The sequence below is a fragment of the Sus scrofa genome, chromosome 13, assembly GCF_000003025.6.
Source record: "Sus scrofa isolate TJ Tabasco breed Duroc chromosome 13, Sscrofa11.1, whole genome shotgun sequence".
NCBI classification, from domain to species: Eukaryota; Metazoa; Chordata; class Mammalia; order Artiodactyla; family Suidae; genus Sus; species Sus scrofa.
This window is the reverse complement of record NC_010455.5, coordinates 89,211,400-89,348,227: the sequence shown is the minus strand read 5'-3', so window position 1 is coordinate 89,348,227 and position 136,828 is coordinate 89,211,400. Positions and strand designations below refer to the sequence as shown.

Sequence of the window (136,828 nt, the reverse complement as noted above, 5' to 3'; positions counted from 1 at the left end):
TCAGTTTCCAAAAGGCAACTGCTTAGGGAATGACTTTGTAGTGAGGATGTGACACTTTAAGCATGAATCTTAAATACTGCAGATGAAGGCACATGGAGATAAGGGAAGCTTCCTTAGAAGAGAGGAACCCAGGAGTTCCTTTGTGGCTCAGTGGAGTTAAGGATCTGGCATTGTCACTGCTGGGGGTCAGGTTGCTGCCAAGGCACGGATTAGATCCTTGGCCTAGGAACTTGGGCATGGCCAAAAAGAAAAAGAGGAGAGAGAGAGAGAGAGAGGAACCCAGTTTAAGGAGAAGTAGAAAGAAGGATTGAAATAACACATCTTCCGGACTTTGGAAATGCAAATATGGAAGTGGGTTTAGGGGGCAGGGAGGTCAGGATTCACTCCTATTGATTTAACCAGATGGAGATTATGGTGAAGAAATTAAACACAGCTTCCATCTAACCACAGGCCTGTCAGGATTCATATTTGAGGGGAGAGATTGGGAGAGACAAAACTGGGAAATGACAGGGAAACCAAAAAGTCATTTTCTTCTCTGGATCTCCCAGAAGTAGAATGGGGCCACAGCCAATGCCAGACTGAACCAAGGCAGGAAAGGGCCCTGTTAGGCAGATTCTTGTTGGCCAGGCTGAAGAGAGGCTCCACAGGGCTTGTGGCACATGTCCTTGATAGGAGAAAGGTAGAAAGGACCTAGTTTACCCACAGGGACAGAGAAGTGAAAAATAGGCTAATGGTTTTATTCCAGTTGAAAGCAGAAAAGAGTACAGAGGAGTAGAGTTGAGCAGAGAGAGGAGACTTCCATTTCAGAAAAAGCCCTGAGTCTCCAGCTCCCTCTGGGCTGGCTCCCAGATGTGCGGTATCTGAAGGGGGCTTAGAGTAGGGCAAAGCTTGGCCTCTTGGCTTGGAGGAGAGGGTGGTAGAGGGATGGGTTTTCTCTAGGATTATATGAAGTTTTTAAGTTCCTGGGGGATTTCCATACCTGGAGCAATCTTCCCAGATAGAGAAGGCCTTCTGTTACTTAGTTTCTCAGCTCTAACCAGGGGAAACAAGCTGCTTCCTTACCAGTATTAGGGATACCGGGGAAAGGACAGATAGAGGCTTTTTGGGGCAGTGGAAGGAGAGAGGGATGTCATTCAGCAGAACCTCCCATATAGCCAATACCTGAGAGGCATTATTGCCTCAGAGCAATTATTATTCTAAAGTGTCCTTCTCCCCAGTGACTGTCAATAGGGCAGCCCAGTCTCTTTTTTTGTGACAAGCAGAAGGGAATTGAATCTGTCTGAGTATTATAACCTCCACACATAAGCTAGATTGACATCTGAAGGGTCTTTAGTAGAAGGCTCTGTTACTTCGGAGGGGACCAATAAATATTTTTCAAATGACCACAGTACTGTCTTAGCTAATGCAGTAAAATAAAGAGGCTAGAGGGAGAAATCAAGGTATGTTCCTGCCCAGAGAAAAGAGACCTCCCTGATTTTGACAAATCCTAGACTAAGAGACATACTTAAACCATCCATTATGCTTCTGGCAATATTTTTTTAATAGGATAAGTGTGGACACTTTTTTTAACTTTTTATTTTAAAATAATTATAGAGTCACCAGAAGTTACCATAGTACAGAGAAGTCTCTAGAACCATTCACCCAGTTTCCCTCATGGTAACTTTTTGCCTAACTATAGTGCAATGTCAAGACCAAGTTGACATTGGTGCACTGCGTGTGTATTCTTCTGAGTCATTTTATCACGGATGTAAATTAGCATTGCACCATTGCAGTCAAAATACAGAAATGATCCATCACCACAAACATCTCCCTTATGTTATCCCTTTACAACATTAAGTTTGAATAAGTGTGAATTTGTCTATTTCTTCTTTCAGCACTTTCAATTTTTGCCTCACATAATTTTTAATCCCAGCCTTTGGAGAATACACATTCAGGATTTGTATCTCTTTTTGGTGGATAAACCCTTTTATCACTATATAATGTCCCTCTATGTCTCTAATAATCTTCTTTGTTCTGAAGTCTACTTATTAGTACGGTCACTCCTGCTCTCTTTTGATTAATGTTTCTTATTACTTCTTTCTTTAGTGTGTCTTCTCAGGTTTTCCTGCCTCCAGTTTCAAAAGATAAAAAGACAGTAGCATTCAATGCCTAGTTTAAGAGTTGTTTAGGGAGTTCTTTGGTGCAGCAAGTTAAGGATCTGGTGTTGTCACTGCTGTGGCTTAGGTTGCTGCTGTGGTGGGGGTTCAGTAGTGGCTGAGGAACTTCCACGTGCTGTAGGTGTGGCCAAAAAAAAAAAAAAGAGTTGTATAAATTTTCAATTGGAAGACACGTGGAATGAATTTTAGATGTAAATTTCAAAAACCACCTTACAACTTCCTTTACCTAAAAGACGCAAAACTCTTATGTCTGAAAACTTACTGCTAATTACACAAGGATTTCTATTCAAAAATTCCATGTTCCATGAAAAGTTTAGTTCCAGGAACACTTTAAAGAATACTAAAAATGTCCCCAAGAAACTTAAAAGCATCAGGAAAAAAGCATCACCTGCCCACAGAATAAGCAGAAAGCTGATTGTGATGGCTCCATATAAGGAATGTACAAATTCTAGGTGCCAAAGCCTAGGGAATGGCAGAAGGAGGAGAAGGAAAGAAGAATGTGAACTGGGAGACTAATTGGTTAAGGCATGAGAAAGAGATGTGATTTATCTCAAAGGTTCTCTGGTGAAGGAGACTTCCCTTGCTCTCCTCTAGGCATATAATTTTTGTCAAAGTTGTCAGATTTACATGACTTTATTTTCTTTAAAAGTAAAAATATGTATGTATTTTGTATAAAATTATAACAAATTTCTGATTGGAAGCAGAAGTGATTTGGATAGATTATCTGAGATACCTAAAAAAAGTTTCTGAGAAATTTTTAGGGAAGTTACCAATTACCTTATTTCAGTTCTGTTAATGTAAGCATCTACAAGAGAAAGCACTTCCTTCCTTCCTTCCTCCTTTCTTTCTTTTGATCTAGCCCAAGGCATGCAGAAGTTCCCAAGCGAAGGACTGAACCTGAGCTACAGCAGTGACAGTGCTGGATCCTTAACCACTAGGCCATCAGGGAATTTCCAAGAAAGCATCTTTTATGTAGAATAGAATTTGGTTTTTAAATTATTTCATAAATTACATCAAATGCAAGGAAAGCTTATTTACTTCATTTATTCAATCAACAAAGTGACTGTTTTCTAGGTATTGCAAAATACCTAAATTGTGAAAAATATAAGATCCTTTTTTGTGTGTGTATGGAGCTTATCTAGGGGAGGGAGACAGGAAATAATCAAGAAAACAAATAAGGTGGATTTCTCACTGTGGTAAAGTAGTTTAAAGAGTCCAGCATTGCCACAGCGGTAGGGCAGGTCTCAGCTGAGACTCAGATTCATTCAATTCCTGGCCTGGGAATTTCCATATGCTGTGGTACAGCCATTAAAAAAAAAAGAAAGAGGAGTTCCCCTCGTGGCTCAGCAGTTAATGGACCCGACTAGCATCCATGACAATGGGTGTTCGATCCCTGGACTCGCTCAGTGGGTTAAGGATCCAGCATTGCTCTGGCTGTGGTGTAGGCTGGTGGCTACAGCTCCAATCGGACTCCTAGCCTGGGAACATCCATATGCCACAAGTGCGGCCTTAAAAAGACACACACACACACAAAAAAAAAAAAAAAAAAAAAAAAAAAAAAAAGAAGGAAAGAAAAGAAAAAGCTAAATAAACAAGGTAATTCCAGTTAGTTGTAAGCTCCATGAAGATGATACAGCAGGATAATGTGATAGAGTTGGAGCAGGCAAACCATGGCCTGGCATGGCCTGCCACCTCTTTTGTCAATAAAGTTTTGTGGGGTGTTTTTTGTTGTTGTTTTGCTTTTTATGGCCGCACTTGCTGCATATGGAAGTCCCCAGGCTAGGGGTCAAATCAGAGCTATAGCTGCCAGCCAGAGCCACAGCCACAGCATTACAGGATCTGAGCCAAGTCTGTGACCTATACCAGAACTCATGGCAATGCTGGATCCTTAACCCACTAAGTATACTAGGTGGGCTATTTACCACCGAGCCACAAAGGGAACTTCCTGTAAATAAAGTTTTATTGGAACACAGTTTTGTGGTGTGAGAGAAGAATCAAGGGTGACTACAAATTTTTTTGGTGTGCTGTTTACTGAAATGGAGGAAACCAGAGGAATAGGCATGTTGAGCAAGGGGAGAGGTGGAATGAAGAGTCCTGTTTTAGGTTTGAAGATTTAGGATGTTTAGTATATGAGTCTGGAGCTCATAGAAGCCAAGGTTAGAGTTACACATTTGGGAGTGATCAGCATGTACATAGCATTTTAAGTCACATATAGGTAGAATCATGTATGGCAACAGTTCTTAACTGAAAATGACTTTGCATGCCAGGGAAAGCTTTGAAGCCAGCATGAGGAAAAAGGCAAAGTTTCTGAAATGGCTTGAAAATTATGATTTTCAGTTTTAGAAGACATTAATTTTTAAGGACATGTCATTTTGTAAGAAGTCTTTTCCAAAGTATGACATGGTTTTAATTTTCTGCTCCCACTTGAAATTTTTACTCTATTTTTATAAACTTAATTTCTCAAGTACTTTCTACAATACCTATAGTTTTAGTAAATGTGTTTTTAGCTAAGTTTAATCTGTTAGTGTGATGCCACTTATAGATTCCTTTATTTTTCCATTTTTAGAACTTTGATTTTTATGTAACTTTTAATATCTCTGTGTATATATTTTTCCTTTCCTTTCCTCTCCTCTCCTCTCCTGTCCTCTCCTTTTTCTTTCATTTTCTTTTCTTTTTTTTACTTTATAGGGCTGCATGTGTAGCATATGGAAGTTACCAGACTAGGGCTGGAATTGGAGCTGCAGCCCCCAGCCTAAACTACAGCCACATCAAGGCTAGATCGAAGCAGAGTCAGTGATCTACACCATAACTCATGGCAACGCCAGATACTTAACCCACTGAGTGAGTCCAGGGATCGAACTCACATCCTCATGGTTACTAGTTGGGTTTGTTACTGCTCTGCCACAACGGAAACTACTCTGTGTATATTTTCAATCATGAGATTAAATTGTATATTCTGAGGGAAAACATTACATTAGTCTAGGAGTCAGGAATGAGGTTTTAGATTGGAAGCCTTTCGGGATAATTAATCCTCAGGGATGATGAAGAAAAATATATAATTTTGTTGTGTTTGTTTTGGGACGCTCAACCAGCTCAAGGATAGAAATCTAAAGCAGCAGTAAGTGTGATGCTTTACTTCCTCTTTGAATCAGGATTTTTGCAAATAGTTACCTAATTATATATTATAAAATTCTATTAGGAAAACAACATCCTAGTCATACAGTAGTATTAGAGAAGAATTTTTAGTCTGATGTGAAGTTTTATTTTATTGTTCATATGGTGTTTAATGTGGGGATGTGTAGGAAAGGAAATATGTTCTCGCACAGGTCAAGTACAAGGGGTTATAGCTTGCTGTGATGGTCTCTTTTAGTTTTGTTTTGGATTTTTGTTTATTTTTAGTTTTAGTTTGCTTGGGGGCAGAGAAAACATCCATTAAGTAAGATTCTTGCTAAGTGTAGCATTGATTACAAGGGACTAATGGGGTTGGTGGTGAATAGCAGAACAAGCCTTGGCTAATTAACATCAACAAAAAGCATGTCAGCCTTAGTGTTTAGGAAAACACCCTCTTGTTATTTTTGTAGGCCACCTCACAGTCTATATTGAATTGGTATCGAGAGGTACAGAACTATATTCCTTCTGGCTTTAACTGGGTGAGATATTTATTCCTCTGTTTTATATAATCTCTCTTGGACATCCTTTTACTCAAAGTGAACACTCCATAGGTCCTTTGAATAGAATGCTTCTCTGTGACTTGATGCCTTTTTCTCCAGATTTGAAAACTCCTTTGCAACACACCCATTGAAATTCACTTATTATTTCCCTCTGATTTAGTTGCTACCTAGTCCTTGAAGCCCCTGAGCACCTTTCCCTAGTTCCCAGAGCATAAGATTTTATCTCTATTACCCCGCTTTGTTAATCTCCCTTGTAGTTTAGTGATTTGTACCTTTTTTTTGTGTGTACCTTGTTGCTTTATAAGGCCATGCAAGTTATGCGTTCCTTTCTTTTGTTTGTTTATTTGCTTTTTAGGGCTGCACCCGAGGCATATAGAAGTGTATAGGGGTCTAATCCGAGCTACAGCTGCCGACATAAGCCATAGCCACAGCAATGCCAGATCTGAGCTGCGTCTGCGACCTACACCACAGCTCACGGCAACACAGATCCTTAACCCACTGAGTGAGGCCAGGAATCAAACCTGCAACCTCATCGTTCCTAGTCGGATTTGTTTCCACTGCACCATGACAGGAACTCTTCTTTTGTATATTTAGAGACTATATTTCACTTACCTTTTATAGTTACAGTGGACATGTGTACTCTTCATTTTTGATTTTATGTGTACATAGTGTCTGGCATGTAGACCTTTGTAATTCCCAGCCTGTAGCCAGGAGCCCCTGGCAAAGATTATAGTATCTTTTCACCTATTTTGGGTATAAAAAAATAAACATTCCCTCAATTAAAATATACAATAAAATTAATTTTGCTCAAAATATATCATTTCAAGATTGTTAAAGCTAATAAGAAACACTTCACTGAAAGCCTGGTAAGCATATTAAATTTTAGACAATGTTTTCATGATAAAGGGGTTTTGGGGAAAAGACTGAGGACATTCACTTTGGTACTTAGTAAAAAAATTTTTTTTAATGTATGTATTAGTTACTGACATTTCTTTCCTATATTCAAAATTTCTTTCCAATAAATAGTAATTTTTAAACAAATGTACAGTGATTTATCTCTTACCAGAAATATCTGAAACAGCCCCTCTCAGAATACCAGGCTAGCTGTTTCTCAACCTTTTAAAAAAACTTCGGGAGTTCCTGCTGTGGTGCAGTGGGTTGAGAATCTGCCTGCAGGAGTTTCTGTCGTGGCTCAGTGGTAATGAACCCAACCGACTAGTGTCCATGAGGATGAAGGTTTGATAGCTGGCATCACTCAGTAGCTTAAGAATCCGGCATTGCCATGAGCCCTGGTGTGGGTCTCAGACTCAGCTTGAATCTGACGTTGTTGTGGCTGTGGCTGTGGCTGTGGCTGGCAGCTACAGCTCTGATTCAATCCCCTGGCCTGGGAACTTCCATGTGCCTCGGGTGCGGCCCTAAAAAGACCAAAAAAAAAAAAAAAAAAAAAAAAGAATCTGACTGTAGTGGCTTGGGTTGCTGTGGAGATGCAAGTTTAATCTGAAGCCCAGTACACTGGGTTAAAGGATCCAGTGTTGCCACAGCTGTGGCGTAATTCGCAGCTTCAGCTTGAACCCTATCCCTGGCCTGAGAATTCCCATATGCTGTGGGTGCAGCCATTAAAAAAATTAATTTTATGGGTAAAAAAAGTATGCCTTTCTTGTACTTTTAATTATATTTTCCACAAATTTATATTATATTCAACTTTATTATATATGTCAACATAAATAGTTGACATGAATAGTCAATTATTTGTTTCCTGAGAAGCTCCAATTTTCTTAATATTTACAGTCAGCTCTGTCACCTGTGGTATGCTAACCTAGGTCATCAATGCTTTACTATTCATCTGGGGGTACATCTTACCTTATTTCTCTTTAACCTAACACCTTACCTAAAAATATCTGAGAAATGGAAAATTTTTATTTCTTTTTGGCTGTGATTGCAGCAAGTAGAAGTTCCCAGGCCAGGGACAGAACTTGTGCTACAGCAACAAGCCAAGCTGCTACAGTGACAACACCGGATCCTTAACTATGGTACCATAAGAGAACTCTGAGAAATGGAAATTTTATTTGCGAATATTACAAAATTAGCAGTATAAGTAGGATACTAATATATTCTGACCCTAAAACTTCATCTCTTTCTGAATTGAATCTCTTGGAGTTTCTACTTCTATTAGGTCAGAAGATTAAGTTGCTCTAAAAATCTATTTGAATGCTTTCTTATTTTTTTCAAAGTTAAGAAATACTTTTGATTTTTTTGAAGAGTTTTTAAAAATTTTTGAAATGACAAATTAAACCTTAATTTTAGGGTGAGCATAGGTATAGCTATAAGTTGCAGTAATTTGGTGAGTTGTGATGATGACTAAAAACTGATTTTCGAATACAATATAGTTTCTCACATAAAAAAGTGTTTTTGATATTATCAAAAGTGCATTTTGAGTTAAGTTTTAGTCTTTTAATTTTTTAGACATAAAGGATACAGAAAAATGGCAGAAAATGTTTACTAATCCTTTTAGTATTCATTAAAATAAAAAGAGCTTTGGCTAATGGCCTTGACAAGAACCCTAAATAATTCTAAGTATTTTTTTAAATTAAAATAAAAAAATCTTTTGGCCTTGCCTGCAGCATGCAGAAGTTCCTGAGCCTGGGATCGAACCTGATCCACAGCAGTGACAACACAAAATCCTTAACTGCTAGGCCACCAATGAACTCCTTTTTAACCATTTTTAAAATTGAAGTATAGTTAATTTATAATGTTGTATTAGTTTCAGGTGTATAGCAAAATGATTCAGTTATACATTTACATATTCTCTTTCAGACTCTTCCATTATAGGTTATTAGAACCCTAAATAATTTAATGAATCTATTAAAAAAATTCAACCCAGTAAATGTGAAGATCTAATTGGCTTTATTCAGGAATTCGTGAATATGCCAACCTCTCATCTAGCAATGGGAAGAGTACTCTGAGGGGCTGTACAAAATGGAAAGTTTTTGTAGGAAAAAAGGTGGGTGGCAAGGGAGCTATTAGCAAAAGAAAAGAAAGGATTATTTGGGGGCCAGGATATCTTCTTTAGGGAGGAGGTGGACAGGGAACTGTAAGAGTTTCATCATGCAGATTGCCTCTTTTTCCTCTGGGGGATTGAGAGGCCCAAGTGACAGGTTTACTGGTGCTTTACCAGAAAATTCCAGACTAGTCCATTAAGATTACATTTCTGGGAGAAGTTGAAACTGCAATGAGATCAAGTATTAAATCTGGGTTTGGTATCATGGGCTTTTAGCATGAGGGATGCCATTTTGGGATTGCAGTTTTCTTCTTAACAGACCACAGTGGCACTTTCCTGAACCTGAGACAAGGATCCTGGGCAGGAGGTAAAGGAGGGGACAGATCCCAGGCAGGCTTAATGTTTCAATAACTCTGGTCTTCTGCCATGTAGGCAGAACTGAGCCAAGGACTAAAGGAGGAAGCAGCAATTATCTCCTGGGAAAGGCCTCTGTAATCTGGAACACCACAGATTTCTCAGAGTGGGAGTTGGGATCCCAGTGTCAACTGGTTCTCTATGAAACATTTCAGTCTGTTTCAAGGACTTGCACCTGGGAAAACAGACTGGCTTCTGGAAACAGTGTTATTCTGTATTTAGGAACAACTTGCTGATGAGCACTGGGAAATTAGTCTCAATCAACTCTATTCCTTGTTAAGTGCTAGAAGACTCATTAGATAATAACTCTATTGCAATAATAATAATAATAATAAGCATTTATTGAGTGTTTACTTCAAGGCAGGCACTTGATTTTCATTGCATTATTTAATTAAGAAGAATTTTACTTGGCATTCATTTTACATTACTTCCTCTACCCAATCAGCTGTTATACCCATTGATCTGCCCCAAAATCTGTAGGGGTCCCAATTAAGTGTAAGAAAATTCAGTTATAAATAAGTCACAAAAGATTTTATTTTCTATTATTTCCTCTGCCTTGTCTTACTTTTAAAAATGGTTCAGAAATATTATTGTACCTAAGTTAATTTCCTGATTTTGATAATTGTACTGTGATTATATATATTGTTAAAATAAATGGGGTAAAGAGATATTAGGAAACTTTTTTTAATGGCCTCACCCAGGGCATATGGAAGTTCCTGGGTCAGGGATTTAATCCCACCGCAGCTGAGACCTATGCCACAGCTGTGGCAACACCAGATCCTTTAACTCCTCTGCACAGGGCCAGGGACTGAACCTGTGTCTCTGCAGTGGCCCACCACTACAGACCGATTCCTACCCCACTGTGCCACAGCAGGAACTCCACGAGGAAACCTTTTGTACTAATTTTGCAATTTTTCTGTAAGTCTAAGATGCATTTAAATAGAAAGTTGGGCGATGGAGAAGCGCTTCAGGACGCAGGCGCGGGGAGGGGGTGGGAGAGAAGGGAAAAGCGGGAAAGTAAAATGAGGAAGTTGCTAAGAGCTGGGAGGAGGCTGCAGATAGCAGGCAGGAAATCCAAATTTCCTCCCAAAGTGCCCATTGTGATTCAGGACGATAGCCTTCCCACGGGGCCCTTTCCACAGATCCGCATCCTCAAGCGGTCCACCAGCAGTGCTGTGTTTAGGAGCCCCAATTCCACCAGCAGGCCAGCCCTTCCGTCAAGTCCCCAGCATAGCGGGAGACGGAGTACTTTTAGGTTGTAAGCAGATCTTGGGCAGTGCCAGCACCGACAAGCAGCAAGAGAAACCCATCCTCAACAGGCCAACCAGGATCTCCCAACCTGAAAATAGCAGGCAGCCCAACAATGTGATCAGACAGCCTTCCGGTCCTGATGGGTCACAAGGCTTCAAACAGCGCAGGTGAATGCGGGCCGGAAAGGATGCCGCCGCCTTCACCACCTCCTGGGTCGTCCGCTGCGGGTCCCACAGCCATGGTAGACAGCTGGACTTGAGCAGAGGGAAAGACCTGACTTCCCTGCACTGTGATCCCCTTCGCTCCGCCCACTGTGCCCTTGAACCGCGTGCACTGTGACCTCCCTTCTCCCCATTTCCACTGTGATTGGCACGTCTACAAGGGCTGTCCCAAGTCAATGGGAAGGGAAAGAGTAGAGGTTAGAGGAGGGTTGATGGGACCCGCCAAGGACTAAGAGTAGAGAGTTAGTGCCATTTGGCCACTTCGGGTAAAGCCAGTGCCAGCAATAAGTTTATCATGCTCATTAATTTTGAATTTGAAAACACAAATGAGAACTTCTGTCCACCCACCCTCAAATGCATGTCTTCATCACTTAAAAGTTTAAAATGTTTTCCCTTTCAAAATAAAGTGGAAAGTAGAACAACTATTTCTTTTTTTTCTTTTTTTTTTTTTTTGGTCTTTTTTGTCTTTATAGGGCTGCACCCATGGCATATGGAGGTTCCCAGGCTAGGGGTCTAGTTGGAGCTGTTGCTGCCGGCTAACATCAGAGCCACAGCAACGCAGGATCGTAGCCATGTCTGTTACCTACACCACAGCTTACGGCAATGCCAGATCCTTAACCCACTGAGAGAGGCCAGGGATCGAACCTGCAACCTCATAGTTCCTAGTCAGATTCGTTTCTGCTGTGCCACGATGGGAATTCCGAAAAACTATTTCTTTGACAATTTAGTTTGTATCTTTTATTATTTTCTTATAGCAAAAAAGCAATATGTGTTTAATATAGAGAACATTTTACATGCATATAAACAAAAAGAAAATTTAAATCCCTTAATACAACCAATTAGAGGTATCTGGTATAAATATCTATATGTAAATTCATTGAGATGTATTCATAGCATGTATTAATTTAAATTACTGTTTGTGAAGACAAAAATATAATTTTTTATTGAATTTAATTTGTCTTAAATCTTCAGTTTGCCTAATGGGAGGTAAATTAACTTAGTCACTTCTAGGTAGTTCAGTAAAATTAAGACTTAAAGTCAATTAAATTGAGGTTTCAAATTTAGTTTCTTTTCTCTAACCCTTTAGGCAGCTTATGTTTGGACTTTATTCATATTCTACAACCACCCACTACTGGTATAACTGATCCCAACTCATCTCTAGGCACCAGTTTGCCACTTCTGCTTGCCAGAACCGTGATCCTAGAGACTCACCAGAGACTCCTGTAGGATTTCCAAGGCTACCCTTGGGCCCCTTAACAGAGCTACTACATTAGCTTTTATTTCTTTACTGGCCTGGCACATCTGATCTCTCTAAGATCTGTAGATGCTTGAGGCTACTCTCTGGTAAATGACGCACAGTTTCCTTTTCTCAGAGGACCTCCAGAAACTTTGCTAGGCAGTCTATCACCCCTCCTTCTGTGATGCTTGGTCCAGGGTGATGGCATTCAAGGCCCTTTGCCTAAGACCCACTTAGAGATTTGCTTTGTGAACTCTCCTATGCCATTCCCCCAAATTCTCCTCTTCCACTGAACTTTTTCTCTATCTCCTTTTGGGAGAATGAAGAGGAAAACACAAGTTCTTACATCATATATTCTTCTGGAATCTATTAGCTATGACATAAACTTGGAAGTTTTTGTATTGAAGCCAGATGTTTGGAAACTCAGGTTGTTTTCTTTTCTTTCTGTCTTTTTAGGGCTGCACCCTTGGCACACGGAAGTTCCCAGGCTAGGGGTCAAATTGGAGCTGAAGCCACCAGCCACAGCCATAGCTACAGTAACTCGGGATCTGAGGTCCGTCTTTGAGCTACACCACAGCTCACAACAATGCTGATCCTTAACTCATGGAGTGAGGCCAGGGATCAAGCCCACATCCTCATGGATCCTATTCAGGTTGGTTACTGCTGAGCCATAACAGGAACTCTTGATTTGTTATTACTTTCTTTGGGTGTGAGAATGTCCTTATGGTTATGCATATGAAGGCCATTATAGGCAGGGTGTGTTGGGAAGTGACAGGGGTGAGAAGTAGGGGACAGATTATAAAAAGCCACACATGAGAGTTCCTGTTGTGTCTCAGGCGGCTACAAACCCGACAAGTATCCATGAGGATTCAGGTTCGATCCCTGGCCTCACTCAGTGGGTTAAGGATCTGGTGTTGCTATGGATGTGGTGTAGGCTGGAAGCTGCAGCTCTGATTCGACCCCTAGGCTGGGAATGTCCATATGCTGCAGTTGTGGCCCTAAAAAGACAAAAAAAAAGGGGGGGGGCACACATGCCATTCTTTGACTTCATGCTCATAGCATCAAACAGGGAAGGGACATGTTTAATTTGCATAAAGTGGAAGAGAGGATGAGAAAGCATGTTTGTGACTAGGAGGTGGGTAGCTGGAGGAATTTTTTACTCTTTCCCCTTCCTCAGCACCCATATCCAAATCCATTAGCAAACCCTTTGGTTTGTCTTAGTTTCATCACCTCCCCATTCCACGCTATCATCATTTCTCTCCTGGACACAATCATTTCCTGATTATCAACTAACCAGTCTCTCTGTTTCTGTTTTTGTTCCCATTTTCCACAGAGCTGCCAGAGTGAATTTTTTAAAGCCTATTTTTAGATTTGTCATTCTCCTGCTAAAAACATTTAGTGACTTTCTATTGCATTTAAAATAAAACTCTATCATAGACTATAAATTTGTATGTTATCTGGCCCTTATCTTCTTTGCTGTCCTCTTTGTGACAATCTCCTCCTTATCCATCAGTCCAACACACAAGACATTGTCCAATTCTCTTTTTTCAGTTATAAATGTTCATTTTTCAGAAAACATTATCTGGTGTGATAGTTCTGAATTTGTAAGTGTTGTGACATTTTAATCAAACTAGTACAAATTACCCTTTTTTAAAACTAAAAATAATAAAGAATGATTAAGTGAAAGTGTTCAAGTAAGTTCAGCTGCTAGGTCTGAGATGTAAAATAGTGACAATATAAACACAAACGTTGACTTTAAATAGGTGTTTTTACTGCATTCAATCCATATTCTTTACCTGTGGGATGGCCTTTCCTAACAGGTGTCAAGTCTTGAATGAGTAAGGTTTACCTATATTGGTACATTTGCAATTTTATCTTTCAGTCTGACGAACATAATTTATTAACTTTACACATAAATCATTTTCAATTTAGGCATTTACTGCCGTATTTTCCAATAGATCGGTTATTTAGATCTGGCACATCAAAAACTGAACAATATTGCCTTTTGCCTCATACTACTTCCAGAAGAAAGTAAAATAACTAAAATAATTTGAAATGCCATTCTCTTCATCTTCCTTCTATTTAGTGAAATGAATAAGTTGCTGCAAGTTTCTTTTCTCATTCTACTGTAGGTTCATATTTACAGATTGTGATAGTTTAAGTTAATCAACAAATGCCTCTTGAAAAACTGTTTCATTGACTGCCTGTCATACCCTGCTGATGGACGTGTAAAATGGACCACTCTTCGAAGGGCACGGGTCAACACTAACCCCTTTCTCAAATACATTTCCTCTTTGGTCCACAAGCAGTTGTGTTACAGTTATATCAAGTCCAAAGCACAGGTCAGGGCCACCACCAGCTTGTTACCCTAGGGCTGCTGCTGCACAAGTTAAAAGGCTCCCAGGGGACAGAGAACCAGCCCTGACAGCGCCTGCGCTGCAGCCGGCCCACTCGCCCACCCACTCAAAGCCGAATTCTCCTGAGTCTCCTCAGACTCTCAAAAGAGGGCGACAGAGCCCTTGGGAGTGCCCCCTACAGTTCCCCACGGAAAACCAACTTCTTCCTGCCCCGCAGGGACAGCAGCTTACCCCCAGGGGAAACTTGGCCACTTCCAGCAGTCACCAATAAAGCTCTTGTGCTGTCATCTCATTTTATGGCTTTCCTCTAGTAGAATGAAAAATTTCTCTTAAAAAAGAGGTGGGGGGTAGGGACTCCATAAATCGAAACTGCAATTATGCTCTCTGAGGCCGGTCTGTCTCATTGGTTAGCTAGCGGGGTTTAAAATGCACATTTTAAGGGCAACTACACGGGTTCACCACAGAAGATGAAGGACAGGATCTCGTTGGTAGCTCCAGGGCTCTTAAAGCCGGGAGCTTATTCAGTGGAATACCCTACTATATGTCACATCAGATGAAGAGAAAATTCGAGGTAGGCTGAGGTAGAGCCTGAAGAATGGGGCTGAGGCTTAGGGCTTGAGGGAAACAGTGCAAAAGACAGTGGTCGCCCTCTGCTTGAGGCGGGGAATCAATCAGAAACGCGAACACCGTAAGCACCGTAGTCCGCCTGCTGGGGCCGCGTGGCTTTCCCGCGCGACTAGCTTGGGGTTGAGGGAGAACCCGGATGGAACCGCCCCTGCAGCGGGGACAGCCCCCCAAGTCTTTGAATCGCTGCGCGGGGCGGAGCTGCCCACCCCTCCGTGCCCTGATTGGTTCGTCTGCGTAAACTCCTCCTCGGGATTGGAGGTAGGCGGTGCCAGTCACAAAGCGTCACTTGTCTCTCAGATTGTTGCTGGAAGGGGTCGGCGTCGACGTCTGACTAGGCTCCCGGCGTCTCACCTTTCTGGAGTGCGCTCTTGCTCGCGGCTCTAGAAACCTGTCCCCGGCTTCTCGGCCGCGGGCCCTGGAAGGAGACTTATCGAGGCCGCTCGAGAACGATCCCGGGCGCCCAAGCGTTCCCCTCGTCACCCACCCAGCGCCATGTCCTGGATGTTTAAGAGGTGAAGGGGGCGGAGGGGGTTGGGCACCGGGGGTAACGGCCTGGCGGCGTCCCTAGATGAACCTGACCTTCCCCGCGTTTCCTTCGCGTTACCCGTGCGAGCTGTGCAGCCAGTGTTCGTCCTGCTGGCGGCTTTTAATAGCTGCGGGAGAAAGAAATGCACAGTTTTGACTGGCGAGGGGAGGCTCCTCAGGCGAATCTCATGCCAGGGCTTGGGGAAATTTCTGTCAAGGGCTGTAAGGGGGCCTGGCTCAAAGCCACACTCTTAGGCCGGGATTGTGACCTGCAAGACACTCATCAGATACCCACTGTGCCCTCGGCATTGTGCTCGGCAGAAAGGGCCGGATAAGACAGCCCGTATCCTCAAGGAGCTCACCGTTGATGTGCGTGCACAGACGTGCAAATATCTATCTGCAGGGGAGCCAGAAGCAGTATGCGCGACGTGCAAGCCAAGCGCTGGGGAAATAGCGTCAGTCCGTTCTTAGGATAATAGAAGCTTCCTGAAAGCCCCCTCTCCGGCTTCCTCTCTTCATTGTCCAAATTGGGTTACATACCCGTTCCAGAAACAGCTCTCCAATTATCTATGGGGGAATTGAGGTTACCCTTAAACCAAGGGAGGGGAGGCTTGATGTCAGCTTCCCATTGTGACATGGTTTGGATACCTGAATAAAATGCGGGGTCTCTTCGAGGAGAATTCACGTAATGGATGTTGGATGTATTACTTGTAAAGTTATAAATGGCTTCATGTATAGATAGTCCTTTATTTGCAAGTCTCTTCCAGCTCATTCTCTATTGAAATTTTGGCATATAATTATTTGCAGACATCACACACATTTTACTTTAAATAGGTGATCATCACTAGGAAAGAGGTTTGTGAACCCTTATTGGGGTTTTCACTTTGAGTACCTGTGGGCAGAAGAGACATTATTGAACAGGTAGGTAGGGTTTCTAGAAACCTGTACTCACTTTAATCCCTGCTTTAACCAGAGGAACTATATATATTAATCTTCATATAGCCCTTCCCACATGAGATTTAATTTTTTGAAATGAAGTGTGAGAAAACAATTGGCCTTTAAGTGTGGTATAGTCTTTGAGAAATATTTGGTTAAATATTGTATTGTTTTCCTGTTTTTTGTTTTTGTTTTGTTTTGTTTTAAGAGATCCTGTTTGGAAGTACTTGCAAACTGTCCAGTATGGAGTCCATGGAAATTTTCCACGCCTCTCATATCCAACTTTCTTTCCACGTTTTGAATTCCAAGATATTATTCCTCCAGATGACTTCCTAACGAGTGATGAAGAGCTAGATTCAGTTTTATTTGGTACTTTGAGAGGTCATGTAGTTGGACTACGCTATTACACAGGAGTAGTGAGTATAATATTAGATACTAAGTTTATATGATGTCATCTATTAATGTAGAAAATAAGAGTGAGAAGGTGATATGTGCAGTAAATATCTTAATTTAAGTAATTGAAATATATCTAGGGAAGAGATAACAAATACCTAATTACTTACATTCTTTTACATTTATATCATGGTCACAATATACAAAGCACTGTTTCCTGTATGGTCTCATTTGATCACTAGAGTGTCTCTGAGGTAGTAGGACATCTATTATCCCTTTCTAGAACTGAGTAAAGGTAGCTCAGGATGGTTAAATGATTTGCATAGAAAGTACAGATACTATGTGGTAAATTTGCAAAATAACTTCCAAGTCTCTTGCTTTCTCCTTTCCTATCCTTCAGCACATTTTTACATTTTAGTATTTTTAATGTAGGAAGTACTAGACAAGAGAATTGTCTACTTTTAGGTCTTTTTTTCCTTTCTATAGTAAAACTATTTCCAATTTTTCTTCCTGCGTTTATGTTTCTGTATCTCTGTTTTCTGCTCTGTGTATGTGAGAGAGAGAAAACAGAGACAAAGAGAAAGCAGTTGTCTTTGTTATGGTTGTCTAGTATGCTCTGTGTTATTTGGATGATATATCTACTTTTATTTTTATTTATTTATTTATTTATTTATTCGTCTTTTAGGGCACCTGCAGCATATGGTGGTTCCAGGCTAGGGGTCGAATGAGAGTTGTAGCTGCTGGCCTACTACACAGCCACAGCAAAGCCCAGATCGGAGCCACGTCTGCGACCTATGCCACAGTTCACAGCAGCGCCAGATCCTTAACCCACTGAATGAGGCTAGGGACTGAACCCGCAACCTCATGGTTCCTAGTCAGATTCATTTCCAGTGCACCACAACGAGAACTCCTACTTTTTTTTTTTAATTATGAAAAATTTCAAACATGCATAGAATTAGAATGATACAATGAATTTTCATATACTTATGATCCATATTCAGCAGTTAGACAAGTTTTTTGCACATTTGCTCATCACTTTCTTTTTCTTTGGTACTAAAAATTCCAGCTGCATCACTTTACAACATTTAAGTGTGTACCTAAAAAATTTAGAAATTTTCTTTCTCATTGTTATATTTAACAAAATAATACTAGTTTCTATTACACCTAATAACTAATCCATAATAACTTATCTTGATTGTTTACAAATGCCTTTTTATAATTAATTTTTTAAAAATCAGAACCAAAACAAGTTAATATCCCTTTGGTTGTTATGTTTCATAAGTCACCCTTTGTTTCACGTCATTGATTTATTGCAGAAACTGCATGTGTTGTTCTATGGGAAGTTGGACTTGTTAGTTCTTCTATTCCTCAATATTTTTCTTATGTTTAAGCTTCTCAAATCATTTTTTGATTGTCTGAAGCATGTTTTGAAGGAGACACCTTGCGAAAGAATTCTATGATCTAGATTTGTTTAGTGTTTTATTTTCCCATATTTTCTTTATAGTACTGCATTTCTCAGATTATTTTGTAATTGTCTGAAATGTGCTGAAATGTGGTGTCTAGGACATCCTTAGGAAGGAACACCATTTCCTGATTTTTTTAAATGTTCATAATTGGGATATTTATGCTTCAAGGGCAGTTAGGTTGAATATAAAATCCTTGACCCATGTTTTTTTCTCCATGATATCTTTTTTTTTTTGGTCTTTTTTGGGCTGCACCCATGGCATATGGAGGTTCCCAGGCTAAGGGTCATATCAGAGCTGTAGCCACTGGCCTATACCACAGCCACAGCAATGCTAGATCCAAGCCACATCTGCGACCTATACCACAGCTCACAGCAATGCCAGATCCTTTGCAGGGCCAGGGATCAAACCTGCATCCTCATGGATGCTAATCAGATTTGTTTCCCCTGAGCTACAATGGGAACTCCATCTCCATGATATGTTGATATTGTATAAAATATTGCTGGTGAAAATTCTGATGCCAATGTGATTCTCTCCTACATAAGTGAATCGGACTTACCTTGCTTGGATAACTGAAGATTATTTCGCTTATGTTGAAAGTCCAGTAGTTTCATTTGGTGATGTCTTAGTGTTGACTGTTCTGTAACTTAATTTTCTTCTATTTCAGAATTTAAAAATATAGTTGATTTACAGTATTGTGCCACTTTCTTCTGTGCAGCAAAGCAACTCAGTCATATGTGTATATACATTCTTTTTTAATATTCTTTTCCTTCATGGTCTATTCCAGGAGAATGGATATAGTTCTGTGTGCTATACAGTAGGACCTTTTTGTTTATTTCTTTCATATATATAGATAGATAGATAGAAGGGATTGAACTGGCATCCTCATGGATACTAGTCAAGTTTGTTGCCACTGAGCCGCAATGGGAACTCCCTGGGGTATTTTTTTTTTTTTTTTTTTTTTTTGTTGTTGTTGTTGTTGTTGCTGTTTCTTGGGCCGCTCCCGCGGCATATGGAGGTTCCCAGGCTAGGGGTCGAATTGGAGCTGTAGCCACCGGCCTACGCCAGAGCCACAGCAACGCGGGATCCGAGTCGCATCTGCAACCTACACCACAGCTCACGGCAACGCCGGATCGTTAACCCACTGAGCAAGGGCAGGGATCGAATCCGCAACCTCATGGTTGCTAGTCAGATTCGTTAACCACTGCGCCACGACGGGAACTCCAAATGGATATCCTTTCCTTTTTTTTTTTTTTTTTTTTTTTTGCATTTTAGGGCCACATCCGCAGCATATGAAGTTTCCCAGACTAGGGGTCAAATCGGAGCCACAGCCACAGCCACAACAGATCTGAGCGAGGTCAAGGATCGAACCCACAACCTCATGGTTCCAAGTCAGATTCGTTTCTACTGTGCCACAATGGGAACTCCTATTTCTTTCATATATATAGATAGATAGATAGAAGGGATTGAACTGGCATCCTCATGGATACTAGTCAGGTTTGTTGCCACTGAGCCACAATGGGAACTCCCTGGGGTATTTTTTTTATCATCATCTATGTTCATTGATTTTTATGTTCCGTTATTCCATTTTCCTTAGGTCCATTTTATTTCGTTTTTGGATTCTTGATTTGAACACTTAATTTTAATTTTAATAAAAGCTTTTTATCTTGTAAACATTCTTCCAATGTAAACATTGGGTATATCTCCTAAATTTTGTTACATGGTATTGGCATTGTTCATTTTTTAACATTTTAGAAGTGTTTTCAATTTGCTCATGTTTAAATTTTTTATTTCTTTACCCATCAAAGTCTTTTTTTATGATAAAGTAGATTATTTTCTATTCTAAGAATACAGTTATAATTAGTTCTAATTCTACTTGTCATCTTAATCTTTTTTTTTTTAACATGTCCTTTTTTGTCTTGTACTTGGATCATGTTTTTATAGTCTCCATATTTTGCCCTCCGTTTTTGGTTATATATTTTCTGGAATTTGCATAATCTGGTTTAAAGAGATCATGTTATAAGCAGTGGCACAGGGGCAGGGGGCCAGTGGAGAACAGAGCTATGTCTGGGGTTATCTTATGATGCAGCAAGTTAATGATCCAGCATTGTCACTGCAGCAGCTCAGGTCATTGCTGTGGCATGAGTTCTATCCCTGGCCTGGGAACTTCCACATGTTGCAGGCACAGCCAAAAGACAAAAAAAAAAAAAAAAAAAAAAAAAAAGATGAGGACAGAGCTATGTGTCACAGAATATCCTCAAAGAGTTAGAGAGGAATATTTAATGTTCTGGTTGGTAAGGCCTTTAGTCTCTTGGGTCAGTAGACATGCTGGGAGAGGTTTAAAGCAGCTTTTTGGTTTATTTTTCAGGCAGTTAAAAAATTGAGGCAATTCATACACCATAAAATTTACCATTTTTAATTGTACAATTCAGTGTTTTCTTAAAGATATTCACAAGATTGCAAAACCCATTGTCTAGTTCCAGAACATTTTCATCATTTGCAAAAACCCTGTCTACAGTAGTAATCAGTGCATGTTGCTCCTTGCCCTTAACCTATGGCATCCATTAATTTATAACCGTTCTACAGTAGGTTTCTATGGATTTACCTACTTTAGCCATTTCATATAAATGGAATCTTACAATGTGTCCCTTGGGTTTGGCCTTCATTACTTCTTTCTTTTCTGTTAAATGTTTTCTAGTGTACCGCAATAGTTCCCTCGTAATTTCTTTTACTATGTATTTTGTTATATATGTACTGTATATATTATATATTATACATTTTGTTTTCTTAGTAATTGCCCTGGGAATTACAATTAACATCTTAATTCATAAGAATCTAGTTTGGATTAGCGCCAAACTATTTCTTAATCTCAATTATTTATAAAAAATTTGCTTTTAGATAGTTCCATTGTTTTCCTCCCCACTCCTTTGTGCTGTTGTCATATAGATTAATTCTATTTTCTATATGTTGTATGTTCATCAACATAGATATATAATGATTGTTTTATATCCTTTTAGGTTAGATAGGAAGAAAAAGTTACAACCAAAAGTTTCATACTGTGCTCTTTATTTCTTTTTTTAAAAATTTCTTTATGTAGATTCAAGTTAACTGTTTAGTGCCTTTGATTTCAGCCTGAAGGTCTGCTTTTAATATTTCTTGTAGGGCAGGTTGGCTAGTGATAGATTCACTCTGTTTCTGTTAATCTGGGAGTATCTTAATTTCTTTTTTATCTTTGAATGATAGTTATGCAAGATGTAGAATTCTTAGTTGAAATTTCTTTCATTTAGCACTTTGAAAATTATCCTACTGTATTCTTGCTTTCATGGTTTATGATGAGAAATCAGATATTAGTTTTTGTGTGTGTGTCTTTTTTTTTGGTCTTTCTAGGGCCACACTTGAGGCATATGGAGGTTCCCAGGCTAGGGGTCTAATCGGAGCTATAGCTTCTGGCCTGTGCCACAGCAACACCAGGTCCAAGCCACATCTGCGACCTACACCACAGCTCACGGCAATGCTGCATCCTTAACCCACTGAGTAAGGCCAGGGATTGAACCTGAAACCTTTTGGTTCCTAGTCGGATTCCTTTCAGCTGTGCCATGACGGGAACTCCCAGATGTTAATCTTAGTGAGAATCCCTGTATGAATTCTGTTTCTTCAGTGTTCTTTCCACAGTTCGATTCTGATGTGTTTGGGTTTGAATCTCTGAGTTTTTTTTAACTTGGAGTTTGATAAGCTCCTTAAATATGTAGATTGATTTTTTTTCATTAAATTTTTGAAGTTTTCAGCTATTATTTCTTCTAATGTTCTCTCTACCTCCTTTTATCCTTTCCTTCTGAGATTCTCATTATGTGTATGTTGGTATCCTTGCTGTCATTCCACAGGACTGGTTGATGTTACTTCATTTTTTTTTTTCTTTTTCTGTTTTGGCTCCCCCTAGGCATATGGAGTTTCCAGGCTGGGGATCAGATCCGAGCCACAGTTGCAGTCTGTGCTGCAGCTGCAGCAACACCAGATCCTTTAACCCATTGTGCCAGGCTGGGAATCAAACTTGCATCCCAGCACTCCAGAGATGCTGCCAATTCCATTGCAACACAGTGGGAAATCCCTTTCATTCTTTTTTCTTTCTGATCCTCACTCTTTAAATGTTCTTCAGAGGTGGTAGTGTCAGTTTATCTATCTTAAACTTCATTGATTGATTCTTCTGCCTGCTCATATCTGCTGTTTGAGCCTCTCTAGTGAATTTTAGACTTTGGTTAACTTTGTACTTTATTGACTCCAGAATTTCTATTTGATGAGACAGTTTTCATTCTTTCCTTTATTTTTAAATTTTTAAAATTTTATTTATTTATTTGGCTTAATAGGAGCACAGCTGCAGCATATGGAAGTTCCCAGGCTAGGGACTGAATCGGAGCCACAGCTGCCAGCCTACACCACAGTCACAGCAACAAGGGATCTGAGCTGCATCTGCAACCTATACCACAACTCATAGCTACACTGGATCCCTGATCCTTTAGTTTTTTAGATATGGTTTGCTTTAGATTTTTGAACATACTTAAATTTAGAACTTGAAATTTTTCTTGTAAGTCAAACATCTGTGCTTCCTTAGGGATAGATGATTGATAGCTTACTTCTTCCATGCATGAACTGTACTTTCTTGTTTCTTTGCATTTCTTTTTGTTGTTGTTGTTAAAAAGTTGACTAACTTAAAATTTTTTTTTTTATTGAAGTGTAACTGATTTACAATGTTCCTTCAATTTCCGCTGTACAGCAAAGTGACCCAGTCATACGTATATATACATTCTTTTCTTACACTGTCTTCCATTATGTTCTAACCCAAGAGACTGGACATAGTTCCTTGTGCTGTATAGGAGGACCCCATTGCTTATCCATTCTAAATGTAATAGTTTGCATCTACCAACCCCAGAACTCCCCAGCCATCCTACTCCCTCCTCCCTTCCCCTGGCAACCACAAGTCTGCTCTCCAGTGCTGTGATCTGTTTCTGTTTTGTAAACAGGATCATTTGTGCCATATTATATTCCACATGTAGGTGATATCATATGGTATTTGTCTTTGTCTTTCTGACTTACTTAGTATGAGAATCTAGTTGCATCCTTGTTGCAGCAGATGGCATTATTTTGTTCTTTTTTATGGCTGAGTAGTATTCCAATGTATATCTCTGTACCATATCTTCTTTATCCATTCATCTGTTGATAGACATTTAGGTTGTTTCCATGTCTGGGCTATTGTGCATAGTTCTGCAGTGAGCATAGGAGTGCATGTATCTTTTTGAATGAATGTCTTGTCTGGATATATGTCCAGGAATAGGATTGCTGTATCATATGGTAGTTCTACATTTAGTTTTCTGAGGAACTGCCATACTGTTTTCCATAGTGGTTGTACCAATTTACATTTCCACCAACAGTTCAGGAGGGTTCCCTTTTCTCCACACCCTCTCCAGCTTTTGTTTTTGTAGATTTAATGATAGCCATTCTGATGGCTGTGAGGTGGTACCTCATTATAGTTATGGTTTCCGTTTCTCTAGTATTTTTTCATGTGCTTATTGGCCATACATATGTCTTCTTTGGAGAATTGTCTATTTGGTCTTCTGCCCATTTTTTGAATGGGTTGTTTGTTTTTTTTGCTGTTGAGTTGTTATATATTTTGGAGATTAGGCCCTTGTCTGTTGCATCATTTGCAAAGATTTTCTCCCATTCTATGGGTTGTCTTTTCATTTTTTTAATGGTTTCTTTTGCTGTGCAGAAGCTTTTGAATTTAATTTGGTCGCATTTGTTTATTTTTATTTTTATTGTGCTTATTCTGGGAGGTGGATCAGATAGAGTGTTGCTGTGATTTATGTCAAAGAGCATTCTGCCTATGTTTTCCTCTAGGATTTTTATAGTATCTGGCCTTGCATTTAGGTCTTTAATCCATTTTGAGTTTATTTTTATATATGGTATTAGAGAATGTTCTAATTTCATTCTTTTACATGTGGCTGTGCAGTTTTCCCAGTACCACTTATTGAAGAGACTGTCTTTCCTCCACTGTTTGTTCTTACCTCCTGTGTCAGAGATTAGTTGACCATAGTTGACTTAATAATGTGGCAGCTCTAGAAATCAGATTCTTTTTTTTTTTAATTTTAACAAAATTTTTTTTCTACCCAAAAGCATAATCGAGATTGTCAGTTTATTTTTGTTTTTTAAAAAATTATAGTTGATTTATAGTGTGTGTTAATTTCTGCTGCACAGCATAGTGATCTGGTTTTACACACACACACACGCACACGCACATGCACATGTTCTTTTTCTCATACTATCTTCCATCGTGTTCTACCCTCTTCCATCATTGTTCCTTTCTTTCCAAGGTTTGTTGTTGTTGATTTTGCTAATTGTTGTTTGTTTAGTAACTTTTCTAAATTAACCTTGTAAAGTCCATTCTTTTTTGTTTGTTTTTTGGTCATGCCAGCGGCATACAGAAATTCTGGGGCTGGGATTGAACCCATACCATAGTTGAGCCACAGTAGTGACAATGCCAGATCTTTAACCTGCTGTACCACCAAAGGAACTCCTAAAATCTATTCTTTTTTTTTTTTGGTCTGGCTACTGATGTCTATATTTGGTTAGCTTAGTGGCCAGCTAATGACTGTACTAGAGCCAGTAAGTTTTCCATTCTTTACTTGAGAGGATCTGTGTGCATTTGGGGCACTCTTTCAAGACAGGTAGTTGACAACTCTCCCTTAACCTTTATTTCCTGTCTGTTCAGAGCCTCAAGTTCAGCCAGAGGTGAAAACTTAAGGCCTTCTCACGTCCTTTCCTGAGTGTACACACAGCCCTGGGCATGCATATAACCCTGTGCTTACATTTGCCCTTCTAGATTCCCAAGAATATGTTGGAGCTTTTCAAAGCCCCTTTGGCCATCTTTTCTCCAGCTTTTCCTTTTAAGCCCTTATTGTTTTGTTTGCCTTAGCTATTACTCACTGCCTATAAAATTGTTTTTGACAAACACCCACCTAAGGGAGAAGGTTTTTTGTATTGGGTAAGCTCACAGGTCAAATAGAAATACTTTATAGGTGGGGTTCCTCTAGGAAACCACTATAGTGACAAATAGTGGCAAAATGACAATTCAGTAGGAATGAATTTTGAAAGATTTTGCTCCAGTGTGCTTCCTCTGATAACTGCCAGGCTGTACCAAGAATTCCAGGTTGTTTTATTCATTAATTCATTCATTTGTTTATTTACTTATTTAATTTTGGCTGTGCCTGCAGCGTGTGGAAGTTCCCGGACCAGGAATTGAACCCGTGTCACAGCAGTGACAACACCAAATCCTTAACCTGTTGAGCTACTAGGGGACTCCAGCAGGTTGTTATTTTTAAAAGCTATTGTGTAGCCAAGAGCTAGATAGGACTGAGGCAATGATACTTAGCTATTTTCTTGAATTAAGACTACCCAGGGGAGTCCCATTGTAGTTCAAGGACCGGATGTTGTCTCTATGAGGATTCAGGTTCAATCCTTGGCCTTGCTCAGTGGGTTAAGGATCTGGCAATGCCACAAGCTGAAGCCTAGGTTGCAGAGGCGGCTTGGATCCGCTGTTGCTGTGGCCCTGGCATAGGCCTCAGCTGCTGCTCCAGTTTGACCTCTAGCCTGGGAACTTCCATATGCTGCAGGTATGGTCATAAAAAGAAGGAAAAAGAAAGTCTGGGTTTCTGCAATTCTTTGGTTAGTTTCCAGACTTCTGAAAAAGTTGATTCTGACAATTTTTGCCAGTTTTTTCATTGCTTTTATGGAAGAGAAAATTTTTGGAAGCCTTTACTCTTCACTTTCAGTTATGTCACCCTTAGGCAGTTTTTAATCAAATGGAATTAGATAATGATATGAGTTGAAGGCTGGATGGGTTTTCTTATTCCTGTTCCATTCCAACTTATAATTAATGCCTTTTTACCCTTTACAGATTCTGGAGAATTTAGGCTTAGGAACCAGCCTGCCTGGGTTCAGATCCTAGCTCTGCTACTTCATTAGCTTTATGACTTTGGTCAAGTTACTTAACTTTTCTGTCCTTTAGTGTCCTCATTTGTAAAATGGAGATAATAGTACCTACCAATAGAGTTATGACAATCTTTAATAGTCTATCTATGTAATATGCTTAGAATAATGTTTGGCACATGGCAAGCTCAAGAGATTACCTGTTTTCAGAAGTTATAATGTTGAAAATTTTAAATAGTATGAATCTCTTAGTTTTGATTGTATCTTCTATATTACCAAGGATTTTTAACTTACCAATGAACGTAACCTGGAAAATACTATAAAAAAATCATAGTAGGAGTTCCCTTCGTGGCTCAGCAGTTAACGAACACAACTAGGATCCATGAGGATGTGCTTTCAATCCCTGGCCTCCCTCAATGGGTTAAGGATCTGGCATGGCCGTGAGCTGTGCTGTAGGTTGCAGATATAGCTCATATCCTGTGTTGCTGTGGCGGAGGCATAGGCTGGCATTTGTAGCTCTGATTTGACCCCTAGCCTGGGAACCTTCATATGCTGTGGATGCGGCCCTAAAAAAAAAAAGGCCAAAAAAAAAGAATCATAAGATATATTCTTTAATATTTCTATAGAAATTGGAGTCCAAGAAAATGTACATTTCCTATATGTGGTGTTATTCATTAAGCATTAAAAATGAATGAAAATCCCAGATAAAGTATGAAGAAAACTGTCATTATATGTTTATTATTTATAATAATATCTGCTTATTATTTTTATTAGGTTAATAATAATGAAATGGTTGCATTACAACGAGAGCCTAATAACCCCTATGATAAGAATGCAATTAAAGTAAACAATGTGAATGGAAATCAGGTTGGCCATTTAAAGAAAGATCTTGCAGCTGCTTTGGCCTATATCATGGACAACAAATTGGCACAAGTTGAAGGGTAATGAGCTTTTGGAGTTTAGTTTTATAGTTGTAGTGATCTTTGAATTTAGGGGTATGCATAGTTTCCCTGAAAATTTTTGTCACTATGCCTTTAGCATGTTTCAGTGAATGTTTTAATTCTTCTTTCATCTGCCTCCACTACCCTAATCCATCAAATAAGCTATTCTCTCACTTTCCTGGTAGATTATCATCATGGAGAAAAATAGACTTTGGTTCAAATATTAGTCCATACCATCTTTTAAGAAAAAATCCTTTTAAAAAAACCTTTTGGTGCATTGATTTGGGAAATCTGGAAGTGCTTATTTAGATCAGAGGTTGTAAGCTGATAGCTTGTGATGAGGTGTAGATGAGTGTGATTTTTGTCTACACAATGTTTAAATGTTTTTTCATTTATTTCCAATATTTGAGTATCTGGATATTTTACATTTTATACATACTTTGTCTACACAGTGTTTAAATGTTTTTTCATTTATTTCCAATATTTAAATATCTGGATATTTTACATGTTATACATCTATTTGCAAAGATTTCTCTTGACAAATGGATGATCTGGTAATGCAGGATACTTATTTCCATATAACATCAGTTGACTGGAGCTGAGTAGCAGCAGTTGCATTAACTAGGTATATACCTTTTAGTTGTACCACCTGTTCCTTTTTTAAAACTTTGTCTCTTTGGTTATGTTTTCTCTTTCATGCATTTGTGTTTGTGATCTCAATTTAAATATAGGGTGTTTAGGATATTAAAATGTGAGTTTTGAGGAGAAATACTCAGCAGTACTTGTCACTTGGAGCCCCTTGGCTTTTGTTACTTAGAACTGAGCACTCAGCAGTGCTCAGTTCAAGTTTTTCAGCTACTGAGAGTAAACTTTTAGTGAATCCTGGATCAGAAATAGTTCTTGAAAATTATTCCTCATTCTCCCAGAGTGGATTTCTGCACTCGGTGGTTCTGTTAGTGAAAGCTCTACCTTCTCAGTTAAACTTACCATCTTACTTATCTTATGATCTTTGTAATATGCTCTCTATATTTTTAAACACTTTTATGTCATCTCCATTTTTTCTGGCATTCTGGTCCTAAAATCCATCTGTTTCTTCTCATTGTTGCTGGTCCTAGTCCATGTCCTTTTTCTGTCTTTCTAGTCTGCCCAGTTCTTTCTATTTTGTTTGCATGCAAAATTTGAATGTGACAATTATTTAGCAGATTCTAAATGGACTTAAATGTAAAAAATAACTTCTAATTTTCTTTTCCTTTGAATTACAATAGGGTAGTTCCTTTTGGTGCAAATAATGCTTTTACCATGCCTCTACATATGACTTTTTGGGGAAAAGAAGAAAATAAAAAAGCGGTTTTAGATCAGTTGAAGAAACATGGATTTAAATTGGGTCCTGCACCAAAAAGTAAGTTTAGGATTTAACCTATTATTTTGGTATCATAAGGTATGGGAATTGTAAAATCTTTATTCTCTTAAATAATACTTTGAATTTGGTTGGCTGAACCAATTGGTGCTAAAGGCTCCAAGTTCTTTTTTTCAGGAATCTTTTAAAACAAATCCTTCAAAATTTTTCCTCTTTATTTTGAAATAACTATAGATTATAGTTGCATAGATACACAGAAAAATGTACAAGGAGATCCCTCTCCTAATTTCTCCCAATGATAATATCTAGAAACCGCTGATTTTAACTATTCTCTTTAATAAATTACAGACAAAAAGAATCTCCCACTAGAGAAAGAAAAATATTAATTTGTTTTGCAAGAGTTGTTGAAACCCTGCGGAATTATTTTAATGTATTTTTTGAATGATTTAGAAGATGTATATGCTTTTAAATTTTTTAGGGAGTTCCTGTTGTGGCTCAGTGGGTTATGAACCTTGCTAGTATCCACGAAGACACAGGTTTGATACCTGGCCTTGCTCAGTGGGTTAAGGATCCATCATTGCCGTGAGCTGTGGTGTAGATTGCAGACATAGCTTGGATCCTGCATTGCTGTGGCTGTGGCTTAGGCTGATGACTGCATCTCTGATTCCACCCCTAGCCTGGGAACTTCATACGCCGTAGGTGTGGCCCCAGAAAGCAAAAAGAAAACAAATTTTTCAAAAATTATATTAAGGGAATTTTAAATTCAGCTTTACGTAAGCTTTAAAAGCTATTTACTTAAAGATAATTTATTTTGTTTGGTGATTTTATTCTTTTCATTTTGTAAATTATAGCTTTAGGATTCAGTTTGGAAAGTGGTTGGGGCTCTGGAAGAGCTGGACCAAGCTATAGTATGCCAGTTCACGCTGCAGTACAAATGACAACTGAACAGGTATACTTCTCTTTTGTTTTGTAATCTAAAAGTGAATTTTAAATGTTGAAGATTGATATTTAAAAGTATAGGATAAATATGTATGTGCTAGTATTAGTGATCTTTAGAGGTATAAGTTACCAAATGTTTAGGTAAAGTATATATTGCAAGCACTTATATGGAAAGAAAGCAATGCTAAGGAATATGTGCACACATATTCGTTCACACATATATTGAAACACACATATTGCTATATATGCTGGGATATTTTACTATGTCTTGATGTTTTTGTATTATTTGAAATTTAATGTTCATAATTAAAAAAAAATTTAAGCTTGAATCCTACTCCTTTTGCAGATGAGGTACTAAAAAATTAGTTCCAAATCTTTGACCTTAGTTATTTCTTACTTTGTCTACTTTGTGATCAAGGATGCAGTTATACTAGGTTAGTTTGGGGATAAATGATAAAAAATAAATTAATGCATATCAGTCTGCCAATTACATTGAAATTTTTTGTTTCTATTTTTAACTTTTTCTTTTTTTTTTTTTTTTTTCCTTTTTACTGTCCCACCTGAGGCATATGGAAGTTCTCAGGCTGGGGTGGAATTGGAGCTGCAGCTGCCACCTTACGACACAGCCACCTCAGCACTTCATCCAAGCTGCATCTGCGACCTATGCCACAGCTTGCGGCAATGCTGGATCTTTAACCCACTGAGCAAGGCTAGGGATCAAACCCGTATCCTTACAGATGTTATGTTGACTTCTTATCCTGCTGAGCCACAATGAGAATGCCATACTTTTAGCCTTTTTATATTCTAATTATAGTTACTGTATTTTCCCTGCTCATGATTAGAAGGACTTAAGCTTGTGCCCAGTGGGTAAACCCCAGATTACCTCTCCTCAATTATTAGACTTAGCCCGATTTGTTCTGGGCTGCTGCTGTGTATTTATTTGCCAATTTACAAAAGTAATTTTAGCATATATATGTTATTATAAAATTGGAGTAAATCAAATTAAAGAACCAACTAGATCAAATTAGCATAAGATTGAAATTATCCTAATGTTTTTCAGCACATAGCAGGATGATTGCAGTAATACTAAGTGAGATGTCATTTACTTGAAAAAGTCAAATATACATGGTAGGATCTGCCAAAATGGTTTGAATACAGTTAATAGAATCACATAATTTAAATGACAAAAGAAACTTTAGAAATACTCTAAACTTTAGAGATACTCATTTTGTAGGCATAAGATAACAGGGCCGTAAAGGTAAAGTATTTTGCCCAAAGTTATATATAGGTTATTTGTGACAGAGCTGTGACTGAAACTCAGGACTTAAAACTCCATTCTGTATTCCTTTGACTGTAACAGTTACAGGACCTATTTATTCTGCCTTTATCGAGCAGTGTATTATCACAAATAATTTATTTTACATACCTTTTGGTATTCATCTCTTTTGGTTAATTAAATGATTTGAAATCTCTGAATTACATGCAATTATTATTTTAATTGGTTTGCTTCATAATGTTTCTTGTTGTTCTTTGTTGTAGCTTAAGACAGAATTTGACAAATTGTTTGAAGATTTAAAAGAAGATGATAAAACTCATGAAATGGAACCAGCTGAGGTATTGAGCCAATGCTTTCTATTTAAAAATATTTGGATTTTAAGATACAGTGTTAATCTATACATTAAATTTTTTTGGCCGTGCCCATGGCCATGTGGAAGTTCCAGAGCCAGGGATCAAACCCACAGCAGGGATCTGAGTCACAGCAGTAACAACGCCAGATCCGTAATCTGCTACATCATAGGGGAACTCCGTTAATCTATACATTTTTATGACAAGATCAATTGTTTTCTAGATTCTGCATGGGGAAAAAGAAAAGGTTTATTGTATTTCTGTTTATGATATTTCCTTTATTTATAGGCTGTTGAAACACCATTACTTCCACATCAAAAACAAGCTTTAGCTTGGATGGTTTCACGGGAAAATAGTAAAGAACTTCCACCGTTCTGGGAACAGCGAAGTGACTTATACTATAACACAATAACTAATTTTTCTGAGAAGGACCGACCAGAAAATGTTCATGGAGGAATTTTAGCTGATGATATGGGTTTGGTAATTTTATTTTTTCTTGAGTTAATAACATTTTCCTTGTAACTATGATTTTATAGAAAGTAATTTTTGAAGTAGATATAGATGGGAAGATGTTGGTGCCAGTTGGGATTAGAATATAGTTTCTCTCATGGTTTTTACTTAAACTAATGCTAAGCTTTTTTTTTTTTTCTTTTGGTTCATTTGCCTAAAGTACAGTTAAAGTAATTAGTAATGATAAGAACATACATTTCTGAATTTTCTTTTGAATTTCAAGGTAGCTTATCTTTCATTTTTTTTTTTTTTCTTTTTACAGCTGCACCTGCAGCATACGGAAGTTCTTAGGCCAGGGGTTGAATCAGAGCTGCAGCTGGGTCCCATGCCACAGCCCCAGCTACACCAGATCCAAACCGCATATGCAACTAACTCTGCAGCTTATGGCTATACCAGATCCTTAACCCACTGACTGAGGCCAGCAATCGAACCCGCATTCTCACAGAGACAATGTTGGGTCCTTAACGTGCTGAGCCACAACAGGAATTCCTCACGGGCTTTCTAATAGGAAGATATGATTCCTTACACCAGCAGTTTTTATTCTTTTTGGTCTCAGCAACGCTTTACATTCTTGAAAATTATTGAGGATCTCAAAGAGCTTTTGTTTTTGTGAGTTTTCTATATTAATATGTCTTAATATTTATGATTTAGATATTAAATTTTTCTGATTGTTTTTAAAATAATAGTTAACAAAACTCATTACTTGTAAACAGAAATAGCGTATTTAAAATGAAAAGTACTCTAAAAGAAAAGCAGTTTTGATAAGGCTGGCATTTACATTTGACATTTTTGCAGATTTTTTGGTTTTTTTTTTTTAGGGCTACACCCATGCCTATAGAAATTCCCAGGCTAGGGGTCGAATCAGAGCTATAGCTGCTGGCCTACACCACAGCTACATAGGATCCAAGGTGCATCTGTGACCCACTTTACAGCTCATGGCAACACCGGATCCTTAACCTGCTGAGCAAGGCCAGAGATGAAACCCACATCCTCATGGATACTAGTCTGGTTTGTTACTGCTGAGCCATGACAGGAACTCCTCATTTTTGCAGATTTCTTTAATGTCTGGCCTGATAGTTGACAGCTAAATTATAATCTGTTTTTTCATTCATACTGTTATAATATGTTATTTTGGTTGAAGTATATAAAGAAAATTAGTCCTCACACAGCTATCCAGTTGTAAAAGGGAGTATTTTAATAGCTTTTTTAGATAACTAGATACAACGATAAGATTAAACAAGTATTAATTTATTAAAGGTTAATAGTTATAACTTAGAACCTAAAAATCTTATCAGTGAACTTTTTATACTTTGTTCCATTAATATCCACTAGTGTAGCTGGCACATTGAGTGGATATTTTACCCATGCATGATTTTGTAACAAAGTATTGCTCATTTGGAAAAGATTGGTTCTCCGAGTTACACAGAAATGCCAAATGTTGATGCATTTCATTATGCAGTATTAAAGAATTTACATTCATTGATACTACCGCTGATCTTATTAGAAAGATATTTACGGAGTTCCTGTCGTGGCACAGTGGTTAACGAATCCAACTAGGAACCATGAGGTTGCGGGTTCGATCCCTGGCCAACTAGGAACCATGAGGTTGCGGGTCCGATCCCTGGCCTTGCTCAGTGGGTTAAGGGTCCAGCGTTGCTGTGGCTGTGGCTTAGGCCGGCAGCTACAGCTCTGATTAGACCTCTAGCCTGGGAACCTCCATATGCCGTGGGAGCGGTCCTAGAAAAGGCAAAAAAAAAAAAAAAAAAAAAAGAAAGATATTTACATTTGGGAAGCTTCTGTGCTTTCAGCATTGGATACAAGTTTTCTAATATTCAATTTTTACTTGAAAGCTCAAATTTTATCATTAGCAACAAATACTGTCAGTTTTCCTTGGAGTTGATAGGCTCACTTTATTCATTTTTCAAGAAAATGTCTGGCACTCAGTCATAAATAACTAGTTGTCAGTTCTTTCAGTTACAAGGTTAATACTTGGAAGTGATAATGCATGATGATGCATGGTAGCTAGTTGAACTTCAGTTTAGTCTCAAGGGACTTTGCTCTAGATAACCTTCATATTTTGTTGTGCAAAAGAAGTATTTTCTATACCTCTTATCTTGTGATACAAAATATTCAAAAGATGTACTTAAGAGGTAAGATTTGATAAATGAATGTGTACTGCTTCATCAAGAACATTCTTAAAGTGAAACTTTGTTTTTTACTTATGTGATGGTTCCAAATATAATGACCACTGGTACAATGTAGTGCCAACAGCTCTGTTTCATTCTAAGGCAGCAGCAGTTTTACCCACCGTTGCTTTTGTGGAATTACTTCATATATCAACACAAATGAAGTCCCAGTAGTATTACTAAAATAGTTTTGACAGCACATACTCCTGAAAGGGTCCTGGAGAACTTCTAGGACCTGTGGACAGCACTCTGTAAACTGCTGCTTTACACTGCTTTAAAATTGACAGAGATTTATTTCTGTGTTGCTAATTATAAATTAAGCTATGGAAAATAATGTTTATATTTAAGAAAAATGCACAAGAAATATATCCTTTATGTGTTATTGGTATGGTAGCTTTTAAGCTTTTATTTTTAAATAAAATATCTTATTTTTATATTGGAATTACTAATCATTTTATGTTAGATCTGAATTACATGGCAAGCAAATAGTTGTAGTTTAATTATAAAGTTTTTATAGTTCAGGTTTAGACATAAAATTTTAAAACAGTCATTCAATAAAATGACACTTCTCAGAGATGCTTATAATATTTTATTTAATAATTCTTGGTAATACAATGTGGTAAAGCATTTACTAACTTAATGAAATATTTTTTTCATTAAATGTGGTTTTGGAATGTTCTCTGGTGGGCTGGGTTTCAGAGTCTGACCATTTGTTTTTATAAAACATTTATTTAAAGGGTAAAACTCTGACAGCCATTGCAGTGATTCTTACCAACTTCCATGATGGCAAACCTCTTCCTTTTGAAAGAATTAAAAAAAATCAACTGAAGAAGGTAAAGTATGTGAGTTTTTTTCTGATGTCTCTGATTTATTATAAAATCTATTGTCTTTTAAAAATTATTGCCATTTGGTATTGATAATACCAGATTTTTAGAGATTTGATGAATGGCCTTTCTTGTATGTTGCTGGTAAGAATGAAGGCACATTCTGGAAGGCAGTTTAGTAATGTGTATCAAAAGCCTTTGAAGGGTTTATAATCTTTGACTCAGTAATGCTATTTCAAGAAATTAAAGAAGTGATCAGAAATGCATTTTTTTCCAAAGAGAAAAATATAAGTATTTTTCCCCCAGAATATTTTAAAGGCAGAAAAGAAACACTTCTCAATGAGGTAACAGTTAAATTACAATATAACAATAAAATTTAATGTTATATAACTACAAAATCCTATTTTTGAAGAGTGTTTACTTTCATGATATTTTTTAGTTAAGAAAAAAAACAGGTGCACATTTGTGTATAGAGTTTGAGTTTTCATTTTGTAAATACTTATTTATATATAAGTGTAGTCACACACACTGTATGTACCAAAATGTTAATAATGATAACTATATCTGAGTTATAAGATATGAGTGACTGTTTTTGATAATGTATGTTTTTGTATATAGCATACATACACAATGTATTATATTCAGTTTCTAAGAATTAATAATTATTTAGTTTTGTGGGGAAAATAAATGTTATTGGTGTGAAACAGTTACTCTTCATTCTCAGCTGAAAATCCAAACAACTTAAAGTAGGAAATAACTAAATGCAAAGTATATGTAAATATATCTCTTTATTGGAATTTTCTCTACTGCTGTTCTTCTGATTTTTTTAGGTTTCAAAGATGCTGCACATCACTTCCCTGCCACTGTTTATTAAGATTCTGTTTTATTAATTTTTGCACTTAGTTACATTTCCTTCTTTGTACTTTGATGGGGAGTTTAGTGTTGTTAACATTTGGATTCAGTTCCCTACCCTGATAGTTCAATGCCTATGTCCTTTTCTTTCTACATTTAGTTTTTAAAACTGAAGAATAGCACTTAAGACTACTTATAGCTTCATTGTCAATTATCAATTTAAAAATTATCTGTTTTCAGTAAAGCTTTCCCTTTATTCCCCAAGATCAGCCATGCATATAAGGTATCATGTAGTAGGAAGTTTTTTTTTTGCTATATTTGTTGAAATTGAGGCTGAAAATGTGATTTCTAGCTAAGCATTTATTGCAACAAAATTTTCATTATTTCAAATAGATTTGGCTAGTCCAAGCTTACAGAGTAAAATGTTAATTTAAATTCTATGATATTGGAGTATTTATAATTTAATAGGTTGGTCTTTATGTCTTTGAACTTTATGAAGAAAAGGCTTACTAAGCAAAACTATTTAATATAACAAGAATAATGTAGAGGATATCCTTTATTTGTAGATAAACTTCTGAATTCTTTTTTTTCCTTTTTTTTTTCTTTTGTCTTTTGTCCTTTTAGGGCCACACCCACAGCATATGGAGGTTCCCAGGCTAGGGATCTAATCAGAGCTGCAGCTGCCAGCCTACACCAGAGTCACAGCAATGCCAGATCTGAGCCGCATCTGTGACCTACACCACAGCTCACGGCAACGCCGGATCCTTAACCCACTGAGCGAGGCCAGGGATTGAACCCGCAACCTCATGGTTCCTAGTCGGATTTGTTTCCGCTGAGCCATGACAGAAACTCCTTGAATTATTTTTTGCATACTACTTAATATAATATAAATGATTATACTGATTACTGAAGGCTGGGTAGAATGTTTGATGAATGGCATTTTTAACGTCAGTTTCTTAGAGTTAATGTTTTAAAAAGTTAGTTATCTAAATAATACATACTACTGATTATCTCTAAAAATGGAACATCTTGGATTTTTAATTTATTTAGACTATACCATTGAAAGGGGATAGATTATCTTTTCAACAACGTTTTTAGTAAAACTTACACTCTAATAGGATTTTATAAAACGTTTAAAATTCTGTTTTTTGGCAATGAGATCCTACTGTATAGCACAGGGAAATGTGTGTGATTGGGTCACTTTGTTGTACAGCAGAACTTGATGAAACATTGTAAATCAACTATAATAATAATAAAAAAATAAAATTCTTTTTTAAAAATTAAAATCAATTATCCTTTATTAGCACTAATTCTAGGCAGAGATTACTTTGTACTCCTGCCAATCAATCTTGAACACCACTCTCAGGTTTTGATTAAAAAATGATCTGACTTTTACAGTATGAGCTCCCTTTTAAACTGAAAGAATTAATTAAATCCTTTGTCATGCCTACTGTAGAACCAAGTCAAGAATTAAAAATAAGATTGGAGGAACCTTGCCCTACTAGACTCAGTTGAAAAGATTTTCACAAAAAACTATAAAATTTTACTTCTATAGAAATTTTATGCTCATGAATACCTAGGTTTTGATTGGATTTTGTATTTTGAAACAATGGAGAACATGTGAAAGGAAAAGGAAAAAGTCAGTAAGAGAGGAGGCACTCTGAAACCTGACTGTTCCCCTATCCACTCTGGGAATTCCAGAAAAACAGGATGTCAGTGGCAGCCTCACTTAAGATCTATTATTTACTGAGCAGGGACTTTTGAGTTATTGAGTTTTTAGTCTTAGAATTCCTTTTAATTCTAAAATCCCATTTATGAATGTTTCTCACAGTAACTAATGTGCAGTTTATAATTGTGGTTTGCTTTTTGTATTCCCTTTGAAAAGGTTAAGATGGACTAGTTTTCTTTTTTGAGGTACCTGTGAAAATTTTTTTCATCAGTTTGTACATTTTTCCTCTTAATGCATCTTCTCCCATTGCTATAGAATGGGGTAGCAATTTAGGTGGTCCTTATTATGTAAGGTAAATCAATATAAAATGAGATGCATTTTTAAACTGACAGTAGTTATGTAAGAAATATGCGTTTTCATCCAGGAATGTAATGTTTACGATGAATCTGTGCAACTTGGAGGGAACAATACCAGTGAAAAGGCAGATGGACTAACCAAAGGTAAACTTTAATTTTGAACATGACCCCATGTTTCATTTAGATTTTTTCCAACTTAATGATATAATTCCCACTCTGGCTTAGTACTATACAAAAATTTCAGATCTCTTTTCCTAAAGATTCTCATGAGGACTAGTAATCAGGAAGTTTTTCATCAAGGAGGCGATAATGGAATTGGGTGGTAGTATGTAAATCAGAGAAACTGAGAAAGAGCATTTTTGGTTGAGAAAAAAATTCCGTGAAAGGGAAGCTCAAAACAAAAGAGAGAGCATATTGTTCTGGGGTCTCAGAGTAGTTTACGGTATTCATAATGCTATGTGCAGGAACAACAGCAGGTCAGGATAGAAACAGGTTAGAGCCGAATTCTGAAGTCAGAGGAGAAATGAAGAGGGGTCTATGGATTTAACAGTTATATGGCTGGATTTTGCAACCAGTGACCACAAAATTAATTTTTGAAGATTGGTTAGACCAGAGCAACGTTGAAAAAAAATTATATATTTTAGGGCCACACCTGTGGCATATGGAGGTTCCCAGGCCAGGGTTTGAATCAGAGCTGTAGCCACTGGCTTATGCCACAGCCACAGCAATGTGAAAATATTTTAAATTAAGACTAGTGGATGAAGAATTGGAAATAACTGTATGCTGTTATATATTTTGCTATTTGATATAGGAGAAAAATACTTGGAGAGGGAGGCAGAATTGAGGGCTTTTGGTGGGGGGTTAAGAAAGAAATTCATGGATAGGAAAAGATAGGATATAATGGAGAGAATAAGTTGTTGGCCTGTGGGAGGAAATGAGATCAAGAAAACAGATGAGTTAGCATTAGAGGGAAAGGAAGTAGGGTTGAGGGAAAATACAGATAATTGAGGGAATAAAAACATAGGAAAGGAAAATTGATAGCTTATAGATGGATATCTGATTTTCTTTTGTAAAATGAAGTAGGTCATCCTCTTGGAGTAAAAGGAGTTAAAAATCTTGGCAGAGGATCTAGTGTAATATAGATCATTCTCGTGAATGGGTAGGGAGGCTGTGTGAGCTAAAAGAGTTGCTAAGTGACACAAGGTGACTGCTGAGGTTGTAGAATAGACATTTGGCCAGGGACAGTGCACCCGCTGTATATGGAGATTCCCAGGCCAGGAATCAGACCTGTGCCACAGCAGCTGCTAAAGTCACATCAGTGACAATGCCAAATCTTGAACCTACCGAGCCCCCAGAGAACTTTGGAAAATGGACATTTTTAATATCTCCTATTTATTCATTTTTTCCCCCAGCAGCTCTCAGCAGCCTTGGTACAGCAGGAAATTAAGCCCATGTGGGGGTTGGCTGGATAACTACAGGGGAAAGACTGTACAAAAAAAACTTCAGGTACTTTTTGGTGAGAAAATACTAGATTAGGAAACTGTAGAGAGGATAGCTGGCTGGTTTACTGGAAAGAAAAGTGGAATGATGGTATTAAGAAAGTTGAACTATTGAGTTGGAAAACTAAGGTTTTAAGGATAATATAGTCTAAAACAATTTACTAATACTCTGTATATTTGTCCTTTTCTTTGAAATGGAAGGATCTAGATGTAGTGGAGAACCCAGTATTTCAGATGTCAAGGGAAAGAATAAATATCCCAAGTCAGAATTGTCTAGCTCCCGCCCCAAAAGGTAAACTCCATTATGGTTTGATTTTATATAACATGTTTAAACTCTTTCTCCATTCTCTTACATGTAGGAGAGAGATAGGACCATTATTCAGTCACATAGTTCTTTCAAATATATTTTTTAATTTGAAACTGCTAAAATCACTGTTCTCATTTTATTTCATATATTGGGAAGGCTGTACTCATTTTACTTCATGTGTTATTATTATCTTATTAATGGCTGTACTTGCAGCATATGGAAGTTCCCAGGCCAGGAATGTGAATCTGAGCTACATCTGCAGCACTGCCAGATCCTTTAACCTTCTGTGCAGGGCCAGGGATCAAACCACACCTCCACAGCTACCTGAACTACTGCAGTTGGGTTCTTAACCCACTGTACCACGGCAGGAACTCCTGTTTTCATTTTATAGGTGAAAAAAAGTAATATTAATATATGAAAGCGGTGAATTGGTAATTTTTAGTAATCACTTGCATTTCTGCTGTTTTCCTGTTTCTTTCAACTAAGATCTAGCCATTGGGTTTCTGTTCTTGTTGAGACTTTAGAAGAGTTTTCTTTATAAATTGGAGGAGCTGAGAACTGATGATGGCTTGGATGGCTTGACAAAAGCATTCTTTGCTCATCTTGGTTCTTTCTCACTTCATCTTTAGTGGAAATAAGACATTATAAAATTATTATGAAGATATTTAGGTAGGCTAGGGAGAGAATTTGAATACAGGGCATAAGGCCCTCCTGACCTCCTCTTGAATCTATTAACTTTATAAATTTTATTTATATTCTGGGGTAGATCTAAATACTTGGCTTTTGTGGGGTGTTTTTTTTTGTTTGTTTTTTGTTTTTTGTCTTTTTGCTTTTTCTAGGGCCACTCCTGCAGCATTGGCTTTTGTGTTTTATTGTCCACCATCGATATCTACAGGTGGGACTTCAAGTGTGTCCTGATAGCTGTTCCACCTGATAGCTGTTCCACCTGTAGAGATCTCAAAACTGAAGCTTTGTTAATTTTTCTCATTCTTTAATACCTCTCTGAACTGAGCACAAAACCAGAACTCATGTTTCCCTTTCATCTATATCTCAAATCTTATAACTCTGAACTGACCGTGGGTGTGGGTTACAGAGCACTGTAGGTAGGCAAGATCAGATAGAGGGTGTGGAGATAATAATGACATGGGGCAAACTAACAATAACGACTGATACACATAGTATAACTGATACATAGATACTTACAGTACAACAGGCATTATTGTAGGGGCTTTGCATATAGTAATACCTTTTTTTGTTTTTTTTTGCTTTTTAGGGCTGCACCTGCGGCATATGGAAGTTCCCTGGCTAGAGGTTGAAATGGAGCTACAGCTGCCAGCCTGTGTCACAGCCACAGCAACAGAGGATCCAAGGAGCCACGTCTGTGACCTTCACCACAGCTCACAGCAGTGCCGGATCCTGAACCCACTGAGCAAGGCCAGGGGTCAAACCTGCATCCTCACTGGTACTAGACGGGCTCATTACCACTGAGCCACAGTGGGAACTTCCTATGGTAATACATTTTTATCCTGTGAAGTGGATTGTATCTTTCTTCCTATTTTCCAAGTGAGGAAACTGAAGCTTAGAAGAATATTAGGTGACTTGCCCAAAGTCACATAGCAAATAAATGGTGGCATAGAGTCTCAGTTCAGAGTCCATTGTTCTTAGGCACTTAACCACCATATTGTACCAGTTTTACATGAAATTTATAAAAATTTTTTTGTGAATTATATTTTTGTCCCTTAATCTGTTTGCTTCATTATATTGGAGAGGTTTTTTTTTTTTTTGATAGTCTAGTTTTTTTCTAGTTTTATGTGTTTTAATTGAATTATCAGATATTAAAGTAGTCAAGTAATTGCTAATTTAGAATGATTTACTTCCTCAAATTTAATTTAATAGTAGTGATACTTGTATTTTGTATAGTGAATGCATCTGTGAAAGGAAAATGCTTTTAGCAAATTTGACTTTCATTTGTCAAATGAAAATACTTTCTCTTGAAATTTTTTCAAAAAATAAAAGGGCAAGATCAAAGCATTTGTACTGCATTTGTGAAACATGATTTTTTATATCCCATTTTTGTTTCGGGTTGCTTAAAAATTTGTGTATACTTAATTTTAGAAGGAAAACTGTTGTACAGTACACTGAAAGCAGCGATTCAGAGGACATTGACACAAGTGACTTGCCACAGAAAATGAAAGGTAATATGAAATGAGTTTGACTTGATAATGTATCCTATATTTTAACTTCTTAGTGTGACCATTTTATATTTGGTTTTGTTTTTAGGCAAACTGAAAAATACACAATCAGAGACTAAAATCAGAGTCAGAGGTATGTATATATCTCTCAATATCTCTAATCTACACTTGGAGATTTTTAAAATAAAACCTTATTGATTTGTATCTGTCTAGCTTGGAATTCTTTAGTAATAGGTCTTGAATTGGACTGCTTTTTACATTTGAACTATTATGGAGTTTACCAAGGGTTCAATGAATGAGGCAAATTGAAGGAATAGGTGCAAATTAAAACCTAAGAGAAAATATTTAAACCAACTTTAAATAAAATTACTATTTATAAAATGACTTTAATAAAGCCTTTTTCATATAAGTATGAATTATAGTTACAAAAGTAGGGTGAGAGTGCCTTGTTAGCATTGTAATACTATTATTATTGTGAGCATTAGACAAATTTACAAGTATTCAGTGAGTATCTTTACTTTTTCCTTTATCTTTAAAACATTCACTTTATTTTCTTTTCCTCTTAATCAGATCATATTATATTCTTTTTTTCCCATTTTTTTTATTACTCAAATGAATTTATCACATCTGTGGTTGTATAATGATCATAACAATCTGATTTCACAGGATTTCCATCCCACAGCCCAGGCACATCCCCCCACCCCCCAAACTGTCTCCTCCAGAGACCATAAGTTTTTCAGTGTCTGTGAGTCAGCATCTGTTCTGCAAAGAAGTTCAGTCTGTCCTTTTTTCAGATTCCGCATGTCAGTGAAAGCATTTGATGTTGGTGTCTCATTGTATGGCTGACTTCACTTAGTATGATAGTTTCTAGGTCCATCCATGTTGCAAAAAATGCTTGTATTTCGTTCTTTTTAATGGCTGAGTAATATTCCATTGTGTATATGTACCACATCTTTTGGATCCACTCCTCTGTCGATGGACATTTAGGTTGTTTCCATGTCTTGGCTATTGTAAATAGTGCCACAGTAAACATTGGAGTACATGTGTCTTTGTGAGTCGTGGTTTTCTCTGGATAGATGCCCAGGAGTGGGATTGCTGGATCAGATGGTAGTTCTGTTTAGTTTTCTGAGGAATCTCCATACTGCTTTCCACAGTGGTTGCACCAATTTACAATCCCACCAGCAGTGTACTAGTGTTCCTTTTTCTCCACATCCTCTCCAGCACTTATTGTTTGTAGACTTTTTGTCTTTTTGCCTTTGCTAGGGCTGTTTCTGTGGCATATGGAGGTTCCCAGGCTAGGGGTCTGATTGGAGCCGCAGCCGCCGGCCTACACCAGAGCCACAGCAGCACAGGATCCGAGCTGCGTCTGCAATCTACACCACAGCTCACGGCAATGCTGGGTCCTCAACCCCCTGAGCAAGGCCAGGGACCGAACCTGCAACCTCATGGTTCCTAGTCGAATTCGTTAACCACTGTGCCACAACGGGAACTCCAGATCATATTATATTCTTAGTAAGAAACTGTATTACTTTTGGAAAGTAACTCATCACCATTGACTGATCTGAAAATTTGGCAGCCTTTTCATTAAATGTTAATCACCTGTTTCACTGAAAATTCTCCTTCCACCTGGGAGCTGAGTCACTCTGCATATGGTTACTTCTGTTTTTACTTCTCTTCCTCAAGAGAAGCAAAAATTTATCATAAATGACTACATTTTTTGCCTTTCTTCTCTGAGCTAGAAGAATATGCTTAGAAGACGCAATTTGGTTACTATTTTATTTTTATTTAATGATATACGCTCCTAAGAGAGTTTGGAAGTGGTATTATATTTCCTGTCCTTTGAAAGTACCTGTACCTAAGTACAGGAGAGAATTAGTTTTTAACTATCTTAATGATTCTCTGGTTTTTACCTCAGCAGGATCATCTAAGGTTAAAGAAGATGCAGAGTTTGCATGTGCACTTACTTCATCTACCCCTACAATGAAAAAGAAAATGTTGAAAAAGGGTTAGTAAATCTTCTGGATTTTTAGCTTTTGTTTGGTTTGTTTTTTGTATTTTTCAAAGAAAAAGATTTTAATGACAAAAGTTATAAAACCATATTAAAAGAAATTTAAGTAGTGAAAAGAAAAAAAAAATCTCATTTTTAAAAGTGCACTTTGATGTATTTTCCTATTCTGTATGTTTTAGTTTGGTCAAAAATATGATGGGAAGGGGGACTATTACTTGTTTGAGTAGCAGAGATGTTTTTCCTAGTAAAGGCATAGAACAATTTATGGCTACTTTAAAACTTAATTTCATTTGGATTAATTAGAATTATAATACAATTTTAATTCTTGGTATAAGAATTTGATTTTCAATTTAAAAATGTCAGTGATCTTCATTATAAATTTTTTTTTTTGTCTTTTCTAAGGGCCACACTCATGGCATCTGGAGGTTCCCAGGCTAGGGGTCTAGTTGGAGATGTATCTGCCGGCCTATACCAGAGCCACATCAACGTGGGATCTGAGCCGCATTTGTGACCTACACCACAGATCACGGCAACGCCGGATCCTTAACCCACTGAGAGAGGCCAGGGATCGAACCTGCAATCTCATGGTTCCTAGTCAGATTCATTAACCACTGAGCCATGTCGGGAACTCCCCCATTATAACTTTATATTTTGTAATTCATAGGAAAATGACAGTGCTTAAGATTCTGAATATTTCAAATGGAAAGAGACTGTGGTTAAGGTGATCTGTAACAAGTTACTGTATTTCTTTATCTTAGTTCCTGTTTTACATGTTGAGGGTATAGCAAACCAAAGACTGTTTTCATGGAGCTTATCTAGTGCTGTCGGGGGGTGGGAGGGAAACATAAACACATAATTTAAAACATTTTTTAATTGAAGTATAGTTGCTGAACAGTATTATATAAGTTATAGGTGTACAGTATAGTGATTCACAATTTTTAAAGGTTATACTCCATTTATGGTTTTATAAAATATTTGTGATATTCCTTGGGTTGTACAGTATATCCTTGTTGCTTATTTTATACTTACTAGTTTGTACCTCTACTTTCTTATTCCTATATTGCCCCTCGCTTCTTCCTTTCTCCGTTGGTAACCACTAGTTTGTTTTCTATTTCTGTGAGCCTTTTTCTTTTTTGTTATATTCCCTAGTTTGTTGTATTTTTTAGATTCCACATATATGTGATATCATACAGTATTTGTTTTCTTTGACTTATTTCACTTAGCATAATACCCTCCAAGTCCATCCATGTTGCTGTAAATGGCAAAATTTCATCTCTTTTTAAAGGCTGTGTAATATTCCATTATATATGTGTGTGTGAGTGTGTGTGTGTGTGTGTGTGTATACTGTTATGTATGTAATATATATAATATTCCATTATATGTGTGTGTGTATGCATATTCTTTATGCATTCATCTGTTGATGGACACTTAGATTGCTTCCATATCTTGGCTGTTGTAAATAATGCCCTGAACATTGGGGTGCATACATCTTTTCAAATGAGTGTTTTTTGGTCTTCAGATATATATTCAAGAATGGAATTGCTGGGTCACGTGGTAGTTGTATTTTTAGTTTTTTGAGAAATGTTCATACTGTTTTCCACAGTGGCTACACCAGTTTACATTCCCACTAACAGTGTAGGAGGGTTTCCCTTTCCTTCACATCCTCACCAGTACTTATCAGAATGTTAACCATTCTGAGAGGTGTAAGGTGATATCTCATGGTGATTTTGATTTGCATTTCCCTTATGATTAATGATATTGAGCATCTCTTCATGTGCTTCTTGTTCATCTGTATTTCTTTGGAAATATCTATTCAGGTCTTCTGCCTATTTTATAATTGGGTTATCTGTGATTTTGATGTTGAATTGTTTTGATGTATGAGCTGTTTATATGTGTTGGATCTAATGTCTTATCTGTCTTATCATTTGCAAATATTTTCTCCCATTCAGTAGCTTCTTTTTTCATTTTATCAATGTTTTCTTTTGCTGTCCAAAAGCTTTTAAGTTTAATTAGGTTCTATTTGTTTATTATTGCTTTTATTCCCTTTACTTTCTTTAGGAGACAGATCCAAAAAAAATTTGCTGAAATTTATGTCAAAACATGTTCTGTGTATATTTTCCTCTAGGAGTTTTATAGCATCCAGCCTTACATTTAGATCTTTAATCCATTTTGAGTTTTCGTATGTGGTATTAGTGAATGTTCTAATTTCATTCTTAATATATATGTAGTTGTCCAGTTGTCCCAGAACCACTTATTGAAGAGATTGTCTTTTCTCTATTGTATAGTCTAGCCTTCTTTATCATAGATTAATTGACCATAAGTCTGTGGGTTTATTTCTAGACTCTGTCTTGTTCCCCTGATCTATCTGACTGTTTTGTGATGGTACTATGCTATTTTGTGAATTTCTTTTTTTTTTTTTTTTTTTTTTTTTTGCTTTTTAGGGTGGCACCCTCAGCATGTGGAAGTCCTAGGCTAGGGGTTGAACTGGAATTGCAGCTGCCGGCCTGTGCCTCAGCAGCAACGCCAGATCCAAGCTGTGTCTGTGACCTATACCACAGTTCACAGCAACACTGGATTTTTAACCCACTGAGCAGAGTCAGGGATCAGACCCGAATCCTCATGGATACTATTTGGGTTCATTACTGCTGAGCCACAATGGGAACTCCTAGTACTATACTGTTTTGATTACTGTGGCTTTGTACTATAGTCTGAAGTCAGGGAACCTGATTCCTCTAGCTCTGTGAAAATCACTGCTGCTGAACAGAAAAAAGAATGAAAAGAAATGAGGACATTTTAAGAGACTTCTGGGAGAATATCAAGCCCACGACTATTTGCATTATGGTGTCCCAGGAGGAGAAGAGAGAAAAAGGGCCTGAGACATAATAGCTGGAAACTTCTCTAATCTTGGAAAAGAAACAGTCACCCAAATCCAGAAAGCAGAGGGTCCCTTACAGTATGATCCCAAAAGGAAAACACCAAGACATATTGTAATTAAAATGACAGAAGTTAAAGGTAAAGAGAATATTTAATATAGCAAGGAAAAAGCAACAAGTAATATACAAGGGAACTTTTGTAAGGCTACCAGCTGTTTCTTCAGCAGAAACTGTTTGGGGCAGAAGGGAGTGGTATGACATATTTAAAATGATGAAAGGGAACAAGTGTTCTCAGCCAAGAATACTCCAGCATGTGTCTTCTTTAAATTTGATGGAGGAACCTAAAGTCTTATAAACAAGCAAAAGCTAAAAGAATTCTATACCACCAAACCAGCTTTACAACAAATGTTAAAGGAATTTCTCTAGGCAAAAAAGAAAAAGTCACAACTAGAAACAAGAAAATTACAAAATGAAAAAGCTCACCAGTAAAGGCAAATATACAGTAAAGGTAGGAAGTCATGCATGTAAGAAATCAGCAACTTAAAACAGTCACGTATGTATCTATCTAGACTGCTCTACAGAACCTCATGGTAACTGCAAACCAAAAATCTATAATAGGAATACACACTAAAAAGAAAAGGAGTCCAGACGTAACACTAAAGATAGCTATCAAATCACAAGAGAACAAAAGACAAAGAAATGGGGAAAAATGACCTGCAAAACCAAATCCAAAACAGTTAACAAAATGGCAGTAAGAGCATACATATCAATAATACCTTAAATATAAATGGACTAAATGCTTAAACCAAAAGATATAGAGTAGCTGAATGGATACAAAAACAAGACCCATATATGTGCTACCTAAAAAAGACTTACTTCAGATCTAGGGAAGTACACAGACAGACTAAAAGTGAGGGGATGGAAAAATATATTTCCTGCAAATGGAAATGAAAAGAAAGCTGGAGTATCAGTACTTTTATGAGATAAACTTTAAAGTACAGACTGTTACAAGAGATAGAGAAGGTCACTACATAATGATTGAGGAATCAATCCAAGAAGAAGATATAAATCAATGGTAAATATATGCACCCAACCTAGGAGCACCTAAATATATGTCATAACTTTAATTAAATAAGTGCTCTAAAGAAAATAAAGGAGGATTATGAAATAAAGATTGATCGAAGGTGCCTATTTAAGAAAGTGATATTTGAGCTGATAATGAGAGCTAACTTTGGTCTAAAAATCAAACAATTATGTGGGAGTTCCCATTGAGGCTCAGTGGTTAACAAATCTGACTAGGAACCATGAGGTTGTGGGTTCGATCCGTGGCCTTGCTCAGTGGGTTAAGGATCCGGCGTTACCGTGAGCTGTGGTGTAGATCGCAGATGCGGCTCGGATCCCGCGTTGCTGTGGCTCTGGTGTAGGCCAGTGGCTACAGCTCCGATTTGACCCCTAGCCTGGGAACCCCCATATGTCATGGGAGCAGCCCAAGAAATGGCAAAAAAAAAAAAGACAAGAAATAAATAAATAAAAAATAATAAAAATTCGACAATTATGAATAGGAAAATCCAGGTTTTAGATCACTCTTGACCTTAACTTTAGAAATTTCAAGAAAAGTGTAATTTTTTTCTTTCTTTTCTTTTTTTGGGGGGGGTCACCCTGCAGCAGCATTTGGAGTTCCCTGAGCAGGAATCAGATCCGAGCCACAGTCTCCACCTAAGCTGCAGCTGTGGCAACGCCTAATCCCCAATCCATTGTGCTGGGCTGCTGATTGAACCTGTGTATTCCAGTGCTCCTAAGACACTGTCAGTCCCGTTGCACCACAGTGGGAATTCTGGAAAGTGAAATTTTTAATTGAGATAGAATTAAATTCACAGGAAAAAAGTTCCTTTCTGTTACAGACACATAGCTATAACACAAGAAACTTGAAAAATCATAGATGAAATAGAACCAAAATACCATATTTATGGAAGAGAAGCAGAATAGAAACAAAAATCAGTTAGTGAAGATGGAAGCTATATCTTGTTGGGTAGATAGTGATTTCTTAAATTTAAGACAAAAGGAAGAAAAAGGTTGATTAAATTGTCTGCATATAAAATTTCCATGCATTGAAAGGACCGTAGGAGCTCCTGCTGTGGTTCAATGGGATTGGCAGCATCTCTGAATTGCCAGGACGCAGGTTTGTTCCCCACCCAGGCATAGGTGTGGCATAAGTTACAACTGCGGCTCAGATCTGATCCCTGGCCCAGGAGGTCCATGTGCCATGGAGCAGCCAAAATAAAATAAATAAATAAATAAAGTCACTATAAACATAGTGAAGAATGATAAGTCTTAAGAAAAATTTGGGATAAGTGTAACTTAGAAAGGATTAGTATCTAGAATATATAAAGAATCCTTTACAAGTTAATTAGAAAAAGACATCCAAATAGAATAAACATTGACAATATAAATGTATAGTCCATGGAAAGGAAACCCAAATAACCAGTAAACATAGAGAAAGATAGGCAGACTCAGTCATCAGTCATTGGGGAAATACAAATTAAAGGAATAGTGAGATACCATCTAACCCATCATGTTTATAAATATTTAAAATATCAGTGTCGAGTGTAGGCAAGGTTGTGCAATAGCAGGAACACATGCTAGATGGGAGTGTAAATTACCATAGAGAGCAAGTAGGCCAAAAATAATGAAGCCAAAGATAAATCACCAAGAACTCTAGGTATGTACAAGGAGATGTGAAAAAATACTTTTTGTTGCCACATTATTTTAGTGATACATAGGAAATAATGTAAATACTGTCTGGTAGGGGAGTAGAAAATAAAATTGTAGTGTGTCTTTCTATAAGCTGCCTGAGTGTCCTCACAACATGGCAGCTGGCTTCCCCTTGAGAGAGTAATCAGAGAGAGCCCGACTAGAGAGAGGGAGAGAACCCCTGAGACTGGCTGCATCTTCTAGAATTTAACCTCAGAAGTGGTACATCATCCTTTCTGCTATATCCTATTGGTTACATAGAGCAACATTGGTTGAATGTGGGAGGGGACTACACAAGGTTGTAAGCAGATATTGTTGGGGGTCATCTTGCAGTTCATCATACTAACTCTAATATAAATTCAGAATATTGCATAAAACCATTCACCCTAAAAACTATGAATAACCTAATGAGTATCAGGAGATTTTTGAAACTTCCTCCTTGTGCCCCCTCCTGTCACAGTCCTCTACCTCCCCCCCCCCCGATAAATAATCACCTACCTAGGTTTTAAGTTGTATAAAGTGGCAAGGTAAAATCTAGTTCCTCTTACTTCATTATGGCTAGAAACACAAGTCCTTCATTTTAATTTCTTTGTAATTTCATAGAGGCACATTTTTATCGTCACTTTATTGAGTTCATTTCTATTCGAGAAAAAAAAAGAAAGATAGCTCTGTCACTGATTGATTCTTTCAGGAGCATCTGCAGTAGAGGGTTCTAAGAAGACTGATGTTGAAGAGAGACCAAGAACAACATTGATCATCTGTCCACTTTCTGTGTTAAGCAACTGGATTGTAAGTTTTCACAGCCCTTTAAAAATGCGATGTAATTTATGTTTGTCTTACATTATAAAAAGTATTATGTTAAAGAATCATTCATGGGAAGAAATATGCTTGGTCAGCGTTTTATACTGGAATTCACATAATTAAGTGAATTAGGGTTATATTTGCTGAATTGAAGTAATTTTTCTTTGAAAGTTTATAGTAGAGAGAGAAACACTGTCAGTTGCTGTAATAAGATTTGGTGTAAACTTCTGCCTCTTCCAGTTCTTCCCCCCCAAGGTAAGCAAGATGTATATTTAAGACTACACCATATTTATGAACTGTTGGAATCTCTTTTCTGAGAATACCATTAATGATGATGATTTTTGTTTTTATAGCAGTTTATAACATTTAGTGAGCTCCTGTGTGCTCAGTTTTTCCTTAAGTTATTTTCATAGATTTCTCATTTAATCCTCAAAAGTATTATTCTCATTTTCCAGGTGACCAAATTGAAACACAGAAATTAACTTGGCTAAGGTCATCTAGCTAGTAAATGATGGAGCTAGGATATAGTCTCCAACATTCTGACTCTAGAGCCTATGCTTTTAAGGCTACCTACCAGAAAATTTTGTTGTCTTCTTTTTTTTTTTCTTCCAGATTGCTTTTCTGTTCTAAAACATAGCACTGGAATGGAACCTCTTTATATGTTATGTATAAAGAGCAGCTTGGTTCTGTTGCCTTGCCAGTTTGAGCTTCATGCTACATGTTGTTATGAAATAATGACTCTTTTGGTAGCATTGTGAACATAAAGACCACTGGATGTGAATTTCCATTCTTGCCACCTCCAGGATTATCTGCTTCTCTTGGCCTTTCCTCTTTTAATCTCAGAGGTGGAAGAGGTCTGTTCTTTGTAAGAGCAATACCTTAGTCTGTATATTAGACTCTATCTCTTTCTGCCTTTGCATTTTTTTTTTTTTCTTTCCGGGACCTCACTCATGGCATATGGAGGTTTCCCAGGGTAGGGGTCTAATTGGAGCTACACCTGCTGGCCTATGCCATAGCCACAGCAATGCTAGATCTGAGCCGCATCTGTGACCTACACCACAGCTCATGGCCATGCTGGATCTTCAACCCACTGAACAAGGCCAGGGATCGAACCCGCAACCTCATGGCTTCTAGGCGGATTTGTTTCCACTGTGCCTCTATGGGAACTCCTTCCTTTGCATTTTGTCTGTTATTTTTTTCCTTTTGCCTGGTTATTCAGTCTCTCCCCAATGGCTCAGATCTTTTTCATTTTTATATACGTTATGTTGATTATGTATCACCTCTAAGTTGCTACTCTTCTTTCCTTCACTTTCGTACCTCTTGGAGTTTGATTTTACTCTGTGCTTCTACTTACTAACACCTTAGCTCATTGTAATTTGGTTTCTGCCACCAGTTCTCTAAATTTCATTTAAAAAGGTTAGTATTTATTGTCTAATTGTCAAATTCTGTGACCTCTTTCATATCTTCTTTACTTTTATGTAGCCTTTCCTTCTTTGGTTCTTATATTTTTATTATAAGTTTTTGGTGTATTATTTTTTTTTAATTACACCTTCTGATTTGTGTCATTTTTCCTCTTAGGTCCAAAATGAGTTTTAGTTTTGGCTGTCCCCATGGCATATGAAATTCTCAGGCTAGAGATTGAATCAGTGCTACAGCAGCAATCCAAGCTACTTCAGTGACAACTCCAGATCCTTAACCCACTGTGCCACAAGAGAACTTCTTTCTTGCTTTTCTTAAAAAAATTTTTGAAGTATAGTTGATTTACAATGTTGTGTCATTTTCTGCTGAACAGCAAAGTGACCCACTCATTCATATATATATATACATTCTTTTTCTCATAGTATCTTCCATCATGTTCTATCACAAGAGACTGGATATAGTTCTCTGTGCTATAAAATAGGACCTCATTGCTTATCCATTCTAAATGTAATATTTTGTATTTACTAATCCCCAACTCCCGATCTGTCCCACTCCCCCCCACCCCTTGGCAACCACTAGTATGTTCTCCATGTCCGTGAGTCTGTTTCTGTTCTATAGATAGGTTCATTTGTGCCATATTATAGATTCCATATATGTGATATCATATGGTTTTTGTCTTCTTCTTTCTGACTTACTTCACTTAGTATGAGAATCTTTAGTTGCATCCATGTTGCTGCAAATGGTATTATTTTGTTCTTTTTTATGGCTGAGTAGTATTCCGTTGTGTATGTGTTCCACGTTTTCTTAATCCGTTCAACTGTGGACATTTATGTTGTTTCCGTGTCTTGAGTATTGTGAGTAATGTTGTTGTGAACATAGGGGTGCATGTATCTTTTTGAATTTGTAGTTTTGTCTGGATATATACCCAGGAGTAGGATTGCTAGATCATATGGTAGTTCTGCATTTAGTTTTCTGAGAAAACTGTTTTATATAGTGCTTGTACCAATTTACATTCCAACCAACAGTGTAGGAGGGTTTTCTCTTCTCCACACCCTCTCCAGCTTTTGTTTTTTGTAGACTTATTTATGATAGCCATTCTGATAGGCGTGAGGTGGTACCTCATTGTAGATTTGATTTGCATTTATCTAATAATTAGTGATGTTGAGCATTTTTTCAAGTGCCTGCTGGCCATCTGTATGTCTTCTTTGGAGAAATGTCTGTTTAGGTCTTTCTGCCCATTTTTTAGTTGGGTTGGTTTTTTTTTGTTTGTTTGATTTTTCCTTTTTTTTAGGGCTACACCTGTGGCATATGGAAGATCCCAGGCCAGGGGTTGAATTGGAGCTGTAACTGCAGGCCTATGCCACAGCCACAGCAATGCAGGATCCTTAACCCACTGAGTAGGGCTGAAGATTGAACCTGCATCCTCATGGATAATAGTTGGTTGGTTCATTACTACTCAGCCACAGTGGGACCTCCTGGTTTTTTTGTTGTTGAGTTGCATGAGTTGTTCATATGTTTTGGAGATTAAGCCCTTGTCCACTGTGTTGTTTGCAAATACTTTCTCCTATTCTGTAGGTTGTTTTTTTCATTTTTCTTATGGTTTCCTTTGCTATGCAAAAGCTTGTAAGTTTAAGTTTCATTTTGTTTATTTTTGTTTTTATTTGTATTGCTTTGAGCGACTGACTTAAGAAAACATTGGTATGATTTATAACAGAATGTTTTGCCTATATTCTCTTCTAGGAGTTTTATGGTGTCATATCTTATGTTTAAGTCTTTAAGCCGTTTTGAGTTTATTTTTGTGCATGGTGTGAGAATGTGTTCTAGTTTCATTGATTTACATGCAAGCTGTCCAGTTTTCCCAGCACCACTTGCTGAAGAGGCTGTCTTTCGTTGAAGATTAATTGTTGAAGATTAATTGACTGTAGGTGAATTTCTGGGCTCTATTTCCTTCCATTGATCTGTATGTCTGTTCTTGTTCTAGTACCACACTGTCTTGTTTACTGTAGCTTTGTAACACTGTCTCAAGTCTGGGAGAATTATGCCTCCTGCTTAGCTTTTGTTCCTCAAGATATCTTTGGCAATTTTGGGTCTTTTGTGGTTCCATATAAATTTTTGGATTATTTGTTCTAGTTCTGTGAAAAATTTCATGGGTAAATTTGATAGGGATTGCCTTAAATCTATAGATTGCTTTGGGTAGTATTGCCATCTTAACAGAGCATAGGATCTCTTTGCATTTCTTTGAATCCTCTTTAATTTCCCTGTAACGTTTTATGGTTCTCAGCATATGAGACTTTCACCTTATTGGTCAGGTTTATTCCTAGGTATTTAATTTTTGGGGGCATGATTTTATTTTATTTTTATTTATTTATTTATTTTTTGTCTTTTTGTCTTTTGTTGTTGTTGTTGCTATTTCTTGGGCCGCTCCCGCGGCATATGGAGGTTCCCAGGCTAGGGGTTGAATCAGAGCTGTAGCCACCGGCCTACGCCAGAGCCACAGCAACGCGGGATCCAAGCCACGTTTGCAACCTACACCACAGCTCACGGCAACGCCGGATCGTTAACCCACTGAGCAAGGGCAGGGACCCAACCCGCAACCTCATGGTTCCTAGTCGGATTCGTTAACCACTGCGCCACGACAGGAACTCCTTTTTTTTTTTTTTTTTTTTTGATTTTATTTTTTGTTCTTATTTTCTTTAAGATTTTTTTGAGGTATGATTTTAAGATATTTTTAATATTCCTTTTTTGATATTTCATTGATAGTATACAGAAATGCAGTCGATTTCTGAATATTAATCTTGTATCCTGCTATGTTTCTGAATTTGTTGATCAGATTGAGTAGTTTTTGTCTGGAGATTTTAGGGTTTTCTATGTATAGTATCATGTCATCTGCATAAAGTGACAATTTTACCTCTTTCAGTTTGGATACACTTTATTTCTTTTGTTTGTCTGATTGCTGTGGCTAGGACTTCCAACACTTAACTACATTGCATAAAAGTGGTGAGAGTGGGTATCCTTGTCTTGTTCCAGATTTTAGTGGGAAGGGTTTTAGCTTTTCTTTGTTGAGTATTATATTGGCTGTGGGTTTTTCATAAATGGCTTTATTATGTTAAGGTATGTTGGATTTTGTCAAATGCTTTTTCTGCATCTGTTGAGGTGATCATATGAGTTTTGAACTTTGAATATATCTTACCACTCTGTTCTGGCCTGTAAAGTTTCTGTAGAGAAATCAGCTGGTAACCTTATAGGGGTTCCCTTATAATTAACTTTGTTTTTTCTCATGCTGCCTTTGAATCCACATCCTGCTGTAGGTCTCTTTGGGTTCAACTTGTTGGGGGCCCTCTGTGCTTCTTGCATCTTGATATCTGTTTCCTTTAGATTTATAAAGTTTTCAGCCATAATTTCTTCAAGTATATTTTCAATTCCCTTTTCTTTTTCTCTTCCTTCTGAAATCTCTGTTATGTGTAGATTGGTCTGCTTTATATTACCCCATATTCTTTTTTTTTAATTTGGTTTTCTGAGTGCTGTCCTGATTGAATTGTTTCCATTATTCTGTCTTCCAGGTCACTTATTCATTCCTCTGCATTATTCATACTGCACTTCAATACCTTTACCTCAACCTGTGTCTCTGCAAGTGAATTTTCTAATTTTTCTTGGCTCTTCATGGTTTCTAGTTACTTTCTAAAGTAATCTACATTACTATTGATATCTGTTCTTAATTTCTTCAGTATTTTCTCTTTTTTGCCCTTTTTTTTTTATTTTTAGGGCCACCTCTGCAGCATATGGAAGTTCCTAGGCTAGGAGTCAAATCAGAGCTGCAGCTGTCAGCCCATGCCACAGCCAGAGCAATGCCAGATTCAAAATGCATCTGCAGCATATGCTGCTGCTTGAGGCAACACTGGATCTTTAACCTACTGAATAAGACCAGGGAACAAACCCCCATCCTCATGCGTACTAGTTGGGTTCTTAACCCACTAAGCCACAATAGGGACTCCTTCTTTAGTGTTTTTATTTCCTCCTTTTTGAATTTGGTGTCTGTTAGACTGAAGAGGGTCTGTTACATTGTTTTCTCTTTGTGGGGAATTCTGTCCTTTTTACCTGGATATGGTTCCTATGCTTCTTCATTATGCTTACATTTTTCTTATTCTTTGAGTTTAGGGAAAACAATTACCTGCTGTAGTCTTGGAGGACTATTTATATACGGGAGTTTGTGAGGGCTTACTTTTTTTTTTTGGTGTGAGGCCTACTTTTACTTTGGATGCTTGCTGTTTCTTTCCTCAACGTGTGCTGGCTGTTATCTCCTTAATAAAATGGTGTGGGCATGCTTCCAGGGAGATGGGGGCAATGGGCAGGGCCTGTAGCCACTGCCTGGTTACTAGGCCCTGGGCAGTGGCAGTTACCCTCAAGGAGGTGGAGGTGGTGCCCAGAGCCTTTGGTGGGGCACATGTGTGTGCTCCTATGGGAGTGAGGGCAACAGGTAGCACTCAGTTGCAGGGCCTTCCTCACTGGGGACCCCTGAGGTGACTGGGGTTGCAGGCAGTGCCTGTTCATGGCACCTTTAGTATTGGAAAGTTCTGAGATGGCTGCAGTGGTTTGCACCCACCCACATCACCCTCATAAGAGGTGCCCTTCTGCTTGAGAGCCTGCACATGCACAGAGAAAAATGTTCCTATGGTGGTCCTGTCTCTTTTCTCTTTTCTTCCCAAACAAAGGTTCCTTGCTTCTCCTGCAGGCCTAGGCCTGCTCCCATACTCTCTTGGCTCAGGCACTCTGCTCCCCAGCCATTGGCGCACTGCTCCCTAGCCCCTCAGGCTCTTTCCACACAGCCAACCCTAGTCCTCTCCCAGAACTGACTTCCAGAGTCCGAGTCTCAGCACCCAGCCCCCAGCAGAGTGTCTTAGACTCTGGTGTCCTTGGCCGTGGTATTGATGATCTGTGTAGTTCTCTTAAGTATGGCTGGTTTTCTCTGAGGCTTTGAGGTTCCCCTTCTGTCCTGGATGATCTCCCAGTCAGGTGTCCTCACAAGATGCAGATTCCTTTCTTCTTTCATATCTCCCTCTCAGGAGTGCTGGTCCTGCCCTGATTCTTTTTTCTCTTTCTCTCTCTCTGTTTTTTTCCTTTTGTTCTACCAAGTTATGTGGAGGGTTTCTTGCCTTTTTGGAAATCTGAAGTCTTCTGCCAGGTTCAGTAGATATTCTATGTGGCCTATACCACAGCCACACTGGATTCAGGCCACATCTGTGACCTATGCAGATCCCTACACAGATCCTTAACCCCCTTAGGCCAGGGATCTCACCTCCATCCTCAGAGACACTATGTCAGGTTCTTAACCTGGTGAGCCACAATAGGAACTACAATGTGTATTTTTAAAATATGTAATCAGTATTTCATTATAATTTTATATTTGGATAACAACAAAGTTTAGTAATATATAAATTTCAGAAAGCAAAGCAAAATCGTACCTACTGAAGTTATAGAAAAACTGATTTTTAAGGGAATGAGTGATATTCGAACATGTAGATGTAAGAATTAGAATGTTGCAGTCAACAAGCTGCCCTCTTCCATGCCCCAAAGTAACATAACCTGGTACCCTAATAAGCAGGCCAGAACTATCTTATCTCCCCTTCTTTGTCCTCAAACATGGGAAATAATCCCGATAAAGGAGTAAATTCCACTTCCACCACATAATTTTTCTGGATATTTAGACTGATTATTTATACTCCCAATGGAAAGTGAAATAACACCTATTTCATTGACACAAACAGACACATACACAAAACCTAGCATAGTGATTAGAAATTATAGTTCTCTTTCTCCAGAAGATTTAATTTTCTCCTGTATCAAGCCTAATCTTTCCACAAATACACTGTTTACATTTCAAGGCAACCTGTTGATTAATTTATCTCACATTGTTTTCTTTCTCCTTTCTTTTCCCACGAGAATTCTTGATAAAATTCTCTGCATTTTCACCTATACTCTTTCATGTTTTATCCTCTCTTTTCTGAATTTTTGCCTTTACTGTTTTAGATTTTACTCTCTCTCTAGCCCACAGTAAATCCAGTTTTTGCTCCCACCCTCCATGGAAACTCTCTTTGTGAAGGCCTTCCATGACTTCATTGTTGCCATGTCCAGTGTGTTCCTTTTTTCTTTTCCTCTGCCCTGACTTTGTTTCCTTTTAATCACGTCTTATTTTGTAAATCGTCTTTAATCTTTTTGGTGAAGAGGGGGAATGAACATAAATTCCATATTAAAAAAAATCAATCTTACATTCATTCTTCAAACTTTGGTGTTCTTTGATCCCTTGGCCAAGATTTTTTTTTGCTATCCCAACTTTCTGACCATTGTTTTTCTTTGTTTTTTTTCCACGCTTCCTAGAATCTGTCCTTTTTTCCCTTAAAGCATTTTTTTTTTTTTTTAGTATTATAAAAATTTGTAGTGAGATGTCCATTTAGGCATCTAGAAGTTCACCACATTTGTTTTATTTTTTTTTTTCTTTGCTGGAATTTTTTTTTTCTTTCATTTTTGGCCACCCTGTGACTTATGGAATTCCTGAGCCAGGGATCAGAGCTGAGCCACAATTGCAATCTATGCCATAGCTGCAACAATGCCAGATCCCCAATCCATTGGGTTAGGCAGGGGATCAAACCTGTGTCTCAGTGCTCCAGAGATGTTGCCAATCCCTTTACAGCACAGTGGGAACTCCTGAAATATTTTAAGTCATATCTCAGACATGTCTTACCTCCCAATAGATGATAAACATGCTCTTTAAATTTTGCTGTTCTGTATTTTCTTCCCCTACCCCCTTTTCTCACTGTATTTGTTCTCCTTAGAAAATCTTACTCATTTTTATAGCTTCATATATTGTCTACTGGTAACTTTCTCAAGTCCATATTTACACTTGCATTACAGGCCAGTATTTAAATTTTTGTAGTATATTTCTCTAGTCAGATATTCTCTAGTGACCAAAAATTGTAAATGTCTAAAATAATAATATTTATTATTTCTTTCACATCTTTATGCCTGCTTTCTCCTTCTTTTAAAACCTTCCCTATATCTTTATCACATACTTCCTCTAGACAGTTATTTTAAGTATCAGAGGCTTCTCTTGTCTTCTCCCTTCTTATCGCATCCTATATTTAATTAGTCCTCAAGTCCCATTAGCCCCTTTCTTTCATACCAGTTCTTTCCAGTCTATTCTTACCTCTGCCATTCTAGTTTAGGTCTTCATCTTTCACTTAATATTTTCACAGCTGTGTGTTCCTAGAATGTTCTGCCTCCAATTTAATCATGATATTTATTTCTGCTCAGAATCTCCCAGATCTGTTGTTTTCAAGTTTTTTAAACTGATTTTGTTCTTAAGGAGGGCAGGTACCAGGTCTTATTTTTCTTTTTAGCTGTACCACCTTTCTGGTTGATACCTGGGAAGTAGTAGGCCTGTTATAAATAAATGAAAGTAGATAAGATTCAAGTGTTTGAGTCTCTGCCTACATTTATGAAAATATTGCTTATTGTTTTTTACTGTTTAATTTTGATATTATTAAGTCACTAACTGGAAGCATTAGAGATTCTTTTTGTTAAAATACTAAATTTAAAAAAAATGATTACTCTTTTTTTTAGTTTTGGTTGCTTTTTCCTTCTGAAAATGAAGCAGCTGGAGTTCCCTAGTAGCTTATTGGTTAAGTTTGATGTCATCACTGCTGTGACTTGGGTTTGATCCCTAGCCCAGAACTTCCACATGCATTGGTTGTGGCCCCCTAAAAAAATCCACAGTAAAAATGAAGCAGTAGGGCCAGGCAAAATTTATATAATGTATACATATATATATTTCCCTGCCAAAATAATAATTACCACTGTTATTATATGGTTATTTTAGTTTGGATTATATGAAACTGATTTTTATGCAATTTTAGTAGTTTAATTTGTGACAGTAGTTTTTTTTTTTTTTTTTTTTTTTTTTTTTTTTTTTTTTTTTAATGGCTGTACCCACAGTGTATGGAAATTCCAGGGCCAGGGGCTGAATCTGAGCCATAGCTGCAACCTACACCACAACTGTGGCAACACCTGATCCTTTAACCCACTGTGCAGGGCTGGGGGTTGAACCCACACCTCTGCAGTGTCCCGAGCCACTGCAGTCAGATTCTTAACCCACTGTACCACAGCAGAAACTCCAAAACAGTACATTTTATACACATATTAAACTTGACATTAATTTACTTATTATTAAAATATTTCTAATTTTCTTTTAGGACCAGTTTGGACAACATATAAAATCAGATGTGCACTTGAATTTTTATGTTTACTATGGTCCTGATCGTGTTAGAGACCCAGCCTTGCTTTCAAAACAGGATATTGTTTTGACTACATACAATATTTTAACTCATGACTATGGAGTAAGTATGTTGATACTCAAGGGTTTCAGAAGTTGAATTTAAGAAATTGCTTCAGGTTTCTAAAGTGTTCTAAAATTCAGACTTTGTACTTTTCCCTTTTTTCTTTTTAAATATTTAATATATTAGAAATAAATAGGAAATTGGGGAGTTCCCATTGTGGCTAAGCAGAAATGTATCTGACTGGTATCCATGAGAATGCAGGTTTGATCCCTGGCCTTGCTTAGTGGGTTAAAGATCTGGTGTTGCTGTGAGCTGTGGTATAGGTTGCAGACATGGCTTGGATCCTGTGTGGCTGTGGTGTAGGCCGGCAGCTGCAGCTCCAATTTGACCCCTAGGCCAGGAAATTCCATATGCTGCCAGTGTGGCCCTAAAAAGCAGGTGGGGGAAAAGGAATTTTTTGAAATATTTTGCAAAAAAATGTTGGACTTCCTTTAGATAAGAATTTAGGAATATTTTCCATTTATAACACTTAAATTTTAAAATTTGAATTGTAATTAAGTGTATATAGCAATGTATAAATGAATTCTTATTTTTTCTTATATTTTGGAATATTATTTTCTATCACAATGATTTGATAATTGATTATCTCAGTTTAAAAATAAGCTGTTTTGTATCTGAAAACTTGGGAGTTTCTTGATTTATTTAGAATCTTAATTGTTGTTTGCCTGTAATTCCAGTTGTTAAAATATTTTCTAAGATACTTTATTGTAAAAATTTTAGTTTTCAAGTAAAAACAATAAATTTTATACAGAAGAAAGTGATTATGTTATATTCAAATATCATCATATGTTTGAATCTGAGGCGAATAGTTCAGTGTATTGAACTAGGTCTCAGTAGAGGGCTAGGCAACCTGGGTTTGAATGCTAGCTCTGCACTTCCTAGCTGTGGTACTTTGAGCAACATACTTCACACCTTGGTGCTTGGGTTTTCTCATTGTAATAATACTTCATAAGTTTGTGAACATTCAATAATTTAATGTATGTTTTGCTTAAAGCAGTATGTACCATATAGTAAGTGTTGATATTAAAGAATAATAACTCAAATATTACTTATCAGGTTATATAAAGTACTATTTTACTTTCCTGTGTTTTTAATTCATATGAAACATTTATTTTAGACTAAAGGTGATAGTCCATTACATAGCATAAGGTGGCTAAGAGTGATCCTGGATGAAGGACATGCCATACGAAATCCAAATGCTCAGCAGACAAAAGCTGTACTTGATTTAGAAGCAGAAAGAAGATGGGTATTGACAGGTAATGATAGCATATATTTTAAAAAATTAATCCCCATAATATGTATCATTAAGTAAGTTATAAGGTATCTTTGTATACTTCAAGTGGATATAAAATCTTTCCCAAATTAGTCATCTAAATCATTTAATAAAATATTTTGATTTTTTTCCATAACTGTCCATGATATGGCAACATTTGAATTATAGTTCATTTATGGAATAGTCAACAGACTTTTTTTGAACTTTAAAAACTCTAGACACTTCAGTCCTCCAGTGAGAATCTTGATTTCTCTAATTCTCATCTTGGAACCTATATGCTACTCGTGAACCTTTACTGGAAGATGGGGAAGAGAATATAAACTAAGATTCAGCGTTCTCTTGTGGTGCAGAGGGTTAGGATCTGGTGTTGTCAATGCAGTAGCTCGGGTTGCTTGCTGTGGCTTGGGTTCAGTTCCTGGCCCAGGAACTTCCACATGCCACAGGTGTAGCCAAAAGCAAAACAAAACTTAGATTGTTTCCTTCTTACTAATGCTGCTGATTTAAAAATCAAGTAAGCAAATGTTCTTGATAAGGGGAAAGCTGAGTTTATGGAGTCTGTAGTCTTTTTGCTGGTATGGCAAGTGAGAGCTAAAACCCAAGAGCCAGATTATATTTTGAAATTGTGTATATGTGTAACAGAGAATTACAGTCACAACTTAGTAGTGTGCTTAGAATGAAATGCCCATTTTCAACTGTTGTCTCCATTGGTTGGCCAGATGGATATTCTGATTATGTACTCTGGCTGCAGAATTGTAATAGATTCTCTTCTTTTTAGGCACTCCAATCCAGAATTCTTTAAAAGACTTGTGGTCTCTCCTTTCCTTTTTAAAACTTAAACCATTTATTGATAGAGAATGGTGGCATAGAACAATACAGCGTCCTGTGACAATGGGAGATGAAGGAGGACTTAGGTAAGTAATTTCATGACAATTGATTAATATTAGCCCCAAATAATTGTTTTCGTTTGTTTGGATTTTTTTTTTTTTTTTTTTTTTGCTTTTTAGGGCTCCATTCGCAGCATAGGGAGGTCCCCAGGCTAGGGGTCAAATTGGAGCTGTAGCTGCTGGCCTGCAGCACAGCCACAGCAACGCAGAATCCAAGCCGAGTGTGCAACCTACACCACAGCAAATGGCAACCCTGGATCCTTAAGCCACTGAGCGAGGCCAGGGATCGAATCTGCATTCTCATGGTTACTAGTCAGTTTCTACTGCGCCATAATGAGAACTCCCAATATTAGCCACAAATAATTGTTAGCAGCTTGAACCAGTTGCCGCTTGTGTTACCATTTTAACCTGACTGTTGGTTTTCTTCTCCAAAAAGTGTTTACGGGTTAATGCTTTTGACTGTCAAAAATCTAATGATTCTTGCTTGGGGGGAATAAAAATTTCTAACCACAAAAAGGTTAACTCTCCTTTACCCTGATTTTAGTCAAAACTGAAGGAAAAGCAGAGCTTTAGGTCTTTGTCTTTTGGTTTTACTCTCAAAACTACCAGTGGCAGGAAAAACATATGCTCATAGAATCCAATATGCATTAAATTTTCATAACTTATATAGTTTTAGATAGTGACAATTGAATAATATGATAATACAGTGGCATCAACAAAAGCTTTATAAGAGAAAGTTGTTTCTGGTGGAGATAGATAAAAGTTGAGAACGTAAATAAAAGTCAACTTGGTGATAGCCATTTTGCAAGGTACTAAGCTAATGTAGTTCAGATTTTTTTGCCTAGAGCAGTGGTTTTCAAACAAAGGGTTTAGGATTTATTAGTGGGTTGTGAAATTATAAAGATGACAGCTAGCATTATAGCTGTTCATTAAAGAAAATGAAACAGTAGAAGATTGAAAAAACAGCAGAGTGTATCACACATAGTATTATTTTGTGAAATGTTTGTTTCTGTTATATGTGCATGTGTTTGTATACATGGTTGTTGGATAGAGTAAAAGGTTTTTCTTACTGTAGGGTTATAGTGGAAAAGTTTAAATTCTAATCTAAGAAATTGTATTTATACTTCATCATTAGGAAGAATCTTTTCTAAAAGAGTTGGTATCCTTTTTTTCTGCTATTGAGAAAAGGGAATGTAAAGGCTGTAGAACCCAGAAGACATTTCTCTGTCTTCTGAATTGTCATATCATGTTTTTATTTATTTTTTTGGCACTCATTATTTTATAAAAATTACTTAACTTATGTACTTTGATTTTTATATTATTGGAGAGACTTTTCAAAGGTAAGATCTTACTCATATTTATGTTTTCATGGTATTAAGTATAATGCCTTACATTTAATAGATGCTTATTAAGAATTTCAGTGTCAGACACTGGGTGTTGTAGCTTGACAAAATTGAGAGGTAAAAAGGTGAGTAATTAGAAAAAGAGCTTAAAAATAAGAAAAGGATAAAAGATTAAACTTTGACAGATACTGGATTGAGGGAAAATTTAAATGCATTTTGTTGCTGTACTTTTATCTTTGTAGTATATGTCTATCCATTACAAGATTGGACAAAACACCATATAAGGGATTTTTTTGAAAGGTGTTAAAACAGTAATAGATTAAAATATTCTTTTTTTGTTCTAGTTAAATCAGTTCATATAGAAATAAGTTATATAATTATTTGTTTTATTTTGACTAGGCGTTTACAGTCCCTAATTAAAAATATTACACTTAGAAGAACAAAGACAAGCAAAATTAAAGGAAAACCTGTTTTGGAGCTACCAGAACGTAAAGTATTTATTCAGCATATTACACTTTCTGATGAAGAGAGAAAGATTTATCAATCTGTGAAGAATGATGGCAGAGCTACTATTGGAAGGTATGGAGAAAGAAAATCATTTTAGAAATTAATTTTTATTTTCTTTATTAACATTTAATTAGATAGCATTTTTTAGATATGTTAGAAATGAAGTTTTAAGTACATTGAAGTTTTTTTTCATTATTTAAACTGCTTTTTATGAATTAACAGTTGAAGTGAGTGAAACAATATTATAATTCACCAGGTAAGTAATTAAGTTAGGAAATAGTTAAAATTTTATATGAAACGGCAAGTTTTGAATTGCTAGTCATAGACTTTGCTAGGGGTTGAATTGGAGCTGCAGCTGTGACCTAAGCTGTAGCTCGCAGCAGTGCTGCATCCTTCAACCCACTGAGTGAGGCCAGGGATCATGGATATTAGTTGGATTCTTAACCCACTGAGCCACAACGGGAACTCCTGTTTGTGTCATGGGAGAAGATTAAAAACATTGAGAGAAGTATATATAGATAAAATCTTTTAAGAACCAAAACTTGGGGGAACATCTACATTTAGGACATAGGAAAAATAAAGAGGAGCCATTGGAAGAGATTCTGTTAAGTTGAGAAGTATGAAGAGAGTAGAGAAAACTATATAGAATTCCAGTAAAGACAGTAAGAAAGAGTGGTCAGTAGTGTCACATAGTGACATACTTAGTAAAGACTATTTAATTCGGTGATTCAAAAGCTCCTGGTTTAAACTTCCAAAATAGTTTCACCAGAATAATGAGATATGTAGCCAAATTGTAGGATCAAGGGGATTGCAAAGAAGTAGCAGCAGTATGGGTAAGACCATTTCTCATGAAGTTTGTCTTTAAAAGGAAGAAAAAGGTGAGACTGGTAGATAAGGATCAATAGTAGTGATGAAGGGCATGAGAAATGCCTGGATTCTGTTATATTTTGAAGGTAGAACCAGCAGAACTTGGTTGTTGCTATAGTTTGAGATGTGAGAGAAAGGAGTGAAAGATAATTTCAAGGTTTTTCACATGAGTGACTAGAAAGGTAGAATTGCCATTTGCAGAATTAGGACTATGGGAAAAGCAGAGTTTTTTCCAGAGAAGATGAGAAATTCAGCTTTGGACTCATTGTGTGATGCCTGTGCAATTTCCAAGTGGAGATGTCACAGTCAGATGGATGTGAGATAGAGTTCATGGGAATGTTCTTGGTTTAATGTAAAATTGAAAGGCACCCGTGTGTAAATGGTAACTAAATCCAGGAGACTGGATAAGATCACTAAGAGAGTGAGCAAAGTTAGAGAAGGATTTTAGCAAGACAGGAGTAGCTGATGAGGTAAGAGGAGGCTTCTATTTCAATATTTAGCACCCAAAAGAAATTTCTTAAACTGAAATGCTGCTTAGTAGTGTAGGAAATGATCATGACAGGGAATAATTAGACTGTTGGTAAGTGTTACTCTGTTTGAAAAGATTGAAAAAGAATAACTTTATTGAAACTGTTCTCAGAGGAAAAATTACTTTAAAAATAGTTTAATAAGTAATACATTTACTAAAACATTTATTGGGCACTTACTAGGTGTTGTGCATTCATCTAAGTGCTTTATGTATATTAATTTACAACAGTCCTTATTTAAGTCAATACAGGGATTACTTACATTTTACAGATGACAGATCTGAGGCACAGAGCAGTTAGGTACTGTGTAACACAGCTCCTGAATAACAGAGCTAGTATTTAAACTCAGGCAATTTGGTTCTAGAACTTGTAAGTATAATCTTTATGTTACTTATTCTTTTTTAAAATTACAGTTGATTTACAGTGTTGTGCTAATTTCTGCTGTACAGCAAAGTGACTCAGTTATACACATGTATACATTCTTTTTTAATATTATTTTCCATTATGACTTATCCCAGGAGATTGGCTATAGTTCCCTTTGCTGTAGGTTAGGACCTTATTGTTTATTTTCCTTGCATGCTTGAATACCGAGCAGCATTTGTTTATCATCATACTACCCTTACTATTAGCAGATAGATATTTACCATAGTCTAGGCACTATTCTAAATGCTTTGCATGTATTAACTTTTTTGATACCACAGTCCTGTGAGGTACATATTATGCCTCTGTTACAGCTAAGGAAGCTCAAGGTATTGGTTGAGAAACTTGCTCAGGATTTGACAGTTAAATTGGCAGAGCTAGGTTTTGAATTCAGTCTAGTTTTAGAGTCTGTGCTCTTAACCATATGCTGTATTTCTTCTATTGCATTAATACTTGAATATTAGATTGCCTCATATATAATTTTTGGATCACCCATTCTTCCTTCAGAACTTGTTTTTCTTCTACTGTATTTTATATTGAATATTCCTATAGAAGCTCTTATTTTATTCTTTTAAAGTCTAGTAATTTGGAGCTCCCACTGTGGCACAACAGGATTGACATTGTCTGGGACGCTGTTTCGATCTCTGGCCTGCCACAGTGGGTTAAGGATTTGGCATTGCTGCAGCTGTGGCTTAGTTGGCGGCTGTGGCCCTGGAGCTCCATATACTGCGGGGTGGCCAAAAGAAAAAAATAATAGTATTTAAGTCCAGCAATTTGACCAAGACTTCTGTTGATTTTTTTTCCCCTAAAACATGCAGTAAAATCTGTAGATGCCAGGCTTCTCTTCAAATACCTTTTTGGAAAGTTTTCTTAAAATACTGTTTTCTTTTCCATTATTTTATTTCTATTTATGTTGGATATTCTTTGTTTTCCATAGGTATCATTTTATTCTAATCCTTTACATCTTTAGTTTTGCTTTTCTCAATCTTTTTTCACATTCTTTCCTACATTTTTAATCAGTGACTAGTTCCCTTTATGTTAGTTTCCTGGGCTTTCTCTAATAGTTCACTTTACTCTTTCACACTTCTTAGTAGTACCAGCGCATCTTTGATTTCTATTTTGTTTTGCCATAGCTTTTCAAAATTTTGTCTCTGCTTTAAGCTATTGGATTTTTTAGGAGGAACTATTTTATTGAGTGGTGTTGAATCATGGCAGTATTCTTGGCCGTAATTTTTATTTATTTGCTCTAAGAAACATTTTTCTGGTGAGGTTTCTTTCTTTGCCATTTGTTCTCTCCTTTGCTTTTTGTTGATTGTTACTCAAATATGAATGTCTTGAGTTCTTGTGGGACTAGCTATTTCTAAGAGAGTCATATGAAGGGATAGGGGTCATAGCTATATCCCCAACCAGCAGGAAATATATCCCTATTTAATTATGACTTAGGGTTACAACATATGGGTTCTTTCAGGTTTTACTTGTGCTCATAAAACAGAGATCAGAAGCTTTAGGCTTCCTTACAGTATGGAACACTGTCCTCATAGTCTTTTCCATGTGTTTCCCTATTCCGCTTGCCTTCTTTCTTTCTTGATAAAAACTTGCCCAGGGACGTTCAAGCCATGAGCCATGCACCCTGATTTTGTTTCTGCATGTAAGAGATGGTGATTTTCTCCTCAGGGCATACTGTTTATTGAAAAATTGTGCTCTGGCAAGTCTGCTTGAGATCTCCAGTTGTATCTCTCAGCATCTTTCTGTTTGACTTTTACTGCAGTTGGCAAGCCATTTCTCATATACTTTGCTTTCCTGTTACAAATCTCTCCTGGTTTCATTAGAGTTTTTACTTTTCTGTTTTCCATTCTTGTTTTTGAAGTGATTTCCAAAGAAGAGACCAATGCCATTTTTATTCCACTGTTGTAGAATAGGAAATGTTACTGTTTAGAGGCTTCATAACATTTAACATTTTTACCTCTAGGTATTTTAATGAAGGGACGGTCCTTGCACATTATGCAGATGTCCTGGGTCTTTTGCTTAGACTGCGGCAGATTTGTTGTCATACTCACCTTCTTACAAATGCAGTGTCTTCCAGTGGTCCCTCAGGTAGGTAACTGTGATTGGCTTACATATCATATTTACTAGAGATATTATAAATCAAAATGAGAAATTTTTCATATGATGTAAATTTAGTTTGTCAAATGGACATTGTTTGTAGTATAGGACTCGACTAGGACTACACTCAAGAATATCTTAATGAAATGGAAATAAGGTCTTCCAAGATTTCCACTGGTAGTCTTAGATGATAGGTTCACATTGGATAAGCCTTTTATTCTATAGTAGTATCTGCACTTTGTGTTCTGATGATATGCTTCTGTAAGGTATGTTATGTAGAGCTTTGGAATTTTTATTTTTGTCTTCTTAGGGCCATACCCACAGCATATGGAGTTTCCCAGGCTAGGGGTTGAATGGGAGCCATAGCTGCTGGCCTACAGCACAGCCACAGCCACACTAGATCTGAGCCGCATCTCTGACCTGCACTGCAGCTTGCAGCAATGCCAGATCTTTAACCTACTGAGTGAGACCAGGGATTGAACTGGCATCTTCATGGATATTAGTTGGGTTCTTAACTCACTGACCAGAAACTCCTGTGACTTTTTCTTAAAATTTCAAATTTAAATCATGTTTTTTTCCTGCGGTTAAAAAAAAGACTACAGACCACCCAAGCAAAACTTTTCCCTATATAAGGAAGATGAACTTGTCTAATCATAGTACAAATCTTGCCCTGAGATTAAGTTTTCAGCCTTTTCTCTAGGAAATGATACACCTGAGGAACTACGAAAGAAGTTAATAAAGAAGATGAAGTTAATTCTGAGCTCAGGTTCTGATGAAGAATGTGCAATCTGCTTGGATTCTTTAACAGTTCCTGTCATAACACACTGTGCACACGTCTTTTGTAAACCCTGTATTTGCCAAGTCATTCAGAATGAGCAGGTTAGTTTAAGCTGAGTACAGATTCAATGTTTGATGGAGTGGTGTTCCAGTATTGAGTATAATGAAAACCCAAGTCCAGCAGAGTTTTGCACTTGTATTTAGTAGTGTACCTTTATAGTTAATTATATCAGTGTTTAAATAGATATATTTCTTTTTTATTTTATTTTTTTATTTTTTATTTTTTGCTTTTTAGGGCTGAAGCCTGCGGCATACAGAAGTTCCCTTGCTAGGGGTCGGATCAGAGCTACAGCTGCCGGCCACAGCAGTGTCAGATCTGAGCCACATCTGTGACCTATACCACAGCTCACAGCAACACTGGATCCTTTAACCCACCGAGCAAGTCTAGGGATCAAACCTGAATCCTCATGGATATTAGTGGGCTTGTTACCACTGAGCCACTACGGGAACTTCCAATAGATATATTTCTTAGAATTAAGCCCTTTTAACATAAAAAAGACATATTTTTGGAGGTACTTTTCATAGTCAGTATTCTAGTTCCACTAACTCTTTAGATCATCTCTGTCCAAGAAATAGATTGTTAAGTGAGACATAAAGATGATTTAAAATTTTCTAGTAAAACAGATGAAGATAATTCTTACTTTACATTTTTATTTATCCAGTATACCTAAAATACAAAAATTATTGGGATACTTTACATTTTTTTTTAAACTTAAGTGTTCAAATTTCATTAGTATTGTACACTTATTAACATATTTCAATTTGGCTTTGCCATATTTCAAGTGCATAATTGCCATGTATGGCTATTGGCTGTTGTGTTTACGTAGATCTAGATTCATGTGAAGTGGAGTAATCCTTTAAGCAGTTTTTTTTTTAATAATGATTTTTATTTTTTTCCATTATAGCTGGTTAACAGTGTTCTCTGTCAGTTTTCTACTCTACTGCATGGTGACCCAGTTACACATGCATGTATTCATTCTTTATTCTCACATTATCATGCTCCATCATAAGTGATCAGACATAGTTTCCAGTGCTACACAGCAGGATCTCATTGCTAATCCTTTCCAAAGGCAATAGTCTACATCTATTAACCCTAAGCTCCCAATCCATCCCACTCTCTTCCCTCCCCCTTGGCAACCACAAGACTATTCTCCAAGCCCATGATTTTCTTTTCTGTGGAAAGGTTCTTTGTGCCATGTATTAGATTCCAGATAGAATTTCTTGATAGAGAAAGAGATTCATGTGAAGTGGAATAATCCTTTAAGCAGTTCTTCTGAGGTATACTTTTTAAAACATTTTTATTGAGATACATATATATATAAGAAAAAATGCACGTCATGATTGTACTGCTTAGTGAATTATGAAGTAAGCACATCCACATACCCAGATCTTCCTGTGTTCCATCCAGTCACTACTCTCTCCGTCCTCTCTAAAGGTAACTCCACTATACTGACTTATAACACTGTTTGAGTTTCAGAATCTTTTTTATTGTAATGGTATTTGGTATGTAGTTATTTTAGAGATAATCATATTAATATGCCTCAGTACAAAATGGACATAATAGATAATTGCTTTGAATGAACCTGATAGGACTCAACTACTTTATAAGCTATTGAGATTTTTTTTTTCTTCTAAAGAATAGTTCCAACTAATATGCTATATTGTAGTTATTAGGTTCAAGAAAATGTCATTCATGGTTTCTTTACTTGTCTGCATATAATATTTATTGTTTCAAGCTTTTGCCACTAGTCAAGATCATATACTTTTGCTTTCTTTTTTTACCCATTCTCTTTACTACCTTAGAATATTATATCTGCTTGGAGTTTAGCATGTACAGATTTATCTCAAATGGATGAATCAAATAAAAGTCTTATTAATAAAATGGTGGCTATTAGGATACAGAATTTATCATGCTTTTTAAAAATTTTAAGCAAATTTATATTTTTGTTACTTTGTTGAGTGTCACTCCTACTTTGGTTTTTCTCATATAGCCACATGCAAAATGCCCTTTATGCAGAAATGATATACATGGAGACAATTTGTTAGAATGTCCTCCAGAAGAATTGGCATGTGACACTGAGAAGAAATCTAACATGGAGTGGACATCCAGTTCGAAGGTAAAATATTTATGTACAAATGTTTGAGTATTTGCTTTACATTTATATAAAGAAATACCATAAGAAATAATAATTCTGCTTTTAATCCTGTCATTCAAGTATTATACTCTATTAGTGGTTACTGGCTTTTTGTTTATTTCTAGTGGTGAATTTGAGAGGAAAGAGAAAGGGTTCAGATTATGATAATATTCTTTTAGTCTTAATTTAAAAAAAACCTAGTGATCTTTTACATTTGCATTTTAGGGAAGTAATATGGCAGGACTTTTCTCTTCCAATTCAAAATGGGATCTAATGGGTATCCTAATTCTTTTCAGATTAATGCCTTAATGCATGCATTGATTGACTTAAGAAAGAAGAACCCCAACATAAAAAGTTTAGTTGTTTCTCAGTTTACAACATTCCTGTCTTTAATAGAAACACCACTCAGGTAAGTTCAATAGTGTTTCTCACTTTGAGCGAAAGGATTTCATATAAATGTTTTAATTTGGATAGCAAAACTTTCTTATGTCTTACCAGTTTTATTTTGTCTATCTAAAATAACAATTACAATAAAGATATTCCTGGGAACTTAGAATTGTAAAGGTTAAGTCCTGAATTTATAGGGAAAAATTTGACTGCAGATCCTAACATATTAGTAGATGATTAGTGAATATTTGTCAGAATGAGTGGTAGAGTTGGTTGAATGAAAAGATTTACAATTACTTAACATGTTTTTATATTGTAGTGTTGTTTCTTTTGTCCCCTCCATTAGAGCCTCCGGATTTGTATTTACTCGTTTGGATGGTTCCATGGCCCAAAAGAAAAGAGTTGAATCAATTCAGTGTTTTCAAAACACTGAAGCAGGATCTCCAACTATAATGCTTCTGTCTTTAAAAGCAGGTGGAGTTGGTTTGAATCTTTCTGCAGCTTCTCGAGTATTTTTAATGGATCCAGTAAGTAGTTTTGTAGACTTTTTGGTATGTTAATTCCTCTTAAAAAATAAAAATAAAACCCAAAAGCTATTTGGTAAATACCTTTATAGTTATAACTGATTGTGAACATTTTTTTTTTTTTTTTTTTTTTTTTTTTTTTTTTTGTCTTTTTGCCTTTTCTAGGGCCGCTCCTGCAGCATATGGAGGTTCCCAGGCTGGGGGTCTCATTGGAGCTGTAGCCGCTGGCTACATCACATCACAGCCACAGCAATGCCAGAACCGAGCCGTGTCTGTGACCTACACCACAGCTTATGGCAATGCCGGATCCTTAACCCACTGAGCAAGGCCAGGGATCGAACCTGCAACCTCATGGTTCCTAGTCGGATTCGTTAACCACTGGGCCACGACAGGAACTCTAGTTGTGAACATTTTTAGGCAAACTTTAGAAATAGATAATAACTTAGTAAAAATGTATTCAGGACTTTCTCTTAAATGCTTTACATACATCAACTGAAATACAACATCTCTATGAGAGATTTTGTTACTATCCATATTTTATAGGTGAGGAAACTAAAACATGAAGAAGTGAAATAACTTGTCTCATCACACAGCTAGTAATATACAAACTAGAATCAGAGTCCACATTCATAAGTATTATGCTGTGCTTTTCTACTGCTCTTCCATATACAGAATAAGTTTCTATGAACTCTCATGCTCTAGGGAAGTGTTTTCATTGATTCTGCCAATGAATAATGAGATCCTGTTTGGTATCAAGGAATTTTACACGCACTGGAAATTTGGCTATAAACAAGATAGATAGCCACTATCATGGTGCTAATGGTTTCAAGCTTTAATATGCATAAGAACCAGGTAAATGAAATTTCTGATCTCAGTCCTCAGATTTAGGAGTTTTTATATAAGTTCAGGAAGTTGCATATAGACCATAGGTAATACAGCTGCAGGTGGTCCAGCATCACAATTTTTTAAACAAATATCATTAATTGAATGTTTGGGGTAAAATTTAGGGTCTAATACAGTGCAAGCACTGTGTGCAACACAGGCCTGGTCATAGAATGGGAGCTCAGATTCACTGTGAACTTGACTCACTCATCAAACTGTGTGACTTAGAGCTACAGCCACATAGAAGCACTTTTTTGTAATTGTAAAAAGGGGCTTTTTGGACTAGAAGCATTCTGAATTAATTCAGTTTCTAATTTGTACTAGGTACTGTTTGGGGCAGAGGCAGGCAACCTTGTGCTCTTTCTATGTATTCAGTGATTTAAGATTTGTGGTTTTAGTTTGCTTGAAACTCAGAAAATTCATAACATAAAGAGATTACTGAAATACAGATTTCAAGTTACTATGGTTAGGCTGTCTAGTTGAAGCATGTACCTGTTACCTAGGCTTTTTTTCCTCACCTGAGGGTAACCTTTCCTGTAATGTTTTAACCAGAGCCATACTTACATATTCATGGATTTCACATTAATGCCACGGTGATAGATGGCAATGGTCTGTCTTCTTACCTTAGTTCTGTGGATGAAGTTTTAAATCTTTGCTTGAGTTTAAATGGTATGGTTGTTATTTTAGAGTTTAGTAGTATGGTTGAAAAATATTCATTGTAACTACAGATTAAGTCACGTGCTAGCTAACCTAGTGATTATTCTAGAAGTTGATTTTTGGAACAGACCCTCAGTATTTTTTTCTTTGGTTATAATCTTAGACTTGATAAAAAAAGAAGATATTAATACCAAGTACAGTAATTTAATTAGTATTATAAAGTTAATCAAACTAAACTTTTTTCCATCTTTTAAAGTTTTATTGAAATATAGTTGATTTACAATATTGTGATAATTTCTGCTGTACAAAGTGACTCAGTAATAATTATACTTTTAGAAAACTTACAGAATTTTTTAGCAGTTTAAATTGTTTTTCATTGACATTTCAAGCTTTCAGATATTGCTTCTAAATTTATAACAAAAGCCAGGCTCTAGAAAAATAAGATTCTGTCAAAAAAAATGTTCTCTCTTCTGTCTAGGAACCTTTTGGTGAGCTGGCAGCATACATTAAATATGACTAGATGTATAATAACATTTCATAATAGCATAAAACTGATAGCTCCCATTCTCATATGTAGTAATGAAGGAAGCAGTTCGCTTTATCAGAAGCTCATAATGGAATATCAAAATATACCTTAATTTTTATGTAATACTCTATGAAGAGGTAAAAGATTTTCATGAGCAATTATTATTATTTTTGTCTTTTTAGGGCCTTATCCGAGGAATATGGAGATTCCCAGGTTAGGGGTCAATTGGAAATGCAGCTGCTGGCCTACACCACAGCCACAGCAATGTCAGATCCCAGCCACGTCTGCGACCTACACTACGGCTCACGGCAACACCAGATCCTTAACCCACTGAGCGAGGGCAGGGGTCGAATCTGTGTCCTCATGGATGCTAGTCAAATTCGTTTCTGCTGAGCCATGATGGGAACTCCATGAGCATTTTTTTTGACTGAATCTTATTTTTCTAGGATTTTATCTGATTTTGGTGTAATGGTTTCAAAATGTGTCCAGTTGTAGAATAGGAAATAGTCACAGAATACAACTTTTAGTTTTAAAAAATTGTAAGTTAAATAAGTACTTAAGCTTCTATACTGAAAACATTCCCAAATCAAATTATGGCAATAATAAAATCTCTTTTTCTCTAGCTCTCAAAGGAACTTTGAAAAGAAAAAAAAACTGCCTGAGTATATAAGTCATGCTATAAACTTGTCATCTACATATGCATTTACAATTTTGTTTCTATTTTCATGTGGTACTTTTCTGTATAAATGTTCCTTTCTCTGAATCACCCTGTTTTCAGCTTCAAGAATCATCCCATAGTTTAAAATTTAATGATCCCTACCCTAACAGTTCATGATATTATTTCAAAACCATTTTTGACTCCTATCATTCTAGACTGAAGAGCTCTATACCTTTTTGCTTATTCTTTCCTTTTCAGTGCTTCATTGTTTTATTCTTTATCTTAAGACAGTTTCCATGATAATGGCTGTATTAATTAGCTGATGTTACTTTTTTAGTTCAGTTTTGAAGTCAAACCGATTTCAAATACAGATGCTGGAAATTGTATCAATGAAGTCCTAAATAATTTGGGGGACTTTTGATTACTCCTGAATTTTTTTTTTCCCCTGTACCCATGGCATATGGAAGTTCCTGGGCCAGGGATCAAACCCACACCAGTGACCTGAGCCTCTGTAGTGGCAATGCAGGATTCTTAACCCGCTGTGCCACAAAAGAACTCCGTGAAATCATTTTGTGCTTTCACTTAATGAATGGGGGAAAATGAAAGAAAAAGAACCAAAGACCACCAAAAAGGGAGAAAAATTTTTCATAAATGGACTCAATTACCTTTCTTTTCTGATGTAAATTAAGTCATTTAAGAGTGTGTGTAAACTTATTTTCCTCTGTTAAGCAGATGGTAGTTTGACTTTAAAATGGAGGGGGCCTAGAAAGATATTATTGTATTAATATGTAATCATTTATATTGTGTGCTTTCTATATATGAGGCCCTGTATTAGACACTAGAGGCGGTGGAGTGAAATGACAGTGGAGAGAATACCTATCATAGTAATGATTAAGGGAGGTGGTCAGGAGGTATGTGCATATTTTTTGCCCAGAGCCTTTTTTTTTTTGCCACATTCTTGGCCTGTTCAAGTTGCTAGGCCTGGGATGAAACCCATGCAGCAGTTGGTACCTGTGCCATAGAAGTGGCAATGCCTTATCCTTACCCCGTTGTACCTTACAGGAACTTCCTCCCAGAGCATTTAAAGTGTCAGTATCTGAACTTATTCAGAAAGATTTCAGTCAGTAAAAGGTGAATAATACTGCAGCAAAAGGACTTGTGCAGAACACTCACTGATCTGGCTGGTAATAATGCAATTCATTGTTATTAGGCCTGGAATCCAGCTGCTGAAGATCAGTGCTTTGACAGATGCCATAGACTCGGCCAGAAGCAAGAAGTTATTATCACAAAAGTGAGTTTTTAAGACATCTATTTTAAAATTAGGTTGATATAGTTTTAAAAGTTATACAAATAACACATGACCATATTATTGTAAAAGATTGAAATAGAATTATGTAGAGCAAAATATAAAGGTCATCTTTATTCTGCTGTTTAGAAGGAAACCATCGTCAGTAATTTAACGTATGCTTTTCAAAGTTTCTTTCTCTATGGTTACATACATTCATACTTATGTGTATGTGTAAATTTAAAAAAAAATTTTTTTTTCTTCTAGGATAAATGGGATCATACTTTGTTATTTTGAACCTGTATTTCACCCCCCCCACCCCTTTCAGTATATGCTGGAGACTACCATATAAAAACACATAGATAAAACTTTTTTTTCCTATCATGATAAATATACATAATATTTACCATTACACTTAAACTGTTTTTAGTTCAGTGGCAGTAAGTACACATTGTTGTGCAGTCATCACCACTGTCCATCTCCAGTACTTTTTCATCTCAAACTGAAATTCTGTACCCATTGAACAATAACCTGCATTCCTTCCTTCTCCCGGCACTTGGCAACCACCTTTCTATTTTCTGTCTCTGTGAATTTGACTACTCTACAAATCCATTCTTTTTAACACTTACTTATAGTTACATCTAATTTATTTAACCAGATGAGGTTTTGCTAATAAAAATAATGCCGCAATAAGCATTATATTATATGCATCTTTGTGCCTGTATAGAGGTATTTCTTCAGGATAGGTTAAGAAAACTAGAATTCTGGATTTATAATCTTATTAGATAAATGTCAAGTTGTGTTGTATTTATTTATTTATTTATTTTTTAGGGGTGCACTAGCAGCACATGGAAGTTCCCAGGCTAAGGGTACAATTGGAGCTGTAGCTGCTGGCCCGTGGCCACCACAGCCACAGCAACACCAGATGTGAGCCACTTCTGTGACCTACACCCAAGCTCACAGCAGTGGTGGATCCTTAACCCACTGAGTGGATCCAGAAATTGAACCCACATTCTCATGGATACTAGTCTGGTTCGTTACCACTTAGCCACAATGGGAACTCCCTCAAGTTGTTTTTAAAATAGGCTTATGATATATGAGACTAATGTAAATTTATGCATATGAGGTGGTCAAAAAAGCACCCTTCTAATTTTCATTGAACTAGAAACTTTAACATATTTCATATATCTCTTATTCATGAATAATTTTTCTGTGAATTGCTTGTTTATATCTTTTGCCCAGTTTTCAGAAGTACAAATGTAGTTCTATAGTACAAATATAGTATAAAATTCTGATTTTAAATGTTTTGTTATATATATTTGAAATTTTTTGTTCCAGACTCTTGCTTATCTTTGAACTTTCTGTGATTTTTTTATAACTTAAATCATGTCAGCCTTTTTCTTTATACCATCTGGATTTTGAGGCCTTGCTTAGAACAGAAGGCTTTATCTTCAAATTTTAAAAATAAATCTCCTATAAATTATGTAAACTGGGAGTGGTGTTTTATAAAAACTGATTTGAAATGTAACTTTATCATAAACTAATTTATATATATTACATGGGTCTCTTTTTGGACTCTGTTCTTTTCCATTGATCTCTTTTCCTATTCCCAGAGAAATATTACTTTCATAATTACTATGGTTTTATAAAGTATGCTTTGGTATCTAGTAGAGCAGAATGCTTTTATTGCTTGTCTTTTTGAAAACTGTGTTATTATTATTTACTTTTGAATTGAACTTTGGATTCAGGTTACCAAATCTCATTTAAGAAATCTTTTTTGGGATTTATCGAATTTATGATTAATTTGAGAACTGTCTTCTCTATAAATAAGGAATGTTCTCATGTAAGAACTTAATATCTCTCTCTATTTACTTAGGTCTTTTGTGTATATTAGTAGCATTTTATAACACAACCTGTTATTATAGTAACTGGGACGTCTTGGACAATGTTGGATAGTAGTAGTGATAGTAATCATTCTTGACTTGCTCCTATCTTCATTGGGAATATTTTGTTTTACATTAAGTGTTGTTCTTGGTAAGTTTCTAGTACGTGCCCTTAATAAGGTGGAGGACATATGTGTCTGCATTAATTAGGATTTTTTTTTTCTTTTTTTAGCTGTGCCCATGGCATATGGAAATTCTTGGGCCAGAGATTGGACCTGTACCACAGCAGCGATTCAAGCTGCTGCAGTGACAGTGTCTTAACTTACTGTACCACAAAAAATGCCAGTATTTTTTTTAATCAAAGTTTTTATCAGGAATAATGTTGAATTTTATTGAATGCTTCTTTATCATCTATTGAGATGATTTTTTTTCTCTTTAGTTTTTAATGTTATGAATTATACTAGATGAAGTTTTATTGTTGCATTTCTGGGAAAAATCTTGTTCGGCTTTTTAAATATGCTGAAGTAATTTTGTTAATATTCCAGCTACACAGTTATCTATAAAGTTTGACTTTTGCCTGTGTTGTTTTTTTGTTTTGTTTTGTTTTTTGCTCTTTAGGGCCACACTTGAGGCATATGGAAGTTCCAAGGAGGCTAGGGGTCAAGTTGAAGCTACAGCTGCTGGCCTATGACACAGCCACAGCAACACAGGACCCAAGCCACATCTGTGACCTACATCACAGCTCACAGCAACACTGGATTCCTGACATGCTGAGCAAGGCCAGGGATTGAACCTGCATCCTCATGGATACTAGTTGGATTCATTTCTGCTGTACCACAATGGGAACTCCCTGCCTGTGCTATTCTTATCTGATGTTGGAGTTGTAATATGTAACTTAGGTCCTTACAGCTGTATTCTTTACAGGAAAACTATATTGAGTGATAAGGGAAAGTGGTGCTCATCTCTAGCTATTATATAATGTTCTAAATATTCACACTATCTGTTGAGAAAAAAAGGAGAGCTAAACAGTTTCTCATAGATTATTATTGACCATTTTTGAAAGCTACATTATAAGAAAGCAGATCCTTTTTAATAGTACATCATTTTCATTGTCTTAATTTTTTTTAACATTAAATAAAGTATTGTTACCTAAAAAGTATTTAACCAATTTAATTTTTTTTTTCTTTTTAAAGTTCATTGTGAAGGACTCTGTTGAAGAAAATATGCTGAAAATACAAAACACAAAGCGAGAACTTGCAGCTGGAGCCTTTGGAACTAAAAAAACTAATGCTAGTGAAATGAAACAGGCTAAAATTAATGAAATCAGAACTCTAATTGATTTATAATTTGTGGTAAGGTCAATTTGATCAGATATATACAGAAATTTTGGAAATGAGAAAAATGCCATTTTAGAAATGAGGTCTAGAGTATGTCTTCTAAAAGGGGCCATAACATTTTATATTAGTGAAGAAGTATTACTAATACATAATCTCCTTTTATATATGAAGGTATTTTTAATGATACTTCAAATAGCAATAAGTTCTGTTATATGCTGTGGCCTAAAATAATTTTTTGAGGAAAAAAAAGTTACTTTATTATTCAGCTTTTCATACTATCTCTGCTGAGTATTTTCATATATCTTCCAAGTACTCAGCTTTTTCATACTTCAAATAAGGTCAAACCTTTTATACTTTTGACCAAATAATTATTTTCTATGTTGGACACATTTGGTTATTCACCAAAGCCCCCCATTTGTGATGCAAGGGATTCACAGTCCTTGGGAATGATTAATATGTGCACAGACTATAGAAGAGATTGATTTTATTGGTTCTTCAAAAACCATATTTACAATTCAGAATCTTGAAAGACCAAAGTCCAAGTTAGCAAGTTTCTTGGGTTGTTGTTGTTTTTACAGTTTCATTGAGATAAAATTTCCAGAAGTGACTTGCAATTTTATGTTCATGAAAAAAAATTAGGGACTGTGTTGCAGCACTATTCATTTTGGTCAGGTGGGTACTGTTGTTTTTGTTAAATGTAACTCGATGTGTTAGTATGTAAATATAGTCTGTGGGGGTGAGAAGGAGCCAATTCTACCCAATTTGATTTGAATATTTAAATTATGGTATTGCTGAATAGATATTTCTATATATAGATAATTTTTATTTATGTAGTTTTTTAAAAAATAAGTATAAATTTTTATAATTCAGAAGACTACTATATATGTGAGAGGCATGATATCTGGATGGAAGTTGGGCTGGATAACCTCCAAAATTGTTTCAACTTTTAAAGACATCTTAATCCCTAAATGGAAAATTTTCTTTGTGTTGTGTTTAGAATCAGAATTTGATTTTGGAACTTCAGTAACTCATCCTTATATCTATCTATATAAGTAGTCATTTTTTCCCTACTTTTTTTGTTAATCAAACTCAAAGTAGTTGCCACAAAATTCTGGATGACTCTTTTAGTCACATTTAAAGCTGAAATTTATCAATCAGGTTAGGTAAGTCTGTTATTTTTTCCTGAAGGGAAACTTTTTTTTTTTTAAATACAGAGAAAGAAGAAACTGATTACTGTAACAGGAGGAGCTTCATGTTTGACTATACAGATTAAAGAACACCTTATATTTTACTTATAGTATTAGAAGTGACTTGACTGAAAGATAAGAGTAAATTGGAGGCAGTATCGTATTATAGGGTAGGGCACACATCTTAGATTTAGCACATACCTTATCAGCAGCTAAATCCTTCCCTCTCTGTGCCTTGTCCTTCACTCCAAGGGAACAGTGGATTAGATAGCAGGAATCTTCCCAGTCCCTTTTCTCTTCTACAGCAGGTAAGGCAGAGGGCTGATGAAAAGGACCAACAGACCCTTCTGCAGGGATGAGTAGAATAATAACTTGAGGTTGGTCTGCTAGCATAAAGAACAATAGGGAAGTTCTTAACCCTGTAGGACTAGCATTACACAAAATATCAGGTTGATCGAGTTTCATAAAATATAGTACGTGAATTTTCTATATATCAATACTCCAGTGAGATTAAGTATTGAAAGAGTTTGCAGCAAAAAACAAAAAACAAAACACAACAAAAAACCCACAGTCTGCCCTTACAAAGGCAGAGCCTTGCAAACTCACTATAAAGAAGACTTTGCTGCTTTACCCAAACATTTGCAGTCTTGTGTTTTTAAACACATTCATAATGACAAATTTGGCAGGTTATTTAGAAAATACCTTTCTGTTTTTGTACAGTTATATTAAATGGTGTTAAATAAAAGACAACAAATTTGGTATTAAATAGAAAGCAACAAATTCATCCTAAGAAGATATAAACCATTGGAATGAAAAGTTCACATTATATTTATGCTCTTAACTCTGTTTCATTATTATGTAGAGTAATAGCTTTAGGAATATCTTGAAAACATTGTATTTCCACTTGTGGTTCAAACTGGATTTTGTTTTAAATTTAAAATCAATAAAAGTTTCAAAAATTAATAGCTTGCTCAGTGCCATAATTTTAATGAGTACTTTTTCTTTAAAGAACATTTAATATTTATAACAATTCTGTAAAATGTCTAGATTATATAATTATTTTTTACTCACAGTACATAAAAAGTACTATGAGTAACTAAGAATAATTGATTCATATTCCTACCCATTTTCTCTTTTGTCTTTTTGTCTTTTTCTCCTTTTCTTTTTCTCTCTTGTTTTTGTTTTTCCTTTTTACAACTGCACATGTGGCATATGGAAGTTCCCAAGCTAGGCGTAAAATCAGAGCTGCACCTGCTGGCCTGCATCACAGCCACAGCAACACGAGATTCAAGCTGCTTCTGTGACCTATACCACAGCTTTCGGCAACATGGGATCCTTAACCCACTTAGCAAGGCCAGGGATCAGACCCACATCCTCATGGACAGACAATGTGTCAGGTTCTAAACCCACTGAGCCACAATAAGAACTCCTTACCTCTTTATAATTTTACTCAATTTTAATTTAAGTGGTTGACTTTTTTATTTAGAAATAAATGAATATATTTTTAATCTTATGTTAAATGTCTTAGTCTTAAATATTGTTTTAAAGTATTTTTATTTTCTCATCTGCCAGAGAAAAGAAGAGTTGTAATAATAGCTAAGTATAGGGGTATACTAATAAGATTCTGGATTGTAGGTTTTGCCCTAAATTACAGCTTCAGGATTGGAAATAAAATAATCATATTTAATACCAGAGAGTAACAATAGAATTATGTTCAGGCAGTGTATGTTTTCTCTTGGGGGATACCAAAGGCATTTATAGTGCTTGCCAAAGTTCTGTTCATGAGTATTTGAAGGAAGATTCATTAAGAACATAAGGATGTTGGAATTCCTCTTGTGAGTTAGTGGTAATGAACCGACTAGTACCCATGAGGATGAGAGTTCGATCCCTGGCCTTGCTCAGTGGGTTAAGGATCTGGCTTTGCCATAAGCCGTGATGTAGGTCGCAGATGCGGCTCAGATCCTGTGTTATGGCTATGGTGTAGGCCTGCAGCTGTAGCTCTGAGTCAGCTTTTCACCTGGGAACTTCCTATGCCATAGGTGCAGTCCTAAAAAACAAAAAAAAAGAGCAAACACCATAAGGACACATTTTATGTTTGGCTTATAAATAAGAATTCAAATGCTTTACCTTACAAAGTATTTGCAACAGTTTTCCTTCATTTAAGTCATCAATAACTATGTAGTAACTTTATAGGTTCTACATTCTGGAATTTGGTACTTATGACCCCAAAATACTGATAGCTGTTAATGATGGTTGGGATGCTTCCCTGCAGTAATGTCTACTTCAGAGGGGGAGCTCTGCTGATTAGAAACCCTGTAAGCAGACATAATGTTTCTTCCATGTTAAAATACTCACAGGAGAGTGGTAAGGGAGAACAGTCTTCTAGATGAAGACAAAATAATTTACTGCTTTCGAAAGGGTAAATGACATCTTCTTCCTAATCAGACCTCTTAATGGTTAAAATGAGATTTAAAAAATACCTCTTTCCCAGCTCTCAGCCTTCCTGAATAAGAATTTTCTGACAAATATAATCCTGTTTCTATCTTTGAGTATGAAAATTGATTTCTCTGTGAAAACAGTACAGTTTTCATAATATACACAATTTAATGTACATGGAATAAGACACCTGAACCAAAGTTATAGTAACTAGGCTACATTGGGACTTCATTTAGAAGGATAAGCAAATGTCAAAATGATTTCTTGGATTGTTAGATAAAACAAACTCAAGGCCATGTCTTTGTATATTTGAAACCCAGTCTATCTATTCCAAGAGGTATTTCATTTAATGTGATCAGATGTGATATTCAAAGTCATCAAAGAGATTATATATTGTTATATGTATATATTGCTCTATTTGCTAAAGCAGAGATGGGACTGATCTTTTAGGGAAGTCTGAAATAAGTTTGCTGTCCTGTGAGCATTTTAATTTATTAAAAGTAAAAGCAGGCAACAAGGACCTACTGTACAGCACAGGGTAATCTACTCAATACTATGTAATAACCTGTATGGGAAAATCTGAAAGGAATGGATATATTTATATGTATAAATGATTTACTTTGCTGTATACCTGATATTAACACAACTTTCTAAGTCAGCTACAATAAAATTTATTTTAAAAAATAAAGGCAGATAAACTTAATTAGGATACAGTTTCCCAAATGTTTAAGATAATTTACTCTTTTTGTTAGGGCAGAAAAGAGTTATTCCTTTATGGTAGATTTTTTGGAAGAAGTTTTGCATTGGTATCAATATATTGATAAAGGTAAGTATATATGAGAAATGGTCTAATGAAGGACACTTAATATGTTTCTTGCAGATACAGGTGAAAACAGGAATTTAGATAAACATTCACTTTATGCATTAATCATAGACCTTGATTACAACTTGGAGCTAACCTCCAAAGCTGTGGATCTGACCTTTGTGTAAGCAAATTGATACAATGATCTCCTCCACAAATGTATGTTCTTATAATCTGAGTTGTCTATTTACACATCTTACTAAGTGGCCTAGTATTTTGGGCTCCCTAGAAAAGATTTTGCAGTATAATTACACAACTTTGCTTATTAATACTTCACCTTAATTAAGGCATCTCCTTGGAAGTTCAGGGAAGGAAAGGAAATCTGTTAGTCTAATTCACTGACTTTTGTGCACATTATGTACTTATTCCTATGGTAAACTTGTCACTCTGATTCCAAAAGTTAGTAGCCTTTGCTATATACTATTTAAAATAAAGCCTTTTCACTGTGGCGCTTTCCTTTCTTATATTGTATTAAAAATTAGAAAACCGAAGGGAGTAAGTAAACAGTTAACACCAGGTGATATGATTAATTCTCCCCACCCCTCCCCCAGTTTGATGCTTTGATACCTTTCCTCAATTGTTTAAAAAAAAGCTTTGAATCTTGTGATCTCTTATGATACAGTGAAGAGTTCCATATAATACACTTAATTATTCAGATTGCATATTACATGGCCACAACAATAAGGCAGCATTTGTTATCGGAAGACTAGGTTTCTGTTCATCTCAACGGGCCCAGAAGCCAAAATTAGATTTATGGATTTCAGTAAGTCCATATACTTGGCTCAGTAGAGAAAGACTAGTGTTCAAAGGCCCTACTATTGAACATTTGACTTTTTTCCTATTTTTGTTTTAGGCAAACAGTAGTGAGAAGTAGCTGATAGACTGGACATCAACAAAGTCACCTCAGAAACTTAAAAGTGAACAGGGAATAAATCAGAAGAATCAAGCAGCTTAGTATAGGTATAAGGAACCCTTACCTCTATGGGAATGTTGACCATGAATACATCACAGTAAGAGTATAGTCACAGAAGTTTTGCCTCTTCTGAGCCAATAAAATATTTGAGAAAACAGGGTAATTCTGTATAGGCTTTTATGATACAAAGTCTATGTTGTGAAGCTGAACTGCATCCAAACCAAAATTCATGACTTAATTCTATCCCTGGATTTTCTTAACTTTATTTTTGTATTACAATTTCAGGCAACCTATTTAGGAAAGGCTCTGTAAAAAAGTATTTTCCAAGTTCTATTTAAAGGCCACTGTCCTTATCTTCATAGCAAGCAATATGAAAGCTTTTCTATGATGTAATTTTGTTACTTCCTAGATTTCTGGCATTTATATTTCTGGTCATATATGGAGGTTACTCTGATGTCTGCCCATTTCTCTGATCTCCTTTGTTTTGATCATACATTGTTTCATTCAGGGCATAGCTTTAGAGTTAGGGCATAGTTTTAGAGTTAGAGCATACACAAATCTGAATCAAAGGTTTTTGCAGATTATTTATTTTTCTTATTCTCTGGTTATCTGCAAAATGAGAATATATACATTATAGGACTGATATGAAAATTGAGATACAAATACCTAATAAATACTGTCTTTCCTCTTTTTGCTTTCTTACAGATTGCTTTCACTTAAAGGAGATTGAATTTCAGCATCAGAAACTCAGAAAAATAAGTTATCAAATAACATACCCAAGTATAAAAGTAAATTGTAATCTATTTGTAATAGTAAGCAGAAAAAAAGCAAACTGAGACATACTTTTATTTAAGGAGAAGCCAAGTCTTACTTAGCTTAATGCTCCAAGTCTCAGTAACATTAAAGAGGTAAATATATTTATATCTAGAGATTTTATGATAATATTTCCTATATCACTCGAGAAGCTGAGATTATCTTCGGGAAAGCCTTTACTAATTAGAAGTTGAATCCTCTGCTGTGTAACAAACACCTGACCTTTCCATGCATCTTCTGCTAAAGACTGACTCCCTGTTGTATTTAGTATAAATACTTTCTGGACGTATCAGGTGGTTTTGAAATGTCATTTGGGTCACGGTCATTGTTTGATAGTTACTGGGGTAGAGATACTGTGATGAGGCCCAAGAAACTACTTAATTAAGTCTCCAGTATTTTCAAGAGCAGCTGGGTTGGAGACTTAGTTGCTCAAGCCTCTGGTTTTCAATTAACTCCCTTTTCCTCTCTCTTCATATCCAATCCATCAGCAATTTGAGTGCCTTCACCCTGGTGGAAGGTATGTTGGATTGCCACTGTCTCTCCAGGACCACTATGGTAAACTAACTTGCCCTCCTATCAACTCTGGTCCTCATTTAATTTTCCATCAGCTGAAAAGCAGTATTCTTAAAATATAAATCACAAAAGACATTCAGACCCTCTTTAAGAAGGACTGCAACAGATTGAAACAAATTATATTAAAATTCATCAATTCATAATGGTACTAGAACAAACCACCTTTGGAGGATGCTAAAAGCCAATTCCTTACTTTACATACTAATTAGTGAGTGAAGGGAAAGAAGCATTTATCCTGCCCTTTTAGTAGAAACTTAACATTAGAATAATTGAACTATTGATGAATGAAAATATATAGAAATATTTCAGCTAATAAGTGAGAGTATCACCATTTTGCAGATTTGCATTTTGCAACCCCAATGAGATAATGTATCTAGGCAGTGATCATCAATGGCAGTTAACATCACAAGACAACCAGAGATTTGGAAGTACCTAATAACACTATAAAGTATTGCCAAAAAATAGCATACCTTAATCTGATTGGTTTTTAAGAAATACAGAATACAAGGAAACATCAAATTGCAATCAGTAAAATGTAGAACATGGGAGACTTCAGGACAAACAATCTTGTTTCTTCAATAAATAAGCTGCAAGGAAACAACAAATAAGAAGGGAGGGCAAGGAAACACAAAGTGAATCAGTTACATATAAACCAATTGTACTGTATGGGCCTTGAATCCTGATAAGATCAAGGTAGAAATAAAACAAAATAATCAAAGGACATTTGGAATTAATAGGGTTTTTTTTTTGGTGTGATTACTTGTTATCCTTATGTTTTATGATAAATATGGGAATATTTCTTATAAAATTTTTTAACGGATTTGCTCTCAAATAGTTTAGTGGGGATATAGGTGAAACAATTGTTGAAGCTGGATGATGGGGATTCTTTATACTATTCTGCTTACCTTTTTATGTGTATATAAGTTCCCATTAATAAAAGTTAAATATAAATTAATAAAACTTTCATCAATTTCTATAGAATTTAGAATAAAATCCAAAGCCCATACCTTGGCCTATGAAACCAGGGTGTACCTCTCCATTCTTGAAAACCTTTATTTCCACCAAGTTCTCACCTGCTCCAGGCACCCTGTGCACACAATTTCCTCTGAAGGAAATATTCTTCTTTGCCCTCACTCCCTTCTGGTGATCCCACAGCCTCTCTCTCTGGCTTAATCAGCATCTTATAGGAGGTCTTTCCTGACCACCCTAAGGTTGGACTTTCCCTGTTGTCAGTGTACTTTATTTAGCATACTTCACAATTATATTTGTCAGTTTCTCTTTCAGTCTTGTTTCCTGCTAGATTAAGGAACTACGTGTCTTGCACATTCCTATATTTCTAATGCCTGTCACATATGTGATATGGTTGGTACCTAATAAGTGCTTGTTGAATAAATTACTCAGTGTTATCTGTCTTAAATACGTATGTCAACCCAAATTGTGTTTGATGTGAAACTAAGATAACTGAATAAATGTTTTGGTAGATGTAATTTCTGGACTAAGCTCAAGTATTTCCTTGAAACCAAACATATATTTATGACTAAGGCTGTGAAAGCAACATAGGGCTGAAATGAAGTTTGAAACTGGGCACAGATTATCCAGAAATACTCATTTGTATGACTTGCAAATTACACTAATAAATTTAATTTCAGTTTAGTTAGTTTTCTATGCATTGAATTCTCATGGAAAGAGTTCAGCTCTTATCCCTCGATGCAGAGGTCCTTGAACTAGGAGTATCTTGAGGGGTCTTTGTACCACAGCATCTGACACATGGAGGCATTTAAATCTTTGTTTTTAGCAGTGCCTCATGCACTTGAAGATCATAGCAACTCATTCTCCACCAGTCCAAATAATTGTAGCTTACTTTATCTTCAGAAATCATTTATCATTTCAGTTTACAATTTTAGGTAAATCCTGATTCTTCTTAAGCACTTCCAGTAGCCTGCCTCCAAGGTGGCCTCCATCCATTATGACCTCCAGGTTTTCATACCCCTGTGTATTCATTCACACTCTTATTGAATAGGGCTGACTTGTGTAACCAATAGGATATTGTGGAAATAAAGGAAGGTGACCTTGAAGGCTAGGTGATAAAAGCCATTGCAGCTTCTGGCCAACTAAACCTCTAAGGTTTCTTCTTGTCATGGTCTTCTCTCCTGTTTTCTTCAATAGAATGATTTCTGATTACCCAACTAAGAAGTCATTTTTAGATCTACCCTTTGCTAGCTTACCATCCTTGCAATCTAGAATCATCTGAACAATTTAATAAATATGCTTTATACTTCTATCATCTTAGGTCATGGGAAAAAAAAACACTACAAGACAATGGTTCAGGTACTGATTCTAATAGTTCTGAAAGATTATTGAGTATGTTTAGAGACTGGACCTATGATGGTTTTAAGGTTACAATATTCTAAAATTTGAATACCTATGTAATACTGACATGAAACGTGGGTGAAGATAAATTTGATCCCCCTTTTCTCTATATATCAGATCAGATCCGTCACCATCACTGGAGAACACTAGATACAGATATCTCTAGATATCCAGAAACCAACTTTTTTTTTTTTTTTTTTTTTTTGTCTTTTTGCCATTTCTTGGGTCGCTCCCACGGCATATGGAGGTTCCCAGGCTAGGGGTTGAATTGGAGCTGTAGCCGCCAGCCTACGCCAGAGCCACAGCTACTAGGGATCCAAGCCACGTCTGCAACCTACACCACAGCTCACGGCAACTCCAGATCCTTAACCCACTGAGCAAGGGCAGGGACTGAAACCGCAACCTCATGGTTCCTAGTCGGATTCGTTAACCACTGCACCACGACGGGAACTCCCAGAAACCAACTTTTAAAGCATATATCCCAGTGTCAAGTTTTACACTTTTTTTTTTTTTTTTTTTTTTGGCCATGACCACAGCATGCAGAAGTTCCCAGGCCAGGGATCGAACCTGTGCCACAGCAGCAACCCAAGACCCTACAGTGACAACACTGGATCCCCAACCCACTACACTACAAAATAACTCCTACACTGGTTTTTAAAACACAAATTCACAAATTATGAAAAATTCCCCAATGCTTTTTTTTTTGGCCAAGAGGAGTGGGAGTCATTAATTTAATTAGACAACTATGATATGTCAATAAGTCTTTATTTTTCATACAAGGTGCCATTGCAGGTAAGCATCAGGGAACACACTGTTGTTTTCAGATATACAGAACTGAACAAATGCATTTTAGCATGCCGTCTTACTGTACACAAAACTGGTGAACATCTTCAGATACTAAGAATAGTAAATAAAATGGGTCAACACCATTTGTTGATGTTTATGAATCACTCAGCAGTGTTACTGTAGGCTGTCTTTACCTGAAAGCAGAATTACAATCACTCTGGCAGCCTCTGGGCAGTTCTAAAATACAGGTCTAGTGAAGAGTACAACAAGCAAGCAAGAGACAGATACCGTGTCTCCTTCTGAAGGGAGAGTGATTTGGAGCCCGGCTTGGCACATTTTAAGAGCTGATAGAGCCATCTTAACAGCTTAAGATTGAGTTTCCCTTACACATATGTTGGCAATCTACATAAATGAGATTTTCTGACATATTAGCCTAGGGTTAAAAAGCAGAACATTGTCGTGCATTTAACAGAACTGCTACCTGACAACTTTTGCCCAGATCTCACCAGCTGTCCTGCAAAATCCCCACATCTGATGAATTTTAGTGAAAGCCTCTAGCAACTCTAACAGACCTTTCTTAACCCAGCTTAAGAAACTAAGTATCAGAGACAAGTGCCTGTGTCCACGGGAAAATGGCAGTGTTTCTACTGGAGGTAAGTGTCAAGTTTTCTCTTGATGTTGTCAAAGGAATCTGCTCCCATGTAATCAGCCTGGCCCTGTTCCCACCGCTCCTTCCGTTCTTCTGAGGATACAAAAGGCTGTGTGGTAGCTGGGACCTCCCCAAGGGACAGCTGTGATACGGCTCCTGAGACATTTTCCTAGAAAGGAGAGGATAACCAGAGACTCCTTTAGAGCTGAAAGATCATTTTAAAGACTGCAATAAATTGAAGGTGAGAAAAGCCAGGATGAATTATCATGCAAAGTAGCAAAAACTAAAAAGTATTACATGAAACAAAACAAACAATAAAAGACACAGAAATACAAGGATCGTATGATTTTTTTTTCCTAACAAAATGAAGACTTCTTGACTTGGTGAAAACATTGGGAGAACAAATTAATTGGGTAGGGTTAATGTTTAAGTTCTGCATACCTTTCTACAGAAGCCACAAGAGAAAGCCAGTGTATAGACCAAGTCTGAAAGCTGCAACAGTTCATTAGAAAGTGTAAGATTGATGGACAAGGGAACACAAGTCTCACGATAAGTTCTTGATCTGCGTGGGCTCAGAAAGGTTGAGAACTTAAACAAAGTGATACCTCAGAGGCTACACTTCAGAAAGAACCTAAGCAGAGAGCCGCACCACATAACTGTCACAGTATAAAAGCAAGAGCTAAACAACTTGAGACTATACACCAAACTTATCTGCCTATTCAAGCTTATTACCAAGAAGCATCTATTCTGATGGTTTCTGTTAATTTACTTTGCTTAGTTTTGAACGTCCCATCTTCACCTTCCCTTGGTTTGTAACCCTCAGTCCCTGGGTCGTAGAAGGAACAAGGTAAATGTGTAGGAAATGGAGCAAACCTACGCTATATTACATTCAATTCTTGTTACGTATAGGCGGGCAATTAAATTCAATTGTATCCTGAAACAGTATCAAAGCTATCCTTTAAAACGCTCTAGGTGTGACAGTACCAGAAATCTTAGAGGAAAAGGAAGCCATATGAATACATACGGGTATTGCATTTAACAGAAAAAATGGTAGAAAAAAATGTTTGATCACTTGCTTTTTTTTTTTTTTTTTTTTTCTTTTTCTAGGGCCACACCCAACAGCATATAGAAGTTCCCAGGCTAGGGATCAAATCGAAGCTGCAGCTGCCAGCCTGTGCCACAGCCACAGCAACGCCAGGTCGGAGCTGAGTCTGCGACCTACACCACAGCTCACGGCAATGCCGGATCCTTAACCCACTGAGCAAGGTCAGGGATTGAACCTGCAACCTCATGGTTCCTAGTCAGATTCGTTAACTACTGAGCCATGACGGGAACTCTAATCACCTGTTTTTGTTGCTATATATGTGTGAAAGTACAAGTCTATATGTACATATTTAAATATCCTGGAACTCCAAGGTATTTGGGTAGGTTCTATGAGATTATATTATATTATAGCTGAGGCAACATAAGTCCTTCCTTTGGATTAGTCCTGCCTCTACCTTCCACTTGCTACAGGAGTAATACAAGGGGACTCTTTAAGAGCCCTCTGCTCACAATACTCTTCATAAGGATAACTGTCTCTTAGACCTGGATATGAGTCCCAGTTCTGCCACTAACTAATCTGTTACATAACTAACAAGTTAGGTAACTTCTTTGAGCCTCAGTTAATTTTAATATATAAAAAGGGGATATTAACAAAAATAATACTTGCTTAACAGAGTGGTTGTAAGGGTTAAATGAGAATAGGTAACTTGGGAGTTCCTGTTGTTGCTCAGCGGAAACCAGTCTGACTGGCATCTATGAGGATGCAGGTTCCATCCCTGGCTTTGCTCAGTGGGTTGAAAATCCAGAGGTGCTGTGAGTTGTGGTGTAACATGGTTGCAGAAGCGGCTGGGATCTGGCATTGCTGTGGCTGTGGTGTAGGCCAGTGGCTACAGCTCCAATTCAACCCTTAGCCTGGGAACTTCCATGCTGTGGGTGTGGCCCTAAAAAGACAAAAAAAAAAAAAAAAAAAAAAAAAGATTACTTTTCTTAAGTACTTACTATGTGCCAGGCAATGTTCCAGGTATTGTGTTAAGTATTATTGCATGATCCATATACAGCGATTAATATAAGCATGTGTTACTTTAGCTTTCTCTTTTTTTATATTTTGGCACAAGTGCTCATAAGTGAAATGGGTAAAATCTATACCAGAGCAAAGAGAAGGATCTCTTATAGTTGCTTGTAATTACAGCAAGGTAATTAACTGATGTTAGACTTGCTACAATTCACCCATTCAGTTTTATTCTTTGTATATTAATATGTAACCTGAAACTTTAATTTCTCATCCTCTTCCAATAGAACCTCAGAGGAAAAGCTTTACATTAAGAAAAGATGCTAAGCAGGTTGTTACTATAAATGTTAATATGTCATCTTCCTCTTATAAAGATATTTATTTTTCAAGATCTTATAACCACAGGAGTACAACATGGCAAATCAGAATAATTCTAGAAAATTGTTGTGTGTTCATGTTATTGTAGTTTTCAAGGAAATGCACTCTTCTAAGCAGGATGGCAAAAATTAAACAGGTATATTTAAATATTTGCAGTTTCTAAAACATGAAAAGGGCATCCTTTGTTTTTGTAAACCACTACTTTAGGAATAATCTTAATATCTCTTTTCAGGCAGGACAGTGGGCTAAGAATTTTATAGTTATAAGATATACCTCTATATATCTTCTAACTATATATATATATCTACATATGCCTCTAAATGTGCCTATATATATCTTAAATGCCTCTGAAAACCTGTCTCATGCTCTCAGATCTAATAAAATTTGCCATAAAATCTACTTCTGATTTAATCTTTACTGGTAATATTCCTCCCCCATAAAAGGACTTTTTTCTTTCTACAAAGTTTTACTTATCTCTTTGTTCAAAATAACACTAAATATTCCATCTCTACTTGTCTACCAAGTTTTAAAAAATACAGCGTTAAATTACCTGAAAGAAAAAAACAGAACCTACCACGTGTACGTATGAGGGAGTGTCTTTGACAAGGCCGAACTGTTGAAGCAGAGGTAAGATGTTGGTAGTGAAGATGTCCCACCACAGGCTGAGGAACTCTGGATGACTCATACTGGGATCATGGGACTCACTTTTGACACTTTTTGTTTTAGGATCGTAAGTATAATTCCACGGTTTGATTTGTCCTAGGAAATGCACAACTTTGGCATTTGCACCAAATCTGCCAAGTGAACATAAGTTGAACCGGTTAGTGGATCCTGAGCACTGACAGCACCTTCCATTCTGTGGAGTGGTTGGAAGAAAAAAATTTAGACATACTTCTAAAACTATTCAATTCTGTGTTAAATATACACAAAATTCAAAAGTAGCAGTGGATTAGTGCAATAACCAAGCACTGATCCACTGTGGATATAAAAGGTAAAACCATTAACTATAATTTAAAAGAAAAGGTAGAACCACTTGGAAAACCATTTGATATTATCTTCTACACCCCAAAAGGAAGCTCAGCTCTTAGACCCAAACCCTGACGAAACACTTATACATGTGCAACAGGAGACATAATCAAAATTTTCATAGTGGCAGCACTGTTTAAAATAGTCATAAACTGGAAACAACTGAAATGAACACACAGAAGGTTAGATTACTGTCCTCCTTTTCCCAGTCTTCAAAGGGGGAGTAGGGTTTCCTGCCTCACTGATATTGGGGTGTTCATATGACTTGTTTTCGCCAGTGGAATGTGGGCAGACGTGACAGTGAGCCTTAGAAAAGCCCTGTTTGTTTCTGTTCACCCTCCCTGAGAAGCTGCAATTTCTGCCAGCAGAAGAATGTGCCCTGGGGAGCCTGCTGGTTCCAGAAGAATGAGAAAATTGCAATAGATGTGGATCAAAACTGTGGCTTGGCCCCAAACTCAGCTGAGATGATCAGAGCTATTCCAGCCTATTCACCAACATATGACCAAGAAATGTATGCTTGATTGTGGAATGTCACTGAGATTCAATGGTTATTTATCCATTCTATTTTTTGAAAGGACAACTTCTGGTAAGTTCATATCATATTATGGAATACAATATAGGAGTGAAAGTGAATGAACTACAGCCACAAACATCATGTAGCAAATAGATGATCTTTTTTTTTTTTTCGGCCATGCCTGGGGACATTTCCTGGGCCAGGAACTGAACCCATGTCACAGCAGAGACCCAAGCCACACCAGTGATAATGCTGGATCCCTAACCACTGAGCCACCAGGGAACTTCAAATAGATGACTTTTTAAAATATGAAAAAAAAGAAAAACATGCAAATTTAAACAGAAATACACAGTATGAATCAATTTACATAAGGACAAAACAAAATACCTTTTAAAGATTAGAAAACTGTAACTGGTATAAATTCCATGATATTGGTTATCTTGGGAGGAGAGGAGAAGTTTGATGGGAAAGGGACAAAAATGGGCTTCTAAGATACCAGTTATGGTCCATTTCTTAATTTGGGTGGTGGATACTTAAACCAGACTTTTTTGTATATACTCTTGTATATACACTATATTATACCGTAATACCATAATATAAAAAGTTTAAGGGTGGCCCTATTCTGGCAGGGAGGAAATCTATACATGTAAAATAGAAATAACAATAAAGGTAAACTCAAGTGCCCAAAGGAAGATGGAACAGTGAGTGCCCCAGGAATTCTGAGGCAGGGAGGTCACTAAGAGCTAAGTTATGTGATTATAACTTGTACAACAGATAGGAGCTGGGTAGTTGGTGCTAACACAGGGAATTCTAGGCAGGGGGATGCAGGTATCAGGTGTGTGCAAGACTGAGTGTCCTCCAATTAGAGGCAAAGAGGAAACTTTGAGAGAAGGTAAAATGGGACAGATCCCTGGGAGTTAGGCTCAAGTGCTAAATTTTAGTGGGCTTATCCTACAGGCAACTAAAGTATTTGAGCATGCTGTACAGATCAAAAGGTTATATTCATATAACCTTTATTATCTCCTAAAGTTTTGTTATGTCAGAGACCTGTTATATAGCTCTCATTATCTGATAGTTTACTATGTTTAAGGTCAAAATTCTTTTAGAACACATTTGGGTATAATAGTAGTCCTGCCAGGTAAATTTTACTAATGTGTAAATTTAGGAGGCTCCTAGATGCTGAGTTGCCCAGAGCCACACAGCTATTTAGTGGGAGAAATGAGATTCAGCACAGCTCTGCCTCTCTTAAGCCTAAGCTCTTACCATCCCTACCACACTGCTACTCCAAAACCCTGCAAGAAAAAGAAAGCCTATTGGAAATTTCCTTGTAAGGGTTACTAACAATCCTTCAGAGCATTTCTTCTAAAGATGAAGTAAATACTTGATATCCCCATGCTTACTCTTTATTTTATACTCATGGTATATTTTACAGGTACACACATACTAGTGCACTTATAAACACAAGAACTCTCAATTTTATCCTTAAAAGGATAGATAAATCATAATGCTCAAATTTGTGCATAGATATGGCTATCAATTATACAAGCAATTTTACATTTAAGGCACTATACTACAGTCAGTGTGCAGCCCTAAGAGGCTCTATCTAAACAGGGATGAGTCATTTACATAAAAATAAGAAACAATAGCCCAAGCAAGGCAACAAGTCAGGGCCAGCAGAGGAGTGCTGACATTAAGTGCTACGGACGTTCCAAAGCAATTACTGCAGGTGGGGGTTTTTGGAAGAGGCTTTGGACAAGGCCTGAGAAAGATGAGTGGAGTTAAGAGAAGTGCCTTCAAACAATAATGAGGGAACCCATCCTAGAGACCTGATACTTATTTGTATGCTGAGATGGGGGGGGGCGGTGTAGAGGACAGGACAGGCAGGGACAACCGGCACTGCCTCATACTAGTGGTACACTTAAGCCTAAAACCAGAATAGAGCACTCGTGAAAGAGGAGGTGACACTTCCACATCCTCAGACATCCAGTCTTCTAGCTCCGACTTCCCTGCCTTGGACTGAGAGCACTTGTTTGCTTCTCTTTTATTAACTGATCAGAAGTCTCAACTCATAATCTGCTGAGCTTGATGTAAATGTCACATGCACTCATTATATGAGAGACATTAATGAAAATTGAAATATGAACATAGCATAAACTCTATTCCTTTCTAACCCACTCTCCTGACAGTTCACAAGTGCTTAAGTAGCAGTCATAGGAATAGCTAACCTATACACGTGTGCCCAGCACTGGTTCACATCTGCATGGTTGACCTTGGTTAAGCTCCAAAACAACTATGTGAGGAAACCAAGGCAGGAAGATGTTAACTAACCTGTAGAGGATCACAGGGCTGGTGAGTGACAGGGCTAGGATTCTGCCCAAGCAGTCTGGTTCCAGAGCCAAGGTTCTTAACCACAACCAGGCTATAACTGTAAGACACTCTGAGAACTCTAAGGACATCATCTGAGAGTGTCATTGCTACTCCATGGATTAACAGCAAAGTTGGAAAAGGTGTGCCTCACTTATGAGCCCTGGAAACACCTCATGAACAGAACAACAGAAAGTAATCAATAGGAAAGAAAGCTACAAGCAAGCAACTTAGCCCTGTATGAAGATTGTTCCCAGAAGGATGTAAGGGGGAAAACAAGAGCAAGAATTGGACAGTGCTTCTTAGGACCCACAGTTAGACTATGCTCCCCAGCACCTCACTCCATGAGCTGGGCCTTCGGAGCCCATATAGAAGGGGGCAACAGTCAGATCCACAGCAGAATACCACTACACAGCAGAAGTGCCTACACTGTGAGAGTGTCCAGTCTCTGCGTGAGGCAGGAGCATTCCTCTCTGGCTTTGTCTGCGCCCCGAGGTGGCTCAGGGACCTCTGCCATATCCCTGGATACCGGCCTCATGCCAGCTGGATTCTTCCCCATGTGGCCATGGCTTTCTCCTTGTATGTCAATAGGAATGCCACTGGGGACAATCTGTGGCTGCAGCCTGCACTCTACCTTCAGGAATCCAGGATGCCTAAGTATTTCTGCTTTTAAAAAAATGTTTAAATTATAGTAGACTTACAATATTATGCCAACTTCTGCCGTATAGCAAAGCTACTCCATTATATGTATATAATATATGTCTATATACATATACACACACATTCTTTTTATATTCTTTTCCATCATGGTCTATCCCATGAGATTGGATATAGTTCCCTGTGCTAAACGATAGGACCCTGATGCTTATCCATTCTAATAATTTGCATATACTACCCCCAAACTCCCAGACCCCAAACTCCCAGTTCTTCCCTTTCCCTCCCTGGGGCTGCACCTTGGCAATCACAAGTCTGTTCTCTATGTCTATGAGTTTGTTTCTCCTTTGTAAATAGGTTCCTTTATGTCATATTTTAGATTCCATCCATAAGTGATATCATATGGTATTTGTCTTTCTCTTTCTGACTTACTTCACTTAGTATGAGAATCTCTAGTTGCATCTATGTTGCTGCAACTGGCATTATTTCATTCTTCTTTATGGCTGAGTAATATTTCATTGTATATATGTACCACATCTTAATCCATTCATCTGTTCATGGACATTTAGGTTGTTCCTACATCTTGTCTATTATAAATAGTACTGCTATGAACATAGGGTACATGTACCTTTCTGAATTATAGTTTTATCCAGATATATTCCCAGGACTAGGATTACTGGATCATATGATAACTTTAGTTTTAATTTTCTGAGGAACCTCCATACTGTTTTCCATAGTGGTTGCACCAACTTACATTCACACCAAAAATGAAGGAGGGTTCCCTTTTCTCCACACCCTCCCCAGACTTTGCTATTTATAGATTATTAATGATGGCCTTTCTGACAGGTGTGACAAGTTACCTCATTGCATTTCTGATTTGCATTTCTCCAATAATTGGTGATGCTGAACATCTTTTCATGTACCTACTGGCCAACTGTATATCTTCTTTGGAGAAATGTCTATTTTGGTCTTCTGCCCATTTTTGGGTGGGTTGTTTATTTTTTTGTTGTTGAGTTGTATGAGTTGTTTGTATATTTTGGAGGTTAAGTCCTTGTCAGTTGCATTTTTTGCAAATATTTTCTCCCATTCTGCAAGTTGTTTTTTTTTTATGGTTTCCTTTGCTGTGCAAAAGCTTATAAGTTAAAGTCCTATTTGTTTATTTTTGTTTTTATTTCTATTGCTTTGAGAGACTGACCTAAGAAAACACTGGTACGATTTATATCAGAGAATGCTTTGCCTATGTTTTCTTCTACGAGTTTTATGTTGTCATGTCTTACGTTTAAGTCTTTAAGCCATTTTGAGTTTATTTCTGTGCATGGTGTGAGGGTGTGTTCTAATTTAATTGATTTACATGCAGCTGACCAATTTTTGCAGCATAATTTGCTGAAAAGACTATCTTTTTCCCATTTTATATTCTTGCCTCATCTGTCAAAGATTAACTTACCATCGGTGTGTATGTTTATTTATGGGCTCTCTGTTCTGTTCCATTCATTGTGTATCTGTTTTTATACCAATACCACACTGTTTTGATTACGGTAGCTTTCTTTTTTCCCCTCAGGATTGCTTTGGCAATTCTGGGTCTTTTATGATCCTATATAAAATTTTGGATTATTTTGGTTCTGTGAAAAATAGCATGGGTAATTTGATAGGGATTGTATTAAATATGTAAATTGCTTTGGGTAGTATTGCCATTTTAACAATATTAATTCTTCCAATCCAAGATCATGGGATATCTTTTCATTTCTTTGAATCCTCTTTAATTTTCCTTATTTATGTTTTATAGTTCTCAGTGTATAAGTCTTTCACCTCCTGGTCTGCTCTATGCCTAGGTATTTTATTTTTGGTGCAATTTTAAAAGGTATTTTTTTATATTCCTTTTCTAATATTTCATTGTTAGTGTATGGAAATGCAACTGATTTCTGAATGTTAATATTTTATCCTGTTACTTTTCTGAATTCCTTTATCAGCTAAAGTAGTTTTTGTGTGGAGTCCTTAGAGTTTTCTATATATAGTATCATGTCATCTGTTTCCAGTGACAATTTTACCTCTTCCCTTCCAATTTAGATACGCTTTATTTCTTTTTCTTTCTTTTTTTTTTTTTTTTTCCCTAGGGCTGCACCCATGGCATATGGAGGTTTCCAGGCTAGGGGTCTAATTGGAATGTAGCTGCCGGCCTACACCAGAGCCACAGCAATGTGGGATATCTAAGCCACGTCTGCGACCTACAACACAGCTCACGGCAACTCTGGATCCTTAACCCACTGAGCAAGGCCAGGGATTGAACCCACAACCTCATGGTTCCTAGTCAGATTTGTGAACCACTGAGCCATGACGGGAACTCCTATTTCTTTTTCTTGTATGACTGCTGTGGCTAGGGTTTCTAATATTAATTTGAATGTAAGTGGTAAAAGTGGGCAATCCTGTCTTGTTCCAGATTTAAGCAGAAAGGCTTTCTTTTCAGCTTTTCTCCATTGAGTATTATATTGGCTGTGGGTCTGTCTATTAAATGGCTTTTAATATATTGAGGTATGTTCCCTTTATATCCACTTTGGTAAGAGTTTTTATTATGAAGTGATATTGAATTTTGTCAAATGCTTCCTCTGCATCTACTGAGATGATAATGTGGTTTTTAACTTTCCTTTAGTTAATGTGGCATATGACATTGATTTGAGTATGTTGAACCATCCTTGTGAACTTGGGATGAATCCCACTTAGTTGTGGCAGTATGATCTTTTTTATATGTTGTTAGATTCAGTTTGCTAGAATTTTATTAAGAATTTATGCATCTGGAGTTCCTGTTGTGGCTCAGTGGTTAACAAATCCAACTAGGAACCATGAGATTGCAGGTTCGATCCCTGGCCTTGCTCAGTGGGTTAAGGATCTGACATTGCCGTGAGCTGTGGTGTAGGTCACAGACGCGGCTTGGATTCTGCGTTGCTGTGGCTCTGGTGTAGGCTGGTGGCTACAGCTCCGATTTGACCTCTAGCCTGGGAACCTCCATATGCCGTGGGAGCGGCTCAAGAAAAGGCAAAAAGACAAAATGTATGCATCTAAGTCAAAACTACAATGAGGTACCACTTCACACCAGTAAGTATGGCCATCATTAATAAGTCTACAAATAACAAATACTGGGGAGGGTGTGGAGAAAAGTGTACCCTCCTTCACTGCTGGTTGAAATGTAAATTGGTACAACCTCTATGGAAAACATTATGGAGGTATCTTAGAAAACAAAATGTAGAACTACCATATGATCCAGCAGTCCCACTCCTGGACATATATCCAGACAAAACATTCATTCAAAAAGATATATGCACCCCTATGTTCATTGCAGCACTATTCATGATAGCCCAGACATGGAAAACAACCTAAATGTCCATGAAGAGATGAATGGATTAAGAAGATGTGGCACATATATACAATGGAATACTACTCAGCCATAAAAAGAACAAAATAAGGCCACCTGCAGCAACATGGATGCAACTAGAGATTCTCATACTAAGTGAAATTAAGTCCAAAAGAAAAAGACAAACACCATGTGATATCATTTATAGGTGGAATCTAAAATGTGGCACAAATGAACCTATCTACAGAACAGAAACAAACTCACAGACATGGAGAACAGACTTGTGGTTGCCAAGGGTGAGGGAGTAGGGTGGATTGGGAGTTTGGGGTTAGCAGATGCAAAATATTACATTTAGGATGGATAAGCAATGAGCTCCTGCTGTATAGCACAGAGAACAATATCCAATCTCTTATGATAGAACATGATGGAAGATAATATGAGAAAAAGATGGAACGACTGGGTCACTTTACTGTTCAGCAGAAACTGACACAACATTGAAAATCAACTATAATAAAAAATCTTAAATCAACTCTAATAAAAAATTTAATAAAAGAATTTTTGCTTCTACAGTCATCAAAGATATTGGCCTATAATGTTCCTTTTTGGTGGTTATCTTTGCCTAGTTTTGATAATAGGGTGATGATGGCTTCACAGAATGTCTTTGGGAATACTGTCCTCTTCACTCTTTTGGAAAGGCTTGAGAAAGATCAGGAGAAGTTCTTTGTATGTTTGGCAGAATTCACCTGTGGAGCCATCTTGTCCTGTACTTCTGTTTGTAGGGAGGGTTTTTGTTTTTTTATTTGTTTGTTTTTTAACAGATTCTATTTCATTTCTAGTAAATGGTCTGTTCAAATTATCTATTACTTTTTGATTCAATTTTCGTGGGCTGTATGTTTCTAGAAAGTTGTCCATTTCTTCTAGGTTGTCAAATTTGTTGGCATATAATTGTTCATAGTGTTCTCATGGATTTTTTGTATTCCTGCGCTATCGATTGAGCTTTTTTTTTTCATTTCTTATATTGTTTATTTGGATTCTCTCTCTTTTCTTTGGTGGTGAGCCTGGCCAGAGGTTTGTCAATTTTTTTTTTACCCTTTCAAAGAACCAGCTCTTGGTTTTATTGATTTTTTTCAATTGTTGTTGTTGTTTTACTCTCTATTTCCTCTCTGATCTTCATTATTTCCTTCCTTCTGCTGACTTTAGGTTTTGTTTGTTTTTCTTTTTCTAATTCTTTTAAACAGTAGGTTAGGTTGTTCTGAATGTTTCTTTAATGCTAACTCACTGTTACCCTCTGTGAGCAGGGGAAAGATCCTCCTTTCTCAAAATTACCTTCTTACCCATTCTACTCCACCAACATGAAAAGTCCTATCCACTGGACAATCCTTTCATAGACAGAGCAGTTCTGATTTTAAGAAGGTTCTTGATAAGTCTATTTCTGGTAGAAACTGAAATCTCAGAGGGCCCTAAATGTGGGTAGAACTGCTCTTGATGCGCAAAGGCAAGGAGTTCTTTGAGTGCCAGTAAGATGGGGGGAGGGTGGGGCAGGTGGGGAGGGTCCAGAGGTGAGCAGGACTGCAGAAGGTCCTGCTCCAAAGGATCCACAGTGAGATGGGCCCTCCCAACAGCTACCTGAATTCCAGTAACAAAATAAATCGCAAAATGTACAATGTGAGAGGTGTCTTGGAAAAAAATGATTAGCGCTGAGGTGATGAGGGGAAGACCAGAGGAGCTCAGAAGGATTCACGAATGTGACAGCAGAGAGATGCATGAGAGAGGAAGCAAGGATGATGCTGGTGTTTACAGCCATAAGCAGAGGCCCCAGATGTCATGGGTTAGGCTACAGTCAACCCAATTTCTGTATAGTAAGGAACAGGGACTCATTTTTTAGGTGTTGAGGTATTACTTCAATCTAAGTGCCACCCACCTGACAGATCTATGGGAATGAACAGAGGTGGGAGGAGTATAAGTTTTAGAGCAAGGATGCTTTATGAGAAGAGCAGGCCTGGTGAGCCACTGAATGAGGAAGGTTTTGGCCAGCCCCAGGGCCCTTTGAGGGTGGGGAGAAAGGCAGTTGCTGAGTAGGAAACATGGATCTCAGACTGAAAAGCGGGAAGAAGCAAAGACAGACTCAGCAGTCTTGCAAATGGGAGCTGCCCACAAGGATGTTCCTGGAAATCACCTAAGGCTGCCCTGGGCTCCACGTAAAGAGCAGCCTAATATTAGGCCTAACACTGGTGGCCACATACAAAGGTTTGTGAGTTACAGAGTTAAAATTATATAACTCTGTTCTTATGGTACAAACAGAACAGTGTTCATTTACACAACAAAGTAGTCTAAAAAGCTTGCTCTGTTAGCATCCATAATAAAACACTTTGAGAGTTCTCTTGTGGCACAGTGGGTTAAGGATCTGTAGTTGTTATTGCAGTGGCTTGGGTCACTGCTGTGGCGAGAGTCTGATCCCCAGCCCAGGAACTTCCACATGCCATGGGTGTGGGGAAAGAAAGAAAGAAAGAAAGAAAGAAAAGAAAGAAAGATTGATTTTGTTTGCAAAAGGTTTGTTTTTCTATCTAGAGTTTCAATTAATCTAGATATGATTTCATATAATTATTTTTGTCACAATCATGTTCCCTGAGAAACATTTTTTTAAAAAATCGTTTTCTATCAATTTACTCTTCAGTCATTTATGAAAAATCCCAAATAACCATGTCAAAATGAAGTAAGAGTAGAGGTCATAAGGAAAAGGGCCAATCACTGTCTTTTTGCCTTTTCTAGGGCCACTCCAGCGGCCTATGGAGGTTCCCAGGTTAGGGGTCTAATCAGAGCTGTAGCCGCCGGCCTACACCAGAGCCACAGCAACTCAGGATCCAAGCCGTGTCTGCAACCTACACCACAGATCATGGCAACGCCGGATCCCCAACCCACTGAGCAAGGCCAGGGATCGAACCCGAAACCTCATGGTTCCTAGTTGGATTCGTTAGCCACTGCGCCACGACGGGAACTCCAGATATTTTCTGATGGCATCTCTCTCTCTCACCAAAGGCAACAAACAAAATAGTCAGAAGTTACATTCCTCTGAGTAAAAGCAAAACAGCCGATGAACGAGAAGGGGAAATGCTGAGGCCAAGAAGATCAAGTTCAACTGACCTCCACTCACAGTGAGGATAACCAGAAGATTCACTGACTCACTGCCTGATTTATCCTCCAAACTTTACCAGCCAGGGAGGAAAAAAAAAGTTGGGTACATATCACAATTGTCTCTAAATTACTGAGAGCCATTCATTCTGACCCACTAATGGGGATTTGTCTCAGCTTGCATACAAGTCTTAAAATAAGCATTCTAATTTTAACTTGATAGAATCTCAAAAGAGACTTCCAGATCACAAGACATAGTTTGAACTGGAGCCAGCAATAATACTGCTTATGTTAGCCGTTAAAATAATCCCTGTGACCCGGTGTTACCAAAAGATCAGATAGAATTTTCATGACTAGTTTAGCAGTTGAGAAATGTAGCCAGCAACGTGTGCATGAGACGACAGAACCGGTCAGAGCAGAAAACAAACTCATCCATGACAGTGCACACAGGAGCACTTTTGGTTCTCACGAAGCTCTTTGTGTGCAATACTCAATCTGGTACCAAGAAAGAGAAACTCAGCATTTTTGGTGAGACCCTTCCCTGGGAGATGTGGCAGCCGTGCCAACCATCCTCCACCCATTTCAGTGACTCATGTTCTCTGGTCTGTGGCCACTCACTTGTGTACCTTTTCAGGCTCCCTCTTTTACACAAACCTTCTCCCACAGCCAATCAATCTTCTCTCACTAAAAATTTCCTCCTCTTACCTACTCAGAGTCTAAATCAAGTGCCATAAACCTAAGTGCTCAGGGGGTGGGCTGGTCACACAGAGATGAAGGGGAGGGCAGGCGTCCATGGGACAAATGCAGGTCCCATCACCAGCAGCAAGGAACTGCAGCCACCAGGGACCTACTCGACTCTTCCCTACCTTTCAAGCTAAATAACCCTCCCAATCATGGGCCGGGAGTCAGAACATCAATACTCAAATCCAGACTTTAGCAACCCCAACTTGGACCTAGTCAACTATGCCACCTATTAGTTTGGCCTCTCTTCTCAAAGTAACAGGCCCAGCACCAGGATGCCAGGCCACTAGGGAGACTTTACTGGGGATAGTGTGTCCTTCAGTCTTCCCTGGCTGATTGCTTGCTCATTCATTCATTCATTCATCCAAAAAATAAAAATAAAAAATACACCCACCTACCTGCATCTGTGCTTACACAACCATCCTACCTCTTCTCTGAAGCAACCTCTCCACTTGTACACAGGGACGCATCCTGTCACTCTGCCAGTCTCCCTCCAGGTTTCTGCATTATTAGTGCTCACGCACCCTCTCTGATATTTCCATTAGCATACAAACATGCTATAACTTTTCCTATCTTTAAAAACCACCACCACCACTACCACCACTGTCCTCTCTTGATCCTACACCCCCATCCAACTACCAATACACTTCTCTTTTCCCTTTTAAAGAACATGCTTCAGAAGAGTTCCAATTCTCCATTTTCTTAGATCCAAGGCAATTAGGCTTTCTCCTCCAACACTTCATCAGAGGTGACCCTTCTAAAGCTCCCGGTGACCTCCAAGCTCTAGGTCTCAGCTGTCCTCTGACCACAGGATCTGACACCGATGGATCACTCCCCCTAGCTGAAGTGGTTTCTTTGCTTGGCTTGTGCAACACCTCACTTTGCTGGGTTTCCTGTTGCCTTGCTGTTCTCAGTCTCTTGTTCCTGTTGCTCCACATTTTCCCGTCTCAGGGCTCAGTCTCTTCTATCGGAATCACTCTTTGGGTTAAATTATCTTTTTTTTTTTGGTCTTTTTAGGGCTGCACCCACGGCATATGTAAGTTCTCAGGCTAGGGGTCAAATCAGAGCTGCTGGCCTATGCCACAACCACAGCAACATTGGATTCAAGCCGTGTCTGTGACCTAACTACAGCTCATAGCAATGCCAGATCCTTAACCCACTGAGTGAGGTCAGGGATCAAACCCTCATCCTCATGGATACTAGTCGGGTTCTTAACCCGCTGAGCCACAAGGGGAACTCCTGGGTTATATCATCTTGTCTCACAGCTATAAAAATCATTTATATGCTGACACTCCCATAGCTATCTCACCCAACCTCTCTCCTGAACTCCCAACTCTTGCAGCTATTTATATCTTCCACATTTTCACTAGGATGTTTAATACCCATCTCAAATGTAATACACTCAGTACATCTCTGATCAGTCCCTGCCCCCGTGAACCTGGTTTGCTCACAATCCTCCCCATCTCAGGAAAATGGCAGCTCCTTTATTTCAGCTGCTTAGGCCCCATAGTTGTAACAATCATCTTTGACATTTTTCTCCCACATCCCATCAAACATCTGATTTTTCAAAAGAGCTTGGAAGTCTACATTTCGTGTGAAGTTCCCTAATTTTTAAGCACTGACAACTGAGAGAATAAAGAAAACTGTGAGGAAGACAAAATACATCTTGTGACAAATAACAGTCTGCAGCCCACCAGCTCGTGACCTTGGAGGAGGGTGCAGCTTTCACTTAATCCACAGGCATCCCCTCCTGTGAGCTCCCTCTCCTACTGAGGTGGCATTCCTCACCCAGGCTTCTGCCCATGATGTCACTCCTTGTGCCCTCTGTGCCTATTGCCACAGTAGCCTCTGAAGGCTGGGGTGGGTCTGGCATGGAAGCTTTCCCCCTCCATGGAGAAAAGTCATGAGGATCCAGAAGGGCAGCAGGATAGGCAGCAGCAGTAAGCTCTTAGGCCAGATCATCAGATAGAGATAAATGCTGAGAGGTGAAGTTGGAGTGACACAATGGCCATGCTGAGGAACAAGGCACCTGTGCCCTACAGCATCATTATCACTCAGAAAGGCTGCAATTGCAACTTGACCTTCTTCAACACTCAAGCCATGGGCTGTGCCACAGGCTGCACAGGAAGCTCTGCACACATAAGCATCTGCCAGGTAGGTGGAACTACCGCCTACTCTTTCATCTTTGTGGTATTTGGTGAGCAGAATGAGAAGTGGCTTCTCTGTGCCCCAGGCCTGCCCACTGAATGAACAGGCGAGTGGACCAACAAGTGGCTGAAAAACAAGAGCAACACAAACTACAACTCCTTGGGGTTTTAAGCAAAAACGTAGGAGTGCGGAAAGGAATGAACACAGCAAGACTATTGCTTCAATGACAACGGCCCGGGGAGAGCTACAGCTGAGGGCAGCTCAGAGATCAGGAAAAACAATCAATCAGAAACACACAGGAACAACAGAAATTAGGACTCTGAAGGGTCAATTTCACTTTTTGAAAATATTGATTTTAAAGAGGTTTGATAAGTTCTTAGTGAATAAGCCACATTTCTAGAAAAGAAATAATGCCTATGAGAAAACACCCTCAGAAAAGTTTAAAGCAGTAAACAAATGAAAAAAAATGTTTTGGGTTTCTAGATCTAGCTCCTGAGATTAGACCAGGTCAGGTCTCAGATCATATCTAAACTCAAGTAAAAGGATAAGTTAAAATATTTATTGGGAAATTATTTGGTAAATCAAGCTCTGAAGTCTGTCAATTTGACCCATTAGATTGTATGGCAGTTTGAAGCAACAACAGAGACTTTTTTATCTTTGCTTTGGGCCCATTTCATATAGCACAATATAACAGAAACAGCTTTAAGTCAGTGGATTTAATAGAGAACTAAAATGGAACTAAGGGCTGATTTTAAAAAGGTTAGTGAGACTTTGCCTAGCACTATGCGCAAGCCACATTCTATGCTATACGGTTAGAATAGGCCCTCTGGATGGAGAAAACATAAAGAAATGAATACTAAGAGCCTGCTATTTCCCAAACATTATCCTAGGCTCTTTCAGAAATATTATTTCATATGAAATGCACTTATAAATTTGTTTCTCAATGCATACATTACAAATTAACTTAAAAGAAGCTACTAAGCCAAGGATTTTAGTTCTCCAATTATGCTATGTTAAACAGTATCTTTTATTACAGAAAATATTACTAATTTTGTTTTTCAAAAACTAAGTATCAAAAGTGGTAAAACTAAAGATATGGAGACAACCTACGTGTCTGTCAGTGGAAGAATGAATAAAGAAACTTAATTCCATTATATACAGTGTAATATATATCTCAAAGTTTTAGATATCTAATGTTCTAATGTACAGGATGGTGACTACAGTAGTAATAATAAATTGCATACATGAAATTTGCTACAAAAAAGAAAGTGGTAAAACCAGTAAGTGTGTTTCCTTTGTGTTTCATTCTATCCAAATGATATGCAGAGAAAAGCATTAGCTATGCTACCTTCATGGCTCAAATTTTGTTACTTTTGATTCATGCTAGGTCATCCCTTAGCTGAAAAAACATCACATAATAGCAAAAGGCTATACTGGTCTAAGATGTCCAAGTACTAAGATCCTGGGGCATCTAAATACTGCCTTGGTGATCTCATGGCACATGGTTGCTAGAAGCTGGTGAGACAAATTATCAACCCTTCTTCCACCAACCCTCTAAACTACTCTGTGGCCATTCTACCTGCTACCACCTGTGTGGCCCTTAGGGAAGGCCAACACACCACAGAGCCATTTGGTCCTGGAGGCCACCAAGGTTAGCCTGAGCCCAATAGTGGGGCTTGATTGGGTGGCGATGGTGGCCCAAATGCTCATGACCATCCACTTCAGCTTGAAAGATTTGGGCCACAATTTTATATTGAAACAAAAAAGAAATGCGAACTGCCTTTTCACCTCTTCCTGATTGTAAGAAAAACGTCTGTGGAGATGGATTATCTGCAAGAAAAACAAAAGCTTTCTCTGGCAAAGAGAAGGGGAAAATGAGTTCTGGATCTGGTTTCCACTTTCCTAAATAGGCGGCAATGGGGTGAGGCAAGGCAGTGCTTTGAGGCATCTCATCACCGAAATGTAGGACTGACACCCCTGAGGGTAAGATACACAGAGGGAGCCTTACCTCCTGTTAGGCCCCACGCCAGCTGACGTCCAGCTAAATGGATGAGGTCGCTCCCAGCTTCCCCAGTGCATCATCTACTCTATGGTTACAGCAATACATCAAGCAGATTTCCAAAATTAGCACTCATTTGTTGATCCAGAAAGAAGAAACCATCCTAACCATTTTGATAATTTAGATCCCAAACCGTTTTTCCGGGCTATTCATTCAAAAGATATAAAAACAACTGGGTTCCTGGGAGAGGGGGCTGAGGCTCAAGCAAATAAGTATATCTCCTGCCCAGCCCAACCCCCAAATCACTTAACTCTGCACCACCTGCTTCTTGTTCTTTATCAAAATAAAATAAATGCAAATCAGGTTATCACTGAAAGGGACAGTGTGTTTCACCTTATGTAGTAAGGTGAGACTCAGAGGAAGTCTGAATGAACCAAAGGGGAGAAGGGGCCATGTTACATGAAAAACATGAATGTGAGTCTTTAAACTCTAGGTGGACTGTTTGGGAACTAAGGTCAACAGGAAAGATGCCAGAGTAACATCTCCTCAACGTATCCATCTCAGAACCCATGTTCTCTACACATGAACTGCTGCAGAACTGCTCACATTCACTAATGATTCTTTCTCCTTTGCACACTCATATTTTTGTTTGCTCAGTTGAATCTGGTCAATGAAATTAAGTCACTGCCCTCTTACAGACCAATACAGTTCTAGAGAGTCAAGCTACCATGGTTGGTAGGAACACTGCTCAAACTGGCAGGGGTGGTTATGATGCGATGAGGATTATAAGGAATCAGACCCACAGAGAATATTATACTGACTGAAGTAAGTCAGATGGAGAAAGACAAATACTGTATGATACCACTCATATGTGGAATCTAAAAAATAATACAAATGAATCTATATTCAAAACAGAAATAAACTCACAGACACAGAAAACAAATTTGTGGTTACCAAAGGAGAAAGGGAGTAGGGAGGGATAAGTTAGGAGTATGGACTTAATGTACAAACTACTACACACACACAAAAAGATAAGCCACAAGGATACACTGTGTAGCACAGGGAATTAAAATCAATATTGTATAATAATGAACATTGGAATATAATCTGAAACAAAATAAATGAATTACTTTACTGTACACCTAAAACTGGAAAAGAAAAAAAGAAAAGAAAAAAAAAGAAAGGAAAAAAAAAAAAAAGAATCAGGGCCATACACTTCCAAGCAAGACAGGCTTGTACTTTACAAGGCCAAAGATCAGTGGCAAAAATAATGCTTCTCATATTCCATCCCTTGATATCAAGGGATGGAATCTTGTTCTGTTTTGCTTTACTCAGACCACAGTTGGTATGTTTGAGAATTTGCCTGTTTTGTTTCTAGAAAGGGAAGTGAATCAAGAGGCTGTAATATGTCAGAGACATATGCCAAGAGAACAGGGAGGAAAGAACACAAGATTCTTGTAATCTTTATCTGGGGGATGTTGACAGAGTATGCCCAGAAAAGGACAGAAAAGGAAACATTTCTGCCACAAAAAGGCAGACACGCACCCTTACCAGTGGAGCAAGACTTATAGAGAGACTTTGGATAAAGAAATATGAGGAGTGAAAGGCCCTTTGTTTCCTGCTCACTCAGGAGTACCTGTGCCGGATGGAGACTGGAGAGCCCAGCCCCACTCAGTTGAAGAGCTTCACTGCTCACGGCTGTGTCTCAGGATCAACCTGACAGCTTGGCCTCCACTCAAGAAACCTGAATCATCTTTCTTGGTTTTGCACAAATGAGTCAGAGGCAAAGGATAGGGCCCAGGCCTTCACAGTGAGACAAGCATTGTAACTAGGCTGTATTCCTCACTGAATCAGAATGCCCCAGAACAAGTGAGAAATAAGCATGTTGCCAAAAACAACAATCATCCACCGAGCACTTTATGTGTATGAACTCTCTTCATTCTGACAGCCCAGCGAGGGAGGTATTGCTTCCCTCTCACTTGGCATATGCTGGACCTGCAGCCCAGAGCCTTAACTGCCCAGTGAGGAAAGGGCAGAAGAGGCTGCATTGGCCTCTCTGGCTGGGAGACTGCTCGTACTGCCAGACCACCTCCCAAACAGAGAGGACTCGGCACCTCATGTTCACAAAGTGTGAAGGGTAGGCCAGGCCCTCTTCCTACCTCTTCACATGACTGCCTCCCTTCATGCTCACAGGGACCTTTGCAGGGCACTGAGGCAGAGAGACCTTCAGAAACAAGCCCAACTTCTACTGAACTACAAGTTCAGTAACTAGTAAGCACCCAGGAAGTGGCTTTTCCAGGATGTGAACAGAGGTAGTCTAGTTCCACAGGCCCTGCTCTTGACCATGACACCACATTGCTGCCAGCATCTTGCTTAATTAATCCTCACCAATACCACGGAGGGAGCAGTTAACACCCTCATTTTGGAAAATTGAAGCTCAGCAGCTAGGATGAGGCAGAAGTTGGGTTTGTGCTCAATCAGTGCTCTTGACTGTGACACAGAGATGACTCATCAGAGGGCCAGGCACAGCAAGAACCAATGGAACCTTTTCCCATAAGCAGCTAAGTGCCCTCCGGGTTATTCCAAACACAAAGTAATGGGTAACATTAAGGCCTTTACTCATTACAGCCACGTTTCCCACAAAAGACTTCCCTCAAAGTCTCCCTCAAAATGACAATGAGGCACCCCCAAAATCTTAAACCCCACTCTCCTGCCCTTACCATTCCCCACAAGAGTTAAACCATTTGCACTTACGCTTTAAATGCTGGGAGGTAGGAGTATATAGAAACACTGCTTAGGTTATAAATAAATGGCAGGTGTTTTCTGATATCTGTTGTTGCCCAGCTGCTAAAAAATGTGTTCAGTAAACCCTGGTCCCCACCTGAAAGAAAAAAAAAAAATCACAGTCAGATTTCAAGGACAGTCAATAATTCAATAGGAATACATAATTGATCTTTTACAAATTGATACTAATTTCATTTTTAAAATAAGAAACTGCATGTTAAAGACATTTTAGGGGATGGCCATTTCCCTGAGTTAATTCATTAACTCAACAAATATTTATTGAGAAGCTACTGTGTGCTCCTCAATAAATGTGCACCAGGTGCTGGAGTGTCAATGATAGACAGAGATATAGTCATCATCTTTATGATGGTCTGGGTGAGGTGGAGGTGGAGCTCGAGCTATCAGCAAATCAAGAGGCAATAACACCATCATGAATGGGGTGCTATGAAGCATGTGGAGGTGGCTTGAGACCTGGTCTGATGGGTTGGGGAAGGGTGCCAGGAGGAAGCTGTATTTAAGCTAAGGGGTACATAGGCGATTTGACAAATGCAGGTGGAGAGAAGGGGAGCAGATAGTATTCCAGGTGGAACACACAGCACCAAAGACCTGAGGGGGTGGGCAGAAATGCAGCTTCAGAAAGAAGAGCTGGAAGGTGGTCTGGCTAAGTATACTGAAGAGTGGGGCAGGGGTCGCATGGAACCATGGTAGTCTGCAAAAGGTAGGCACCAACTCGACCATGCCGGACTTGGATTTTGGATTTTATTCCCAGTGAAAGATTTTAGACTTTCTGTTAAGAGCAATGGAACAGAAAAAGAAGTCAAAAGCAGAAGAGAGCAAACTGGGAAAATGGAATTGATTCTGGAGCCCCCAACACTGACATAAGGCTCATGGAGAGAAGGCCACACTGCCCTCCTGCCCTGGCCACACCTCTGGGCAGGTGGAGGTTGGTTCTCACAGGGCCAACATCAGCCACAACCACACAGCACAGTGCTTGCTGAGACCTTGGGGTTCCTGGATTTCACTCCCTCACACTTTCCTTGGAGAGTGAGGACCATGGCCATTCATTCAAAAGCAATAAAAAGAATAAAAATCTAAATAGCTAAGTATGTGGCCTAAATCACAAGCACATAGGTAACCAGATAGGTCACTAAGCCACCGCAAAACACCTCCCACCATCGGAGTCCATGTGCTTCCTATCTTAGGCTCTTGAGATTTCAGAAAACACACACAGGACCAGATTCTCCCATGCGGCAGAACAGCAGCTTGGGTGTGTGGGTGTGCATATGTGTGCATATGGGCATGGGTGGGGGCGGGTGATAGTCAAGGAGAATCCTGCCCTTTGAAAGTGCGAGGCTGGTACACGGCAGTTACTTCCCTTCTTGGTCTGCCTTGACTGACACCTAGTTTCCTTTCTAAATACAGAGCAAAATTGACACAACACTGTAAATCAACTATAATTAAAAAAAAAATTTTAAATAAACATGTAGCAGCTGTCATTATTATCCATTTTTCTTAGTTTTGAAAGAGACTTTTAAAAGATGGAGATGTATTTAATATTTGGAACTAAATAAGTATTAAGTTTGGGGCATTAGGTTTAAAGTCCATATGTACCTTACCTATCCTCTGTGTATCTCATCCTTTCTAAATACCCTGATCAACTCTCTGGATCAAAGGTGTTCACTGAACAAATGTCCATGGGGCAACCTTTTCGTAGAGAGGCTCTGACAGGTCCCCACTCCTCAAGGGACAAACAGCTCAACATAGAGTCAAGGTTTCACCTTTGAAAGTTCTAAAGGACAGGAGCTCCCACTGTGGCCCGAAGGGATTGGCAGCATCTTGAGAGCACTGGGACGTGGGTTTGATCCCTGGCCTGGCACAGTGGGTTAAGGATCTAGCGTTGCTGCAGCTTCAGTCGAGACTGAAGCTTGGATCTGATCCCTGGCCTGGGCGCTCCATATGCTGTGGGGCAGCCAAAAATGAAAAAAAAAAAAAAAAAAAAAAAGAAAGCTCTAAAGGACAATAAAGATGGCATCAGGACATGCTTTATTTGTTATATGATCCTCTAGCTATAGAGAAGATTTTATCTATATAGACTAATGCATTTTGAGACACAAAATATTAAAGCCAAAACACCACACCATTCATCAAAGGCTTATTTTGGATTCTATGAAGATACCCCAAATCATAGAAACTGACGGTTAAGGTACAGAGGCCTAAAGTCTTACAAAATTTCTTTTTACACATAAACATCAAATATAGGTTCAGGAACTATTCATTGCAGCTTTATTTGTAATAATGCAAAACTGGAAAAAATCCAAGTTTCCTTCCACAGGTATATGAATGTGATACCTTCACACAATTGAATATTACTCAGCAATAAAAAGGAATAAACGATTGATACTGCAGCAACTTACACAGATCTCTGAATTATGCTGAGGGAAAAACTCCTGTCCCACAAGGTTGCATACTGTATGACTCCATTTATGTGCCATCCTTCATATGACAAAATCATAAAGACAGAGAACAGATCCCATGATGGCCAAGGTTTGCGGTGGGGCGGGGCAGGGCGGGGGAGGGAGAAGGGTGGTGGTGGCTTCAAAAGGGAACAAGAGGAACTCATGTGATGGAACTGGTCTGTACTCTGATGGTGGTGGTGGTTACACTGATCTACATATTTGATAAAACTGCATAGAAAACATATACACATGTACCCATACCAATGCATACATGCAAAACTGGTCAAGTCTGAATAAGATTGGTGGACTGCCTCACTGTATCAATTCCTGTTGTGGAATTAAAGTTATACAAGATGTTACCATCAGGGAAAACTGGGTGAAGCGTATATGAGACTACTCTATACTGTTTTGTTGTTGTTTTTATAACTGCATGTAACATCTATAATTGTCTCAAAATTAAAAAAAAAAATTTAAGTCTAAAGGATTAATGTGGCTAAAACGTAAAATACCACCAGGAACTGTTAGCATTAGAGTCTAAATTCCACAAGGACAGAGATTATGGCTCTTTTTGTTTACCACTGTAATTATAGCACAGTGTGAAATGCCTTACACGCAGGCAAGTTATTTGTAGAATGGACACAAGAACCTTGAAGATGTTTGTTAGCAGCAGAAAAAGCTGAAACAACTTGAATACTGTACCATGGAGGAATGGTTAGTACACTGTGATACAAATCACTCACTGAATATTCATTATTCAGCCATTAAGACTGGTGGTTATAAAGATCATCAGTCCACTGTGTAATATAAAGATATACAATGACGTACATCATGAATATAACTAAGAACATAAACATTCCTACCAGAAGAAAATAAATCAAAAAACAGTAACTGTGTTAAGTGGACGGGGTGTCAGAGATGGTCCCCCCCAAATTTCCCTTAATATTGTTATATTATTTTTTGTAATTCTAAAATATTAACAATATAATTAGGGGCAGGAATGAGAACTGTACAAAGGCTTTTTCTTTCCAGTTTTAACTTGTTAATTTATTTTCATTATGAAACATTATCAAAAACACATATGTGTAGATTATAAAATATACTAATAATAAAACTAAATAATATACCCAGTACCCATTTAAAAACTCAAACATTACCAAGACTGTTTAAATTCTCTGTGTGGGTTCCCCAAGCCAATCTCACTGCCTACCCCCCAAGAGGTAACTACGTACCATGGATTTTCTTTGTAATTATCTTGCTTTCCGTCATCATGTATGTATGTATCTCCAGACAATGCATGTATTTTCACTTCTTTTTGAACTTTGCAAAACTGGGTATCACACTATGTAGTTTTTTACTACTTGTTTTTTTTAATGCCACATTTAAAGACCTTCAGCTTTATTTTATTTATTTAAATGAAGTATAGTTGATTTTAAAAATCTTTTTTAAACACTTGAGCTTAAAATGACAACTACATGCACTGAAGAAATCTAATCCCATGAAGGTCGGAATAGCAGCTGTAAAGGAGAACTTCCCAGTCTGACGGGTGAGTCTGGGAAACAGGAGCCAGAGCTGTTGATCCCTCAGAGCCCCTGGCCGGCTGCCTCTGGCCACAAAAGGCCGCTTCCATTCACCCTCAGGTACCCTACAAATGCTGCCACTCCTCTCTCGTGCGCCACAGCAGGGCGGAGAAGCACCGGTAGAACAGGAAACAAGCAAGAAGTGGAAGAGGCAGAGCAGCTGACGTGTGCATCAAGGGTACCCATTCCATTGGCAAGTCCTTAAACACTCCTCTGGAGTGGACAGTCCATATAGACCATGAATCTTCTATGGCCACTGACGTCATTATGTGACTATGAAGGGTCACCTTTTAGCCAAAAATTGTGGATTAAAAATACGATTAAATACCACCTAGATGCTTGGGCCTTCATAAACAAATTTTAAATTCAACATTCTAACCATTTTTTTCCAACAATTCCACACCTCAAGGTCAGGCAAATGTTTTAGTTTTACCAGAAAAATCTATGTGTGGTGCTATAATATCCTCTTTTAGAAATCCTTAAATTAGAGCACAATTGAAAGCAGAATGCAAATCTAAGCATGTCTGTGCTACAAAACATACAAGGATGCCATGAAGACTGCTGAATTTTCACTACAAAAACCCTATGACTTCTGTCCAGTACATTCAGACTTCTGGAGGCAACTTTATTTATTTTGACAGGTGATGACATTTTTAATCTCAATCATCTTAGAAACCACAAGCATGATTAGCAGACCTGCCAGCAGCTGTGATCCAGCAGGCCAGGGTGTGGCAACACAGGTGAGATAAAGGAAATGGAATAAGAGACACATGGTCCATGTTTTGCAACCAAAAGCAAATAACCAGGTTCCCTATCTTCCTTGCCCCAGGCTGGTCAAGTGCTAGTGATAACCTTTCAAGCATTCGGTACTTTCCAGGTCTTTTGACCAGAGTCATGAACCTGGTAAACGTGGACATAGCACAGCATTTTTCAGAAACTGGGCCCATTATTTTATGAGACAGAAATGGAGTGCTGTCTTTTAAATCTGGGCACTTGTCCAATGCTTATGTAGTGTGTGTGCTTTTCCATAGTTTGTTGGGCAGCTGGCTTGCTTACTGTGGATAGCAGGGAAGGCAGGTCAATGTTGGTTTAAACATGAACCCTAGTAGCTCAGCCACAAGGAAAGTTCCCCCAGGACCATGCTACTCAAGCAAAATTCAGGTTTCCAGAAGCAAGGGGCATCACCTGAGAGCTCAATGGAAATGCAAAAGCAGAGCTACAGCGTGAGAACCCACAACTGAATCCCCAGGTGATCTGCTTACATATTAAAGACTTGTGGCTGCCTGATGGGAGGGGGAAGGAGTGGGAGGGATCGGGAGCTTAGGTTTATCAGACACAACTTAGAATAGATTTACAAGGAGATCCTGCTGAATAGCACTGAGAACTTTGTCTAGATACTCATGTTGCAACAGAACAAAGGGTGGGGAAAAAAATGTAATTGTAATGTTTTATACATGTAAGGGTAACTTGATCCCCTTGCTGTACAGTGGGAAAATAAAAAAAATAAATAAAATTTGGTTTTGCATTTCTCTTATAATCAGTGATGTTGAGCATTTTTTCATGTGTTTGCTGGCCATCTGTATATCTTCTTTGGAGAAATGTCTATTCAGGTCTTTTGCCCATTTTTCCATTGATTGATTGGCTTTTTTCCTGTTGGGTTGTATAAGTTGTTTATATATTCTAGAGATTAAGCCCTTGTTGGTTGCATCATTTGAAACTATTTTCTCCCATTCTGAAAGTTGTCTTTTTGTTTTCTTTTTGGTTTCCTTTGCTGTGCAAAAGCTTTTCAGTTTGATTAGGTCCCATGGGTTTATTTTTGCTCTAATTTCTATTGCTTTGGGAGACTGACCTGAGTCTTTTAGAGAATGACTCTTATTTTACTGTATCAGAAAACAGATCTCTCATAAAGGTCATTTCTACAGAAAATATCTGAGGTCATATAAACTGGGTACAGGCATCAGTGGGTGATGAATAAGATGGGTTCCAGCTCTCAATCTGATAAGGGGGCAGAGGACCATATAACAAGCAAATAATTTAAAGCAAAATATGCTTACTACTATAAGAGGGTATAGACAAGTGCTGAAATGAAAACATGACTCACTCCTTAACACTGACTTCCTATAGTGAGCATGCCAAGGTTTGTGAATGGCCCAGCTTTTGGGGATATTTCCATGAGGTTTACTCAGGATCATCGGATTAACCCCAGGTAGCTCATGGAAATCCATGAACCCAGAGTTCTAGTCCCAGCATCATTGGCCTCAATCCATTTAAGCCAAGAACAACTTATTTATTTTACCATTTCATGTTACAGCTTTTGTTTCTCACCCTCGGAAAAAAAAAGATTTTATTTTTTGTCTTTTTGTCTTTCTCAGGCCGCATGCACGGCGTATGGAGGTTCCCAGGCTAGGGGTCTAATCAGAGCTATTGCTGCCAGCGTACACCAGAGCCATAGCAATAACAGATCCGAGCCGCTGCAACCTACACCACAGCTCATGGCAATGCCAGATCCTTACCACTGACCAAGACCAGGGATCGAACCTACAACCTCATGGTTCCTAGTCAGATTCGTTTTCACTGAGCCATAGCAGGAACTCCCTCAAATGGTTTTTTAAAAATACTACAGGAATGTATTATAGAAATGTAGGCAAGAATAATCATTTCCAAGAATACTCCCAGACCCACAAAATAATACAAGACTATCAACTTTGCTGCTGATTTAAAAAGACAAAGTAACTCACAAATATAGAGAACAAACTAGTGGCTGCTATTGGGAAGAAGGGAGGGGGAGGAACAAGAGAGGGATAAGGGATTATGAGGTACAAACTACGTATAAAAAAGCTACAAGGATATACTGCATAGCATAGGGAATACTGCCAATATTTTATAATAACTATAAGTGAGTACAGCCTTTAAAAAAATTGTGAATCACTGTTATACACCAGAAACTTACATAATATTGTAAATCAACTCTACTTCATTAATAAAATAAAATGCATCCAATATTTTAACTATAAAAAATATAAAAAGACAAAATATTTCTAGATCTTATGGTTCAGAGAGGAAGAACAGCAGCTGTAGAGATAGAAGGCTTAAGCCTCTGTGTCTTCATCTCTAAAATGAGGACCATATCAGCTGCTCTCTCTACTCAGGGAGATGCATTTTAAGTAATTAATCTCTAATAAAGCCAGGGTCATAGAGATTTTCCTCTATCCTGTTATTGTTCTCAGGATACATTTTTGTGAATGTTGCATGCAGTGTGGGATAATTGTGAGAGAAGAGAGAAAACTATCCTCACACAACCCAGCTGCAGTGTCAAGAAAGACTGGTTCAGACCTGGCTCGGCTACCAGCTCAGGGACACTGGGCAAACTGTGGTGCCCAGTACTAACTACATAGCAGGGCTTCAGTAAATATCTGTTAAATTAATTCATTAATGAGTTGAATGAATGAATGACTACTTCACAGAACCGCTGAGAAATAAGTGAAAAAGTAAAATGGCCAGCCTAAGAGCCTGTACCCATGTAACACGTTAGTCCTTCCCCCTTCTCTTTTTCTCACAGGGTTCATGATCTCTGCTGGTTACAAGGATAGAAACAGATAGATGGCTAAGTTAAAAAAAAACCAAAAAAACCCAAAAAAACTCATGGGCACAATGAGATTAAAAACAGGTCTTAAGATAAAAACCTGTGTGTACACATTAATTTTGCCATTACACATTACGACTTTTACTTTCATCTTATTCAAGATGATGTTAATGCAAGGTAACAGAATAATTTTCAAAGCAATTGATAAAACAGTCTAAGGGCCACAAGCAGCCTAGTGTTTGGGCAGCTGGAGAAAGCATAGTGTTTGGGCAGCTGTCAGAGTGGATCCTAACAAGTCAGGGAACCAGGTGAGGGACACCTGAACTGCTGAACTTATTTCGTTTGAATAAGACAAGTACTATCTGAGAATACCTCTCTCCTTCATTCCTTTTTCGGGCAAGTTCAGTCTGAAGCCTAACTAATAACAAAGATTAGGAAAGGGAGCATTGCTGTCAATACACTTTAATAGAACTTAGCACCAAATCTTTTCTGCTAGAAATTATTTTAAAACTTTATTGAACTCTCTTGATTTTCTTGCAGGAAAAAAGATCTTCAGTTTAAGGGTCTCACTGACCTCTTAGAATTAGAACACACAGTTTTAATGGCCTCGCAGCAAATATTAGATTCTACTAAAAGAAAAACATACCTAATATTCTATCACCAACTTTCTTCTATTTTTTCTTAAAATTCACTATAGGTCAAAATTTCACTACTTCAAAAAAAAAAAAAAAGTTTAGAGTATTTAGGTTATGGTGATGAATCCCAAGATTTTTTTTTTAAGTAGTTACTTCAATTTGGAAAATATGAATCTCTCTATTTTTTACTTAGGTTTTGTTTTTGAAACTAACATATAGAGACAAAATTTAATAGACAGCAATTTTCAAGCACTGAGCTCTTGTTCTCAACTGTACAAGCATTCTTAATTTAGGATACTTTGGAGTCATGGCATAAAAGGAAATAAATCTCAACCTACATTCCGATTGATTTATTCAAATGAAGAGTTAAGGGCATCAGCTTTGTTGTACATGAGTTATGTGGAGACAAAAGTCCTGATTAGTATCTATGCAATCATGACCTTCCTCTTCCTTTCTCACTGTTAAGTCCTGAATTTGACCTTATCTGGTCAGTCTATAAAAAAGTTAGTGTATGTGTATTTCACAACAGCTATTGTACAACTAACTGTTCAGGAAACATGTAACTTCAGTTATGAAGTAAGTGCCAAGACAGTTTGCAAACATTAACAGTATAGGAAGTTTGGCACTTCATGGTGGGAAATGAAATGCCAGCCATGAATTAGGTATGAAGTCACTAGTCCTAAATTTGAATGCTCGCTCTAGATATTGGGGAAGAAAAGAGACGTCAAGGCAGGAACACGATTTGCCATATTAGGATTACTCTCTTGGCCAGAGGCAAGGGTGGGGTGTGATTAGAGTGCTGATGATTAGGAGCCTGACAGCCACATTCTTTCGCATTAGAAGGGCTGTGGAAGCAGCTGCAAAGGCTCAGCCATCAGCGGCCTGTGTGGCTTGTCAGTGGACACCAAGCCCCATCAGTTCTTGCTGAATGTATGCAAGAGATTAAGCAGGACTTCTAAGGGCTTGAGATATAGTCATCTGCAAACAGGTTTTCTTTAATAGTCTAAATATTCCGGGACTTAAGACCCCTGTTCAGTAAAACTGGGGGATGGGCGGCTTGGGAGCGGCTGCGGGTCGGGGTGGGAAAGATACCTGAGGATATAAGAAAATGTGTGGTAAGGCGAAAGGGAATATCTGAAAGTGTCTGTCTCGGTGCCTACAGTGTGGCATCTAAACAAAACTGGGTACTGCCTTGAGAATCTGAAGCAAAGCATTAGAAAAGGCTGTTGCCCATAAAGAAATATTTCATCAAGTGTTAAGTTCAACAAGTCTTTACATTATTCAAATATGGATTCAACAGACAGTAAATTCCTCATAGGGGAATAGGCTGCCATCGTATGGGGCGAGCCTCCTTTGATGAGTAAGTAAAGTTCATCTGTAACATCAAGTGAAACAACCTTTCATTTAAGAGCTTCTGCTTTATGCTTCAGTTGAATTTAAACAATACACTGAGAATAACTTTACGTTCCTATCGTATAGTTGAATTTTCAACTCCTTCAATTAAGCATTTCTATGAACAGAAAAAATTTAATCCTTCGCCACCAATAAGCCAGTAAGTGGAATCCCTTACAGAAAGGCCAGCTCCTGGAAACCCTGCTGCTGAATAATGAATATGCCAGCAGATACACAGAGAAACTCCTGGTGGTTTCAGATTCTGGCTGAAAAAGCAGAAAGAGCTTTCTAGTTGAGCACTTTTCCATACATTCTTACTTCATAACAATGAATTCATCAACTCCTCTAACACCTCTTGATTCTAGAACAAGGGAGATGATTCAGATTGGTCTCTACCAGTTAATCCATTTTATATTCTGAAATTGTGACCTGGGTGATTTACCATGACATACTACCTGTTTGGTATCCAAAAGCTCACCTCACAACAATAAATCTAATACTCTTCTAGATTAGAAACTGGATTCTCTTTACACTGTTCAGGGCTCTGGCCCATCCCCATGTTCCTAACCTGGGCTTCTGCCACAAGGTCCAGTATCTGATAGTGTTACTGCTAAGAGAGTGTCTTTTTTTTTTCCCCCCTTTTTTCTTTTTAGGGCCACACCCGCAGCATACGGAGGGTCCCAGGCTAGGGGTCAAATTGAAGCTATAGCTGATGGCCTATACCACAGCCACAGCCAACGCCAGATCCCAGCCATGTCTGTGACCTACATCACAGCTCACAGCAACGCCAGATCCTTAACCCACTCAGCGAGGCCAGGGATCGAACCTGCAACCTCATGGTTCCTAGTTGGATTAGTTTCCACTGAGCCATGATGGGAACTCCAAGAGGATGTCTTCTTAGTGCAAATTCTTCTTCCTAGATAGAGCTGGGGTTTTGTTTGTTTTTTGGTTTTTGGGTTTTTTTGATTCAAAAGACCCATCAACATTAATTTTTAAAAGAGCTGCTTTTGCATACTAACACTAGTTTTGTCTTGTGTGTAGTTTGCTGTTGTTGTTTTAAAAAGAAAAGCTTTGTATTATTTTAGAGACTGGCCTAAAATAGAAGCACACTTATTAATTAATTTAACCAAAATTCTCCAGAGGATGTGAGGTGCTAAATCACAAATAGTCAGAACTTTTCTGTATTAACGTACAGCTATTAACACACTTATGCATTATGGAAAATGGATGGTGACTTTGCTAATGTTCTCCTCTTTGGCCTTAGAGATACCACTCTCTGTGATGCAGAGTCTTTTAGAGAACGAAAATTTGGTGACAAAGATTATTCATGTAGTCTTTCTACTTTTAAATGCCTCCTGAGAGAATGGGAGACTAAGTTTATTTCTAACATTTCCATGGAGACATTGCTTGTTCCTCCTGTTATCTTTTGTACTTACATTTACTCAGATTTAAAGACAATTGTTGAAGTTTTTGATTTGTCTAATTCTTTTGAATTCCTGAGTAATCATAGTTCATTCATTATACTCTAATTTGGACATAGGAAGGCCAATGAAAGGCAAGTCTGTAAAACATCCTATGTACCTACAGGAAAAAGATGCAAGTACACACACAAACACACAGCACTATTTCCAAGAACAACACAACTTAAACTGCTTGCCATATCTCACGCATCACTGTCTCCCAGGCACAAGGAACCATAGCAACTCCCTGAGAAGGGCAGCCCCTGGAAATTATTAGCAGCTTATCAGATAGAAAGAAAACAGATACATACCATCAAAACTACCTTGCTCAGAAGCAAGGTGCAACAGCTGATTGTATGTTTCAACTGAAGGCTGATAAACAAAGACTCCAGAATTGAAGCAGTCAGGCCACCCTGGGTCTGGTGCCGCCGACAATTCTTCTCTCTCAAAAAGATCATCAATATTTGCTAGGACCTGATTCAAGGGCAAGGGGGCGGGGTAGGGAGAAGGGAAAGCATTTCAGAACTGTTCTGCTGCAGCACACCCTTCTTAAGTTCTCCTTAAGTTATCCACCACAAAAGACGCAATCTGTTGCTGGTCTTAACTGCGCAGATGACAGCTGTGAGGCAGGCTGCTCCTACTCTCCTTCAACACCTGACACTTTTTACAACAGTGGTTTTATCTAAACTTTACTGTTGAGTCTTGACAGCATTCTTCAAATACCTAACTGGTCTCGTTACTATATCCATCTTTCTAGCCATCAAAGCCATACTCACCAGAGTATCTGCATCCATGAATACACATTTTGAGTACTGTGTAAGTGACCAGCAGTGGAGTTTAGTTAACGTAACACCCAACTCAGGCCTCTTCATTAAGGTTAGATGAGCAGAATCACCACTGTCCAAGACATCTACCACGATGACTTCATCAAAGACCGTCTCTAAAGTTTTCCTGTCAAAATAGAATCCAGAAAGCAGCTCTCAGTGTCTCTTCAGAACAAGTGACCCATTGAAAGTGAGACTGCATTCTTATTAGCCTAGCGATTACTAGAGCAATCTGTGGTTTTTTTTTTTTTTTTTTTTTTTTGTATATTACAATCTCTTAAATATGTCCTAATTTATTTCAGGACAAACTGTATTAATTTGCATGTGCAGTTAACTTCACTAAAATAACATGACTGTTTATGGGGAGGATGAACTAGTCTTAAAACATTATCATAGAAGAAATTTTCAAAGTTATATTGCACCACTGAATATCAGGAAAATTGTGAAATAGCTTGTAAAAAATGTGACTGATTTTGATAATACATCTTCGCAACAGCCTATGTCTTTAACAATATTTTATTAGAAACCATTTCTTGTTAACCTCTGAATACTTTTACAAATAATGCTGAGTTAAGTACATATAATATCTTCCATGAAGCCTATAACAATTTTTGCTAAAGCAGTTGATAGAGAACTTTCTGAAGCTGTGTGTCCTAAAAGAAGTTAAATAACTCAATTATTTGGTTTCCATTTTTTAGCACTGAATATAACTAGCATTTATTAGGTGCTTAGCACTCCTGACATAATGAGAGACTCACTTTAGTTTGTGAGGTACAATACTTCTCCATGCCCAGAATTAACTAAAGACGTATTTTAGAAAGCAAGCCTGAGGTGAGGTAAGTGGAGTGTACTTAGAGAAGACACTAAACTCATCACAAGGAAAACGTATGATAAAGACAGATAATCATCGAAAGTTTAAAACAGTTATCAAGCCTGAATAATAAAACTGATATTATCTGTCTCCAAAGCTACATAAAAATATGTTCCAGTTTACACAGTAAACTTGATCTTTTTGAAAGAAATCATTAGTGGTACTATTTACTACAGTAAAGGGGGGTTGGTTTCTAAGACTACATCTGCCTTCTTACACAATCGTCACTAAAGAGATTATAGACTAGCACCTACACATGAAGAGACTTTTTTTGGGGGGGGAGTATTTTCCCAAATAACCCTTTAGGAACAAGGTTGTTAGTGTGAGATACAGCTACATGTATATATATAATGCCTCTTTTTTCAGAGGTCCTTGGCATGTGTTTACATTTTTTTTAAAAGTCACAAAAAGGTCATTTTTTATTTCAAAAGGGATAGAACACAAAAAACACAATACAGAGCTGCTAGTGTGCTCAAATATTTTTAAATAAGTTAGTATTAGAATCGAGGCAGTTCATTCAGATTCTTCAAAATTTAATTCCAACAAATGAACATGAACTAATCCAATCAAGGAGCAGCTGGTGCCCCCTGCGGTGTTCTCCAGGCAGGACCCCTAATTCAGAGAGCCCTTTGGCAAATATTCTAGTCTATTAAATTGTAAATAAAGATCTTTAGGTTACTATCTCAACAGTAGTGGAAAAAACTGCTACTTTCAAAGTCATGGGAGGTTTCCCTGGTTGGAAATAGGAACAAAGCAGGCTCTACTGCTGTTTAAGGAAAGGCATGCAAGTGAAGGGGGAGGACAGAAAGAGAATGGCCCAACTGAGACACTCACTAGGATCACCTGGAGAGGACGTGCCTATAGCAGAGCACCACTCCTGGGTGGAATCAGTAAGCACATGGGCCAGACCACTGCCTCTCAGAGAGAGCTTGGTGGGAACATCTCCCAAGAGCCAGGAAGAGGTTTCAGACCCAGGAATCTTTTACTCAGCAACTCTCATCTTTCTCCACAGGCCCTTAACTGCTGGAAAGGATATGGCCTCCATGCTTGCTGAATCCAGAAACAAGGGAGAGGGATGTTAGAGTCCCACCAACAGCCAGGCAGTGAGGTCCTCACCTCATGGAGTCCGAGACCTGTGGGGTGATGAGCACAACCAGCCTCCTGGAGGTCCTGTGCTGTTTCAGGGATGAGCCCAGGACCAGAGCTCCTTTGGCATAGGCATCATTTGTGGTCAGTGTCACAAAGGCCTGATCTTAATACAAGGAGGAAAAAAACAAAACAAAACACATTCGTTACATTATTCTACCTAGAAAACTCCACTCCAGGACCCTTTTCAACCAGGAATTTGGCAAAATCAGCTCTTTTAGAGCCACTTGCTCCATTAATAGAAGAGCAACCTCTTGAGGGTGGAGTGGTGAGGGAGAGCCCCAATGCCCATTTTAAGAATGGCTCAAGATCATTCTTTAGCAGGAAATCTTTGGCAACCTTCAAGAGGGTGTTTGAGCTATAAAAATTCAACCCATTTTAGAGTCCAGACATGCTAAATTCTCAGACTAAACAGTAGTTTAACACCCAGAGGGTGAACCTCAGGCAATTAACAGGCAATAATGAAGAGATCAAGAATTGCATTTTCTGTTTCTCCTGTTAAGGTACCATAGACAGTATTTTCAGCCAAGCACAAATCCAGCCAACAGCCTCCAATGAAAGCATCTGAAAGGAGAGGCTATATTCTTCATTCTGGTGCTTGTATCTGCCAAGCCTCAGGCTCTCTATACTGTTTTATCAACCTGGAGCAAAGACTTCATGGCCACCCAACCACCTCTCAAGAGTCACTCTGAGCCTCTCTCAGACCTCACCTCCCCCAAGAGGTCTTCCCTTCTTGATGCTTCTATCTAAAGAGTGGTTTACTGCTGTTAAATAGATTCAGGGAGCACCTCACAAGCTCTAGCAAGCCAGCCTCCTTCTCCTTGGAGAAGCAAGCAGTACTCCCTACCCTGTACCCTGGGGCCTGCCAACTAACTCTCTCTTACACACACACACACACTCAAAACTCAATCTCCAATAATCAGTTAACTGAAGGCAAACACATGGCTTATTCTTCCTCCTGGACAAACCCCACCCTCCCCAGGTCACCAGCCCAGCCTTTAGGATTTCTCTAGTCGTTCCCTGGGATGATTCTAGGGCACACTCCATCTCCAAACATTAACGTTAGCAAGTTGAGAGGATCTAAATGAACAGGATGCTGAGGATCAAGCTCTGGTAGGGCTCATTTGGGGTACCACTGCCCAAAACAGGAGTTGGGACATTTTGTCATGAAGTCACTCTCTGTCTTAGGTTTTCTCATTCTTTGTCCATTTTCCAAAGTGAAGGCTAGAAGCAGTGGAAATTCCATTGAGAAGTGAAGGGAAGTGAGAGGTTATCAAAGTGGGCCAGCACACCCCCAGCTGCGGATATGAGGGCCATCTTCACGCATAGCACTGGACTCTCCGCTGAGCTGTAGAAAGACTGGTGTTCCCCAACACTGGAGGGCCACCGGCTCGAGGAAAGCTCAGGACAGGGTCATCAGTCCCTTGACATACCCATCAACCTCTGCCTGTACTTGTTCCTTCAACCCATCACAAAATGGCAACATATCAGTCAGCCTGCCCCAAGGGTACTTAATCTGGGGCATAATGATGTTTTAATACAAAAATGGTCCTGATTCCAGGAGATCATGGGGAAAAGTTTAATAAGGTAAGCAGGATTCAAAGATTTCAGGAACCAGGGATGCGGATGATTGCCCAAATGAAGCAGGACAAATGCTGAGAAGCAGAAGCTAAATCGCCAGACCTAGCAAAGGAACAGGAAAGACTAATGACAGCTGAGTAGGAGTTCACCTTTTTAGAGAAGGCCGAACTCTGAGATACATCTGCAATCCTTCTGCAGTTCAACTGCTGCAATAACCCCGCTATCAGCCTCAAGAGCACGGGAAGGACTAGTTACTTCGGGGCCCCCCGGTCCTTGGGGGCAGATTCGCCAAGCGAAACCTTGCAACAAGTGAGCCGACGCCCTCCCACCGCACAGGGTCGGCTTCGCGGGGGCGCTCGCCGGGCTCCGGCTTCCCGCAGCCCAGCCCCAAAGGCCTAAAAATAGGCTCGGTGTGGCGGCCAGCGCCGGGGCGGGCGGCAGAGGAGCCGAGCCGGGGCCGCCCGAGTCCCCTTCTCGCACCGCCCCTTCCAGGGGTCCTTGCCCGCGGGCGGTGGGGGCGGCGCCCCAGGACCCCGGTGCGCTCGGGAGCTCGGGACCGGCGCCCCCAGGAAGCCAGCTCCCCACCCCCACGCACCCCGCTGCAGCTGCTCCACCCGCCCTTCACGGTGATCGCAGGAGGAAGGGCAAGGAGACGGAAGCAGGAACGGGGGCTGCGGCGGAGGGCCCAGGCGCTGCCTGGCGCGCCCCGAGGTCTGGACGGCCGCTCGGGCCCCTGCGGTGCGGAGCAGCTGCCGACGCAGGAAGCGACACACCCGGCTGCGGCCAGCCTGCAACTTTGCGGCGGTCCCCGTCCTGCCTGGAGCTCCCCGCGGCGGAGGGGCAGGCGTCCGGGGTGAAGGGGCCGCGCGGGGCGCGGAGCCCGCGGTCCCGGGGCTGCTGCGGCGGTGGGCCGCGCGGCGCGTACCTGTCATGGTGCTCCCGGGCGCGCCGGCGGCCGCCGCAGCCGCAGGTTGGTGACTGGAGAAGCCAGGCGCCGAGAGGGAGTGCTGCCAGCAAGGAGGCGCGGCTGGAGCCTAGCGTCCGCCCGGAGAGTTCTTATAGCGGCCGTCACGTGGCCGCGCACGCTCCCGGCGCCCGCTGGTATCCTCCCAGAAGAGCGGGCGGCTGGGGAGAGGCGGCCCCTGGGCTGCGCGACCCAGGTCATCACCAAACCCTTCCACCCCTGGGCCTGGGCTCCGGGTCCACCTCCCCAGCCCGCCTGGTCCCGGTCCTTATCCCCTGGGGCACCTGCCTAGGACCACTGGCTTCCGTGTCCCACATGAACCAGGCTTGTGGAGGGGGATTTGGGGGCGGAGTGTGGCATCACTGGGACAGAAATCCCAAAGAAATCGCGTTAGGGAATCTTACAAAACAAACAAGAACTCCACATCAGTCTAGTTAGGATAATTCACCTGAGTTGCTTGAGTTAAACATAAAGTTTAATTCCACTTTTTTCACCTAGAATTCCAAATCAACCTCTGGGGGCATTTCTTGGTGTTCTCACAATGGTTTTGAGGCCTTAACCGAAAAACAGAATAAATCCTCAGTATATTAGATTCTTAGAGTCCTCTGCCTCACTTAGTTTCATTTAATTCTCTGGTTAATTCAATGAACTGGGTTCTATAGCCTTATTTTACAGATGAGGAAACAGGCACAGAAAAGTTAAATTACTTGTCTATGATCATATCATGTACATGGAGAAGGTAGGATTTGAACCATAGCAGTTCCTTACAAAAGTGACCTTCTCACAGCAAGGCCCTGACATATACTGACTGGTACCCTAAAGCTTAGTAAATTATGGTAAATGTAGTTGGGTAATACAGTTGTTTAGGTTTATCTGTTTCACAAAATGTGAAAAGGTGAATTTGTCATTTTTTCCGGGAAGTTGAGAAATAGCTCACTGATGTGATTACACTTTTCTCCCAATGTCTTCCATCCAGCCCAAACACACTGGGAAAGCAGCTGCTGGTACAATTCTCTGCAAACAATAGTTGCTCAGTAAATGCTGAATAGAAACCAAACAGGAAGTTGACAAAATCAGGTGAAAAAATGAAATCAATGCTGTAGAAGATGATTTGTTTGTAAAGGTGGTATTGCATTCTCAAACCAATTCTATCACTGTGTCTTTAAGTGTAGGCCTGGACCGCCTGGATCAGAATCACTTGGGGGCACTTATTAAAAATGCGAATTTTTTGGTCCCAAGCCCAGACTCCTGAATCAGAATCTTAATGTAGAACCCAAGAATCAGCATTTTAAATGCCACCCTTTGGGAAACTGTCTTGAATCTTTTCCCTCACCCCCACCATGGCATGGAGACCACTGAATCACTTGGGAAGACTGCCTGGTTTCTGGGTATTGTAAACTTCCTTTGCAGGAAGTGGAAATGTGGGGGTGAAGGTGCAATGGATGAGTTTGCACTTATTCAAAGCCTGTAGGCTTAGAAGAGTTGGAGCTCTTTAAGGAATATAAAGGCTATATTGAATTCCACCTACGTGGGGAGGGAAAAACAGAGTGGTGCTTCCAGGTCTGAGTTGCTCTTTTCCATATTGAGAAGTGGACCTGAATGAATGAGGTTTCCATCTTTCAACCAGGAACACTCCTGCCATCAGTGACCCTTAACCACATGTTGCTGTAAGCCTAGTTTTCCAGGCGGGGCTTCTGCAGGGTATGGTTCTGGGGCCAAAAGAGTGTAGCCTGGAAGAAGGGCTAGGGACAACAAGAACTGGCAAGCTTCCCTTAGGAACTGACTCCTTTCTGCCCCACCCCCTAGCATGGTTCAGTAAAATCAATTAGCACAGTCTTCTTTCTTGTGTTTCATGTATATTTACAGAAACACAAAGTTTATAGCTTTTACCACACTGAATCAAACAGATGTTTCAAGTTTGCTACAATATACTTTTGCATGTTGTCTTACTTGAGATTACTAATAGTGATCCACTGACCAGTTTTCCTGTGGCTGTTCTTCATAGAGCTTCATGGGATCAAGTCGTCTCTGGATTTAATGTGACCATGAATTCCCTGGGGATTTTGTTAAAATGCAGATTCTGACTCAGTGGTTTGGGGTGGATCTCAGGTGATGCCCAGGTTGTGGACCAACTTTGAAAAGCAAGGTATTCAAATATTCTGGATTATAAAACTTTGCAGGTAGTAGACAGACATACATGTTGTATTGAGACAAATGTTTGAGACTTCCATTTGTTGATTTTTTCCTGTGAAATTTAAACTAGCAGAGTTTCTGATTCTTAAAAGAAAGATTTAAATTAAAAAAGGAAAGCTATACTCTACACATAACCATTAGCCATTTAAACCTATGCTAAATGCATGGTTGGTCCGAATGAATTTTTAGTTAGCTTTGGAATGCATTATGTAATTTTTTGGCAGGACACTTACCTTCATAATTATGTTTTGTTTAAGATAATGCTGAAATCAGTTTGCATTCCCTTGAACACACACAATTGATGGTGAGAGCAACTGACCTGGAAATGTATTCCAGAGCAGAGGGCAACTTGTTGGCCCAAGACACAAACGGTTCCCACAGGCAGTCCATGAAATAGACATACCACACCTGGCTGGACATAGGGCCTACCTAGTTAACTAACTGCTTAAAAATTTGCCCTTAATTTACGGCACACAAAATCCATACCCAGAATTGTTGCTAGTGGTCACAGTCCTGTCTGTTTCTAACTGGAAACTTAGTTTCCAGAAATATTATCCTTGGAGGCCCAAAGCAGCCCATTTTTGTTTTATTTTGTTTAGTTTTAGGGCCTTACCTGCAGTATATGGAAGTTCCTGGGCTAGGGGTCACATCAGAGCTGCAACTACCAGCCTATGCCACAGCCATATCAATGCCAGATCTGAGCCATATCTGCAGCCTACACTATAGCTCACAGCAATGCTGGATCCTTAACCCTCTGAGCAGGGCCCACATCCTCATTTCCGCTGAGCTGAAATACGAACTTCAAAGTAGCCTGTTCTTTGCTTGAGAGCTGGAATACCATACTCCACAAGTGAGGGCTGGTGACTAGTTACATTGCTTTAAAAAAAAAAATCTTTACTGAGATATAACTCACATACCATGAAATTCAGTCATTTAAAGTGTACAATTAAATGGTGTTTGGTTTATTCAGAGAGTTGTGTAAGTATCACAACCTGAGCTTAGAATATTTTCATCACCCAAAAAAGAAATGTATACCCATCAGCAATCACTGCTCATTCTCTCCCTTTTCCTCAGCCCACTTCTAATATACTTTCTGTCTCTGTAGATTTGTCTATAGAGATTTGCCTACATGTGGTCTTTTGTACTGGCTTCTTTCACTTAGCAAAATGTTTTCATGATTCTTCTATGTCGTAGCATCTATCAGCATTTCATTCATTTTTATTGCCAAATAATATTTCATTACATGGTTATACCATATTTTAATTATCCATCTCATGGATAAACATGTTGATGGGCATTTGGGTAGTATGTATTTTTTAGCTACTATGAATAATGCTACTGTAAATATTTGTTTCTGAGTTTTTGTGTGAATATATATTTTTCCTTCTCCTGGATATATACCAAGAAGAGAATTACTAGATAACACGGTGACTCTGTGTTTAACATTTCGAGAACTTCCAGACTGTTTTCCAAAGTGCGGGTATCATTTTGCATTCCTACTAGTATAAGGATTCTGATTTCTTCATTTTTTAGCCAATACTTGTTATCATCTTTTTTTTTTATTATGGCTATTCTAGTGGATTTGGTGTGGTATCATGTTGTGGTTTTGACTTGCTAATGACTAGTGATGTTGAGCATTTTTCATATGCTTATTGGCCATTTTAATATCTTCTTTGAAGAAATGTCTTTATCCATTTTTAACTGAGTTTATTATTGAGTTATAAGAATTCTTTATATATTCTGGATACAACTCCTTTATCTATCTAGCTTTCTGTCTATCTATTCCCATTATGTGGGCTTACTTTTCACTTTCTTGTAGTACATTTTGTAGCAAAAGTTTTACATTTCTACATAGTCAAATTTATTCATTTTTATTTTTTTGCTTGTACTTTTGATGTCACATTTAAGAAACCATTGCCTAACCCAATGTCAGGAATATTTACTCCCATATTTTCTTGTAAGCAGTTTAAAGTTTTAGTTCTTAAATTTAATTCTGTAATCCATTTTGAGTTAATGTTTGTGAGTGGTATAGAAGTAGAGGTCTAGCTTCTTTCTTTTGCATGTGAATCTTAAATTGTCCCAGCACCATTTGTTGAAAAGACTATTCAATGTTTCCTCATTGAATTATCTTGGCACTTTTTTTGAAAATAAGTTGACTCTAAATGTGACAATTATATATATTTTTTTAAATTTATTTATTTATTTATTTTTGTCTTTTTGCCATTTCTTGGGCCGCTCCCGTGGCATATGGAGGTTCCCAGGCTAGGGATCTAATAGGAGCTGCAGCCGCCGGCCTACACCAGGGCCACAGCAACGCGGGATCCGAGCCACAGCTCAAGGCAACGCCGGATCTTTAACCCACTGAGCAAGGCCAGGAATTGAACCCGCAACCCCATGGTTCCTAGTCGGATTTGTTAACCACTGCGCCACAACGGGAACTCCCCGACAATTATATTTCTGGACTCAATCCCATTCCATTAATATATATGTCTCACCTAATGCTAGTTCCATGCTGTCTTGATTTCTGTAGGTTTGTAGTAAGTTTGGAGTTGAGGAGAATGAGTTCTCCATTTTTGTTCTTTTTTTTCAAGATTGTTTTAGCTACTCTCAATCCCTGCATTTCCACATGAATTTTAGGATCAATTTGCTAATTTATGCAATAAAGGAAGCTAGGATTTGGATAAGAGTGCTTTGAATTTGTAGTTCAATTTGGGAGTATTGACAATAACTTAAGCCTTCTGATCCATGAACATGGGATGTCTTTTCATTTACTTAATCTTCTTTAATTTCTTAAATTAAAGTGTTATACTGCTTTTTCAAACACATAACAAAACTCAAATAAATTAGGCTCGTTAGCTGCATAAACTCCACAGGCATGGCATGATTTTCATATCTGCTAGATACTTTAAATTTATATTATTAAAAAATTTTTTTTGTCTCTTGTCTTTTTAGGGACACACCTGTGGCACATAGAGGTTCTCAGGAGGCTAGGGGTCGAATCAGAGCTGTAGCTGCCAGCCTATGCCACAGCCATAGCAATTCGGGATCCGAGCCGCGTCTGCAACCGACACCACAGCTCACAGCAAAGCTGGATCCTTAACCCACTGAGCGAGGACAGGGATCTAACCCGCAACCTCATGGATACTAGTTGGGTTCGTTAAACACTGAGCCAAGATAAGAACTCCCTAAATTTATATTCTTGACTAAAATCTGATTATCATTGAGCTTTATACATGGAACAACAATATTCTGCCCCATCACAGGACAACTGCACTGCACAAAACTGCACTTTGGCATTATCAGTAATAGCTGACACATACTTGATGCTAGGGTTCTTACACATATTAAATCATTTAATCTTCCCAACAATCTAATGAGGTAGTTTCTAATCACCACTTTAGAGGTGAGGCACAGAGTTTGCTTGACATTATACATCTAGTAATTTGTAGAGCTGGGATTTGAACCAGATTACCTGTCTCTCCAGTCTGAACACTAACTGTTGGGCAATGTGTGTAGGTTGTGCACCACTCAAAAGCTGCAAAATTATATGTGTAGCTTCTGCTACCTTTCCCCCCACAGTTACCATGTTCCTCTCCCTAAAGTGGCATTATCTTCTTGAATTTTTCTGTGGCTTTAAGGATGCCACAGAAAGATCACTGTTATGGCTTTTCCTATGGGCCACTGGAGATGTTTGCTGTGTCGTGCAATTTCCATGGGAAAATTTTCACATTGGTCTTGGTATCAGAAAGTGTTGCACTCCTTAATATTTAGTTTTTTCTTGATCTTACAGACTTTTTACGTTTTATATCAATACGTTTCCCTCTTTTTGAAACCACTTAGAGGCTTACAGAAAGACTTGCATCTACTTCTAGTAGTTATTTGAGCTCTTCATCCTCCATTTATTTTGCTTTAACTTTTTCCCCACTATTACCCTCCCTGACTTGTTTATGAAGTTGCTTGAGTTCCTTTGGAAGTGGGGAAGGAATGTGGAATTAATTAGTAAATAATTAAATCATCAGAAGTTTCTAGTGGGAGTAGAACAAGGAAGATGAAATTTCAGCTCAATCTGGGTGACTCTGGAGGTTTCTATAGTGATTTGTCAGTAAAATGAAAATCTCATAAATTAGAGAGACAGGGCTAACTGATCCAGACATGGGAATAACCTTCTGTAATTAGTTTAAAATCTAAAAAACCCCAAAGTGATTGCTTGATTTTTCAGTCTTTTATTATTTATTCTACCAGTAATATAATAACAACATGATAGTGGAAAAAGGGAAGCATAAAGTTGTCCAGGTTTTTCAACTCTGAATGTTTCAAATATATTTTCACCTTTCAGGTTTTAGTTAACATATTTAGGATCTATTAGTTGATGGATTAAATCATTTAAATTAGCTAGTTATAAGCCTGGAAATTAAGAGAATTTCTTTGGCAGTTACCTTTTCTTTAAAATGCTTTATTAGGGGATAATTTATATACAGTGTTTTCACTTTTTAAAAGGATATAATCCAATGAGCTTTGATAAATACATACAATCGTAAAACCATCACCATAATTACCTCCAAAACTTCCCTCTTATACCTTTGAGGTCAATCCCAGCCCCCAGAGCTGCCAAACACAGCTCTGATTTATTTCCATATATATTTGGTGTTTCTATAATCTCATAGAAATGTAATTATACTGTATGTAGGCTTTTGTGTCTGGCTTCTTTACTTAGTATAATGCTTCTGAGATTTATTCAGGTTGTTGAGTATCAATGGTTCATTCTTTCTACTACTGAGTAGAATTCTTTTTTTATTTTCTTTTTAGGGCTGCACCTCTGACATATGGAAGTTCCTGGGCTAGAGGTCAAGCTGCAGCTGCGGGCCTACGCCACAGCCACAAGAATGCCAGATTTGAGCTGCATCTGTGACTTTTGCCGCAGCTTGCAGCAATGTGGATCCTTAACCCACATCTTCATGGATGCTAGTCTGGTTCTTAACCTGCTGAGCCACAACGTGAACTTCTCAGTAGAATTCTTTTGCATGCATATACCACAGTCTATTTATCCAAGTACAAGGAATGGGATTGCTGGCTTGTACAGTATGGCATATTTAACTTCATAGGAATGTCAGTTAACTCTCAAAGTTCATTGCTAAATTTGGATATGAGCATGAAAAATGGAAGGTTTTTTTTAGGCAAATCAATTATGTCTTAAGATGATCTTATGTCCATTCACAGCACACTTAGAGAGAAGGGGAGAAGGGGACATAAATCCCTGTGTGTATTACTGGAGAATTACTTTTTTTTTTTAGGATGCTGGTGTCATCTGCTTCTACTTGCCCAGCATGTATACACCCATGGCTTCATTTGAGAAGGATTAGGAAAGGTGACCCCAAGGTTCATCACAAACCAAAGTCTTAGTGATCTATCAACTGCAGGGATTTGGCCTAAAGAGCAGAAAACATGAAGAGACAGAACATTACCAAAGCTCAAGGTCACAACGGATGTTACAGAAAATACTCTCCTGTGGATTGTATCATTTGATCTTCAAAATAGCCCATCAGGTAATTCAACTGGATACATGATATTTTCACCAGGCCACGGGACTCTGGCAACAGTTTTATTCTTCTTTAAAAAAAATTAGTTTCCAGTTTGAAATAAATCCTAAAGGCTGTAACAAGTAACCTCCGCCCAACTCTGAGCCTCTTCTATCCCTGAATCCTGTCGCTCAGCCTTACTGTACCTCTGAATTCAATCCCAGCCCTGAATTTCTAAGGTGGGCGTGAGGGATATATATTGAGCAAAATGTTTGAAAGCAGAAAGTTTTAATTTTTAATCTGTTTTTTTCTTACCACCAGGTGAAAATGATCTTCCTTAGTTCATGCAGAATTATTGTTCCTACATAACAGGTGATGTAAGTGAGACATGGAGAGGTTAGCAGATTGTTCAGGGTCATTTTGGTAGAGTGGTATGGCTGGGTCTCTGCTAAAGAATAGCCATACCACAGTGCTGCCTCACTGAAATTTCAGTGGGGAAGCAAGCATTCCTCAGAATTTAGGCCCTCAGAGATATTCATGCCCATGAAGGCAATCGGAATGTCAATAAGCTCCCACTGTCTGTTTCTTCTTTTGATGTGGAGGAAACAAAGGAATGAAGGGCATTGGATTTTTGAAGAATTGCTAAGAAAAGAGGCAGAAAGTAGAAGATGGATGAATGTGAGAAAAGGCCTGAGAGAGGCTTCTAGCTCATGGTCAGACAGAGGAGTGGAGGTGAGAGTATAAAAGAGCAAAGAAAGCTCCTAGGTCCTAAAAAAGGTAGTGTCAAAGGACACATGTTGCTTCACTCCCTGTAATTCCCAAGTGGCTCCTAGAATAGATCCTGCCACTGGGGGAGGGTGGGGGATGTCATTTGAACAAAGGCTTAATGATTTCTTGGAATGTTCTAAAATCCTGCAATATCTCCACCTGTCCGAAATTCTTTTTATGGAGGACAAATATTTCATCTACACTTAGAAAAATAAATTCTGGTGGAAGGAGGAGAGAGAGTTATTTTGAGAGCTCACTAGTATCAGGCACAGTAAAGAATGAGTACTATATATGTCATCTCATTTAATCTTTCTAACACCCTATGTGGGAGATGTTTTTAGCTCCATTTCATACACAAAATGGATGAAACTGAGAGGTTAAGAAACTGTTTACCGTCAATGTGTGAATATGCCTTTTATGAGCCAGTAAATATACTCTGTATCCAGAGGTATTTTTGTCATACATTAGTACATACGGTTTTGCTTGACATGGTTACTGAAAATTTTTGAAAACGAACTTCTTAATAAAGCAGCATGTTTTCAGAAGATGTATTGATTGAAGCGTCCCTATTTTGCACATAGAACAATTATAGTAACATATAATTCTCATCACCATGAATACCTAATGCCGTTGTCATTTGTAAATTGAAAAGGTGTTTAGGCAGCAGTAGAAATTTCCTTAGTCCTGGTACTTAAACTTTTCGAGGAATACTTAAGATTTTCCCCTCAGATATATATTTTAAGCATTTTTTTTCCAACAAGACAAGAACAAGTGACTTTTTATTAGTCTGCATAGATCAGTATGGTCCTCTAGTTAAAAAATACTAACTCTCTTCTATTCTGTATTATATGGCTCCTAAAGATATGCATCTGTTGCTTTCACTTTTGCTTCTGTGAACTTTCAAGTCTTTATGACCAGATAAATGTTTGTTTCCCCAAATGTTTCAGATTTTGTTTTGTTGGATGATTGAGATAATTTTCAGTTTGGATTTAAACAGCTTTACAAAGTTATTGAAGTACCCACCATGTTAACCTTCATTGGCAAGGTTTTAGGACTCACAGTCACCTAACATCTATCCTAGAAGCAGATCTGCAATCAGTTGTCTAAGGATTTGTGGGAAAGCTAGCTCCATGCAGCATGGGCTGACCTTGAGCTGAAGATTTTTCTCTGCCAGTCTGCATCAGGAAAAACCCTCCTACAGCCCAGGGTCTTCCTTGAATACTACAGAGCAAAAAGCTGTCACCAGAATTTGATACCATACCACTCCACTGCCAAACAGGACACCATGGCCAAAACAGTTCTGTCATGCTACATCGTTAGGTCTCACCCGGCTTCTGGTCTGGCCAAAAGCTCAGGAGGGGTGATGGTATCTGACCTCGCTG

At 38.1% G+C, this 136,828-nt stretch overlaps 2 protein-coding genes and 1 pseudogene across 8 annotated transcripts; 2 read left to right on the top strand and 1 right to left on the bottom strand.

Moving 5' to 3' along the window:
• LOC100520458 lies at nt 10,262-10,766 on the top strand (annotated as a pseudogene).
• On the top strand, nt 15,208-87,029 carry HLTF (helicase like transcription factor). Of its 4 annotated transcripts, XM_003358605.5 has the most exons (26): nt 15,214-15,444; nt 16,602-16,809; nt 27,001-27,167; nt 28,433-28,566; nt 29,376-29,473; nt 31,003-31,077; nt 31,378-31,569; nt 34,523-34,618; nt 37,555-37,630; nt 39,187-39,277; nt 41,408-41,487; nt 41,573-41,617; nt 43,400-43,489; nt 49,808-49,905; nt 59,580-59,723; nt 60,841-60,979; nt 61,772-61,907; nt 63,623-63,802; nt 67,514-67,638; nt 68,348-68,526; nt 70,476-70,601; nt 70,916-71,028; nt 71,353-71,533; nt 75,464-75,544; nt 78,615-78,773; nt 84,862-87,029. In XM_003358605.5, exons 1-25 carry the CDS (start codon nt 15,425-15,427, stop codon nt 78,765-78,767), a joined length of 3,027 nt encoding a protein of 1,008 aa, XP_003358653.2. In that variant the 5' UTR covers nt 15,214-15,424; the 3' UTR covers nt 78,768-78,773; nt 84,862-87,029. The 4 variants fall into 4 exon arrangements, with proteins under 4 accessions (XP_013847494.1, XP_013847517.1, XP_003358653.2 ...); XM_013992040.2 differs by lacking the exon at nt 84,862-87,029 and having other exon boundaries at nt 15,208-15,444; nt 43,403-43,489; nt 78,615-80,908; XM_013991989.2 differs by lacking the exon at nt 84,862-87,029 and having other exon boundaries at nt 78,615-80,908.
• Nucleotides 88,659-127,142, bottom strand: GYG1 (glycogenin 1). 4 transcript variants are annotated; one of them, XM_021069595.1, is made up of 8 exons: nt 126,931-127,087; nt 124,395-124,530; nt 122,360-122,534; nt 121,895-122,057; nt 110,451-110,577; nt 92,353-92,572; nt 89,789-89,839; nt 88,659-89,516 (listed from the first exon to the last, which is right to left on the bottom strand). In XM_021069595.1, the coding sequence occupies exons 1-8, from the start codon at nt 126,935-126,937 to the stop codon at nt 89,343-89,345; spliced, it is 1,053 nt and encodes a 350-aa protein (XP_020925254.1). In that variant the 5' UTR covers nt 126,938-127,087; the 3' UTR covers nt 88,659-89,342. The 4 variants fall into 4 exon arrangements, with proteins under 4 accessions (XP_020925254.1, XP_020925256.1, XP_020925258.1 ...); XM_021069598.1 differs by having other exon boundaries at nt 88,662-89,516; nt 124,395-124,525; nt 126,931-127,080; XM_021069597.1 differs by lacking the exon at nt 89,789-89,839 and having other exon boundaries at nt 126,931-127,142.

Bases quoted from the DNA above. Each gene is read 5' to 3' on its own strand.
- HLTF (XM_003358605.5), top strand. From the start codon at position 15,425: ATGTCCTGGATGTTTAAGAG. The intron at 16,810-27,000 runs GTGAGTATAATA...TATTTTTATTAG, and splicing joins TACGCTATTACACAGGAGTA to GTTAATAATAATGAAATGGT. The intron at 37,631-39,186 runs GTAAACTTTAAT...TTGAAATGGAAG, and splicing joins GGCAGATGGACTAACCAAAG to GATCTAGATGTAGTGGAGAA.
- GYG1 (XM_021069595.1), bottom strand. The intron at 122,535-124,394 runs GTGAGGACCTCA...CTATTTTGACAG, and splicing joins CAGGTCTCGGACTCCATGAG to GAAAACTTTAGAGACGGTCT. The intron at 110,578-121,894 runs GTATGTATCTGT...TTTTTCTTTCAG, and splicing joins TGAGCAAGGTAGTTTTGATG to GTGGGGACCAGGGTTTACTG.